At 40.4% G+C, this 144,179-nt stretch overlaps 3 protein-coding genes across 7 annotated transcripts in view; 1 reads left to right on the top strand and 2 right to left on the bottom strand.

The window, feature by feature from the left end:
* Positions 1 to 8,158: 8,158 nt before the first annotated feature.
* On the bottom strand, positions 8,159 to 24,007 carry LOC123776189 (ubiquitin-like modifier-activating enzyme 1). Of its 2 annotated transcripts, none has more exons than XM_045772000.2 (26): positions 23,922 to 24,007; positions 22,271 to 22,387; positions 22,098 to 22,156; positions 21,828 to 21,996; positions 21,600 to 21,734; positions 20,520 to 20,626; positions 20,164 to 20,254; positions 19,920 to 20,052; positions 18,584 to 18,681; positions 18,354 to 18,500; positions 18,048 to 18,224; positions 17,814 to 17,918; positions 17,645 to 17,725; positions 17,152 to 17,307; positions 15,159 to 15,324; positions 14,862 to 15,058; positions 13,455 to 13,519; positions 13,029 to 13,224; positions 12,231 to 12,305; positions 11,927 to 12,116; positions 10,025 to 10,113; positions 9,726 to 9,818; positions 9,412 to 9,603; positions 8,810 to 8,911; positions 8,602 to 8,702; positions 8,159 to 8,453 (listed from the first exon to the last, which is right to left on the bottom strand). In XM_045772000.2, exons 2-26 carry the CDS (start codon positions 22,385 to 22,387, stop codon positions 8,318 to 8,320), a joined length of 3,177 nt encoding a protein of 1,058 aa, XP_045627956.1. In that variant the 5' UTR covers positions 23,922 to 24,007; the 3' UTR covers positions 8,159 to 8,317. The 2 variants fall into 2 exon arrangements, with proteins under 2 accessions (XP_045627956.1, XP_045627957.1); XM_045772001.2 differs by lacking the exon at positions 23,922 to 24,007 and adding an exon at positions 23,749 to 23,863.
* Positions 24,008 to 50,169: 26,162 nt separating this feature from the next.
* On the bottom strand, positions 50,170 to 96,434 carry LOC123776188 (BCL-6 corepressor-like). Its single transcript, XM_087859300.1, has 11 exons — positions 96,254 to 96,434; positions 79,636 to 79,860; positions 78,957 to 79,189; positions 78,723 to 78,750; positions 77,786 to 78,084; positions 77,134 to 77,391; positions 76,173 to 76,339; positions 55,264 to 55,409; positions 52,529 to 52,606; positions 52,163 to 52,319; positions 50,170 to 50,461 (listed from the first exon to the last, which is right to left on the bottom strand). The coding sequence occupies exons 1-11, from the start codon at positions 96,432 to 96,434 to the stop codon at positions 50,170 to 50,172; spliced, it is 2,064 nt and encodes a 687-aa protein (XP_087715426.1).
* Positions 96,435 to 143,330: 46,896 nt separating this feature from the next.
* The window catches only part of LOC123787792 (gamma-taxilin-like), a 37,067-nt gene continuing 36,218 nt past the window's right edge, over positions 143,331 to 144,179 (top strand). For 3 of the 4 annotated variants that reach the window (XM_087859338.1, XM_087859339.1, XM_087859337.1), the window contains exons 1-2: positions 143,333 to 143,486; positions 143,975 to 144,179. The exon at positions 143,975 to 144,179 is cut by the window's right edge and continues 2,890 nt beyond it. The gene's annotated coding sequence lies outside the window, so the exon portion shown is untranslated. Of the gene's footprint in view, positions 143,487 to 143,974 lie in introns of all 4 variants that reach the window. The other variant, XM_045790682.1, reaches the window with a different exon arrangement.

The raw sequence follows: 144,179 nt of genomic DNA, 5'->3' as shown, positions 1-144,179 counted from the left end.
TATTTCTTGTTGATGAAGATTTGGGAGGTTATGTTTCTAGGAATACATCCATTTCCCCTACATTGTCCAATTTCTTGGCTCATAATTTGTCATAATATTCTCTTATAATCATTGTATTTGTGTCCGTTGTTATTTCTCCTCTTTCATTTCTGATTTTGTTTGAATCATCTCTCTCTCACTCTCCCTTTTTTGATGAGTCTGGCTAAAGCATTAAAATTTTTAAAAGACAATCTTCAGTAAATGGTGCTGGGAAAATTGGACAGTTACATGCAAAAGAATGAAACTTGACCACTCTCTCACACCATACACAAAGAAAAACTCCAAATGGTTGAAAGACCTCGATGTGAGACAGGAATCCATCACAATCATAGAGGAAAATATAGGCCATAACCTCTTTGACATCAGCCCCTGCAAATTTTTTCATGACACATCTCCAAATGCAAGAGAAACAAAAGAATAAATGAACTTGTGGGAGTTTGACAAGATAAAAAGCTTCTGCACAGAGAAGGAAACAGTCAACAAAACTAAGAGGCAGCCCACTGAATGGGAGAAGATATTTGCAAATGACACTACAGATAAAAGACTGGTATCCAAGATCTACAAAGAACTTCTCAACTCAATACACGTGAAACAAATAATCAAATCAAAAAATGGGCAGAAGATATGAACAGACACTTTTCCAATGAAGACATGCAAAGGGCAAACAGACACATGAAAAAATGTTCAAAATCATTAACCATCATGGAAATTCAAATGGAAACCACCTTGAGATACCACCTTACACCAGTTAGAATGGCAAAAATTGACAAGGCAAGAAACAACAATTGCTGGAGAGGATGTGGAGAAAGGGGATCCCTCCTACATTGTTGGTGGGAATGCAAGTTGGTACAGCCACTCTGGAAAACAGTGTGGAGGTCCCTTAAAAAGTTAAAAATTGAGCTACCCTATGATCCATCCATTGCACTACTGGGTATTTACCCCAAAGATGCAGACACAGTGAACAAAAGGGCCATACGCACCCTAACATTCCTAGCAATATTGTCCACAATAGCTAAATCGTGGAAGGAGCCGAGATGCCCTTCAACAGATGAATGGATAAAGAAGATGTGGTCCATATATACAATGGAATATTACTCAGCCATCAGAAAGAATAATTACCCAACATTTGCAGCAACTTGGATGGGACTGGAGGAGATTATGCTAAATGAAATAAGTCAAGCAGAGAAAGACAGTTATCTTATGGTTTCACTCATTTATGGAACATAAGAAATAGGAAGATCAGTAGGAGAAGGAAGGGAAGAATGAAGAGGGGGGTAAACAGAAGGGGGAATGAAGCATGAGAAACTATGGACTCTGGGAAACAAACTGAGGGCTTCAGAGGGGAGGGGGGTGGGGGATTGGGATAGGCCTGTGATGGGTATTAAGGACGGCACGTATTGCATGGTGCACTGGGTGTTATATGCAAACAATGAATCATGGAACTTTACATAAAAAAACTAAGGATGTGCTGTATGGTGACTAGCATAACATAATAAAAAATCACTTAATTTTTTTTTTCAATCAGGTCCTGGTTTTATTGATTTGTTTGTTTTTGTTTTGTTTCATTTTTGTCTCTATGTCATTTCTTTCTGCTCTAGTCTTTATTATTTCCCTCCTTCCAATGGCTTTGGTTGTTCTTTTTCTAGCTCCTTTAGCCGTGAGGGTAGATAGTTTGAGATTTTTATTACTTCCTGGGGTATTTTTGTATTGTTATAATGTTTGATGATGATATGTTTTTATCTTTCATTTTCTTAATGTGATGTGTTGCATTTATTGATTTGCATATATTGAACTATACCTACACCCCAGAGATAAACTCAATTGATCATGGTCTATGAACCTTTTAATGTGCTGCGAAACCAAGTTTCCAGCATTTTGTTGAGAATTATTGCATCCAAATTCAACAGGAGTAACAACATATGGGTTTTTATGGTAATATCCTTCTGCTTTCCCAATAACGCTGTTTATAAATGAATTTGGGAGTGCTCCCTCCTCTTCTATTTTTTGGAAGACTTTGGTAGGATTTGCATTAGTTCTTCTTTACATGTTTGGTAAAATTCAATAGTGAAGCCATCTCTTTCTTATCCTTTCTTGGGTGGGAGGTTTCTGATTACTGTTTCTATCTCCTTACCCCTCTTTTGTCTTCAATTTTCCTTTTTATAATATCACAAAAAATTATTATTATTACTATTTTCCTGCTTTTCTTAGAGATATAATTGACATAATTGTGTAAGTTTAAGATGTACGATGTGTTGGTTTGATACACATATATTACAGAAATGTTACCACCACAGCATTAGCTAAGAGCTCTATCTTGTCATATAGTTACCATTTACTTAGCTTTGGTGAGAATATTTAAGATCTAGTTTCTTGACGATTTTCAAATATATAATGCAGTATTCACCATAATCATTATGCTTTGCATTAAATCCCCATAACTTGTTAATCTTATAACTGCAAGTTTGTGCCCTCTGATCAAAATGTTCCCATTTCCACCAGTTCTCAGCCTTTGGTAACTGTTATGCTACTGTTGTTTGTCTAAGTTCAGTTTCTTTAGATTCCACATATAAATGGTATCATACAGTAGTCATTGTTTGTATCTCTGTGTGTTGGTTGTTATTTGTTCACTCTCATTTGTGATTTTATTTATTCGGGTTCTTTCTCTTTTGTTTTTGGTCAATCTTGCTAGGGGTTTTATCGTATTAATTTTTTTTTTCAAAGAACGAGCTCCTGATTTCATTGATCTCTTCTACTGTTGTGTTGTTTTTGTTGTTGTTTCTATATCATTATTTCTGCCCTAGTCTTTATTATTTCTCTTCTCCTGCTGGATTTAGGCTTCATTAGTTGTTGGTTTTCCAGCTCCTGCAGGTGTAAGGTTAGGTTGCATATTTGAGACTTTTCCTGCTTCTTTCGGAAGGCCTGTATTGCTATCTACTTCCCTCTTAGGACTGCATTTGTGTCCCTGTATTTTTTAAATTTCTTCTTTGGTTTTCTGGCCAACCCATTCATTCTTTAGTAGGATGTTCCTCAATCTCCATGTATCTGTGATCTTTCCAATTTTTTTTCTTGTGATTGACTTTAAGTTTCATAGCATTGCGGCCTGTAATCAGGTTCTATCATGTAGAAAGCCAGCGTAGCTGCAGGCAAACAGGGGGATGGTTTTTTGGAAGGTTGGTAGAAAGGACAGGGATGCTGGCGAAGAAACACAGTTGAGTGAGATACTAATGTAGATCATTGATGACTCCCTTTTGTAGCCAAATTTTCTTTAGTGAAAATACAAAAGTATCTATGGTTGCGGGAGGGGTGAGAAATAACCAATGGGCCTATCCAGTGTCACCCCATATGTAGCCCCTTTTCGGGGGAAAATTTACTCTTTCTTGAGAGACTTGAAATTCACCTGCCAAACAATTTGGCTGCAATTTAGGAAAATGAAATATGGTCTACTACATGAAACCCAGACATTATTTTATTTGAGAGACTTGAAATTCACCTGCCAACAAATGGCTGCAATTTAGGAAAATGAAATATGGTCTACTACATGAAACCCAGACATTATTTTAAGTGTAATGATAGAATTACAGTTATGTAATAGGGTTATTTTTTAGCGATATAACCTAAGGCATTATAAGCATTGTGTTATGTGTCACATGGTTTAAACCTATTCCAAAGGGAAAGAAAAAAGGATTACAAATATGACAAAATATTAAGTCTAATTATTGGATAACCTACAATTCACTCTAAATGCATCTAAAAGAATTAAAAGAACTAGACTTTTAAACTTTTTTTTATAGTTGTGATAGTGATGGTATGGTTTTGTGGATGCACAGTCCTTTGTTTAGACAAACATATTGAAGAACTTACAAATATAATATGGTGTTCCAACTTGATTTCAATGTGATGCAGTGCTATTAATCAAACTGGCATGACTCTAAGATTATTGAACCTACCTGATGGGTATTTGGAGCTCATTATACTATTGTTGTTATGATAATTCTTGATAAATGTCCAAAATTTTTTATTTTTTAAATTTTTAAAAAAGATTTTAAGTAGTCTCTACACCCAACATTGGACTCAAGCTCGCTACCCCCCAGATCCAGAGTTGCATTCTCTACCAACTGAATCAGCCAGGAATCCCCCCTGCCAATTTTTTTTTTAATTGAGTAAAATCATCCATGGGAGATGGGCAGGGTTGGGCCAAGTGGGTGATGGGTATTAAGGAGGACACTTGTTACGATGAGCACTGGGTATTATATGTAAGTGATGAATCACTAAATTCTATTCCTGAAACCAGTATTACCATATGTGTTAACTAACTAGAATTTAAATAAGATTTAAAAAAATAGAGTTAAAAAATTACGTTGTTACAAAATTAAAGGTCAGGAACAGGCAAAACTTTAGCAAAACTATAAGAAAGGATTTAGTATCTAGAAAGGAGCTTCAGAGAATCTTCTAGAAAAATGGCCATGTTGTATTCTGATACTGATTGCATGTGTGTGTTACCTTTATAAGAATTCTTCAAGCTGTACTTTTGAGTTTTGTATTTTTATGTTTTGAGGAATTTAACATCATGTTTCAAGAAGTTTACCTAAAAAGTAATGGATAAGTGTCCTTCCATAAATAAATAGAAAAACAAAATTGATGTACAAAGCTGACTATTGTTCAATCTTAAAAGGAAGAAAATTCTGACAAGTGCTACGGTATGATTCCACTTATATGAATTTAAAGTAGTCAAATTTGTAGAAAGTAGAATAGTGGTTGCCAGGGACTGGAGCAAGGGTAGTTTCAAGACATAATAAAGTTCCAGATAACGGATGGTGGTGATGATTGCCCAACAATGTGAATATATTTAATGCCACTGAGCTGTGCACTTAAACATGGTTAAGATGGTAAATTTATGTTATATATATTTTATCACAATTTTATTAAAAAGAAAAAAAAAATGAAGTGTCATGGGTTGTTCTGAATGTTTGAAAACTTTCTATAAAGGTAAAGTAAGTTAAAATCTAAAAACAACAACAACAACAAAACCCTGTGTATTAAACATAACTTCCTATGACATCAAGATACAAAACCGAAATCACCTGCTTGGAGATGACATAACCTGAACCTGATACAATCTACAAACAAACTCTCTGCAGCAGAGCCATCCTCCCACTTTTCCACTGGCCTGCTAATTCCCTAGTCTCAGTCATTGTCAAGAAGGTTGTGATTTATTCCCTTAAACTAAGGACAGATGTTTCATGGGATCTACAGAGATATAATTGCAACCTGAAATGAGTGTAGTGGGGAGGTCATTGTACCCTTAACCGATCATACTTCTATCCCCACCCCAGACTCAACTTGGGTGTGTTTATTTGCCTATACAAGCCTGATTGCCCTGGGAAGCAAATTAGTGAGGAGGTTGACCTCATTACTGTCAAGTGCATGCTCGGAACAAGAGAACCTGGTTTCAAAGCAAGTTTTGGGCACACCAGTTCCTAACATCTGCTCACGTACAAACTTTTTCACCTGCAAAGAATGTGTAAAAAGTTACAAAGAATGAGTAAAGGAGGAAGTAGCAGAAGTTAGGTCAGAGGATACATGCAATATGATTATGAGGTTTGGGGGATGGTGGCAAGGATTCTGGTAATTACACCAGTAAGAAGGGAGACTGTGGCAACACTGTGAGCAGAGAAAGGACTCACCTTGACTCTGGTTTCAGAGAAAGGACTCACCTTGACTCTGGTTTCAGAGAAAGGACTCACCTTGACTCTGGTTTCAAAATCCATGAGCAGATTTTAAATCTGTCAACCTGATCAAGCCTCTCCTGCAACCGCGAGCACAGGTATCATGATTTTAATTTTATGTGTCAACTTATATGGGCCACGGGATGCCTAGAGATTTGGTTAACCATGATTTTCACAGGTGTTTGAGAAGGTGTTTCTGGGTGAGCTTACCATTTGAATTTGCAGACTAAAAAGGCGGATTTTCCTTTTTAATATGGGTAGGCCTCATCCAACTTGTCGATGACCTCAATTGAACAAAAACGCTGAGCTTAAAGAATTGTCTCAGCCTATGTTCAGGCTGGGACATGGGTCTTGCCCCGCTTTGGCCTCAGACTCCAACTGGAACAGCTTTCTTGCTTCTCAAGCCTTTGGACTTACACTAAACCATTGGCCATGTGGAGTCTTTTGTTTGCAGATCTGGACTACAGAGCTTGCATTTCTCAGCCTTCACAAGCCTATGTGGAACATGTTAATATATCCCTTCCAAGATGAGTACTAAATAGTTGCGTGTGGTACATCTTTCAACTAAAAAGGACTCATAATGCCTACTGAGTCTGAATTGTAAAGCCAACATATTACCCTTTTGGGTGTGTTACTCTGATCTGTTGTTTGCAGAGTGGCCCAAGAAGTTACTAGTTGTTCTGAGAATCCAGAACCGCAGAAAATTCTACAACAGTTCCAGACAGGCCTTCAAAGTGTTCTGCCATGTGGGCCATATAATCTAATGGTGCTTAAATGCTGTTTGTGGCAGCTAGGCATGCTGTTTGGAGCCTCTGGTAGGCCGTGCAGTTGAACTATAGCACAGGCCTTTAGAATTTTTTAGCAAATCCCTGCCATCTTTACTCTGCCTTTGAGAACCAGCCTTTGGTCTGCTACTGGCCTCAGCAGAGACTAAACCAAATAGGAACTGGACCGTGGACTAACGATGCAACCTCGCCTTCCCATTATGAGCTGGGAGTCATCTGACCCATTAGGCCATCAAGTTGGGCATACACAGCAACACTGCATCATCAAATGGAAGTAGTGTGTATGAGATCAGGCCCAAGGAAGTTGTAAAGGCACAAGGAAATTAGATGAATCGGTGGCCCAAATGCCTGTGATCCCCACTCCTGCTACCCTGCCTTCTATCTCCCAGCCTGCACCGATGGTCTCTGGGCATTCCTAGAAAGACTCGGGCCTCGTTTCAGATGCTCTTGCACTTATATGCAGGTACCACCTAAAAGTAGACAGCTGTACCACCACAGCCCCTCTCTGGCATATCCCTGGACAGGGGGTGAAGGAAAATCCTCCAGTGGGCAGAATGTTGAACAGTGCTCAGTGAGGTTTCTGAGTGGTATTTTAAACCACCCAAGTGGTACCAATGGAGAAGACACAGATGTGGATGTGAAAAAAGACTGGTGCCTTCTGCTATGTGGAGAAACTGTGTGCCCTTGCATTACTTGTGGGGATAGCAGTAAGACTCCTGCTGTCAGATTTAACACATAAAACCCGTCAGTCTTGGAAGCGAGCTCTCTCCTCAATGGTAGGAGGCCTGAAGACTTTTGAGGAAGAGAACAAGGAGACCTATGGTAAAGGGAGGTGGGGTGGAGCAAGAAAGAGTTTTTGTTTTGTGGATGTGCTCTGCCAAATAATTTCATTAGTAAGTGTATAATGTGTCTTAAGGCACTGGCATCACAGTCCAGGAGCGCTTTGTGAAGTTCCCCTTACAGAACCATTTTGTAGACGGTCTCAATGCATCAAGTGTGGTGGGATGGCACCAGGTTCTAATACAAAAAAAAAAAAGAAGTTTAGAGTAGCTAAAGTACACTCTCAAATAGTAAAAGCATATGTATGTACAACACATACCATACGCCAAGAAGTAACCACCTTATAGACATTAAATGCCCTTATCCCTCGTAACCCTTTATTCCTTTATCAGGCACAAAACAGTTAAGAAATGTATAATGCATAACATACATTGGCAAGTCTTAGTATTCAGACCCACAGTTTGGGTCCAGGATGTCTACTACATCTCAAAATCAGTATGGCAGGTAGCTGGACGTAGCAAAGATAGGATTAGAAACTGAGTGAAATTTAAGACATAGGGCAAAGGCGGACCTGCTCTGTAGCCTTCAATTGCCCCTATTTCTTTTTTGAAGAGGGAGGACAGAAGGAAAAGGTAGTAAACCTCACATTTATGAGATCAGCTGCATTTAGTATTCTCAGTCTCATAACATTACATCTGGGGCCAATTTCAGGTTTCTGGGATGGGGATGAACCCTTTGAATTTCTACCTGAACAAAGGTATAGGTAGCCCATCATTTACCAGAGGAAAGAGGGCATGGGCCACTGCCAAAACCAGGACATGCCACAACTGTATTAATAAGTCTGTTTATTAACAATTCCAATTTTAAACAGTAGAAAGCAACCACAAAAAAAGTTCTCTAAAGGATGTAAAGCTTAGTGCCTGGCTAGGCACATGTTTTGCCACAACTAGAAGGGATCCAAAAGTAAATCGTTTGGGGACGGGGGAGTCAGCGGATGGTGTATCGTACATAGGGAACTTCGACATCCTCGCCAGTCTCATCATTGCAGCATAGCTCAAGCACCAGTGCCCGCACATGGTGGTCCAGCTTTCGCTGTGACACACGGCTCACAATTTCTGTCACCCTGAGAAGAGAGATGAGGGTCAGGGATGTAGAAAGCAAGAGAGGAGAGACATATGGGGGTGAAGAAGGTAGGGAAAACCATGAACATAAGTGGTCAGGGTTCCCACCCCACATAGGGCCTTCCTTTCCCTGCCCAGTGGCCAACTCACGGCTGATCCAACCGTTCCCTGAGTTTGGTAGCTGGCATGAAAAAGGAGTACAGCATGGATACACCTTGGGACAGCATGGTAATCTCTAATTTGTGCTCTGTCTGGAGAGGGTGGGAACGAGGACAGACAACAGTGTCATAGAAAAGGGGAGTAGGAATCACCTGCACAACCACCATCTCTAAGTGGAGTGAGTGTATAAAAGGCTCACCTTAAAATAGTTAAGGAACTGTTTGAGAGTCATCTCTTCACCATTAGGCTGTAGCCCCTGTACCTCAAAGCGATCCCACAATGTCCACTCTTGGTTACAGTACTGTAGGACCAAACACAGGGGAGTGGAATATGGGCTAACGCAGATGATCCTAGCCCAACCACCTGACCTGACCTTTTAAGACATATCAATCACAACGTTTTTTCTTCCCTATCCCTCCCACGGCCTTCTATCATTGTGTGCAAGCAACTGATGTTCTTATATTGACCAATGGTCTTCACAGTAAGGAGATCCCAGTATCTCCTTCACTCACCTTCCACTTCCTTTACCTTTCCATTTAATATCGTCTAACTATACCGGCCTTCTCATTACTTCTGAAATATGCCCAGCCACATTCCAACTTTGCAAAATTCAAAAAACCATTTAACGAATGGACAAACAGTATATGAAAGGTACAGGTACCCAAACATACAAAGCCTCACCTGCTATGAGGCCATTCTGCAAATATACAGACTCACACACACCCTACCCACCACATACACACAGCCTCACTCACTCACTGATGGGCAAAACCAAAGGTTTCCATATAAGCAGACCCCCACCTGGTGACGGGGTGGGGCAAGAGGTTCAGAGAAGCTGAAGAAGGGCAGGGCCAAGTTCATAAAGCTGTTCTTATAAGATTCAAGCTGCCGGTGTCCCTGCACCACTTTGTATAGCTCCAGACACACGAGGCCAACTATAGCTGCTGTCGTTGTGGCAATAGCAGGGATGATCTTCCCTGCAATCATCTTGCTCTGTGAGACAGAAGATGACCAGCAGAGGTAGTCACTAGAGGGGTTCAGGCTCTACAGAAGAGGACAAATGTGGGAGAGGCACCCTTGGAAAGGGTGAAAGCTTGGCTCTAGACTATCATTACCTTATGCCGATCTGCAGGGGGAATGTTATAGTTTTCTGCTCGGAGGTTGGATGCAGCCACAATGAAATCCATATGAAAGTTGGTATTATCATCCTATTTTGAGTGGGAAGGGAGGACGGACATGAAAGAGGGAGTTACAGGAAAACCATGTTTCTTGGCTACTAAGGATTCAACTGTATTGCACCTCAATTAGTTTCCAGACCAGCCAAAGAATCTAGCAGGCCTATAATTCCCACAAAAGCCTATGATGGCTCAGTCCACGCTGCTACCCTGTTGAGGACCCCACCCCTCCCCAGCACCTTCTCAAAGTTGATAGGGTACATCTTGAACCCAGGGAGCTTCTCTGGGCTGGGAAGCATGGCTTTGAGCTCCTGTATGCAACTATCATCTGTAGGAAAGGAGAGACATGTTAGTCCTTTTAAGTCCAGGCCAGGGTCTGAGGAGAAAGCAGCAGACTAGAATGGGGCAGAGATTTCAGACAAAGGATTTGAATAGGATAGACGCTGTGGGAAAGAGTTGGGGGAGCAGGGAAAGGTCGAGCAAAAAACACCCCACACAAGAAAGAAAGAGGTAGACAGGCGTAGGGCCATGAAGAGAGATATAAATGCAGATGTTAAGGAACAAAGATAATAACATTAAGAAAGGATGCAGATAGTAGCACTATTCAGAACAGGTAAGAGATGGACGCAGTCCAAGTGCCACTCATGGATGAATGGCTAAAGAAGAAGTGGTGTGTGCACAGAATGGGATATTGCTCAGCCGTCAAAAAAATGAAATCTTGCCATGTGCAAGATGGATGGAGCCAGAGTGTATTATGGTTAGAGACAGAAAGACAACTACTTCATGATTCCACTTACATGAGATTTATGAGTCCAACTTCATAGACACAGAAAATAGAATGGTGGTTGCCAGGGCCTGGGCAGAAAACTGGGGAGTTATTTTAGTGCGGACAGAATTTCAGATTTGAAAGGTGAGAAAGTCCTGGAGATGTTTCAGAGCAACTGGTATATTTAACAGTACTGAACAGAACACTTAAAAATGGTTAACACTCGGGGCGCCTGGGTGGCTCAGTCGGTTAAGCGACTGCCTTCGGTCCTGGGATCAAGACCCACATCAGGCTCCCTGATCAGTGGGGAGCCTGTTTCTCCCTCTACCTTGTCTGCCACTGCCCCTTCTTGTGTGTGTGTGTGTGTATGTGTGTGTGCACTCTCTCTGTCAAATAAATAAATAAAATCTTTAAAGAAAAAGTGGTTAACACTGTAAATCTCAGGTGTTTCTACCATAATTTAAAACAATGTAGATTACGAAACAGAGATAGGAGATTTTAAAGAATGACACAGAGGGAAACAGATGTGGAGGGAGACAGAGACGGAAACAGGACAGAAAGGGAGGGGAAGAAGATACAAGAAGGAGAAGTAGGGAAAAATAGGAAGAGGAGAGACATGTGAATCAGATAAAAACAAAATTCGAAGATGGAAAAGAAGAATGGCAGAGATAAAGAGTATGTATGGAAAATGAGCTAGAGGAAAATACGTGCAGGGTTGACAACTGAAGAGATACACACAAAGAAATATACAGAAAAGAACAGGAGAGATGAGGTATTTGGGAAAGAGCAGGATGGTGACAGATATACAGAGGAAAAAATGGAAAGATATATACAGAAAACATACAATATAGAAAGGGACTTACAGAGCATGAGACATGATAAGAGAGAGAGGAGGAGACTGAATGAAGAAAATGGTGAGATGAGGAGGAAGATCTTCAGAGGAGATGAAGACAGACACGGACGTCAACACTAGGATGAAAACACATACAGATGGAAGTTGGGGATATGGATGGGGATATTGGGAAGGAGATGACCCAGGGAAGACATCAAGGCACACTACTCGCCAAGAGTCTGAAAAACAGAACAAGAAGAAAATGGAGGAAAGGAGAACAAAAAAGGCAAACACACAGATAGAAGATGTAAAATTAATCCTCCTGAGAGCCAGAATGGGAAAAAGAAAAAGGAGAAACACATGAAAGAATTTACCTCAACCACCCATCTTTATTTTACACTGGAGGAAACAAAGGCCAAAGGCAGCATGGGTAAAACTCAGGCTTGGAAACTCAGAGCAGAAAAACTAGAACATCTAGTGAAGAAACCTGGACAGGAGGTAAGTGGAATGGTGCTCTGGGCCAGATGGATTAAGAACCCTCACCAACAGAGGCACTGGAGTTCTGAAGCTCCTGGTCAGAGACATGAATCTTGACATCAGACCTGGGGGTGAATTCAGGGATGTGCACAGACTGTAGAAGTATGGCCACAGCAGCTCGGTCCTGAGACCCCATCAGCCCATAGGTCTGGGCAAAGAGGTTGGCAGCAGCCATCACATAATCCAGATGTAGGGGCTAGAAGGCAAGATATGGACTGGTAAGCACATCAGTCCTCACCCTGGAACCTCAGACTTTTTCCCAGCCACCCACTTTCCACCCGATCCCAGGATACCCTAGGGTGAGACTTACATTGTTGACATCAAAGATGAGTGGGTGTGGACAGCGTTTGGGCCCAGACCAGAATAGGGCTCCAGAGCTTGTAAGCTAAGACGATAGAAAGGGTTTGGGGAAGAGAGCCTGAGAGGAGACAATCCAGACCCCTCATCTCCGACCTGGAAGTCCCAACTCACTATCCCTGGGCAATCACTTTGTGATACACATAGAACTATTTATCAGCATTTTATGAATTACCAGGCATATGCCAACTTAAAGAACTTAATAAATACAAATTAACCCTCAAAAAACTCAAAAGAACTAGGTCATTCTTATTCACAGATGGAGATACTAAGGTGCAGACAGAAAACACATGCCTTGCCCCAAGGTCAAATGAAGTTGGAATGTGAACCACTTGTATTTTTTTCTTTTTTTAAAGATTTATTTATTTATTTTATGGGGGAGGGGTAGGGGAGAGGGAGAAACAGTCTTTTTTTTTTTTTTTTTAAAGATTTTATTTGAGTGAGAGAGAGCGCACAAGCAGGGGGAGTGGCAGTATTGGGGTAGCGGGAGAAGCAGACTCCCCACAGAGCAAGGAGCGTGATATGGAACTTGATCCCAGGACCCTGAGATCATGACCTGAGCTGCAGGCAAACGCTTCACTGACTGAGCCACCCAGGTGCCCCAAAGCACTGGCCCAATCATTTTATGAGATCTCATAAAATGGTCTTGGTGTGCCTGCCATAGCTGAATTAGCTGTGTCAAGAGCCCTCAGCACACTCCCTGTTTCCAGAAAATGCATTCTGCCAAGTGAACTCAGCAAGTATGTAATACCTGGTCAGGTGGAAAGTTGTGCAAAAGCTGGCGAATGTTGTTGGAGTACTGAGTGTGCCAGTGGTGGTAAGCCCAGGTCACACAGTCAGCCCAGGTGTGTGGCCGCTGTAGCACCAGGCTACGCTGCACAGCCTCCAGCATCTCCAGGGGTTGGGTACCTGCCAGGCACAGTGTCCGTTCCACAAAATTGGAGTCTCTAATAGGAATCAGAGCGAAAATGGGCAACATTACACAGAGGAGAGCTGGTTCCCAGGAGTGGGCCTACTTGCATGAAGAGCTGGTTCTGACTGTCCAATGGCATGAGGCCCAAGCATTCATTGATTTATTCAAAACATGTGACTGGTCCTGAGCCATACAGTGTTACAGTATGGTTGGTTGGCATGTACGCAGGGGACAAGTGAGAGAACATTTGGCAGGATTACTCACGTGAGATACTGGTTGACATTTTCTGCTGGCTGCTTGAAGAGACCTTCAAACTCATCCCGAGCCCACTGCAGACAAAGCAAAGAGACTACATGGGGTTGAAAGACAAAATGGGTTTCTGTAGGCACTAGAAAGACCATCAGTGAATGAAGCAATTAGGAACTAACATGGCTACTACAAGAGAAAAGAGGAAGAAAGTCCCTCAAAAGTGGCCCCTGAAACTTCTCACGCCCTACCAACCCCAAGGCCAGCTCTGCCGCAGTGTTGTGGCATACAAGGTAACACCTTTATCTCTGTATCCTTATTCTGAAAACATATTCTGTAAAAGAAGTATCTATAACTCATGGGTTGATATGTTGAAATGATCATACATGTACATATGTAAACGTTATCTAAAATGGTGCCATGTACTTATTAAATGGTAAATACTTTAGAAACCCTTGAGAGAGATACTTCTCTCATCCCATTTTATAGATAAGGAATCTGAGACGGGAAGAGATTAAGTCCAAGAGTCACATACTGAATTTATTTTAAGAGATGTTTTATAGTCTTCCTGCATGTGTGGCCCCACAATAGTGATTATCTAATAAAAGTTACAGGTATGGACACAAACACATACATATATGTTTATAAACACAGATTTGTGTACATGTACACACATATGCAGACATGCGCACACATGGTGGGATGGAGACACATACACACTATAGTGAATATATCAGTTAAAACACATCCATTTGGTAACTTAGGTTGCACACGAGTAGATCAAACTGTGTTCCGTTTCTCGTCATTTTTCTTCCTACCCCCCCCACTCCTACACATGGTTTTTAAGGACTTTTAAGACTCATTTGCACAATACAGTGTTCATTTTTCAGTTCAAAGAACACTGGAATTAGGGTTACGTTCTGGGTATTGGTTAAATGGATATGTTTACTCTGTCCATTTAGAGGATATATACACCGTTGTGTATGTACGTTATACAAACAGAATTATCCTGACACGCCAACTGTTAAACATTTTTGGTTTAACAGTTAGGGAAATCCCAATACGGACTAAATGTTAGAAGTAATTAAATAACTAGCTGAGATATTAAGGAATTGATTTTTTTAGCAACAATATAATATCCTCTTTACATAAGATCACACCTTATTTCTCAGATATAAATTACATAGAATACATTACATATTATAGGAATACCCATCTCTGTGCTTGCAAATTAAAAATTTTTAAGTTAAAAGGAATGAATCATTTAGTAAAGCCTAGACTGCAAGGTGTAAAGTAAGGGAAAGAGATTTGAAGAAAAGGCACAGGCCACACTGACATTTACATCACCTGAATGACAAGTTTGGTGGCTGAGAGGCTGCTTAAGTGCCGTCTCTTCCACCTCTCCCTCCCTCCAAAAGTAATCACCTGCAATGTGTGTTCGATGGCATTGGGGAAGTTCTTCAGTGTGCAGATGGGGATGGACTTCTCAGGAGGGTCCTGGCTGGAGCTGTAGGACTCTGTCAGGAAGGGGATAACCACCTGCACATTGCCCTTGGTGCCCAGCGTGCCTGACTCCAGCAGTGGTTTACGGTAGTACACGCAGCGGCGGTCCATGTACATGCCTGTGGGAAGATGATAGGTGGTGATAACATTAGGGTAGGGGATATTCCCCAAACAGACACGTATTACCCTGCCCTCATCCTCGCCCGCCTCCAAACTCACGAGTATCCACATTGTCCAGGGCATTGGCAACACCATCGAGGTTCTGGAAGAAGCTGTCGTCATAGATATGCTCTGTGTCAGGGCCAACACGATTCTGATGGCTCATTACCCGGATGTACGGATTTATGTGGCGCACAGCTGCAGCAGCTGTGTCAGATTTCAACTTCTGGGTAGGGATGGAGGAGGAGCTGTCATTCATATGTTCACCTAATAAACATTTACAGAGTTGTTCTGACAACTGATTTATCTAATGATGGGGGCAAGATCTACGCTCTGAGTTCAGCAGGCTCCCTGGTTTAGCAGTAGTCTGTGACAAATGTCACATGGCTGAGGCTGTGACAAATGGGCCAGGGGGTGAGCAGAAAAGGAACAATAAGACAGGTAGGAGACAACAGATCAGGTATCTGCAAAATTCATTGCTTTTTATACTTAACAGCGTCCAGAGTTGGGATGCCATTACCCAAATAAACCCAAGGTTTTGTACAAATACAAACAGTATCTTCTGAAAGCCCAAGTAAGTCAGCTCACATCCCTCTTTTGCTCCACTAGCTCCCACTTTCACTTAGGGTATGAGTTGGGCTACATTACTTCTACAACCACATCTCCTACCACCATCCCCTCTGAACGGCCGCTCTGTTCCTTAAACATTACAATGAGCTATATTCTAACATCACGGTTTTGCTCAGACTGTTATCTTTACCTGGATTACATTCTCCTCTATCATCCAAGAGTGATTACATCACTCTTTCCTGGATTACATTCTCCTCTATCATCCAAGTCCTGAGGAAATGCTGCTCTTCCACTGAGGGCTTCTTTTACCACAGTGCAAACCACTCTCCATGACACTTCCCTCTCATCCTTGTTTCTCATTTTTCACCGTACTTTGCAACTTCCTAACATCAGCCATACACTTCACTATGGTATTTACTCTTTATTGCAACCATCCTCAAATATAAGCGTCTTCAAAAGAGCTTTTACTAGGTGGGGCTACCGCTACCAATATTTCCTGTATTAGAAATATAAGCTGGCAAAATTTTACATTATTATTAGTTGATCTGAAAATGGAATGATTCCACTACGTAGTACAAATATGAACAGTATGAAAAAAGCAAATTGCATGTACATTTTTGCAAATGTTTTAAGTTATGGAATCTCTTAGAAGGCAGCTGGATTCTAACCTCTACCACATTCAATCTGTTAAATGTACATAGAAGAATATGCAATTTCACACAATATTTTAATAGCATTTTCAGATAATTGTTGGTATTAAAAAAAAATCAAAACCTGAGAAGTGATAGTGTTTTAAAGTGTGGCTGCAAGGTAAAATCTTCAATCTATACCAATATCTACTGGTTTGTTTTGCATTTCAATGGATCTTCAGGTACTGCCCTATTTTGTACCATCCTGCATTTGGTCATTTGGAAAAAAGCAATGTTACTGAGTTACGGAAGCCTTCCTAGAGTAGCATGGAAATTTTCACCTAACAAAATAAGACAAATAATGTCTTAGTGGTCTTAAAACAATTATGGTCTTGGGAACTTGAGGAAAAGTGCTGTGGATCTCCAGACTTTTCTCACTAGACAAGGGCAGGAAGCTCTCCTTTGTTACTATGTAATGCATTCCAAATATCTAGGGCAGGGCAGAGTAGTAGGATGATAAAATGAAAACAAAAGTCTCTGAGTGGCAAAAATAACACAGAAGACTTCTCAGACTGACCCTTCCACATACCTAGCTTCCATAGTCCTACCAAAGATTGAAAGAGGAAAAAAAGAAAAGAAAAAGTGGGGGTAGGTATAAAATGATGAATTAAATGAAAAGACATGGTAAGTATTCCAATATCTGCTAAAAGACTGAACGGTAGAGAATAAGAAAGGAGGGGAAAGCAGAAAGAAAGACAGAGGCAAAAAGACCGAAGCTATTAAGATTAATGACAAGAAAGACAGGAGGAAAGAGAGAGAAGCAGCTCACCCACTTACCATGTCCACCTACTCACCGTGACATCCCAGGGCCGGAACAAAAACTGTCGGTTGAGATTGGACTTCTCAATGGTGTCCATGTCAGTAACAGTGACTGCTCCATCCTCCCCACAGCCTAGACCAATCATGGCAAAGTTCTTGAGGAGTTCACAGCCAATGGCCCCTGCACCCACCTGAGAGGTTGCCAAGAAGAGAGACACAGACGGGTTAGGGTGCACGAGCAAAGCAAAGAAACCTATTAGTCGTCACTCCCCCTGAAGATAGTGAGAGAGGGTAAGAGGGTCTAGTACTACATATTCAAATCCTAGAGGCATAAATACCCACTGTCATCAAAGGAAGGAGGCACCAGAGGGGGGACTACAGGCATATATCAGGCTTTCTTGTGGTATAAAGAAAATGGAGAAAGGGAGGAGATGACAATTACCCTCCCTTGAGGGGCAGGAGACTCCAGCAAAGACTGGCCGGAAGCAAGTAAAGATGATGCAGCTGGTGCCCAATGGGATCACTCACCAAGAAGTACTTTTGCTTGCCCAGCTTCTCTTGCAGGTCTGAGCCAAATACAGCCACCTGCCCATCATAACGGTTCTGGCACTGAGTCATGTGAAGGGAGGAGGATGAGAGAAGAGCTGTCTTGCAGAGACCCATAATAATACCTTCCCCGTGGGGCCCCCTCACATACCGGGAGACACTTGTCCTCTGTGAGGGCCTGTTTGTCCTCGGGGAGACACTCAAGGGCATCAAAGTACAGCCACTGCATAACAGGCATAAACTTCCCAGAGCAGGCCTGGGGAGATGGTAAGAAATGGGAGGTCATAGGTGCTTAATGGGAATCCGACCCAGATGGAAAGCCAGGGATGGAATCAGGAAGGCACCTGGCCTGTCTTCAACTCTGCCCTTCTTTACCCACACTGACCTTCATAACTTCCTGAGCAGCCAAGCCCCCAATAAAGGCGTTTATGGGTGCCAGATCCCCAGCAGCCACATATGACAGCTTTCGAATGAGGTCCTCATCCAGGATGTCCTGCTGCACTGCTGGCAGGGCTCGGGCATTCACAGCCTGTGCTAAGGTCACCAGTTCTGTTGCATCCTCCTGGAAGGGCAAACAGAACCAAGAGAGGACCAGTCAGGCCAACTGTGGGGAGAGAGACAGGGAGAGACTAGATGGGAGAACAGGTGAGCTTTGGGCCAAAAATGCTGGCTGGCTTGCCCACTCATCTACCTCATTGTGGGGCCGAGGGGCCCGGCCATGCTGAGCACAGAAGTGGTGCAGGGCCTGGAAGCCAATGTGCAGCTGACCAGGGCGAGAATACTTGGCAAAATCCGTTATCACAAAGTCTGGCTCTGCCAGTGAGGCTGGCAAGGATTTCTGTGGAAAGTGGGATATCAGCACCAGAGAAGTGAAAATCCTAGAGGTGTAGAACCCTATAGCCCACCCCCACACATACTTACAAAGCTGATCTTCTTAGGTACTTTAACCTGACTGACAATACCTCCCCGGATATACTCAGAGAAGCTAGAAGTGTCACAGATACTAAAGGTATAGGGACCTAGGGAAGGAAAAGAATGGAGTATCTGTTACTTCAACCACCAATCCTCCTGTCCCACCACAGAGAATCAATAGCACCACCAAAACAAGAATGAAAAATCCATCCTAACCCGGCTCTACACTAAAACAAACTATTCAAAATACAACACGGAGGGAAAACAAACAAACAGACCCAAAATAAGTCAAGTAGCTTAATATGCATCTGATTGGAGTTTTGGAAAGAGATAAGGGGGAGGGAGGAAGTAAGAGAGTAACATTTTGAAAAAAATTATGGCCAATAATTTTCCAAACCTGATACAACTATAAACCCACAAATAATGTAGTTCAATAAACCTAAACAAAAGAAACATGGAGAAAACTACACTACGGTGCATTGTCATGGTCACCCTGTTTATAATTGGTGGTAGAGAAAATAAGCACATTACATACAGGCAAACAAACAAGGAAAAGAATGAAATCACACTTGTGGAAAATAATGGAAGCAAGAAAATACAGCAACATCTTTTAAGCAATAGAAGAGAAAAAACTGTCAATCTAGAATTCTAAAGTCCACAAAAATGTCTTTCAAAAACACAGGCAAAATAGAGATAACTTAAATCATTAAAAAACTAAAAGAATTACCACCAGCAAACCCCATGAGTACAACAAATGGTAAAGGACATCCCTCAGGTAGAAAGAAAACTATACTAGATGTAAAACTGGATAAACAGAAAACAAAAAAATGGTGGCATATGGGTAAAAAAGAATTTATTCTCTTAATTATTTCAAATCTCTTTAAAACAATAACTTTTAAACCCAAGCCAACATATTGAGAAATATGTGACAGACATAAAATATAAATGGGGAACCAGGAATTGGGAATATTCTGTTGTGAGGCTATTTTTTTATACATGAGGTGATAAAGTGTTACTTAGAGACTATATACTAAATACACATCAAGTTCTGTACTATAAATTCCAATGCAAACAAACAAAAAGAGACATAGCCAACAGACTACACAGGAAATAAAACCAAACACTAGTGGCATAAACTTCTGCCTCTATAGTTCAGTTCATGTCTATTTGGAAAGGTCCCATGGACACATCTCTCCTAAGTCTTAGCTCAGGTTTCGAAAGGCATCTCCTCTTGGCTTTTGGTCTAATTCATATTACAGTTATGTGTCACATTTTTGCCTCTGGAACAGCCTACAGCTCTCCCTTTGGTCCAGGCAATCATTTCTTGTCCCCAGCCTTAACATACCCAGGACTTTGATCTCTATGGGGTAGGTGCCGTTGAGTTCATGCATGCCTTGGACTTCTGTGAAGGAGACAAAGTCGCCGCTCTCAAATCCATGCCGGGCCTCATCCAGGCAGGTGACAACACCAGGGCTATCCTAGTTGGAAGAGAAGTAAGCCTCAAAGGTAGGCTCAGGCTATCATGAGGAGACAGGGAGAATTACTGCTGCCCACCTGCCTGCCAGAACCCTTGGGGCTGATCTCCTTACCTTTGTAACCATAGATACCATAGCACTGAGCGGCTGCTCCCCATTGGAATCTGTAAGGATCATTTCCTCTCCAAAGTCACAAAACAACTGCCTGTAGGAGACAACAGGACTAGAGCCTAACACCCATGCATGCAGGTACTCTATGTGTCCTTCAAGATGCAGTGAATAACTGCTAAGCAAACTCAGCCCCTTACTGCTGGCAATCAGATGGCAGTCATGCCAAATGGGGAAAGCTAAATGTACAGAATCAAAACTTAGGCTTGGGTTGGCTGGAAACAGAATGAATTCAGTGGGAGCAAAAGGATCTTGCCTGGGCCTGGCAAGTGCTTGGGAGAAAGTGAGAGGCAGGCACTCACCCAAATAGGCCTCGTGTGTCTGCCACGACCAGCTTGATTCCACGGCTATGACAGAACTCACCCACCTGCAGCTGGTCCTCCAAGGGAGTATTGGTGAGGACCACCACCTATACAGAGAAGGAGGCTCACATACAAAGGCTTAGCAGTGGGATGCAGGAGAGTTAAGAAAATAAAAGAGAAATGCTGACTGGGGTCGGTGAAGTGTCAAGACAGTCCAGCATTGGTGAGGCATCAGGATTTAAATTTTGCTGGCTCAGTCTTCTTCTATTTATAAAGTATCTGTGTGTGTCACGCTCAGTGAGAGCAAAGTCACTGGAGAAAAACAGGAATCCCCAGACTCAGATAAGAAAGGTAAAGAGAGTACTGAAAAGACCAACAAACTCTTTAATTTGACAAACACCTAATCCTGCCTTCCTACCACCTAACGGTATCTGGGGAGACAAAAATGAACATACTCTGTTCCCAGCGTCTGAGTTTATGCCCCATATTACACCCTCACTTGCTTCAATTCAGAAATAAGTTAAATATCTGCCCAGATCAGATCTGTGGGGATCTGTGCCTGTTGTTCCCTAGTTCTATAGCAGGAAATCCAGTACGCCTCTCCTCTGGGAAACCCTACAGAACCATATCAGTCCCTCTTCCCAGTGTAGTTACTTAACAAACATGTATTTGGAACTTACATTTTGCCAAATGCTATTCTAAGTATTTAACCATCATAAAAACTCTGAAGTCATTATTGCTATTATTCCTATTCTACAGAGAGAAAAATAAAGGCAGATGAAACTAAGTTACTTGTTCACTGTCAGGCAACTCTAAGAGCAAGGTACCCACATACCAAGGTAGTTTGGCTTCAGCGTTCAGTGTTCACAAACACTGCATCACAATATTTGGCCATTTCTTCCCTCCTGAAAAGGTGTGAGATCTCCCTAGGGCAGGTCCAGGATCTAATTCCTGCCTATATCCCTGAGCCTCCCCACACAAAACCTAAACACTGGGATGGCCTATTAAATAAATCCTGAACAGATCAACCAGAAACAGAATCTGAGAAAATTAGGCAAGAGGCAGGATATAGCAGGGTACCTGGAAACCACAAAGGAAGTCCTCAACGAGGGCCCCAGTATAGGTGCTGACAGGCACATAGCTGTTGAGCTCAGCAAGGTGGGGCTGTGATACCTCAGCCCGGTTTTTACCGATGTCCTCTTCCCGAAGGTAGAACTACAAGAGGGTATAGGAAGAGAAGTTAATGCAAAGCCCAAGGGGGTTGGTACATGGGCAAAAGTAGTAAAGGAGCCAGGAAGAGGGAGGTACCTGGGAGGAGAGGTCAGCCCACTGGGCAGTGCCCTGGTCATGCAAGGTGACAGCTTTGACCCCACCAAGGATGATATTCTTGGCAATTTCCACCCCGAGGCCCCGGAGGCCTGACACCAGTACACTGGATGTCTGGAGATGCTTCATTGCCTCATGGCCAAGCACATACCTGCCAGGTTGGGGGAGATTCTGGGTCAGGACTTGACCCAACCAATACTATCCTGTCTGTGCCCCCTCCCACTCCACATCCCCATACTTAGTCACACTTACAGCTGCCGGGAGTAAAGACCCTCATCTATGTCTGTTCCACTGTCTTTTTTTGGCATTCCCTAGGAATGGAGGCAGCAGTTAGCAGGAATGGAGCTTAAACAGTCAAGAGACTGCTACTCTGTTACCAACCACCCTGCACCCCACCCATGAGTCTGTAAGGAGAAGATACTCACGTTGGTTGGTCCCGAGGGCACTTTAAACATTACCGAATAGGCAGAGGAGCAGTCAGAACTTGGTTTTGGATCAGGCCCAGGCACACAGCGTTTCTTGGATAGTGGCGAGCTGGACATCTGAAAGAAAAGAGCTAGAGGTGAGCCAGATGTGGGAAGCTTTTCTTGTTAGTGGCAACTTTGGGGGAGAGAAGGCGTTAAATACTAGCAGCCCTTTTTACAGTAAAGACATGACAGGTATTGGGGCTGTTGTGAGGAAGTGAAAAGATAAGGCTAAGCTCAGACCATTCAGGCCTAAAAGAATGATTGAGGAAAGACTAGCTAGAATCTGAAGTTCTCTGGTTTCTCTTACCAGTCAGTAAACTTAAGCCTACAGAGAATCAGCACATGCTGGGAAAGTGATCTACTCTGTTGGGAATCTGATGAGGAAGGGGATATCTGATAATGGTAAGCGATCCTGCGGCAGAAAGCAGAAGGTGAGGGCTCCTGAGAGAACATCTGAAAGGCTCTCGGGGCAGACTACTATGCATGATGTGGCGTCAAGGGATAGTGACTGAAGCTAGGACAGCTGCTGACTTTTGAATGCACAGACCTGGCTAGGATGAGGCTGGGAAGATAAATATCTGACAGAGGTAGTTAGGACCCAAATCTATAAGGGCAGACACTGTGGGAGTGAGGGTGGCACTGGGAGAATCCTCTGATGGACAGCTTTGCCCCAACAATTCCTGTCTGATGTCTGTCTCTGAGGACGCTCCAGGGAAGATAGTCAGGGTTATGTGGAAAGAATGCTGGGGCCATAAAAAAATGGGAGATTCTTCAAAAGTAGATTCTGAGGGCTTGTCACTGAAGGACAACGTTGGATCCAAAGGAGTTTCTGATGGAAGATGCTAAGATCTTGAGGAGTTAGGGGAAATGGGCCATTGAGTACAAATGCTGCGTGTAGAAGGTGATGTAGAAAGGAAGACATCTTTAGCAGTGGGTAGTAAACTCAAATGTTAATGGCATATGTTCACTAGGTATGTTCAAATTGCTGACTTTGGACGCTAGATCTGTAAAGGAATGAGATTTGTGTCTAGGTATGTTTAGCCTGAAACTATAAAAGCTGGTACCAGGCCCTGGAAACCCTAGCTCAGATTTCTGAAAACAAATGTTGGGGGCGCCTGGGTGGCGCAGTCACTAAGCGTCTGCCTTGGGCTCAGGGCGTGATCCCGGCGTTTTGGGATCGAGCCCCACATCCGGCTCCCTGCTCCACTAGGAGCCTGCTTCTTCCTCTCCCACTCCCCCTGCTTGTGTTGCCTCTCTCTACGGCTGTCTGTCAAATAAATAAATACAATCTTAAAAAAACAAAACAAAACACCCAAATGTTGGCCCCGCCCCAGGATCAACCCATCCGCTACCGCGACAGCAGCCCAGCTCAGGCCCTTCCAAAGTCTCCCGAAAAACCTGCCCGGGAGGAGGCGCCTCCAAAGATCATTTGTTACCAATGCCGCTTCCACTGGTCGCCCCGCCGCCAGCTCCTCACGCAGCCGCAGCCGTGCCCACCCGCCGCCCTTCTTTTACTCCACCTCCCCGGCGGACTGGCTAGCGGAGAGCTGCACCGCCGCAACCTTCCCCCTGTCCTGGCAGTCCCTCCCACGAACGACGCCTCCTTTACCTCAACCGCCGAAACAAGATGGCGGCAGCTGAGCCGGAGGCTCAAAGGAGTCGTTTGGTCCTGCTCGCGTCGCGCTTGATAGTGAATCACGTTATGACGTCGGCAGCCCTTGTGTGACTCATTACGCAGGCTGCCGGTAGGAGGAGCACAAGTCCATCTGGTGGCTGCATCCAGTAAAATGGGTATAAATCAGTACACAGAAAATTCCGGCCCTGAAAAATTCAGGGACAATAGCAAAGTCCACATAGACCTCACGCGTCTTGCTCAAGAATTATGCATGACAGTGTATAATAAGAATTCAGGGGAAGTCCTTGCTGCAAAACACTTGCAAAACAGCCAGGCGAAACTGAAGAGGTAATGAAGTTTCCCACATGGCTCATAGGTTTTGAAGAGCCGTGAAATTTAAGACCTTATTATTTCAAATCTGCTGCTAGGACTAGCTGATTTCCACTCCACCTCTTCAACTGCACACTTGACTACAGACCAGTGTCTCGGTTTCCCCTTCTATACAACTGTGATAACAGCATCCATCACTTTAGCTCAATATAAGTCATGAAATTTGAAATATAACATGTGTGAAAATATGATAAAATGAAAAATACGGTGTTAAAGTTGACAACATTGTCTTATATATAGTAAACATGAAATGTTACTTTCATATTTTTATTCATGTAAAACTAATTTTTTATGTTAACATAAAATTATTTATGGTGAGGATATACTCAGTCATCTCAGAAACCTTCAATTTGGAGCATTATGTCAATACAAGGCCTTGAAACATACTTCTGAGGGATGCTGGAAAGCAAAGTGATCAACGTTATCAATGTCCATTTAGTAAGAAACACAGATACCAGATCACCAAAGGCACCATGATGTAACAAAATTCAAGGCACCCGATAAGCACTCAATGCACTTCTGATGAATATTAATAAATATCATATTAACTGAATGCTAATAGATGATCAACTCTGTATCTATAACATTTCCATTAACAACCTCAGGAAAACATTTGGTAAAATTAACCCTAAAACAATCTGGCCTCAGGCTTTTTCCTGTGGAAATTTTGATTAATAAGGCAATCTTTTTAACTGTTATAGGTCTATGCAAATTTTCTACTTAAAAAAAGATCGGTAGGGGAAGAAAGGGATAAAGAAAGGGGGGTAATCAGAAGGGGGAATGAAACATGAGAGACTATGGACTATGAGAAACAAACTGAGGGCCTCAGAGGGGAGGGGGGTGGAGGAATGGGATAGACCGGTGATGGGTAGTAAGGAGGGCACGTATTGCATGGTGCACTAGTTATAGGCAACTAATGAATCATCTAACTTTACATCAGAAACTGGGGATGTACTGTATGGTGACTAACATAATATAATAAAAATTAAATTTTTTTTTTAAATTTTTAAAAAGGAGGGGTAATCAGAAGGGGGAATGAAGCATGAGAGACTATGGACTCTGAGAAACAAACTGAGGGCTTCAGAGGGGAGGGGGGTGGGGGAATGGGATAGACCGGTGATGGGTAGTAAGGAGGGCACGTATGGCATGGTGCACTGGGTGTTATACGCAAATAATGAATCATCAAACTTTACATCAAAAACCAGGGATATACTGTATGGTGACTAACATAATATAATAAAAAATATTATTATAATAAAAAACTTAGCTTCAGGGGCTTGTGTTTTTTTCTAGTAATTTGGATATTTTATCTAGGTTAAGAAATTTGTTGGCATATAAGTGTACATGGTATATTCTTTTAATCCTTTTTGATAAAGTTCCTAGTGATGTCCTTATTCATTCTGGTTTTAGTAATTGAGTCTTCTCTATTTTTTTTCTTGTTCTGTCTAACGGAAGTTTGTCAATTTTGTTAATCTTCTTAGAGAACCGACTTTTGATTTTTGTTGATTTTCTCTATTCTTTTTATTATTCTCTAATTTATTTCCATCTTAGTCTTTGTTATTTTCCTCTTTCTTTTTGCTTTGTGGTTATAATTTTTTTTCTCCCTAGTTTCTTGAGATGTGAGATTGGGCAATTGATTTAAGATATTTTTATCTCATGTAGGCGTTTACAGCTACACATTTCTTTCTGATTACTGCTTTTGTTGCATTCCATGTTGTTTTTTATATTGTGTTTTCATTTTCATTTATTTCAAGGTATTTTCTGATTTCCCTTGTGAATTGTTTTTTGACCCCTGAATATTTAAGAATGGGTTGCTTAATTTCCACATATTCTAAATTTCCAAAATTTCCTTTCATTATTGATTTCTAGATTCATTCCAATCATTCCATTCATACTTGCTATGATTTCAGTCCATTTAAATTATTGAAACTTGTTTATGGCCTAACATATGGTCTATCTGGGAAAATACTGAATGCACCCTTGAGAAGAATGTATATTCTGTTGGTAGTGGTAGTGTTCTGTATATATCTGTTAGGTCCAACGGGTTATAGTATTGTTTATATCTTCTAGTTCCTCAGTGATCTTTTGCTCTTGTATCCTTCATTGGATGTATTGAACTATCTATTTCCCTCCCAAATGTTGTCCGTTTTGACTCAGATATTTGGAACTCTGTTGTTAGATGGACATGTTTATAATTCTTGTATCTTTAGACAAATAGACCCTCTTATCAATATATAATGTCCTTCTTTGTAGTAAAATATTTTGCTTAAAGTCTGTTTTGTCCATGAATAGTAGAGCCCCCACTGCATTCCTTTGGTTACTACTTGCATGGAACTCTTTAAAGCATCTTTTTACTTTAATGTGTTAATTTGATTTTACCATCTGTTGTAGACAGCATGTAGTTGGATCATCCATTCTGCCAATCTTAGTGTCTCATTCACATTTTTTCCCCTCTTGAACAGATACACCATTTCTTTGTTTTATTGAAGTATCATTGGCATACAATATTATATTAGTCTCAGGTGTACAATATAGCAATTTGGCAATTCTATACATCACACAGTACTCACCCAGATAAATATAGTTACCATCTATCACCACACAAAATTATTATAATACTGAGTATATTCCCTATGCTCTAATTTTCATCCCTGTGGCTTATTTATTTTATTATTGGGCAAATTTTCTACCTCTAATCCCCTTCACCTGCTTTGCCCATCTGCCCAAATCCCCTCCATCACTTTGTTCTCTGTATTTACAACTCTATTCTGTTTTTTGTTAGTTTGTTCTTTTTATTTTATTTTATTTTTTTAGATTTCACGTATAAGGGAAATCATATGACATTTGCCTTTCTCTTTCTGACTCATTTCCCTTAGCATAATGCCCTCCAGACCTATACCATTCTCCACAGTATCTGCACCAGTGTTCATTCCCACCAACAGTACATGAGGGTCCCTTTTCCTCCACATCCTCACCAACATTTGTTGATTTTAGCCATTCTGACAGGTGTGAGGTGGTATCTCATTGTAGTTTTGATTTGCATTTCCCTGATGATGAGTAATGTTGTTTCATGTGTCTGTTGGCCATTTGTACATCTTCCTTGGAAAAGTGTCTATTCAGGTACTCTCCTCATTTTTTTTTTTAATTGGGGTAGTCGTGATTTTGGTGTTGAGTTGTAGCAGTTCTTCATATATTTTAGATATTAACCCCTTATCAGATATATCATTTGAAAATATCTCCTCCCATTCAGTAGGTTGCTTCTTCACTTTGATGAAGGTTTCCTTCGCCATATAAAAGTTTTTAGTGTGGTGTAGTCCCAACAGTGTATTTTTGCTTTTGTTTCCTTTGCCTAAGGGTACACTACATTGCTAAAGTCTATACCCAAGAGATTACTCCCTATGTTTTCTTCTCAGAATTTTATGATGTCAGGTCTCAGATTTGGTCTTTAATCCATTTTGAGTGTATTTTTGTGTATGGTATTAGAAAGTGGTCCAGTTTCATTCTTTTTCAAGTAGCTGTCCAGTTTTCCATTCATTGGAGAGACTGCCTTTTCTCCATCGTATATTCTTGCCCCCTTTCTTGCAGATTAATTGGCCATACAAGTATGTCTAAACTGTTCCATTGATCTACGTGTGTATTTTTGTACCAGTACCATACTGTTTCAATAACTTTGTAGTATATCATGAAATCTGAGATTGTGAAACCTCCATCTTCGTCTTCTTTCTCAGGATTGCTTTGGCTATTGAGGGTCTATTGTGGTTCCATAAAAATTTTAGGATTATCCTAGTCATGTGAAAATGCTATTAGTTTGATAGGGATTGTATTTAATCTGTAGGTTGTCATGTGTATTAGCGACATTTTAACAATATTAATTCTTCCTATTCATGAGCATGGAATCTCTTTGCATCTGTTTGTGTTGTCTTCAATTTCTTTCATCAGTGTTTTACAGTTTTCAGAGCACAGGTCTTTCACCTTCTTGGTTAAGTTCAGTCCTAGGCATTTTATTCTTTTTAGTACAATTGCAAATGGGGGTTATTTTCTTAAGTTCTCTTTCTGCTACTTTGTGTATAGAAATGTGTGTAGAAAGAGTGTATAGAAATGCAACTAATTTCTGTATATTAACTTTGTATCCTGCAATTTTACTGAGTTCATTTATTAGTTTAGTAGCTTTTGGGGGGTGTCTTTAGAGTTTTCTCTGCATAGTATCATGTCATATGCAAACAGTAGAAGTTTTTTTTCTTTTTTACCAATTTGGATGCCTTTTATTCCTTTCTCTTGATTGCTGTAGCTAGGACTTCCAGCACTTTGTTGAATAAAAACAGTGAGAGTAGGCAATCTCTGTCTTTTTTTTTTTTTTCAGTTTCCATTTCTTTATTTTTTTTTGAGTTTTTTTTTTTTTTAATGATTTTTTATTATATTATGTTAGTCACCATACAGTACATCCCCGGTTTCCGATGTAAGGCTCGATGATTCATTAGTTGTGTATAACACCCAGTGCACCATGCAATATGTGCCCTCCTTACTACCCATCACCGGTCTATCCCATTCCCCCACCCCCCTCCCCTCTGAAGTCATCAGTTTGTTTCTCATAGTCCATAGTCTCTCATGTTTCATTCCCCCTTCTGATTACCCCCCCTTTCTTTATCCCTTTCTTCCCCTACCGATCATCCTAGTTCTTATGTTCCATAGATGAGAGAAATCATATGATAGTTGTCTTTCTCTGCTTGACTTATTTCACTTAGCATTATCTCCTCCAGTGCTGTCCATGTTGTAGCAAATGTTGAGAACTCATTCTTTCTGATAGCTGAGTAATATTCCATTGTATATATGGACCACAACTTCTTAATCCAGTCATCTGTTGAAGGGCATCTCGGCTCCTTCCACAATTTAGCTATTGTGGACATTGCTGCTATGAACATTGGGGTGCATATGGCCCTTCTCTTCACTACGTCTGTATCTTTGGGGTAAATACCCAGTAGTGCAATGGCTGGATCATAGGGTAGCTCAATTTTTAACTTTTTAAGGGACCTCCACACTGTTTTCCAGAGTGGCTGTACCAACTTGCATTCCCACCAACAATGTAGGAGGGATCCCCTTTCTCCACATCCTCTCCAACATTTGTTGTTTCTTGCCTTGTCTATTTTTGCCATTCTAACTGGCGTAAGGTGGTATCTCAGTGTGGTTTTGATTTGAATTTCCTTGATGGCTAATGATTTTGACCATTTTTTCATGTGTCTGTTAGCCATTTGTATGTCTTCATTGGAAAAGTGTCTGTTCATATCTTCTGCCCATTTTTTTGATTTGTTTATTTGTTTCTCGTGTATTGAGTTTGAGAAGTTCTTTGTAGATCTTGGATACCAGTCCTTTATCTGTAGTGTCATTTGCAAATATCTTCTCCCATTCCGTGGGCTGCCTCTTAGTTTTTCTGACTGTATCCTTGGATGTGCAGAAACTTTTAATCTTGATGAAGTCCCATAAATTCATTTTATCTTTTGTTTCTCTTGCCTTTGGGGATGTGTCATGAAAAAGGTTGCTTTGGCCGATATCGTAGAGGTTGTTGCCTATGCTCATGGATCGGAAGAATTAACATAGTTAAAATGTCCACGCTACCCAGAGCAATCTACACTTTCAGTGCTATCCTGATCAAAATACCAAGGACATTTTTCAAAGAACTGGAACAAACAGTCCTTAAATTTGTATGGAAACAGAAAAGGCCCTGAATCTCCAAGGAACTGTTGAAAAGGAAAAACAAAGCTGGGGGCATCACAATGCCAGATTTCGAGCTGTACTACAAAGCTGTGATCACAAAGACAGCATGGTACTGGAACAAAAACAGACACATAGACCAATGGAACAGAATAGAGAGCCCAGAAATGGACCCTCGGCTCTTTGGGCAACTAATATTTGATAAAGCAGGAAAAAACATCCGGTGGGAAAAAGACAGTCTCTTTAATAAATGGTGCTGGGAAAATTGGAATCTCTGTCTTTTAATTAGACATCTCCTAGTGAGGCATTTTAAATATCTTAGGGTTTGTTTTGTTTGTTTAAGTATCTTAGGTTTTTTTGTTTGTTTTGTCTTTTGTTGTCTTAGGTCTTGTTTTTTTACTACATATTTTAGAGTCATGCTATTAGGGTTTGCCTTGGAGATTAAAATTGACATCTTAAATTAGTTTAATGCCAACCTCATTTAAAAATATATAAAAACTTTGATTCTCTGTAAGTCTCCACCCTTGTTGTTTGTTTGTTTGTTTGTTGTTAGCACAAATTACATCTTTGTGACATATCACAAATTATAAGTCTATACTTTATAATTTTTCCACAGTACATCAGGGTTTCAAATCAGATAAGAGAGAAATGATTACTGCATTAATTCATTCTTCTTCTTGTAACCAATTTCCACAAATATCTAGGGCTAAGACAATACAAATTATTCTCTTTACAGTTCTGATATCAGAAATTCAAAACCCATTTTTCTAGGCTGAAGTCAAGGTGTCACCAGCACTGACTCATCTGGAGGCTCTGCTAGGATAATAAACTTTCTTGACCCTTTCAATTTAGTAGCTGTGTCTATTCCTTCACTCAGGGCCTCTTTCTCTATCTTCAATTACACCACTCCATTGCTCTTTTCTTTTTATGTCTTTCTCCTCCGACTATGACTCCTCCTCATTCCTCTTATAAGGAACATGTTGCAATGGCTCAAATAATCGAAGATAATTTCCTCATCTCAAGGCTCTTAATTTAATCATATTTGTAGCACTCCTTTTGCTAGATAATATAACATGCACAGGTTCTGGGGTCTAGAATGTGGACATATTGTGGGCCTATTTTCAGTCTACCATGACTCAAACAAAAAATACATTTAAGCTATCAGTTGTACTTACCTATACACTTTTACTGATGCTCTTTCTGTCCGTATACCTGTGCTACTGTCAAATATTCTTTCATTTCAGTAGGAAGGGCTCCCTTCAGGAGTCTTCCCCTCTTGCAGAAAAATATGTTAACAATGAAGGTTCTGTTTTTGTTTGTGTTGGATTGTTCCAATTTTGTCATTTACAAAAGATAGTTTTGCTGCATTTAAAATTTTTGGTTGACATTTTTTTCCTTTCAGTATTCAAATATATCATCCCACTGGATCTGACCTGCATGATTGCTAATGAGAAATATGTTATTACTCTAATTGAGAATCTCTTGTTGGTGATGAATTACTTCTTTCTTGGGGCTTCCAAGGTCCTCCCTTTGTCTTTTATTTTAATAGTTTAATTATGATATGTCTTGGCATGGATCTCTTTGAGTTTATCTTACTTTGAGCTTGTTTAGCTGACCAGATATGTAGATTGAGTGTTTTCATCAAATTTGGGGTACTTCTTCTGTTTTTGTTTTTTGTTTTTGCTTTTACGATACTTTATTTTTTTTAATTAAAATTTTTATTTAAATTCTACTTAGTTAGCATATCATGTAATATTGGCTTCTGGAGTACAATTTCGTAATTCATCACTTACATTTAACACCCAGTGTTCATAATAACAAGTGCACTGCTTAATACCCATCACCCATTTAGCCCATCCCCCACCCACATCTCTCCATCAACCTTCAGTTTGTTCTCTATTATTACGAGTCTCTTATGGTTTGTTTCCCTCTCTTTTTTTCCCCCTTTCCCTATGTTCATCTGTTTTGTTTCTTAAATTCCACATATGAGTGAAATCATGGTTTTGTCATTCTCTGATTTATTTTGATTAACATGATACGATCTAGCTCCATCCGCATCATTGCAAATGGCAAGATTTCATTGTTTTTTTTTTTTGGCGGCTGAGTAATATTCCACTGTGTGTGTGTGTGTGTGTGTGTGTGTGTGTGTGTGTGTGTGTGTGTGTGTATGCGTAGATATAGATATCTACAGCACATCCTCTTTATCCATTCATCTGTTGATGGACGTCTGGGCTCTTTCCATAGTTTGGTTATTGCAGACATTGTTGCTACAAACATTGGGGTGCATGTGCCCCTTCAAATCACTATTCTTGTATCCTTTGGATAAATAACTAGTAGTGCAACTGCTGGGTTGAGGGTATTTCTATTTTTAATGTTTTGAGGAACCTCCATAACGGTTTCCAGAGTGTCGCCATCAGTTTACATTCCCACCAACAGTCAATGGGTGTTCACCTTTCTCTAAATTGTTGATAATGCTGCTGTAAATGTTGGGGTGCAGGCACCCCTTCAAATCTGTATTTTTCTATGTTTTGAGTAAACACCTGATAGTGCAATTGCTGGGTCATAAGGTAGTTCTATTTTTAACGTTTTGAAGAATCTCCATATTGTCTTCCAGAGTGGCTGCACCCAGTTTGCATTCCCACTGCAATCCTTGCCAACATCTCTAGCTTCCTGAGTTGTTAATATCAGCCATTCTGATAGGTGTGAGGTGGTATCTCATTGTGGTTTTCATCTGTATTTCCCTGATGGTGAGTGATGCTGAGCATCTTTTCATGTGTCTGGTAGCCATCTGATGTCTTCTTTGAAGGAGTGTCAGTTCATGTCTTCTGCCCATTTCTTAACTGAATTCTTCTCCTTCTCCTTCTTCTTCTTTTTCCTTTCTTTTTGTAGGAGTTGAGTTTGATAAGTTCTTTATAGATTTTTGGATATTGGCCCTTTATCACGTATGTCCCTGGCAAATATCTTCTTCCATTCTGTACGCTGCCTTTTAGTTTTGTTGATTGTTTCCTTCACCGTGCAGAAGCCTTTTATCCTGATGAAATCCCAATGGTTCAGTTTTGCTTTTGATTCCCTTGCCTGTGGAGACGTGTCTAGCAAGAAGTTCCTGTGGCAGAGGTCAAAGAGGTTGTTGCCTGTGTTATCCTCTAGGATTTTGATGGTTTCCTGGCTCACATTTACATCTTTCATCCATTTTGAATTTATTTTTGTGTGTGGTGTGAGAAAGTGGTCCAGTTTCATTCTTTTGCATGTGGCTGTCCAATTTTTCCAACCATTTATTGAAGAAACTGTCTTTTTCTTTTCCATTGGATATTCTTTCCTGCTTTGTCAAAGATTAGTTGACCATCTAGTTGAGGGTCCAGTTCTGGGGTCTCTTTTCTGTTCCATTGATCTGTGCATCTGTTTTAGTTAGGGTTCATTGTTCCACTCCATGAGCAAGAAATGCTTTCCATTTCTTTATGTCCTCTTCCATTTCTTTCATAAGTATTCTATAGTTTTCGGAGTACAGATTTTTACCTCTTTGGTTAGGTTTATTCCAAGTCTCTTATTGGTTTTGGTGCAGTTGTAAGTGGGATGGAATCCTTGATTTCTTTTTCTGCTGCTTCATTATTGGTCTATAGAAATGCAATGGATGGGGCGCCTGGGTAGCGCAGTCGTTGAGGCGTCTGCCTTCGGCTCAGGGCGTGATCCTGGCCTGCTGGGATCCAGTTCCACATCAGGCTCCTCCTCTGGGAGCCTGCTTCTTCCTCTCCCACTCCCCTGCTGTGTTCCCTCTCTCACTGGCTGTCTCTCTGTCACATAAATAATAAAATCTTTTTTTAAAAAAAGAAATGCAATGGACTTCTATACATTGATTTTATATCCTGCAACTTTGATGACTTCCTGGTCCAGCAATTTTTTTGGTGGAGTCTTTCAGGTTTTCTACGTAGAATACCATGTTGTCTGCAAATAGTGGAAGTTTGCCATCTTCCCTGCTGATTTGGATGCCGTTTATTTCTTTTTGTTGTCTGATTGCTGAGGCTAGGACTATGCTAAATAACAATACTAAGCCAAATAACAGTGGTGAGAGGGGGCATCCCTGTCTTATTTCTGACTGTAGAGGAAAAGCTCTGTTTTTTTCCCCTTAGGGGATGATATTAGCAGTGGGTCTTTCAAACATGGCCTTTATGATGTTGTGGAATGTTCCATCTATACCTACTTTGTTGAGGGTTTTTATGAAAAAAATGGTTGCTGTATTTTGTCACCTGTTTTTTTCACATCTATTGAGAGGATTGTATGGTTCTTATCCTTTCTTTTATTAATGTGGTGTGTCACACTGATCAATTACTGAATATTGAAACACTCCAGCAGCCAGAGAATAAATCCCACTTGATTGTGGTGAAAAATTCATGTAATATACTGTTGAATTTGATTTGCTACTATCTTGAGGATTTTTGAATCCGTGTTCATCAGGGATGTTGGTCTATAATTCTCCTTTTTAGTGGGAACTTTCTCTGGTTTTGGAATCTAGGTAATGCTGTCCTCATAGGAGGAGTTGGGAAGTGTTCCCTCCATGTCTATTTATTGGAACAGTTTGGAGAAGAATAGGTATTAACTCTTCTTTAAATGTCTGGTAGAATTCCCGCAGGAACCATCTGGCCCTGGACTTTTGTTTGTTGGGAGATTTTTGACCACTGATTCAATTTGTTTGCCAGTTATGGATCGGTTCAAATTTTCTGTTTCTTCAGATTTCAACTTTGGTACTTTGTATATTTCCAGGAATGTATCCATTTCTTCCACATTGCCCAGTTTGGCGGTGCATAGTTTTTCATAATATTCTCTTATTTGTTTGTTTGTATTTCTGTGGTGTTGATCTTTCCTCTTTCTTTCATGACTTCATTTATTTGGGTCTTTTGTCTCTTCTATTTGATAAGTCTGTCCAGGCATTTATCGATCTTATGAATTCTTTTAAAGAACCAGCTCTTGTTTCACTGATCTGTTCTACTGTTTGTTTTTGTTTGTTTCTACATCATTTATTTCGGGTCTAGTCTTAACTATTTCCCTTCCTCTGCGGGCTTTAGGCTTTATTTGCTTATTTTCTCTTTCCAGCTCCTTTAGCTGTTAGGTTAGATTATGTATTTGAGACTTTTCTTCTTGAGGGAAGTATTGCTAGATACTTCTCTCCTAGGACTGTCTTTGCGTGTATCCAAAAGGTTTTGGACTGCTGTGTTTTTATTTTCATTTGTTTCCATGTATTTTTTTTCTATTTCTTCTTTAATTTCCTGTTAACCCATCCGTTCTTTACTAGGATGTTCTTTAACCTCCATGTATTTATGGTCTTTCCAAGTATTTTCTTAGGGTTGACTCCAAGTTTCATAGCATCATGGTCTGAAAATATGCATGGTATGATCTCAATCCTTTCGTACTTGTTGAGGCCTGCTTGGTCACCCAGTCTATGCTCCATTCTGGAGAATGTTCCATGTCCACTTGATAAGAATGTGTATTCTTGGGTGAACTGTTCTGAGTAAATCTGTTAAGTCCATCTTCTCCAGAGTGTCATTCAAAGCCATTGTTTCTCTGTTGATTTTCTGCTTAGAAGATCTGTCCACTGCCATGATTGGGGTGTTAAAGTCCTCTATTATTATTGTATTATTTTCAATGAGTTCCTGCATGTTCTTCATTAATTGATTTATATATTTGGGTGCTCCCAAGTTAGGGGCATAAATATTTACAACTGTTAGATCATCTTGATGGCTAGACCCCTTAATTATGATATAATGCCCTTCTTCATCTAAGTATGGCTACTCTGGCTTTCTTCTGATGCCATTAACATGATAGATGGGTCTCCATCCCCTCACTTTCAATGTGTATTTAGGTCTAAGATGAGTCTCTTGTAGGCATTATATACATTTGTTTTGTTTTTTTATCCATTCTGATACCATATGTGTTTTGATTGGGGCATTTATTCCATTTACATTCAGAGTGATTATTGATACATATGAATTTAGTGCCATTGTGCTGCCTGTAAATTTAGTGTTTCTGGTCATGTTCTCTTTTTTTCTAGTGTTTGTTCCTTTTGGTCTTTCTTTCCCACTCAAAGAGTCCCCTTTAATATTTCTTGCTTGTTTGTTTTAGTGGTCATGAGCTTTAGTATTTGTTTGTCTGGGAAACTCTTTGTCTCTCCTTGTATTCTGAATGACTGCCTTGCCTGATAATGTACTCTTGGCTGCATGTTTTTCGCATTCAAAATGAATATATGTTACCACTCTCTTCTGACCTGCCAAGTTTCTGTGGACACATCTGCTGTAAATCTGAGCTGTCTCCCCTAGTAGGTTAAGGACTCCCCCCAACCCCTCGCCTGCCTTGTTGCTTTCAGGATTCTTTCCTTTTCTGCAGATTTTGTCAGTTTGACTATGATATCCCTTGGTGATGTTGGCATTTGTTGAATATAATGGGAGCGTTCTGTGCTTCTTGGCTTTCAATATCTGTGTCCTTCCTCAGATTCAGGGAGTTTTTGGCTATAATTTGCTTACATAAAACTTCTGCCCCTTTTTCCCTCTCTTCCTCTTCTGGGACTCCCACGTTAGGAATGTTACTATGCTTTAAGGAGTCACTGAGATACCTAAGTCTACATTCGTGATCTAATACTTTTCTTTCCCTCTTCTTTTCAGCTTCATTATTGTCCTTAATTTTATCTTCTGTATCGCTGATTCTTTCCTCTGCTTTGTCCATACTCATTGTCATTGTATCCAGGTGGTTTTGCCTCTCAATTATAGCATTTTTCAATTTCTGCCTGACTAGTTTTTAGTTCATTTATCTCTGAAATAGGGGATTCTCTGGTGTCTTCTATGCCTTTCTCAAGCCCACTTAGTATCCTTATGATTGTTGTTTTATATTCTGATTCAGACACCTTATTATAACTGTTTTGATCAAATCCCTGACTCTGACATCATCTTTATCTTTCTTTTGGGGTGAATTCCCCCGTCTTATGTTGTTTAGGTCAGTGTGTGTGTGTGTGTGTGTGTGTGTGTGTGTGTGTGTGTGTGTGAAGCCTATTATATTCCTGCCCCTGAAAGTAATAGCCATATTAAGAAGAGGTCCTATACTGTCTGAGACCTGGTGCTTCAGGAAGTGTTTCAGAGTGTGCACCCTGCTGTTGTGTATTGGCTGCCCCTTTGCTCAGGTCAGTCCTCTGCATAGTTTCTCCTTGCTTGCAATGGGAGTGTTTGGACCTTGTCCAATGGGTGGCAAGTTTTAACTAGGTATGTTTTGGTCTGCTTGTTAAAAGAGGTTAGATGCTATTTCCTCTAGAGCTGAAGCTTTGCAGCACTCTATGATCAGTAGACCTGGTGTGTGAAGGGGGTTTGTGCTGGTCTTCTGAGGGAGGGGCCTGCTTGTTCTGATTCTCATTTGGACTTGGCCCAGTAAAGGTACACCTGCAGTGTGCAGGGCAGTGGGGCTTGGTGTAAGTGACTCTATCTTCCACCTGGGGGTGATTTGTTCATCACTGAGGTCAGTCAGTGATGATGGCCACAGAGGAAATGACATCACCCCACTCTGTTGGCCAGGAGCAGGAGTTCACACCCACCACTCTTCAGGAAGCCCTCACAGAAGAGCCATCACCCCTCTTGTGTCCCCAGCTTCTGTCAGATCCCTGCCCTCATCCTGTCTGTGTCTGACATATCTGCCTGCCAAATTCTAGGGACTGACGTGGCACAGGCCCTCACTGATCCTCTGGGAGATGGTCTCACCGTGCTGTGGCCAGTGCCTGTTTGCCCCAGAGAAGCAGTCACAGGACTGCACAGCAGTTCAGAGTTTAGGGTAAAACACAGCAAAAAGCCAGTACCAAGTTTCACTGCCACCAGCTGATATCTCTCTTCCTATGGTAATGAACAGGGCAGTATGTTGGCACAGCCAGTCCTTTTGTCCTTGGAGAAGCCATGCCACCTCTCCCAAATGTCCTCCAAGAAGGGGAATAATTTCCCCCAAGCAGCCCAGGGATCTTCAGACCATACTGCCTGCTCCCAGGCCTCTGTCCCCCTTTCCCACTCGAGTAGCAGTAAGCCGCCAGGCATGCCCCCAGTGATGGTGCCGACTTGTAAAACTTCAGACTTTGTGGTCCGCTGCTTATCATGACTTGCAGTAATCAGCCCCTCTCCTTTTCCCAGTCAATGGTTTTGGGGAAGAGTTTTTCCTGTGCAATCCCCCGTGTGTGCTCTCACTCCTTCTCTCTCTCTGTCTCTCTCTCCCTCTCCTGTCTCTGTAATCAGGCCTCCCTCCCCTCTACAGCACCCACAGTTTTTCTCTCCCCAAAATCAACCCTCTGCCCCGCCTACGTTCCATGACGTGGCCATATTTCTACCTGCAGATGTGCAGTTTGTTCTCTCAGTCCTTGTTTTCTTGGGTGCTCAGAATGATTTAATATTTATCTAGCTGTGTTTGAGGGAGGAGGCAAGATTACTGTCCACCTGCTCCTCCATCATCTTAACTCCTCCCCATTACTTTATCAAATAGTCTTTCTCTTCTTGTAACTGTTTAGGTAACTTACCAAGGAGAATATATTTGCACTGGGGAAGCTCTAAATCAGGTCAAATATAGGCAGCCTTGCAAGTGGAGTCTTCCAAGGAACATCTCAGACACATAAAATAATGAAAAATCTTTGGGGGTGAGGTTTTAAAAGACCTTGTAGTTTTGTTCTCCTCTCTTTGGTGGCTATAAGGATGCAAGAAGAATGCAAGCTCTTGTTTTCCAAGGCTATCATGGAGCTCAAAAGAGGAGGATGGGATTAGTACAAGTCAAAATCTATAGTCTGATGATCTTTCCAAGATTCAGTCAGTTTTTAAAAAACGTGTAATATTTTAAGTAAATACTTCTCTGCTTGCCACAATTTTTTTTTTCAATGTCTAGAGCTTTGAAAAAGCTATTTCTAAGAACTCTGCTCTTTGGTGGAGAGAACCTCCTTTTTGGAGGTCCTTCCTTCCAAAATGTTCTGACAGTATTAGCTATCCTTTTTGTGAAAGAAACAGAGGTTCTTTTATGTCTCAGTTCAAAGGTGACTTAGGAGACATCTTGGACCCTTACAACAATCTTTTCCATCCATTAATTGCTAACCATGTGATCTAGGTGCAGATACTTTACTTCTCTGGGTCTCGGTTTCCTTGCCCATGAAATGGGAATAATGCTAGTAAACTACTTGTGATAGAGTTTAAAGGAGTAAATATGAATAAAGTGCTTGGAACAGTGTGAGACACACAGAAGGTGCTATGTAATTGACATTACCAGTAGCAGTACTATTAAATTGCGTGGAATTATGATTTGGCTAAGACTTACATTCTAGGGTTACTCCACAGGCACACACTGTAAAGTGCTTAATAAGTGTTTGTTACTATTATTACCTTCATATTCCCCGGTGGGTGCCACATAATTTGTCCAAGATCACAGAGCTAACAAAGAATAATGCTAGAATTTTCACTGGGATCCTTTTCACTAACTGGAATACTGGACCAAAAGGCTTTGCCCTTCACATACATAAGAGCACCCACTCTTTCACTAACTGCAAGGAATAAAACCCTATAAACTATATGGTTAACACTTATATAGCTTAAATATATGAACAAACAAAGGCCATACATTGCATGATATATGTACAGTGGCCTGAGAAAGGATCTTTAAATGGAAGATCTACTCTCCCTCCTGAATTACCAATTCATATAGTTTCACCCATTATCTTTACTCTTTTAGCTACTCTTGTTTCTCTGAATCTTGAATGAATGATGAATAAAGAACTGCAGCCAATGGAGACCTGATGGTACCCTGTTCTCAGCAAGAACCTAGAGGACTGGGCTCCAGTTTCCATTTTCAGCCTGAGTTGGAGGCCGTTCTTCCAAAAAATGTGGGTCCTCGTGTATCCAATCCCATTTCCTCAGGGTTCCAAGGGCAAGAAGGACACCCTCATGCAACCCAGGTCACAAAGGTCACTTTGGCAAGTTCCCAAACACTTTTGTCAGGACCTTTACTAAAATAAAGACTTCTAAAATCCTGCTTTGATGGGAACCCTCCACCTCCACTTCAGAGAACCACCTTAATACTGTAGGCAATGCAAACATGAGCAGTAAATGCCTCCTACCAAACATCTCTAAATCTTAATTCAGGAGAGATAGTCCTCCAAAAATATTACAAAATTCCACCTGAAAGTCCCCAAACAACATTTACTATAGGTCCTCTGCCCTTAAATGTTGCCCTGGTTCCTACAAACATACGCACATGTCAGAGGATCCCTGAAGTTCATACCTCTTCCACAAATGTTTGCCTAGTGTTTCATAGGCCAGGTTTTACTCCTTCTGACTCTGCGCATGGGCAGAAGCTAGTCTTCCTGTTGGTGATAAAGCTACAGAGCAGCAGAGTAGCAGCTAATGCTGCAATCACCAACAACATGGATCTGGATTCAGCCAAGTTCAACACATAAAGCAAAGAGGACCCAGAGGCTGGGCCATCCCATTATCAAAGAGGGACCTGAAACTTAGTATCTCTTCAAATCTACTTACTATCAAAAGGGGTGGTTCCTTGTGGGCGTTAGAACTCCTGAACCATCTTCCTCAGGGTTCAAAGGAAGGTTGTTGTTGGCACAGTGCTTGGGAAATGGGGAGAGTTTAGGAGATAGCAAGAGGGAGGTGAGACTGGGGGTTCCTCAATGCCATTATGTCATAGAAGTATGTTTAATTAATATCTCTGTTTCATGGAGTGATATTCTAAATGAAATAACGGGGAAGCTTAGGAAAGTTGCCAAATAAGATGACCCTGAGCTCAGTCCACCCCATGTTTACAACTAGATATTATCCACATCCAAGTCCATCAGAGAGTGATGTGAAAACAGGCAGAACAAACTCCACCACTAAATACAGAGAAGAAGCTGCATCCAAAAGGTTAGGGAGGTCATAAGAAGGGAGAGATATTGCCTGCAGGAGAGAGGGAACTGTAATTGGAGAGGGCAGAGCAATGGGCCCTTTCACAGCAGGATGCTCACACAAGGACTACTAATCCCATGATAGTTGGCTTTAAACACCAGAGGAGCTAAATTCCATTAGTTTATATAACAAGTGGGCCTTGGAGCCTGGAGCTTTGGAGGTCAACTGAGTCAGCACTGGGCGAGCTGGGAGGGCAAGCTGGGAAGGGTCACTGCCCTTAAGGAGACAGACCCTGCGTGGAGAGACAGCATACAAATGGCAGTTTACACAATGTCATGGGCAAATGGGACAGATCTGTTCCACTGATTTTAGAACGTGTTGGGGACTTCTCTGAAAACAAGGAAGCTGGCAGGTGCCATTGTCCTCTCCCCTCAGCATAGGCACAGATACCTGCAGAGACAGGACTGGGTTGTTGAGTACTTCGAACATGCTACCCTAAGCCCTGAGCTCAGGGCAAATTTTGTTGAAGTCACATGGGAAGCCCGCCCATCTGCTGGGTACACAGCTGCCATCACATGCATGGCCAGCTACCATGATGCACCTGGCCTCACACCCCAGCCACCCACTCCAGCCACCTTGTGGGCCGCTCCCAGTTGTCACAGTGTTTCAGGAGATCCAGCATAGGACTAATGGCCCAGCATGAATCTTGCTAACATGACGACTCTGCTCCCAGGTTGCCCAGCAGGCAACCCCCTCCCCTCCCCCAGAACTAGCCTGCCTGGGTCCCACTAACACCACACAGAGAACAAAGTGCACAACAGGAGGGAAGTCGGGGCAGACAATGCCTCTGAAAGGAAAAGTGACACAGACACAACGGCAGGACAGTACCAACAGACATACAATACTCTTCTGATGCGCCAGGTTCTGGTGAACAGGGGACACTGCACTGCACTCATGATCTCGTCTTCATAAAGTCACTACTTTCAAAAAAAGACACATATTGCATGGTGCACTGGGTGTCACGTATTGCATGGTGCACTGGGTGTTATGCGCAACTAATGAATCATCAAACTTTACATAAAAAAATTAAAATTAAAATTAAAAATTAAAAAAAAAGAAGATGTATCCGACTTTCCTATAACACAGAAACAGACACAGAGAGACAGACAGTGAGAAGACAGGTGAATTCTGTCGCAAAGGAATGGGACAATGCCATGGCCAGAAATCTGAGGGAAAAAGACTTATGTAATATGCCTCATAGAGACTTTAAAGCAATGATCATAAGGATACTCAGTGGACTTGAGAAAAGAGTGGAAGACATGAGTGAGACCCTTAACACAGATATGAGAAATAACAGCAGAGATAAAGGGCTCAGTAAACAAAATGAGAAACATACTTGATGCAAAGGAACTGTGTAGAAGAAGCAGAGGTGTGAATTAGTGACCTAGAAGACAGAGTAATAGTAAATCAAGCTGAATGATGGAGAAGGAAGAATTATTCACATGAGAATAGACTTAGGGAACTCAGTGACCCCATCTGACACAGTAACATTCATAGCATGGGAGTTCCAGAGGAAGGAAGAAAAAGGGGGCAGAAAATTTTATTGGATGAAATCCAGAATAGGAAACAGACATCCAGATCCAGAAGGCACGGAGAACTCCTATCAAAATCAACAAAAGCAGAGCAATGCCAAGACATATTGTAATTAAATTGACAAGATATAGTGTTAAAGAAAACAATCCTAAGAGCAATAAGACAAAGGAAGTCCCTAACCTACAAGGGAAGACCCACAACACCAGCAGCAGACTGCTCAACAGAAACTTGACAGGCCAGAAGCAGGTGGCATGATATATTCAAAGTGCTGAAGTGGAAAAACATACAGCCAAGAATACTCTATCCAGCAGGGTTGTCATTCTGAATAGAAAGAGAGAGAAAGAGTTTCCCAGAGAAACAAAAACGAAGTCAGTTCATGACCCCTAAACCACCCCTGCAAGAAATATTCAAAAGGACTCTTTGAGGGCAAAGGAGAGACCATAATGACAAAGAAAAGAAAGGACCAGAGAAAGTCTCCAGAAACAGTGACAAAACAAATAATAAAATGTCACTAAATACATATGTATCAATAATTACTCTGAATATAAATGGACTAAATGCTCCAGTCAAAAGACATTGGGTATCAGAATAGATAAAAGAAACCAGACCCTTCTATATGCTGCCTACAAGAGATTCATTTCAGACTGAAAGACACATACAGATTGGGAGGAGAAAGTTTACCATGAAAATGGTTCTAAAAAGAAAGCTTAAGTAGCAATACTTATATTGGACAAAACAGACTTTAAAACAAAGACTGTATATATAGTAAGAGATGAAGAAGGTCACTATAAAGGAGACCATCCAATAAGAAGAACTAACAATTATAAATATTTATGCCCCTAATATGGGGACACCCGAATATATAAAAACAATTAATAACAAACATAAAGGAATTCATTGATAATAATACGATTATAGTAGGAGACATTAACACCCCTCTTTCCAGCAATGGACAAGTCATCTAAGCAGAAGATCGACAAGGAAATGAGGGCTTTAAATGACACCAGATGGACTGGACCAGATGGACTTCATGGGTATTTTCAGAGCAATTCATCCTAATGCAGAAGAATACACATTCTTTTCAAATGCATGTGAAGCAGTCTCCAGAATAGATCACATACTAGGTCACAAATCAGGTATCAAAAGATTGAGGTCATACCATGCATATTTTCAGACCACAATGCTATGAAACCTGAAGCCAAACACAAGAAAAAATTTGGAAGGACCACAAATATGTGGAAGTTAGAATGAATGAGTCAACCAGGAAATTAAAGAAGAATTTTAAAAGTACATGGAAGCAAAAGAAAATGAAAACATGATAGTCCAAAACCTTTGTGATGCAGCAAAAGCAGTCCTAAGAAGGACGTATACAGTACTGCTAACCTTCCTCAGAAAGCAAACGAAGTCTCAAATGCACAACATAAGCTTACACCTAAAGGAGCTGCAAAAGGAACAGGAAATAAAGCCCAAATCCAGCAAAAGAAGAGAAATAATAAAGATAAGAGCAGAAATAAATGATAAAGAGACTTAACCCAGTAGACTAGATCAATGAAACCAGGAACTGGTTTTTTGAAGTATCAAAATTAATAGGCCCTAGCCAGACTTACCAAAAACAAAATAGAAAGCACCCAAATAAAATCATGAATGAAAGAGGAGATCACAAGCAACACTGCAGAAATACAAACAATATAAGAAAATACTATGAAAAATTATAAACCAACAACTTGCTCAATCTGGAAGAAATGGATAAATTCCGAGACACATAAAAACTACCAAAGCTGAAACAGGAAGAAATAGAAAACTTGAACAGACTAATAACCAGGCAAAGAAATTGAACCAGTAATCAAAAATCTCCCAACAAACAAAAGTCCAAGGACAGATGGCTTCCCACGGGAATTTTATCAAACATCTAAAAAAGAGTTAATATCTATTCTTCTCAATCTGTTTTAAGAAATAGAAATGGAAGGACAACTTCCCAATCCCCTCTGAGCCCTGTATGAACTTTGTTCCAAAACCAAAGACCTCACTAAAAAAGAGAACTGGGGGTCAATATCTCTGATGAACAGGGATGTTCATAAATACCAGCAAATCAAATCCAATAGTACATTAAAAGGACTATGGACTCTGAGAAACAAACTGAAGGCTTCAGAGGGGAGGGGGCTGGGGGATGGGATAAACTGATGATGCGTAGTAAGGAGGGCATGTATTGCATGGTGCACTGGGTGTTATACACAACGAATGAATCAGCGAACTTTACATCAGAAACCAGGGATGTACTGTATGGTGACTAACATAATATAATAAAAAATATTATTATAATAAAAAAAATTAAAATAAAAATAAAAGTACAAACTCACCACAATCAAGTGGGATTTATTCCTGCACTGCGAACGTGGTTCAATATTCAGAAGTTGATCAACCTGACACACCACATTAATAAAAGAAAGGATAAGAAACATATGATCCTCTCAGTAGTTGCAGAAAAAACATTTCACAGAATATGACATGTCCATTCATGATGAAAACCCTCAAGAAAGTAGGTGTAGAGGGAATGTACCTCAACATCATAAAGGCCATATACGAAAACCCTCAGCTAATATCATCCTCAATGGGGAAAAACTGAGAGCTTTTCTTCAAAGGACAGGAAAACGACAGGGCTGCCCACTCTCACCACTGTTGTTCAACACATATTGGACATCTTAACTGCAGCAATCGGACAACAAAAAGAAATAAAGAGACATCCAAATCAGCAAGGAAGAAGTCAAAGTTTCACTATTTGCAGATGACATGGTACTCTATATAGAAATCCTGAAAGAGTCCACCAAAAAAAAATTGCTAGAATTCATAGACAAACTCAGTAAAATCACAGGATTAAAAAAAAATCAATGCACAGAAATCTGTTGCATCAATAAAGCAGCAACAGAAAGAGAAATCAAGGATTCAGTCTCATTTGCAATTGCACCAAAAATCTAGGAATAAATCTAACCAAAGAGGTAAAAGACCTGTAGTCTGAAAACTATAAAACGCTAATGAAATAAACTGAAGAGGGCACACAAAAAAATGGAAAGATAGTCCATGCTCATGGACTGGAAGAGCAAACATTGTCAAAATGTCTATAGTACCCAAAGCAATCTATACATTTAATATAACTTAACCCTAAGTATACCACCAGCATTTTTCACAGAACTGGAACAAACAATCCTAACATCTGTATGGAACCACAAAAGACCCTGAATGGCCAAAGGAAGCTTGAAAAAGAAAAGCAAACCTGGAGGCATCACAAGTACAGAATTCAAGTTATATTACAAAGCTATAATGAATAGTGGCACAGAAACAGACACATACATCAATGGAACAGAATAAAACACCCAGATATGGACCCTCTATGACAACTCCATGTCCACTAATCTTCGATAAAGTAGGAAAGAACATCCCATGGAGAAAAGACAGTCTCTTCAACAAATGGTGCTGGGAAAACTGGACAGCAACATGCAGAAGAATGGAACTGGAACCCTCTCTTACACCATACACAAAAATAAGTTCAAAATGGATGAACGACCTAAATGTGAGACAAGAATCCATGAAAATCCGGGAGAACACAAGCAGTAACCTCTTCAACCTCAGCCATAGCAACTTCTTAGTAGACATGTTGCCAGAGGCAAGGGATACAAAAGCAAAAATGAATTATTGGGACTTCATCAAGATAAAAAGCTTCTGTACAGAGAAGGAAACAATCAACAAAACTAAAATCCAACCTATGGAATGGGAGAAGATATCTGCAAATGACATACCTGATAAAGGGTTAGTATGGAAAGTATTTAAAGAACGTATAAAACTACACACCCAGAAAACAAATAATCCAGTTGAAAAAATGGTCGGAAGACAAGGACGGACATTTCTCCAAGGAAGACATCCAGATGGAAATCAGACACATGAAAAGATGTTCAACATTATTCATCTCATCTGGGAAATACAAATCAAAACTCCAGTGAACCATCCCCTCACACTTGTCAGAATGGCTAAAATTAACAACACAAGAAACAACAGGTATTGGTGAGGCTGTGGAGGAAGGGGAACCCTCCTGCAATGTTGGTGGGAATGAGAACTGGAGCACTTACCGTGGCAAACAGTATGGAGGGTCCTCAAAAAGTTAAAAATAGAACTACCCCTAGGATCCAGCCATTGCATTACTAGGTATTGACCCAAATTATATAAAAACACTAATTTGAAGAGATATATGCACCCCAATCTTTATAGCTGCATTATCAACAATAGCCAAATTATGGATAGAGCCCAAATGTCCACCAACTGATGAATGGATACAGAAGATATATACACATATGTGTATATCTGTATACATCTGGATATCGTGTGTGTGTGTGTATCATGTATACCGTATTATGTCATATATATGTATCATATATCTGTATGTCTTATATATACATGTGTGTGTGTATATATATATATATATATATATGTATATCAAGTGTGTGTGTGTGTGTGTGTGTGTGTGTGTGTATACATATGATGGACTATTAGCCTGGTGCACTGGGTGTTATACACAACTAATGAATCATCGAGCCTTACATCGGAAACCAGGGATGTACTGTATGGTGACTAACATAATATAATAAAAATCATTATATATATATAAAAAATGAAATCTTGCCATTTGCAATGATGTGGATGGAGCTGAAGAGTATCATGTTAAGCAAAACAAGTCAATTAGAGAAAGACAAATACCATCTGATTTAACTCATATGTGGATTCAAGAAATAGGAACAAGCAAAATGAAACAAAGGAGAGAGATGACAAATCAGTAAGGGACTCTTAACTCTAGAGAACAAACTGATGGTTACCAGAGGGGAGTGGGTGGGGGATGGGTGAGGTGGGTGATGTGCATTAAGAAGGGCACTTGTTGTGATGAGCACTAAGTATTGTATGTAAGTGACGAATCACTACATTCTACTCCTGAAACTATTACAGTGTGTAAATCATACCTACATAAAAAAGAAATTAGTTGCATTTCTATACAGTAACCATTACCAAAAAGAAAATTAAGAAAATAATCCAAATTATAATAGAATCAGAAAGAATAAGTAGTTAGGAATTAGGTTAACCAGGGAAGTGAAAGTTTTGTATAATGAAAATGATGAAATATTGCTGAAAGGCATTAAAGACACAAGTAAATGGGAAAACGTCCATGCTAATGGATTAGTAGAGTTAATGTTAAGATGTCCATGATACCCAAAGCTATCTACAGATTCAATGCAATTACTGCCAAATTCCCAATGATCTTTTTTTTTCCCCACAGAAATAGAAACCCATCCTAAATTCATGTGCAAACTCACAGGACCCTGAACCTCCAAAACAAGCTTGGAAAAGAACAGACCTAGAGGGATAACATTTCCTGATTTTAAATCTTACTACAAAGCTACAGTAATCAAAACTGTGGTATTGCATGAAGTAGGTGTAAAGGCCAATGGGACAAAATAAAGCCCAGTATAAGTGTCCACCTATATGGTCAAATGACTTTCGACAAGGGTGCCAAGACCACTCAATGGGGGAAATGACAGTGTTTTCAACAAATGTGCTGGGAAAACTGGATATCTACATGTAAAAGAATGAAGTCGGGGCCTAACAAAACACCAAACATACACAAAAGTTAGCTCAGAATACACACAAGAGCTAAAACAACGAAACTCTTATATGAAAATATAGGGCAAAAACTTCATGATATTGAGTTTAGCAACAATTTCTTGGATATGATACCAAAAGCACAGACAACAAAAGACAAAGTGGACTTACAAAGTTAAAAAAATTTGTGCAAAACACCTGTTGGTGAGGATGTGGATAATGGAACCTTTGTTCACTGTTGTCTGTAATGTAAAACTGTTTAGCTCTTATGGAAAACAGAATGTTGGTCCCTAAAAAAAATTAAAAGTATCATTATGTTATAAACCAGTAATTCTATTTCTGGGTATGCCCCCTGTAGAATTGAAAGGGTCTTGAAGAGTTATTTTACATCCATGTTCATAGTGACATTATTCACGATAGCTAAAATGGAAGCCACCCAAGTTCCCCCAACAGATGAAAGAAATGATAAGCAAAACATGGTATTATACGTACTATAGTATGCCATTCAGCCTTAAAAAGGAAGGGAATTCTACAACATGGCAAACCTTCAGGATATTAAGGCTAAGTGAAATAAAGTGAAAAACAAAAAAGGGCACATATTATGTAATGCCTCTTTTATGGGGTACTGAGAATTGTCAAAATTACAGAGACAGAGAATAGTGTACCAGGGAATACGGTAGGGAGGAATGGGCAGTTGTTTAACAGTTTCAGTTTTGCAAGATGAAAAGAATTCTTGAGATAGATGGTGGTGATGGTAGCACAACACTGTCATTGTACTTAATACCATTATGATTGTACATTTAACAAGCTGTACTTTTGAAAATGGTTAAATGACCCATCCATTTGCTGTCTACAAGGGACTCATTTTGAACCTAAAGATACAAGATGGTAAGTTTCATAATGTAATTGTATAATTTACAATTTACATAATTTACATAATATAATTGCATAATTTACCACAATAAAGTTGGGGAACGAGATAAATAGCATCTATGTATGCAACATATATTTGTGTATGTTTATGTGTATGTATGATACACATGCACACTCCTACTGAGTTAAGATTTTAGGACAGAACTCTAGATTGTTTTCAAAGTATATTTCCTTGGATATCTCCACTTTGCTTGCTTTACAGAGACTATAAGTTGATATAAATATAAGAATGTGAATACCAATTTTTAAAAATAGCAGTAAAAAACGTATTTTAGGAGCACAGAACACAAGATACTTCACTTTTCTCATTTATTCAACAGTTTTATTGCCTCTTCAGAACATTTTTGTAAAACTGTTAAAAGGTCAGAATTACTTGTAAAAGTTAGAATACAAGTTGAAAACACATCATTCAAAAAAAAGTTCAGTTTCTGCACATTTTTAAGCACAAATTCTAGCTAATTTTATATGTTCGAGGGTGGACAGAAAAATAGCTCAAAGTTTCCTTTATTAAGACAACAAATTACAAAAAACAATCCAGTTGAAACATGAAAACCAATTTTGTAGCTTTTGTGGTATGACATAAAGTTCATATAATTAATTGCTATGTGTGGGTGTGGTTTAAATTTGAATCCAATAGCATACATGTGGCCAACAGCAAATATTCTGTAAATAAAAAGCTACAATCTTAATTGCCTTTATCAAATTTGTTCTCCCAAATATGTTCTCAAAGTTGATGACCTCACTTATGACAGTTAACAGCTCTGCCATCAGGCATTTGTATGGAAAAAAAAAGTAACACTTGAGCCTCTCTTACCTAATTAACCCTCTCCTCTTAAAGAGAAGAAAAAGAAAGGAAAATATTCCAAGTGAAAACACACCTATTACAGAGCTGCCTCTGTACATTTAAAAGTAAAACACAGCAATTTCATAAAAACTAATGTAAAAGGCATCCTTCGAAATCTTCCCACTGGAGCCTTAGATAAAGCAGAGATATTTTCATAAGTAAGAATGTGCCTTTAAAAAAAGGGAAATAGTTGTATTTTGGCAAATATGCATAGAATTGACCCGACAACATGCTGTATACCCTGGGACTAGACTGCTCATCAGTGGTCCTTCTCCAACGCCATGTCCCTAGGATTTAACCATTCTACGGAGGAGCCGAGCAGAGTCTGAAGTTCAATTGTGAATTCAACCAAATCTACTAGTTCTTGGCTTTCAGGATTGAAGGCTTCCAGGTCTTTGGACCAAGAGTATAAGAAACTTGCTGAAACCTGCCTGTAAAACTCTGCCTCTGTAATTGTGATGATTTCTAAATTTGGAAAACTGCAGCGAAATATGCAGGATGACATTTTCAATTTCTTAAGCACATCTGAAAGCAAAAACCAGTTTCGTGCCCTACAAAACACAAAGGAAAGTGGTTCAAATTCCTGGCAAAATGTAAGTTGCTTTCAATAACTAATTGGTATCCGAATAAACCAGTGTACAGCTGTAACAAGAGCCAGTTCTTCCATTTCTGTCCCTGACCCCACCATTTCTTCCCATGACCACTCATGGACAATATTGTTCTTTCTAGGTGAACAAAAGTATCTTCCTGTAGTAGGAGTAATTCTGGACTCATCTGGTTTTAAGAGAACATCTAGAGAAGACCAACTAATTTTTATAAAGGAGGAGGAACATCAGAACAAGATCCATCACAATGCCACTTCAGTGTTCTCACTGCTGATAAAAACAGGCAAAGCCCTGCTTACTCAGCTCTGACCAGAATTCTAGTTAATAACTATCAATGTGTCGCATTGTAGTCACCAAGGGAAGTCTGTATCCCAACCAAAGAGGACTGATTACAAACTCCTTTATGATCTCTTCTCCCCCCACCCCTGACAGTAGGACATTTTAAATACAGAAGGCTATCTATTGTTTCTTTACTTTCACGTATCTCCACCCCCACCACTCATGTCTTTTGGGATTGATGTTTTTGAGAAGCAAACTGTCAAATTATTTATATATATTCCGTGATATACATACATCTATATATACACACACATTTATATACATATACATATATACATTTGCATACATAATGCACAGGCATACCTATATACATATATAAATATGCATACAAATATACACATACATATGTAAACATATATATACACATATACACGTGTATACGTCTATACATATATACACTTGCATACATATGAATGTACATGTATATACATGCATTCATATGTATACATATATGCATATATACATGTGCAACCATACATATTTACACTGCATATATATGTATGGACACATATGTATACACTTGCATAGATACGCATGCATGCATATATACATATGTACTCTTGCATACATATGTATGAATATACACATGCACGCATATGTATACATATATACACATACATAACATACACATGCAATATATACACACATACATATGCGTACATATATATATACATGTACGATTTCTATCATTAATAAAATTTATGGTTTAAAAAGTTTATGGTTTGTAACGGCACACAAATTTATAATTTGAGAAACTGAGAATGTTAATATTTACTAATCTCTTTTGTTAACACTCAGGAGAGCACAGGTCTGTTGATACATATATCCCAAGAGACTGGTCACCAGGGCCTGTTGGCTCCACACTGAATTTAAGCAAATCTTGTATACAAAGATTCCAGGAATGATGAATAATGATTTTCCTAATCATACATGAAAGGAGAGATTAACAACATAGTGCAGTACACTTCATGTGCCTGAGAAGGCACCTATAAGGGTATGTTGGGAAGCTTCTAGAATGTAATACTGAAGTACCCAAGGAACCAACTCTTCTATGGAGTCCAGTGAATGACAACTTTAATGCTTTGTGCTCTGGGGTCTTCTTAGTCTTGGTAGTATTCTGATAAGGGCAGTTTATATTGTTCTATGTATCTGATCCCCACTATGTATAACTAATCTTTTCCAGAAAAGATCAAGTGTGGTTCATGGACACTTAGAAGGTACTCACCCATGCTCCCCTGCTTCAAAGGGTTTTCGGGTCCAGCTACCCCAGGACTCAATACTTTTCAATCATATGATATAAATGCTTACCGCTGACAAACAGACACTTGGATGTTATAACATGGTAAGAGGGGGCTGTCTGAAAATTCAAATTCAAACACATCACTGTTAGCCTTATCTTCATCATACTGGTCCTCTGGTCCTGGCAGGTTTGCCAAAATGTTATGTCCAGCTTTATTATCTGGTTCTAATGGAAAGAAAAGACAAAAAAAGGAGTCAGTAGGTTCCATCAACATTTTAGGTCTCATTAATTAAATGATACTAAAGAAAAAGAGAACATTTCCTAATGACCTCTGCTTATGACACACACTACCCACCTACCCTTCATCCACATCAGGGAGAAATGTTATGGAATACATTCATTTCCCAGTAAACTGCGAAAACCATATTGCTTACCACACAGAGAGCTTCCATAGAACTCCCAAGGGGCAATAAACTCATCATCACTGGGACCCTGGAGGTCATTTACATAATCTGGAGAGGAAACAAAATAATAACATTTTAAAAAACTTAAAACAATTTCAGCAAAGTTGCAGGATACATAGTCAAAATAGAGAAATTGGTTGCTTTTCCATACACCAACAATCCTAAAAGAAAATAAAACAATAGCACAATGCATCAAAAAGAATCAGTACTCAGGAATAAAATTAAGCAAGGGGGCAAAACACTTGTATAGTAACAACTAGAAAACTTTGCTAAAAGAAATCTCAGAAAATACAGATACATGGAAAGATATCTATATTCCATGTGTGTGGATTAGGTGGTTTAATATTTAAAATTTGCATAACCAAAGCAACCTACAGATTGAATGCAATCTCTATCAAAACCCCAGTGACATTGTTTTGTTTGCAAAAATAGAAAAATCCATCTTAAAATTCATATGGAATCAAGGGATGCCAAATAGCCAAAATAATCTTCAAAGAAGACAAATACAGTTACTTCACGCTTCCTGATTTCAAAACATACTATAAAGCAAGAGTAATCAAGACAGCATTGCGTTGGCTTAAGGACAGATATACAGGCTAAGAGGACAGAACAGGGAGCCCCGAAATAAACACCCACATAAGCTGCCAAAAAGTCTTGACAAGGGTGGTAAGGACTATCTCTTTAAGAAATTCTGCTGGGGATGGTGGATATACACAGGGAAAAGAATGAGCCTGGATCCTTACCTGACATTGGTTGCACAAAATGACTCAAAATGTATTAAAGACCTAAACACGAGACATAAAACTATAAAAAACATTAGGGGAAAGATTCAGAAAATTGCATTCCAATAATTTCTTGGATATGACACTAAAAGCAGAGGCAACAAAATAAAAAGCAGGTAAATGTGACATTAAACTTAAAAACTGTGGTGCATCAAAGTAAACAACAGAGTGAAAAAGACCACCCCCAGAATGGGAGAAAATGTTTGGAAATCATGTCTTGGGTTAATAGCCACAATATATAAGGAGTTTTTAGAACTCAAAACCAAAACAAAACAGGGGCGCCTGGGTGGCACAGCGGTTGGGCGTCTGCCTTCGGCTCAGGGCATGATCCCGGCGTTATGGGATCGAGCCCCACATCAGGCTCCTCCGCTATGAGCCTGATTCTTCCTCTCCCACTCCCCCTGCTTGTGTTCCCTCTCTCGCTGGCTGTCTCTATCCTGTCGAATAAATAAATAAAATCTTTAAAAACAAACAAACAAACAAAAAACCCATGATCAAAACATGGGGAATAGACAACTCCCCAAAGACATTCCAGTGGTTAATAAGCACATAGAAAGACATTCAACATCATTCATCATGAGGGAAATGAGAATCAAAACTACAGTCAGATATCACTTATATCCATTAGGATGGCTACAATGAAAATAAACAGAAAACAACAGGTGTTGGCGAGGATGCGGAGAAAGGGGACCCTCTTACACTGCTAGTGGGAATGCAAGCTGGTGCAGCCACTGTGGAAAACAGTGGGTAGGGCCTTCAAAAAGTTAAAAGTATAGTTACCCTACAACCCAGCTATCCCAGTTCTGAAAACATATCTGAAAGAATTGAAAGCAGGATCTCAGGTGTTTGCACACCCATGTTCATTACAGCATTATTCACAATACTCAAGAGGAATAAACAGCTCGAATGCCCATCCTCAGATGAACGGATAAGCAGTTGTGGTACACACATAAATGCAATATCATTCAATATTTAAAAAAAAAAAAAGAGATTCTGACCCGTTGCAACATGGATGAATCTTGAAAACTCAATGCTTGGTGAAAGCCAATCACAAAAGGGCAAATATTATTTAAGATTCCTCTCATATGAGGTATCTAAACCAGTCATAATCACTGAAAAATAAAGAGATTATTGCTTACCAGAGTCTGGAGGGAAGGACAAGTGAAATTAGTGTTTAATGGGTCCGTTTTTCAAGATGAAGATGTTCTAGAGCTCTGTTACACAATATGGATATACTTAACACTACTGAGTTGTACACTTACAAATGTGTAAGATAGGGGGCACCTGGGTGGCTCAGTTGGTTAAGCATCTGCCTTTGGCTCAGGTCATGATCTCAAGGTAGTGGGATCAATCTCTCTTCTTTGACACTAAGATGTTTTTTTCTGCCACATGAGGCTAACTTAAGATAAATATTTATTACCATCTGAGTCAGTGGCAATCTTTGGCAGTAAGTGAATTATAAAGAATTTAACTCTACTTCATTCTTTGCATTCATGAAAAACTTGTGGTGTGTTTCAGGGATCCTATTGTGACTGTGGCTTAAATGATAGCTTATCTGCTAAAACCCATGGAATCACCCAAATAGTTTCCTAAATGGGACATCTGCATCTTCATTTTTACCCAGACTTGAAATGTAAAAATACTTCAGTTAAACATGCACATGTAGAATGTGTAAATATTTAGGAAATCTTCTTAAACATTAGTCCAAGTAGACCAAAGTAAATGCAGAATCAATGGCTAATCACCAAAATAATTAACTGAACTAAAGTGCTGTATTATACCAAACAAAAGGCAGCATTATTACTGTCCTAAAATCTAAAGCTTTTTAATTTCTGCCCAGTAAAATCCACCTTAGTTACCATTTGAGTTTTAATAAAGAACATTTCTTAAATTTTGTCATTCCCTTTTCCTGAAGTGACGTACCTGCCAGAAATATTTCCATAAGTTCACTGTGAGTCATTTGCATGATGGTTCTACCTGAGTATGTAGCCAAAGTGGGGTCGGCACCATAGGAGAGGAGCAATCGGACAATTTCCAAGTGGTCATTCTCAACTGCATCATGGAGCGGCCTAGGAGGAGATGTGCAGAGCAATTAAAGTGTGTACACATGTTTCTGAAGTTATTTCCTTTAACAATAGGCAAATCTATATTAATCCAAGACCCTAATTCAAGACAAAAGGGAAAACATTCAAGAACATCAAGCAGTGACAGGCTGTATAAAGATTAACTCACAGTGGGGAAAGATTCCATCATAATGGAAATGAAACCAATAGAATAAACCATTGCTATACAGCTTGTACAAATATCTTCTCCATTTGAGGGGGAAAAAAAGCAAAAATAAACTACTGGGACTTCCTAAGAATAAAAAGTGTCTGCACACTGAAGGAAAGTTTCCACAAGAAGATATTTGCAAATGACATTTCTGATACAGGACTAGTATCCAAAATACATAATGAACTTATCAAACTCAACACTCAAGAAACAAATAATCCAGTTTAAAAATGGGCAGAAGACATGAATAGACATTTCTCCACAGAAGACATGCAGATGACTAACACACACAGGCAAAACGCTCAACATCACTCATCATCAGGGGGTTGTTATCAAAACTCCACTGACACCACGTCACACATGTCAGAATGGCTAAAATTTACAACCCAAGCAACAACAGGTGTTGGCAAGGATGTGGAGGTGGGAAATGCAAACTGGTGCAGCCACACCAGAAAACAGTATGGAGGTTCCTCAGAAAGTTAAAACTAGAGCTGCCCTATGACCCAGCAATTGCACTACTAGGTATCTACCCAAAGAACCCAAAAATACAGATTCAAAGAGATACATGCACACCAATGTTTATAGCAGCATTACCAACAATAGCCAAGTTATGGCAAGAGACCAGACGTCCATCGACTGATGAGTGGCTAAAGAGGAAGTGGTATATAGATATGATGGAATATTACTCAGCCATGAAAAAGAATGAAATTTTACCACTTGTGACGACATGGATGGAGCTAGATAGTATTATGCTAAGAGAAACAAGTCAGTCAGAGAAAGACATACACCACATGAGTTCACTCATTTGTGGAATTTAAGAAACAAACGAGCAAAGGGAAAAAAGAGAGAGAGAGACAAACCAAGAAACAGACTCTTAACTCTAGAGAACACACTGATGTTTACCAGAGGCAAGGGGGGTCGGGGATGGGTGAGACAGGTGATGGGAATGAAGAGTGCACTTACCATGAAGAATACTGTGTAATGTGTGGAAGTGCTGAATCACTAAATTGTACATCTGAAACTAATAAAACACTGTATAGTTCAACTAACTGGAATTTAAATAAAAACATAAAAATGAACAAATACTCCACTTATTAAAGAACCAGGGTACAAGCATGAATGATTAGTGTAAACTCTCTTGAAGCTGGACTCCAGCACCTTAAAATAGATCAATGACCAACTATCTGACCCAGAAGCTCTGGAAAAGGAAGGAATGGGGCCTAAAGTTAACCTAGACTGAGACTCACTGTGGTGAGTTCCCATGAAGATACACAATCTTTCCCCTAATGTCCACTCAGGATGGAATGTTGCCTGCAGTCCCATCCTGGACAGTTTTGGAAATGTGAGAGACCAAATACATTTCAGTTTTGCTAATTTCAGAAAGGAAAGCCCTGACATTGCCTTCCAGTAGCTCCCATGCATAGAATCACAAAGATACTTTCCAGGTTCCTCAGTTCCTCTGACCAACAAATCATGTTCAAAGACAGGGTAGGGGCCAAGTCTGAAGGTGTGTGTTATGATAGCAGTTCCTACTCAAAACCAACAGTTGCCTTCTGTATTGTCAGTACTTTCCCACTCATATATTAAGCATGCTAACTTAAATAGATTACAGAATCCAGAGTCTTAACCAATGTTATGCATGTGAGCCCTGATATATTTTCAGATGCTTCTGAGCCACATGACCATTATACAACTGGCCAAGATTTCATGCTCTGGTTCTATTAGCCAATTGAGAGAAAGAGAAACACATGCAGAAGTAGGCAAAAGGAGGACTACAAATTGCCTCTAACTGTCCAAGAGGAGTACAAAACTTGAGGTTAGAGGAGAGGCAATGACAAGCATGAGGCTGGAATTGCTGAGAGTCCAGGAATAAAGTTAAGAGAAGGACTTATGGGACCAGCAAGAGCTTCATGGAACAGGAAGCTTTTTCTGTTGCATATAGTGGAAAAACAGCAAAACAATGGCCAACATAATATCCCACTAACTCCTCCCCCCATCTTAACTGTGTATTTTTTTTATTACTTTTGAGCACTAAGATAGCTTGGTCAAAAAATATTTTAATTTTTTATTTTATTTATTCATGAGAGACAGAGATAGAGAGAGAAGGAAGCAGAGGGAGAAGCAGGCTCCCCGCTGAATAGGAAGCCTAATGACAGACTCAATCCCAGGACCCTGAGATCACAAGCTGAACCAAAGGCAGATGCTTAAGTGACTTGCTTGGTTGAAACTTTTAAAAGAAAAAAAAAATTCGAAGACCAAAACACAGAAAACGGCTAAGGGTTTTAAAAGCTAACTGAATATTTTAAAAAAGAAAGAAAAAATAATAAAAGCAACAATAGTAACTTCATCGAGATAAAAATCTTCTGCACAGCAAAGTAAAGTCAACAGAACTAAGAGGCAGCCCACCGAATGGGAGAATATACTTGCAAATGACACTATAGATAAAAGACTGGTATCCAGCGCAACTAATGAATCATCGAACCTTGCATCAAAACCAGGGATGTACTGTATAGTGACTAACATAATGTAATAAAAACAATTGAAAAAAAAAAAGACTGGTATCCAAGATCTACAAAGAACTTCTCAAACTCAACACCCAAATAACAAACAATCCAGTCAACAAATGGGCAGAAGACATGAACAGACACTTTTCCAATGAAGACATACAAATGGCTAACAGACATATGAAAAAGCGTTCAAAATCATTAGCTACCAGGGAAATTCAAACCAAAACCACATTGAGATACTACCTTACTCCAGTTAGAATGGCAAAAATTAAGAAGGCAGGAAATAACAAATGTTGGAGAGGATGTGGAGAAAGGGGATCCCTGTTACACTGCTTGGTGAGAATGCAAATTGGTACAGCCACTTTGGAAAACAGTGTGGGGGTTCCTCAAAAAGTTAAAAATAGAGCAATGCACTACTAGGTATTTACCCCCAAAGATACAGACATAGTGAAAAGAAGGGGCAACTGCATCCCAATGTTCATAGCAGCATTGTCCACAACAGCCAAACTGTGGAAGAAGCCAAGATGCCTTTCAACAGATGACTGGATAAGCAAGATGTGGTTCATATACATAATGGAATATTACTCAGCCATCATAAAGGATGAATACCCACCATTTGCACTGACATGGATGGGACTGGAGAGGATTATGCTGAGTGAAATAAGTCAAGCAGAGAAAGACAATTATCATATGGTGTCACTCACCTGTGGAACATAAGGACTAGCGCAGAGGACCACAAGGCAAGGGGGGGAAAAGTGAATGGGAAGAAATCAGAGAGGGAGACAAAACACGAGAGACTCTGGGCTCCAGAAAACAAACTGAGGTTTACAGAAGGAAGGAGGGTGGAGGATGGGGTAACAAAGTGATGGGTAATAAGGAGGGCATGTGTGGTGTTGAGCACTGGGTGTTATACACAACTAATGATTCATTGAACACTACATCATAAACTAATGATGTACTGTATGTTGGCTAATTGAACATATTTTTTTTAAAAGAGGAAAAAAAATAAGAAAATCAGAGAGTAGGTATAGCCTAACATTGAAGCCTACCCAATTGTTCTATGAAAACACACAAACACACACCAACTTAGAAGACAGAAATATTCCTACAAGTCTCACTACCTATGGAGTTTACATTAAGCTGAAGAGTTAAAGGCTATAGCCATAACAATTTAGAATACTGGTTTGGAATGACAGGAAAAACAAAATGAGAGTGAAGAACCGCAAACGCATGAAGTCTTAGCAAATAATTTCTAAACTACTATTTAAGATGCATGGACTCTGGGGAGCGCCTGGGTGGCACAGTGTTAAGCATCTGCCTTCGGCTCAGGGCGTGATCCCGGTGTTATGGGATCGAGCCTCGCATCAGGCTCTTCTGCTGGGAGCCTGCTTCTTCCTCTCTCACTCCCCCTGCTTGTGTTCCCTCTCTCGCTGGCTGTCTCTCTCTCTGTCGAGTAAATAAATAAAATCTTAAAAAAAAAAAAGATGCATGGACTCTGGGAAACAAACTGAGGGCTTCAGAGGGGACGGAGGAGTGGGGGGTTGGGATAAGCCGGTGATGGGTATTAAGGAGGGCACGTATCGCGTGGAGCACTGGGTGTTGTACGTAAGTCATGAATCACGGAACTTTACATCAGAAACTAGGGATGTACTGTATGGTGAGTAACATAATATAATAAAAAATGTTACAAAAAAATAAAGAAGCCATCGAATAAAAAAAGATGCAAATACACATAACAAAATTAACCATCTAAAAACTTTGTAAGTGTTCAGTTCAGTGGCATCAAGTACATTCAGAATGTTCTGCAATCATCCCAATCATCCATCCACAGAAGTTCTTTCATCCTGCAAACTGAAATTCTGTATACCCATAGCCGCATTACTCCTCCCATCACCACTGGCAAGGACTATTGTACCTTCATATACAATTTGTCCTTCTGCAACTCGTTTATTTTACTGCGCACATTTTCAAGCATATTTACTTCAAGCACATGTTGTACCATGTGTCAGAATTTCTTTCCTTTTGAAGAATTAGTAGTATTCCATTCACAGGTGTATACCATATTTTGTTTATCCTTGATCCATCAACAGATATTTAGGTATTTTCTATTTCTTTTCCTTCTTTTTTTTTTTTTGGTGCAAAATGTGTGGTTTATTAAAGCATGGGGACAATGCTGAAATGAACATGGGGATGCAAACATCTCCTTAATATTGTTCTCAATTCACACACATCTAGAAGTAGGACTGCAGAATTATATGGCAAATCCATTTTTAATATTTTGAAGAACTACCCTACTGTTTTCCATAATAGCTACTCCATTCCACATTCCCACCAGTAGTACACAAGGTTCTAATTTCTTCATACTGTTGTCAATGCTTTTTATTTTCTAGGTTACTTTTAATAGCAGGGTCATGGGGTTTTACTATAGTTTCGATTTGCATTTCCTTAATAATTAGTGACTTTGAGCTCTTTTCATGTACTTTTTGGCCATTTGCGTATCTTTTTTTTTCTTTTTTTTACATCAGTGTCTACGTTCTTTACACATTTTATGATTGGGTTGTATTTTTGTTATTGAGTTGTAGGAGTTTCCTATATATTCCACATGCTAATTCCTTATTAGATATACAATTTGCAAATAATTTCTCTCATTCTTGTCACACTTGACTCTGTCCTTTGATGAATGAAAACTGATGTAGTCCCTTTCACCTATTTTTTCTTTTATTGTCAGTGCTTTTGATGGAATATCCAAGAAATTGATACCAAATCAAATGTCACACAGGTTCACCCTATGTTTTCTTCTAGTTTCATAGATTTAGGCCTTACATTTAGGTATTTAATCCATCATAAATTAAATCTTTTATGATGGTATAAGGTAAAGGGCCCAAGTTCATTCTTTTGTATGTGGATGTGCAGCTTTCCTAACACTTGTGGTTGAGGAGATGTATATGCCCATGAATGGTCTGAGAACATGTGTAGAAGATCATTTGACCACATATACAATGGTCTATTTCTGGGGTGTCTCTTCTATTCCATTGTACAATACATCTGCCTTTATACTAGCAAAACACTGCTTTGCTTACAGTAGCTTTGTGACAAATTTTCAAATCAGGAAAAATCAAGACAAGAGACTTTGTTCTTTATCACATGGTTTTCGTTATTTGAGGTCCCTTGAGATTCCATATGAACTTTAGGATGGATTTTTCTACTTATCTGTAAATGTTGAGATTTTGATAAAGACTTTATTAAAACCACACAGCTGAGTGACCTCAACAAGATAGAGGAACTGGAATCCTCAGGCTCTCATTGCCTCATGGAGACAGTGACTTAACATTGTATGGAATAAACTGGCCTTATGAGAACTCCAGGAGACAGTTCAGAGGTTGCAGCAATGAAGCTAAGTGTAGTCAAAAAGAGCTGCAATGAAACGGCTAAGAAAATGTGTTGAATTTACATGTGACAGCACCCTCACTCAGCACAATGGGAGTATAGTCAGGAAAAAAAAATCCCAGCTTCTCCCTGGATAAGGAAAGACACGAGTGGAATGTATGTCAAATGTTCTAGGTTTGCAGGGGAGCTATACTGAAGAACTGTTTTCTGTGTGGCTAACTCAGAGCTCTGAACTGAATGGGGCATTCTTTGGATGCTGTATTAGTTATTCAGCCTACCTGAACTGAATAAAGCAGACTGGAATGCTTAAATTGTATTTCTTACAGGCTGGAAAGTACCAGTCAGGATCCTGGCTGATCTGTTTCTGGCGAGGACACTCTTCCTGACTTGGGAGATGGCCAACTTCTTACTGTGTTTTCATGTGATGGAGAGAAAGAAAGAGTCTTTTTTTTTTCCTTTATAAGGCCTCAGTCCTACTGGATTAGAACCATGCCTTTTACGACATCATTTGACATCAGTTACCTCCTAATGGCTTAATCTCCAGGTACAGTCACATTAGGACTTAGGGCTTCAAAATATGACTTTCGGATAGACACAATTCATATCAGAGCCCATACTTTGGAACTGGTAACAAGAAAGCACCTCTTGATAGAGACCAGAGAGCCTGCTTTACCACAGATAGTGAGAGCAAAAGATTATTGGGTCTTGAGAACAGAGGCATCTTCCACTGGGAAACTCCATATACAGTTCAAGAGAACACTTACTCTCAGAAAAGTCTGATAGGGTCCCAGATGCTCTACTTGAGCTGACTGGTGAAGATCTTTCCTTGTATGAAACCAATCTGAAAAGACTGAGAAAGACGGCTGTTTTTTTTTCCAAGTGCCATCAAAAGATCACGAAGAACACGTACACACAAATGGGAAAACATGGCTCACTCAAAAGAATAAAATAATCTCCAGGAAATGGCCCTAAAGAAAAGGCTTAAGAAATTCCTGACAAAGAATTCAAAATACCCATCCCAAAGGTGAACAATCAGCCAAAAGAGAAGGCAGATAATAGAATGAAATCAGGAATGATGCACATGCAAAATGAGAACATAGCAACAAAGAGAAACTATAAAATAAGAACTAAGCAGAAGCATGGACATGAAAAATATAATAACTGAAAAATTCACTAGAAAAAGGCAGGAGAAAGAATCAATGAACACAAAGACAAGCTATTTACATTCTTAAGTCAAAGAAGCAACAGAAATAGTAAGAAAAGTGAACAGAACCTAAGGGATTTACAGGACACCATCAAAGTAATATAAACATTATGGGAGTCCATTGGGATCATTCAACACAACCAGGAGGACTTATGTAGGGGATGCAAGGATGGTTTAAAATTTCAAATCAATCAGTCATCAATGTGGATACACCACATGAGCAAAATGAAGGATGAAAATCAGATCATCCACCTCAAACATCCATTCATGATAAAAACTCTCAACCTCCTGTAGCAAGGAAAACAGAACAAACCTATCAAACCATTGGAAACTACAGCAAAACAAAAAAGCTTGCACATAGAAGGAAACCATAAACAAAACAGAAAGTCAGCCCACTGAATGGAAGAAGATAGATGCAGATGATGCATCCAATAAGGGATTAATACTCAAAATACACGAAGAACTTACATAGTTCAACATAAAGAAGACTAATAATTTGATTGAAAGAAGGACACAGGATCTGAATAGACATTTTTCAAAAGAAGACATCCCAGTGGCCAACAGACACATGAAAACATGCTCAACATCTCTCACCACCAGGGAAATGCAAGTAAATCAACACTACCATGAGATATCACATTACACCTGTCAGAATGGCTAAAATCAACAACACAAGAAATGAAGCGTTAGCCAGGCTATAGAGAAAAACGAACCACTTTCGGTGGGAATGCAGATTAGTACCGCCAGCTAAGGAATTCAAATGAGTTATTTAAGTAAACTGATAGGCTACAAAACACCACAGCAAGACAATTCATTGACATCAACAACAACAAAAAATGCATAATGCAAATGTGACATTAACAGAAACAGAAATCATAAAAAAGGAAGCATACAAATTCTGGACATGAAGAACTCGGTAACTGAAATAGAGAATGCAACAGAAAGCATCAACATCAGAATAGACTTGTGTACTACAAAAGAATCAGTAAAATAGGAGAGGAACTCTGAAATAACCCAGTATGAAGAGATAAACAGTGTAAAGGAAGCCTACTAGATCTATGGACACCACTGAAAAGCCACAATATCCAAATCCCTAGAAATCTGAAAGGGGAGGAGGGGGAGAAGCAGCAGAAAGTTTATTTAAAGAAATAGTGGGTGAGAACTTTCCCAGCCTGGGGAGAGATCTGAAATCCAAATTCATGAAGATATACACTATGCCATTTCTACAGTTCAAATGATCTTTTCCAGGACACTTTATAATAAAACTCTCAAAAATCAAAGACAAAGAAAGATCCTAAAGGCAGCAAGAGAAAATGAGATTGTAATATATGCAGAAATGATTTGACTATCAGCGGATTTCTCAGTACAAACCTTAGTAAGCCAGGAAAAAGCGGGATGATATACTCAAAGTGCTAAAAGAAAAAATACTGCCAACCATAAATACTCTATCTATCAAAATTATCCTTTAGAATTAAAGGATAAATACTTTCCCATATAGAACTAGGAGAATGGTATAAAACCAGAAGTCAGGAATCATAATGATGATTGGACCTGTCTTACAAGAAGTGGAAAGGAGTTTTTCAACCTGAAATCAAAGGCCACCAAACTAGTAACAAAAACTTACAAAAATATATAACACATTGGTAAAGGCTAATACTTAGTCCAATTGAGAAACTCTAATACTGTATATGAGGTGCATTACCTACTTAAATATACTAAAAAAAGGTTAATGCTATCAAAAATAACTGAAGCTAGTATAATTTGTTAACAAATATACAATATGAGAAAGGCAAACTCCAACACTAACTGCAGGATAGGGGCAACAAAAGGACAAGGTTTTTGTATGTCACAAACCATATACATACATATTATGTTGTTGTCAGTGTAAAGAAGACTGTTACAACTCTAAGATATTTTATGCAGGTCTCATGGTAACTGCAAAGCAAAATCTTACTGATACATAAAAGAGGTCATAACATGCCACCACAGAAAATCACCAATTTACAAAACACACACACACACACACACACAACAAAACAACAACAACAACGACAAAAACAACAACAACAAACCACAACAACACCACACATGCTAAGAGAATAAAAAAAGAACAGGAAGTTCCAAACACCCCAAACCAATAAATGGCAATAGTAAGGCATTATGTATCAATAATAAAGGTATTTGAATTGAATTATCCAATACAAAATGACTGGATGCATTAAATACATGCTGCTAGCAAAAGACTCTTCAGTTCTAAGCACAACAGAGGCTCAAGATGAAAGAATTGAAAAAACACATTCCATGCAATTGGAAACCAAAAGAGATTAGGTACAGCTACGCTTGTATCAGACAAAACAGACTCTTTAAGCCAATAGCTAAGCTGTGACAAAGGAGGTCATTATATAATGATGAGGAGGTTAACTTATCAAGAAGACATAACCATGGTAAATACATATGCACCCAACATTGGAGGAACTAAATAAATGTTAGGCAAATACTAACGGATCTGAAAGGCAAGCAAGGGACTTCAATAGTCCACATTTAGCAATGCCAGGGCATTCAGACAGAAAATCATCAAACAATGTTGGACTTGAGCGATGTTTTAGACAAAGGAGACCTAATGTATGTAAGAATAGACACATTTAGAAAATTCCATCCCAAAGCAGCAGAATATGATCATCTCGAGTGCACATGGAACATTGTGCAGGACAGATCAGATAACAGGACAGAAAACACATCTTACCAAATTTAAAAAGACTCTTATCATGCAAATAGCTTTTCTGACTACAACGGTATGAAACCATAAATCAGGAATAAAAGGAAAACTGGAAAGCCTATAAATATATGGACTTTAGTAATATACTCATGAATCGCTAATGGTTCAGGAAGAAATCAAAAGGAAAACAAAAAACTATGGAACAAATGAGCATGAAAAAAAATACACACACAAAACAAAACACCAAAGGCTAAGGTAGGATGCAAAAGCAATTCTAAAAGGGAGCTTAATAGGCATAAATGAATGCACAAACATGTAAAACTACTGATAAAATCTAACATTACATTTCAAGGAACAAGAATAAGAGGAAGAACTAAGACACAATTACCAGAAAGAGGGAAATAACAAAATATCAGAGAAAAAAATAAATGAAATAGAGACTAGGAAAACCCAACTAAAAAGACAGGCTAACTGAATTTAAATTTAAAAAGAGATGTCAAAGAAAGGGGGGGTACTCAGAAGGGGGAATGAACCATGAGAGCCTATGGACTCTGGGATACAAACTGAGGGCTTCAGAGGGAAGGGGGGTGGGGGAATGGGATACGCTGTTGATGGGTAGTAAGGAGGGCACGTATTGCATGGTGCACTGGGTGTTATACGCAACTAATGAATAATGTATAGTGATATACATTACTGTGATATACAAATATATATATATATAGTGATATACAAATAATGAATAAAGTAATGAATAATGTAAAGCGAACTTTACAACAAAAACTAAGGATATACTGTACGGTGACTAACATAACATAATAAAAATTATTATTAAAAATAAATTTAAAAAGAAAGAAAAAAGAAAAGATCAACAAAACAAGGATCACAATTTTGAATACACAAAATTTTAGCTACATTAAGAAAAAGAAAGAATACTAAGTAAAAAAAAAATCAGAAATGAAGGAGGAAACATTACAATAGATACCCCAGAAATAGGATCATAAGAAACTACTGTACTCAATTATATACAAGAAAATCAGATAACCCAGGACAAATGGAAACCCAGAAAGAAATCCTGGAAACATAAAACTACCAAGACTGACTCAGAGGAAAACAGAAAGTATGAACAGACCAATAACAAATAAGATTTATTCAGCAATCAAACACCTTCCATGTGGCAGAGAGGAAGATGGAAATAGAGTAGGAGGACCCTAAGCTCACCTAGTCCCAGGAACAAAACCAGATAACTATAAAATCATCTAAATACCCAGAATTCAACCTGAAGATGAGAGAGCAAACTCTATAACTGAAGGGAGAGAAGAAGCCACATGAAGGTAAGTAGAAGGTGCAGAGACACGGTTTACGGCAGAAACAGATTGCAGGTGCTTGGAAGGAAGGAAGCCATGGTCACAGACAAGGGTGAGAGAGAGAAGAGCACACCAGGGAGAATACACAAAGAGAACACTTCCCCAAAGTTCCTGGCCAGGAGAACAAGGAGAACTGGATTTCTTGAGTTCTTGCAACCAACAGGGCTTAAAAGCCTGCACTTTTAAAAGTCAGTGGACTTGGCTGGGATAGAGCCCTGAAGGTGCTGTGCTGCTCTTCAAAAGAAGGCAGGCAAACAACCTGGGGACAGACAGCACGGAAACAGCCACCTGAAGGACACATGGGGGCACACAATGAGGAGATTATTCACTACTGTAAGAGAGCGTTCACCGAGTAGTGTTCACAGAGATGACTCTCCAGGAAGAAAGGAGCTGGCAGGTGCCATCTCCCTTCCCCAACCCTCAGCATAAACATGGAGCTACCTGTGGGCGGCAGCACAGCACCCACACTGGCTGCCTAACCTGCTTACACCAAGCCCCACACCATGTGCTCTGGCAGTCCTGCCCTTCCTCTCAGTGAAGCTTGCCTCAGTCCCAACATGGTGGGCCCCTCCCCCAAAGACCAGCACAAACCCCTGCCCATACCTCGTCTCCCAGCCAGAGAGATGTGCAGGGCTTCAGTTCTGGTGGAGGTGGTGGCAGGTCTCATTTTCACAAGCAGAGCAGAGCCCACCAAGTTAAAACTCATCACATTCAGGCCAGGGACCAATGACTGCCCACGGCAGGCAAGGAGAGCTTCTGCAGACAAGTGGTGTGAAGGACAGAGCAGCCAAAACACAGCAGCAGAGTGCACGCAGCACACAGCAGGGACACTCCCTGAAGTGACAGGCCCCGGACACTACCTTGTCTTAATAAAGCCATTACTCTCAGGACCAAAAGACACAAAAGGCTTTTCTAATACAGAGAAGAAGAGAGAGACATAGACAAAATTCCAAGACTGAGGAACTCATCCCACATGAAAGAATAAGGTATGGCCATGTTCAGGTAAGTAAGTAAAGCAAATCTGCATGACCTGCCTGATGTAGAACTTAAAGCAACAATCATAGCATACTTGCTGGGCTTGAGAAAGGAAAAGAAGACATCAGGGAGACCCTTGTCACAGAGATAGGAGAATGAAAAAAAAAAAAAAACAAGCAATCAGAAATTTTTAAAAATGCAATAAATGAGATTAAAAACAGACTTGATGCAATGAACAGCATGCTGAAGAAAAAAAGGAAAAAATTAGTGACCTCAAAGACAAAATGATGTAAAATAATGAACTGAACAAAAGAGAGAAAGAAAAATTATGCAACAAGAGAACAGACTTAGGGAACTCAGTGATTCCATCAAATGTAATAACATCTATATCAAAGGAGTCCCCAGAGAAGAAGAGAAAAGTAGGCAGGAAATTTGTTTGGGGAAATCATACCTGCACATGTCCCTAATGTGGGCAAGGAAACACACATCCAGATCCAGGTGGCACAGAGGACTCCAATCAAAATCAACAAAAGCAGACCAACACCAAGGCAATTGTAATAATATTTGGAAAATACAGTGATAGGGAAAAATTCCTAAAAGCTATAAGACAGAAGAGTTCCCTAACTGATAAGGGAAGACCTATATAGGGTTAGCAGATATGTCAACAGAAACTTGGCAGACCAGGAGCCAGTGGCATGAGATAGTCAATATGGAATGGAAAAAAACTGCAGCCAAGAATGTTCTACCCAGCAAAGCTGTCATTCAGATTAGGGAGAGACACAGTTTCCCAGACAAACAAAAATTGAAAGAATTTGTGAGATAGTCAATATGGAATGGAAAAAATCTGCAGCCAAGAATGTTCTACCCAGCAAAGCTGTCATTCAGATTAGAGAGAGACATAGTTTCCCAGACAAACAAAAATTGAAAGAATTTGTGAACACCGAACCAGCCCTGCAAGAAATATGAAAGGGGACTTTTTGAGTGGAATGGAGAAACCAAAAGTGACAAAGACTACAAGGGAACAGAGAAAATCTCCAGACACAATGACAAAACAAGTAATAAAATGGCACTAAATACATATCTATCATTAATTATTCTGAATGTAATTGAACTAAACGCTCCAATCAAAAGACACAGCATACCAGAATGGGTAAAAAAACAAGCAAACAAATAAGAACCATCTACATTATGCCTACAAGAGAATCATTTTAGACCTAAAGACACCTGCAGATTGAAAGGGAGGCGATGGAGAAACATCTATCATGGTAATGGACATCAAAAGAAAGCTGGAGTAGAACCACTTATATCAGACAAAATAAACTTTAAAACAAAGACTATAACAACAGACAAAGAAAGACACTACATAATAATAAAAAGGACAATCCAACAAGAGGATTCAACAATTATAAATGTTTATGCACCCAATATATGTTCAAGCAAATAAATAAAGCAGTTAATAGCAAACATAAAGGAACCAATTGATAATAATACAACAACAGCAGGGAAGTTTAACACTCTACTTACAACAATGGATAGTAAATCCCCCACATCAGGCTCCTCTGCTGGGAGCCTGCTTCTTCCTCTCCCACTCTCCCTGCTGGTGTTCCCTCTCTCGCTGGCTGTCTCTCTGTCACATAAATAAATAAAATCTTTAAAAGAAGAAGAAGAAGATTGATATCATACCATGCATATTTTCAGACCACAACACTATGGAACTTGACATCAACCACAAGAAGAAAGTTAGGGAAGACCACAAATATACCAAGGTTAAAAAACAAACTACTGAAGAATGAATGGGTTAACCAGGAATTGAGAGAAGAAATTGACAAATACAAGGAAAACAAATGAAAATGAAAAGCCCAAAACCTTTGGGATAGTAAAGGTGGTACTAAGAGGGAAGTATATCAAACTAATGAGCCTCCTTCAAGAAGCAAGAAAAATCTCAAATAACCAACCTAACCTCACCTAAAGGAGCTAGGAAAAGAACAAGCAAAATGTAAAGCCAGCAGAAGGACAGAAATAATAAAGATGAGAGCAGAAATAAATGATATAGAAACAAAAGAAGACAACAGAACAGATCAATAATACTAGTAGCTGGTTCTTTGGATAAAATCAATAAACCACATAAGCCTCTAGCCAGACCTGAAAAAAAGAAAAGAGAAAGGACCCAAATAAATAAAATCACAAACAGGAGGGGAGAAATAACAACCAAAGCCACAAAAATACAAAAAAAAATTATAAGAGAATGTTATGAAAACTATATGCCAACAAATTTGACAATCTGGAAGTACCTAAATTCCCAGAATCGTACAAACTACCAACACTGAAACAGGAAGAAACAGAAAACCTGAACAGACCAATAACAAACAAAGAAATAGTCAGTAATCAAAAAACTCATAACAAACAAAGCCAGGAAATGATGGCTTCACTGCTGAATTCTATCACACATTTAAAGAAGAGTTAATACCTATTCTTCCAAAGCTATTCCATAAGACAGAAATGGAAGGAAAACATCAAATTCATTCAATGATCAATATAGTATTTTACTGGGGGTGCCTGGGTGGCTCAGTTGGTTAAAAGCCTGTCTTCAGCTTGGGTCATGATCTCAGAGTCCTGGGATTGAGCCCCGCATCCAGCTCCCTGCTCAGGGGGGAGCCTGCTTCTCCCTCATTCCATACCGTCCTCCCACTCATGTGTGCTCTTCTTTCAAATAAATAAAATCTTAAAAAAAATACACCCATATGTTACTGACACAAAAACAGATATATAGATCAGTGGAACAGAATAGAGAACCAGGAAATGCATCCTCAACTCTATGGTCAACTAGTCTTCAAGAAGGCAGGAAAGGATACTCAATGGAAAAAAGACAGTCTCTTCAATAAGTGGTGCTGGGAAAACTGCACAGCCACATACAGTAGAATGAAACAGGACCACTTTCTTACACCATACACAAACGCAAACTCAAAATGGATGAGAGATCTAAATGTAAGACAGGAATCCATCAAAATCCTAGAGGAGAACTCAGTCAGTAACCTTTGACCTTGGCTGTAGCAATTTGTTACTAGACACATCCCAGAGGCAAGGGAAACAAAGGCAAAAATGAACTATGCTAAATAAATATAAACTAAATAGGCTAAAAATAACCTTATGCACAGCAAAGGAAACAATCAATAAAAAAAACCATCTACTGAATGGAGAAGATATTTGCAAATGATATGTTCAATGAGGGGTTAATATCCAAAATATACAAAAAAACTAATAATTCCACACCAAGAAAAAAAATAACCCATTATAAATGGGCAGAAGACATGAATACAGAGTTTTGAAAGAAGACATCCAAATGGCCAACGGACACATGAAAAGATGCTCAACATCACTCATCATCAGGGAAATAGAAATGAAAACCAGAATGAGGTATCACATCACACCTGTCAGGATGGTTCAAATTAACAACACAGGACATAATACGCTTTGGTGAAGAAGTGGAGAAAGGGGAACCCTCCTGCCCTGTTGGTGGGAATGCAGGCTGGTACAGCCATTGTGGAGAACAACATGGGCGTTCCTCCAAAAGTTAAAAATCAATTACCATATGATCCAGAAATTGCACTACTGTGTATTTACCAAAAGAAAATGAAAAGATATTTGAAAAGATATATGCACCCCTATGTTTACTGCAGCACTTTTTTACAATAGGCAAGATATGGGAACTGAAGTTTCCAGCCATAGGTGGATGAATGTACACACACACACACACACACACACACACACACACACATCCGCTGGAATAATACTCAGCCTTGAAAGAGACTGGGATTGTGCCATTTGCAACCAGATGGATGGACCTACAGGGTATCTTGCTAAGTGAATAAGTCAGTCAGAAAAAGACAAATATCATATATGTAATCTAAAATAAAACAAAGCAATAAACAAAAAGAAAACAAATGAAAAAATAAACAAAAAGCAGAATTAGAACTACTAGCACAGAGAACAAATTGATGGCTGCCAGAGGGGAGTGGGAAGATGGGAAAAAGGGGGAAGGGGAGTGGGAGATGACAGCATTTCAGTTATGGAGTGAATAAGTGTCGAGTGAAAGGCACAGTCTGTGATGTGGTAATAGGGATGTTATGAGACAGGTGGTAGCTACACTTGTAGGGAGCATAACATAATGTTTAAACTTGTCCAATCACCATGTTATACACCTGAAACTAATGTAACAACTATGTCAATTACACCCAAAATTTTTAAAAAAGGTACAAATAAATAAATGTGTTAGTCTCCAAACAGAGGCTGCTGTTAGTATAACAACTGAAGAAAAATGTAGCAAAGAATCAATGAAGTTACCATTGTTCATGAAATTATCACATTTTATTAAGACTCTCTACCTGTAGCTTCTTTTGTATTTACTTACGTGAACATGCATATGGACACCGTTTTCACATATTATCATCTCCATCATTATATGGGATAACAAAGGCTATTAGAAAAAGTTTTATTTACTACAGAAATCACATTATGTACCTTCCCCAATAATGGAATGAAACTAAAATCAAGAGTGGAAGGAAAAATGGAAAATTCACAAGTACATGGAAATTGAAACCAAATTTTAAACAATGAATGTATCAAGGAAGCAAACACAGTGGAAACTAAGAAAAAATAGCTCAATACAAATGAAAATGAAAATACAACTGTGAAACTTATAGGATTCATTGAGACCAAATACTAAGAGGTAAGTAATGGCGGTCAACACACTTGAAAAATCAAAAGATCTCAAACCGACAACAATTTTCTTTTTTATAAACACTATGTATATAATTTTAATAGCCTTGCCTTATCATCACTCTAGTTTTGTGGCATTATTTGTAATTCGTCTTTATTTCTCATATTAGTTGAGTCCTCTTATTTCATAAAATGGATAGTAATGACTCAGTTTTCATTTTGTATTTTCATAATTTGAGACTTGTCTGTTTCTTAGTCAAGTTTGTTTAATAAATAAATAAATCATCAGCAGCAATAAAAGTGTCGATTTTGTTAATCTTTCAAAGGACTAACTATTGGGTTTTGTTGATTTTGTCATTTGTTTTTCTACTCCCTATTTTATCTGTGCTATAATCTTTTGTATTTCCTTCCTTCTGCGTCCCACGGGTTCACTTTGTTCATCTTTCTGAGTTCCTTAAGTTTTCAGGTAAGGTGTTGATTTGAGATCACCTTTTCATGTGAGCATTTAGCATTTATAAATACAAGTTTTCCCCTTAGCATAATTGTTGTGTCACGTAAGTGTTGATGTTTTTTTGGTTTGCGTTTATATCCAATTATTTTGTAATTTCCCTTCTGTTTTCTTCTTTGATCCATATTCTTTAGTCTATATTGTTTAATTTCCACAAATTTTCTAATTTTGCTGTTTTGTTTTTGTTACTTATTTCTAACTGCATCCCACTGTGGTCAGAGAAGGTGCTTTCTATGATTTCTATGTTCTTAAATCTAATGAAATTTCATTTGTGGCCTAATATATGGTGTAATGTGGAGAATGTCCTGCGTGCACTTTCAAAAGAAACAGGTGTATTCCACTCTTGTTGAGTAGAGTGTTGTGTATAAGTATGTTAGATCTAATTGGTATATTGTGTCATTGCAGTCTTGCATTTGCTCACTTACCCTCTGTGGGTGCATTATTAAAAGGAGAGTATTGAAGTCCTTCACTATTTTTGTAGAACTTTTGATTTCTACTTGTAATTTCATCAGTTTTGGTTCATATAATATATTTTGATTTTGTGTTGTTACATGATGATTTGTGTTTATCCTCTTTATTAAACTGTTCTTTCCTTGTCCCTTATAATCATTTCTGCTTTAAAGTATATTTTGTCTAAGACCACACCCACTTCTTTGTCTTCCTATTTACTATTTGCTTGAAATATTTTTTCCATCATCTGATATTATCTATGTTTTTGGATTTAATCTGATTCTTATATATAGAATATAGTTGGATAGAATTTTTTAAGCCCTTTTAATTATCTTCTCATTTTCGTTTTTGAATACAGTTCAGTTACTTTTTGTTGTTACTCTGGGATTACACTTAATATACTAATGCTATAACCATCTAATTTGAATTTATACTATCCTAATGTCATTAACATAAAAAACTCTGCTCTTATACAACACAGTCTACAAATGTTTCAGTTATTGATGCCATAGACTTCAATCTTCACACAAAATGTTTTCCAAAACAGACAGTAATAATTGGTTTTGTATAAATTACTTTGTTAAATCATTTACAAAGCAAAAACAAAAGAGCTACAAACCAAAGTTACTATAAAACTAGATTAAAATGGCCCATGTATTTACCTTTAACAAATTTCTATTTCTTTATAAGGTGTTATCATCTAGTGTGTTTCATTTGGACTTGAACGGCTTCTATTAATTATTTTTTGCAGTTTAATTCTACAGTTAACAAAATTCCTGAGCTTTTCTTTATTTCAGAAAGTCCCAATTTTTGAAGGTAGCTTTTCATAGATGTAGGATTCTTGCTTTACAGTTTTTCCTTTAGCACTCTGAATATTTCTACTTCCTGTAAACCTTCCTAGGGAGAATTATGCCGATAACCTTACTGGAGAGCAGTGTATGAGCAGTGTATGAGTCACTTCTCTGTTGCTCCCCATTTCTTTTTTTGTTTTTGGCTCTCAACAATTTCACTGTAATGTCTTAGTGTGAGTCTCTGAATTTAACCTGTTTGGAGCTCACTGAGCTTCTTACTTTGTCTGCATGCCTTCCAACAAATGTGCAAAAGCTTTGAACATAATTTCTGCAAATAATTTGTCTCCTCCCTTCTCTTTTCTTTCTGGAACTCCTATCAGGTATATATTAATCCAACGGATTATATTCAAGAAGTGAAGTAAGTTCTTTTAGCTCTTCTTCTATTTCCTTTGTGTTCTTTAAATTTGATAATTCAGTTGTCCTATTTTAAAGTTTGCTGATTCTTCTGCCTGCAGAAGTCACACTTAGAATGCCTCTGATCAGCTTTCATTTCAGTTACTCCGTTTTTTAGTTCTGCAATTATTTCTTTTTATGTGTCCTATGTCTTTATTGACATTTCAATTTTGTTTGTACATTGTTTTCTCTGTGCATGTTTTCTTTTATCTCTTGGAGCATTGCTAAGTTGTTTTACAATCATTGTCTAGTAGACAGGATTCTTTCTGCTTTTTTTCTCTTTTTTAAAGATTTTATTTACTTGAGAGAGACAGAACGAGAGAGAGCACAAGCAAGGGGAACTGCAGGCAGAGGGAGAAGCAGTTGCACCACAGAGCAGAAAGCCTGACGTGGGGCTTGATCCCCAAACCCTGAGATCATGACCTGAGTTGCAAGCAGATGCTTCATCGACTGAGCCACCCAGGTGTCCCCAGAATTCTTTCTCAAGGACAATATTGTGATTTTTTTTCCTTGTTGAAAAGCATACGTATAAATCATATAATGTACTAACCACCTTGTTGGTTTTTTTTTTTTTTTAAGTAGCCTATTTATTGCTAGGAATGGACATGAAATATAACAAAGTTCTTTCAGGACTATTCTAGCCTGTGCCTTTCCCCTGGTGTGTATACTGACATCCTAAGTCCACTTGTATATATGGTTGCTTTGGAATGCTGTAGTCTTTAAACAGTTGGTTCCCAAAAGAGAAAAAGACAAAGTTAAGGGGACTATTTGAATCTATTACAGGGGCGCCTGGGTGGTGCAGTCGTTAAGCGTCTGCCTTCGGCTCAGGGCATGATCCCAGCGTTCTGGGATCGAGCCCCACATCAGGCTCTTCCACTGGGAGCCTGCTTCTTCCTCTCCCACTCCCCCTGCTTGTGTTCCCTTTCTCACTGGCTGTCTCTCTCTGTCAAATAAATAAATAAAATCTTTTTAAAAAATAATAAATCTATTACGAAGCACTTCAGCCAGACGAAGAGGGTCCAATAGCAACAGCTGCCCACCTTTCTCTGTGACCCTCCATAAAGAGAAGCAGTAATGAGAGCTCAGATTTCTAATATCCGGATAAGTCGACTGATAAGCTGCTCCAAGAACATATGTACATCTGCCTGACACAGGACTGCGCTACTCCTAGAGGACAGATATCTGCTACTGTGCTGAGAGGAAATTGATCAAGATTAACTATTTAAGGTTTCCTGGAAGTGGCAATACAGTGCAAAATGGTTTCAAAGTGGTTATGTTATATCAGGCATATTTTGCCAGTACACCTGCTGTCTAAGAAAGGACTATTTCTGGTGCTTCCTAGTCTGTGAAGTTTCTTCTCATGTCATACACTTTTAAAGTTTTAAGTATGTTTCCAAAATTTCCTACTTAAAGAGGATTTTGCAATCAATGTTTCCACATACCTGAGAATTACTGCCCATGTCCCAACAAGACACTAAGGGTCCACTAACCTGGTTCCATCTTGGGTACTACAGTTGACATCAGCCCCATATTTAAGAAGGTGTTGAACAATGCAGAGCCATCCTCCTGCAGAAGCTTCATGCAGAGCAGAGTAGCCAGCATTGTCTTGATGATTCACATCACAAATCTTGTTTTCCAGGCAGTACAACACCAATTCCTGTGCAAAGAAGCAGGGGGAATGCTGTGAGAACTGCACAATGAATCTCATAATGATGACTTCATAGTTTGGTAGTACCCACTTTCAAAGACATTTACCATTAGTCTTGCGAACCCCCTGCAGCTATGGCAGGTAGTGCATACATGTTGGTGAGGGAGCACAAGCATGTGTTTGCTAGAAGCACATCTATTTCCTGAACCGCAGTTAGTGATAACAGAATGGTTGGCATGTCAGAACTACTCAATCCCACATGCAACATCTATCCTGTCTTTGTAGGTATTGCTCCTTCCAACTCATGATAAACCAACTGCTGTCACTGGATTTCATCTGCAAGCAACTGAGCTAACTATAAAATCCTTCCAGAGAATTCTCTCCAGATAACCCGGAAATCTCCAAAACAGACATGTTGACAGAAACAAGACATTGAAGCAACCACCAAAACTATCCCCAAACTAAAAAAGTGCTATTGTTTCAAGAGACTATGTGAATGCATGATAACACGAATATGTCCTGAGTGCAAAACAAGTTATAATAGATCTATGTAGGCTTACAATAAGAACATAATCAAGTACTGAGACAATATAACTTATCACTGACATCAGCCATGTTGGCTAGGGATATGGCAATAACTTTGGTGCAAAGCTGGAACGCCCAGCCCAGTCCCTGATCTGGAGGGGGTTGTACTCTCAGTTTGTTGCCCTTCCTTGTGCCATCCCCAGCCAGGGTGCCTCCTCACCAGCATCAAGGAGCAGCATCAGTAGTTTCTAAATCCAGACACCCACAAGGACACCAACCTCATAGCCAAGCTGGGCAGCCCGCTGCAGGAGGGTCTCACCAGCGTTCTTATTGACCACAAATCGCTGTCTTTCTGGCAGCATGGGCTGTGACTGGGAAGTCTCTGGAGGGGGACTTGAGTGTAGCAGCCTTTGTAAGATCTCAGAAGGTGGCGGTAATTGTTGCAAAAGATTGAAGGATTTCTGATCCTGGTTGGCTGATGACAGGTAATAGTTGGAACTGGGCTCTTCCTGCTTTGTGACTCCTCCAATGTTCACCTATTACAAAACCAAGGAGCATACACATTTAAGGCTGTCTTCCAGACATGCCTCTTTCCCTCCTACCCAAGTCAAAAATCATAGTGGAAGGCGGCAGCTTTTCCTTTTATTTGGGGGAAGGGAGCGAGTATGGGAGGTGGGGGTTTGGAGGCTAGTTAAGAGAAGTTTTCAGAAGAGGTTTCGTTTTTACCAGTTTGACAGTTCACCAACAAACAGGAGGCATGCCTCCTGGAACAGGAAAGTAACTTTGGGGGAGGAGCCTAGGAAAAGGAAAACTTTGTTTTTGAGAATCAGTCAGCAGATGGACTAGCTGAGAGGGATGAGTGAAGTGCCTGCACAAGCCTGATTCAGAAGGGGATTGTCAAAGTAGTACCCAACAAGTGTCAGGGGGTACCTTGCCATCAGCGTTCTCCACAGAGCAGTCCCCTGGCACTGACAAACCCTGCCTTGTTTTGTGGGAAATCAAATGCTTTGTTTTGCATACTCTTTTCCCAGATGGTTTCTCACTGTTCTTGGTGTATCTCTGCAGCATGGAAGCAGCTTGGTGATCCTTTTCATCTGTGCACAACACATGCGTCTTCTGAGTTTCTTTAATTTTCAGCTTTTTGGAAAGCGACCTTGATGTTGGTATGGTACTTGTACTGACAGATGAAAGGCTCTTTATGGGCAGAGTAGTAGAGCATATAGGAAAGCCTAAGGTGGGGGATGGTGTGCAGGAGAAAGAGATGGGTGAGAAGAAGCTGGTATTACAAATGCAGCCAGCACAGAAAGAAAAACCCATTATTAGCGCTGATTACTGGACTGGCTTTACATTTTAAAGATAAAGGAACTATGTTTCAAAGCATAAAGTGTTTTAACCATCCCACATTCAAATAACAATTAGGTTAACCCATAAAATCCCAAGCTGGAATTTTTTTTTTCAAATGCCAGGGACAAGGGACCAAATGCTAACCCTTCCTGCTTTCCCACCCAAACTCACTGGACCTGGGTAAAGGACTTTCACACTGACGGCCAGACTGGGTGCTCAGACCTAGCAATCAGATTCAGTCTGAGGCTGGAATGAGAGTGTTGGCAAGCCCCCGGCATCAGACTTCCCTTCCTAGTCGTGATAGGCTTGATAGGCAGTATCACAGGAAGGGAAGCTCCTTCCCTCTCAACCGTGCTCTGCACTGTACATTGTGGAAGAAAATGTGCAGGCTGAAAGGATGTGAGGAAAGACCTCCCTGCCTGCCACATCCTAGCCAGTCGACTTTACTCAAGTCCTCATGGGTTCTCTCCCACAGAGAACAGGTGATACACACTCTCGTTGTGAGGCAGGCAATCCTGCATACCTTGTTCATTGTCACTGGGTTTGAAGGACTTTTTTTGTTTTAAGATTTCATTCATTTATTTGAGAGAGAGAGAGAGAGAGAGAGAGAGAGCGCGCCACTGAGAAAGGGAACACAAGCAGGGGGAGTGGGAGAGGAAGAAGCAGGCTCCCAGCAGAGGAGCCTGATGTGGGGCTCGATCCCAGAACGCCGGGATCACGCCCTGAGCCGAAGGCAGACACTTAACCACTGTGCCACCCAGGCACCCCTGAAGGACTCTTCTGACCAGCTTCTATTGCTTTTGGCCTCTGCCCCTTTCCTGCAAGGCTTGTCCTTGGAGCTTTTATTTCCCTGGGCAGTGACCTCACCTTGAACTGTGTGAGCCATTTTCTTCTCGACCTTCTCGCCAGGTGTGCTCTCTGCCGTTGATACCTGTTGTTTCCACCGTTTTCTAAGGTGTAGCAAGTGGTGTTGCTTCTTAGGATGGAGACCTGTTAATTCAATGCACACTTCAGTCTGGTCAGCTCACTGTAGTGTGGTTGTTCTAGGTGGTAGGAGGAATCGTCTCCCCTTTCCCTCTAAGGTGAGTCATCTAATGAAGAAATAACTACAAATTAAAAAAAAATCTTCCTGCTTTGGAGGGGGGCCAACTGTCTTGCCCATCATTAATGGAGGTGGGAGAGGGGAGAGGTGTGGTTACTGCCTCTGCTTGAGTATGTCACCAAGTCTTGGGAGAGGACTTATTCATCTTTGGCCATGTTTGAGCTTGAGCTCCTGCAACTGGGGAAGGACAGATGTGAGTGGCTTCCCCAAGAAGGGAATGGAATCTGCAATAGGATTTCCTTTGTGCATGTGTAGGGTGGGCAGCAAGACTCATGGTCATCCACTTTGTCTACATGCAAAGGCCACTGAGCAGGCAGCCAAAGCCAAATCTTACCTTTGGAGACCCATCTTTGTTTCACTTTCTGCAGAGGGTCCTCTGGAATTTCTTCCACAGTGGTCTCAGTGTGATTTCTGTCATCTGATAGTTTGTGTTTTCTGTCCAGTCGGACGGTAGGGTCGTGCTTGCTCATGGGCCACCTGTCCATGAAGTACTTCACAGAAATATCTTTCTCCTCTAGGGCTTTCAACAGATTGTATTTCTTTGCAGCACTATCTTCACCTGGGGGAGAGGAGACAATGAGGGCCCAAAGGTCATCATGAGAACACAGGACTGCCATAGCCAACATAATCTGCTACCAAAACACCCTTCTCTTTAAAGACAAGGAATCTTTCATTAGAAGTACAAAATCCTCAGAAATAGAAACCCCCAAAGGAGAGCCAGGTGAAGACAACTATCAGTTAAAGCAGAAATCAAGAGTGGAACTGGTTGAAACATATATGCCGTACCTCCTATACGGTACAGACTTGTAACTTTGTCATTTTTAAAACTGGAGGCATGACAGAACCAAGAAAGGAGATGAGAAGAGACATGAGGCATGAACATCATCTGTCAATAAATGGAAAACTAATGTAATGAAGAGATATCTCCCAAATGTTAGGTATACAAATGACAACATCAATATTTACTTGGGTTGCAACGCAGGACAGATGATGCATAAACAGGGGCAGAAAAATAGTGCTAAAACAAAGCAGGTCCTTGATGGACAGAAGCAATGGTCTCTCCTAAAGGTCTCTGGAGCTCTGAGCCTACAGCCCAAGCTGCTGCTGACACCTGCCAGAGAAGCAGAGGAAGGCAGGAAATCTGGGTAGAGCAAGGGCCCTGGGGAGAAAACCTTACTAGTAAAGCCAAAGGAAAGATTTCTTAGCATATGCAAAAGTACAACTTTATAGGCAACTTTACAGGACACAATCTCCTTACTGTAAATCCTTTTCTGTCCTCTTTTCTCACATTATTGAAGAGGTGGTCCCATTTCCCAACCAGGAGGAAGTCTTTGAGACTCCAGCACCTCAGTAACATCATGAAGAGCCACAAGAACACTATTCTTCTTTTGAACACCTAACAATCTTCTTTTATGCCTTTCTTTACATGCAAGTATCTAAGGTCCCTCTAAAGACAGGGCTCCATTCCCTTCATTGTCAGTGTCTCTTTTCACACCTGGCTCAAAGCAGGCGGGTTAAGGCAGAATTAGCTAGGTGACATCATATTGCCTTTTAAATCCATAACAGAATTGCTGTTTAAGCAACACTTTTAAATCCATAACAGAATTGCTGTTTAAGCAACACAGAACCTCACTGTGTCTTCCCTGCTACATATCTTTAGAATAAGAATCTCTCAACTCCTGGTATTTTTTTTCAAAGCACAAGTATATTTTTATTTTATTTTTTAATTTTAATTTTTATTATTATATTAGTTAGTCACCATACAACACACCATTAGTTTTGGGTTTTTTTTTTTTTTGAGCAAAAGCTATATTTATTTATTTTTTATTTTAACGTTTTTTTTTATTGTATTATGTTAGTCACCATACAGTACCTCCCTAGTTTCTGATGTGAAGTTCGATGATTCATTAGAAGACATCATTAGTTTTAGATGTACTAGTGTTCCATGATTCATTGTTTGCGCATAATACTCATCACTGGGCTAGCCCATCCCCCACTCCCCTCTCCTCTGAAACCCTCAGTTTGCTTCCCAGAGTCCACAGTCAGTCATCTCCCCCTGTTTTTGCCCCCTTCATTTTTCCCTTCTCAACTCCTAGTATTTTAAATTCTACATCCAGGCTTTGCATTTTAAGCGCAGGTCTAATGTAACAACCTGTATCTCTGACACTCTCGACCCTCTCTACAGAGGCATCTTTCTCACAGAGGCTTTCTGCTGAAGTTTTCACTCTCACTGCATCTTCCTAATAGAGAAATTAATTTATATGTAATATGCCTCAATTTTTGTCACAATAGTCACCATCTCCTGCCCATTGAAAACCACCTGGAAGAGTTGTGCTGACTTACTTCATAGACATTGACAGAAGTGACTCACTGGGGACTTCATCCCCGTGCTCTTTGCTCATCTGGACAAAACAAACTATCCCTCTGTCACCTCCAGGCTTCCCACCAGGTAAAGTTCTATGAAGTAAGTCAGCAATGCTGCTTAGATAGGGATGACATACTCCTGTGCATGATCTTCCAGATGGTCCCCTCCTGTCTTGGTTTCAGGAAACTTTCAGTGTGATGACTACGGTTACTTGACCTGAAGTATTATCAGGAACTCTCTATTACTAAAGTTGAGATACAGTAAAATTACTCTCGCACACATAAGAGTAGCTGCATTCTTCCCATTTTGCAAGACAATCTTTTCAAAGCTAGGTCCATCTATACCTTCCCCCAAACTGCCTTCCAAGCTGCTATAAGAAAAAAATGAGCAATAATTGAGAAGTTTTTAGTACTGCCCCTAATAGCAAGTATCCTGATTCACCAAGTGTAGTTCTCCCAAGACATTAAATATCATCATCACCTTCAACATTATCACCAGGAACAACACCCCGAACTGCCTAAGACACATAGGCTATCAGGTATGGGGCAGAGGGGCTCCATGCCACACTGCTGTATATCTCAACTTAGACTTTCTCAAATAAGGTCAATTCAAAAACTACCCTCAGGGTTATCCTTGTTGACAAAGGAGAAGGAAAGATATGCAGGACTCCAAACCATCAAGTTCTGCCGTCCTTGTTGTTACTTTTGGCCCTTCTAGAAACAGGAAGTCATATACCTTTGTCATGTACCATCCAGGCATATATGACTGTGGCTGTGTTCAAGTTTAACAAGCGTTCTCTCACAACATACACATCCCATAATTTATCATACTTGTACTATACCGCTACCTCACAAAAGCATCACCGTGGCAATATTTACATGTCACCATGGTAGCAACTAACTTCTGTTCCAGCATGCCTACTTATCACTAAAAAAATGCCAGAGTATTGACATGTTCGAGGGTTACAAAATTTCCTCTGCTGCAGGTAATGAAAGCATCTCAACAAAGGTTAATCTTGTTGAAACCATGATCCCCTACGGAAAAGGCACGGGAAATGTTTGTTGATTTTGACTCAAGCTTCTTCCAATTCCTTCAGTCTCCAAAGCCGAGGCATTGTAAATGAGCACGTCCTAGTCTGATGCAGCCAGATAGTAGACAAAGGAGACTACCGTTACATGTTCAAGAAGGAAGGGACCAACACCTCCTGGTCCCTTCCACTGGTGGTTCCTATTAATGAATTTCCCAAGTTTGAGGAGACTCCCAAATCACTTGTCAACTTCTAAAGTAAAACCAGGTGACTGTTCAATCACAGAATAAATGAAAATCCCAACCATTGTATTTTCAAGTTAACTCGCTTTTCTTAATCCCCTTCCAAAAAGACTAGACTTCTAAAATGCATTAAACTATTACTAACTTCAGGGTCAATGCTTTTTGAAAACAATGTTTCTGAGGAGTTCAACTGGTGCGAGAGTAGGGGGACAGTATGGTTGTGTCATCCTGCGGATACAAGAAGGGAGTTACCAAAACATTGTGACTGAGAAATCAAAGGGGGGAGTGTCAAAGACATAGTGCCACTCTACAAGTAGAAAGCTGACCACGTTTTGAAAGGTAGGAGATGTGCAGATTTGAAAGCCCAGGGACAGAGCTGTGGATAGGACAGCGGGGAAGGAAGCTATTGGAGCAAGCTACTGCAAAGGATTAGAAGCAGTAGAGCACAAACTGGGGCCTTTTGGAAGTCTGCCACTGTGCCTGGCATATAGGTGCTCAGGAGGCCAACTGGAGGAGAATCCCAGGTGTGACAGCATGGTCCCCAGTGATGCCAGAAGAATGGGTGGAGCCTAGGTCTTGCACTGTTCTCAGGCATAGGTGTGTGGAAACCCGCTGGGACAGTGAGGCTACATACTGGCTTTGTGCTCTGTGTTGCCACAGAGAGGGAAGTGCTGCTCTGTCCTGTGACCACTTTCATGGGTCAGGTCCAGCCAAAGGTAGAAGTGAGGAGAGAGGAGAAGTGGAGGTCTGCCCACAGGAGTCCCTAAAAGTTGGACTTTGGAAACTTAAGGGCCTGAGAAAAAACAAAGCAGATGACAAAGAAGAAAGGAAGAAAGGAAGAGAAAGAAAGAAGGAAAGAAAAGAAAGAAGGAAGGGAGGGAGGGAGGAAGGGAGGGAGGGAGGAAGAGAGAGAGGAAGGAAGGAAAGAAGGAAGGGAGGGACGGAGGGAGGGAGGGGAAGAAGGAAGGAAGGAAGGAAGGAAGGAAGGAAGGAAGGAAGGAAGGAAGGAAGGAAGGAAGGAAGGAAGGAAGGAAGGAAGGAAGCGAGGGAGGGAGGGAGGGAGGGAGGGAGGAAAGAAGGAGGGATGGAGGGAGGGAGGGAGGGAGGAAGGAAAGAAGGAGGGATGGAGGGAGGGAGGGAGGGAAGGAAGGAAGGAAGGAAAGAAAATAAATAAATAAGCACCAAAACACAAAACCACTCAGACTCAGACAACACGTGAATACAGAGTCCTGACAGAAAGCCGGGGACACAATTCTGATTGATTGCTCTTCTGAGAGGGCTCACTCAAGAGTGGTGGGCTGAGAATTTTCAGCCCTGGGGCTGGAGAACAGAGGCAGTGCCATTTTCATCCCACCCATCTTTGGTGAAAGCCTTTAGGAAGGAAAACAGTACTGGAGTCCAGAAACTCTCACAAGTAAGCCCTGCTTCCCCCACACCCTGGACAAGCCTTTCCCCTAGGGCAAGTCCAGCTGGCAATCAGCACAACAGGCCCCTTCCCCAGGAGAACCCACACACAACTGCTCCCACCAAGTTTCCTGAGCAGAGAGCTGTGAAGCTTCAGTTCTAGGGGAAAGACTATCTAGCATTCTTTGTACTTTAGGGCTTTTGTTGGAATGTGATTCTTTTTTCAGTTACTTTCTTGTTCTTTCAATTCCTTCTCTTGATTTATGTTTTCATCTCTATAATGCGTTTTCTTAGTTTTTGTTGTTTCATTGTTTATTTTTTTCAATTCTTTTTTTTAAAATTTTTTTTTAATAATGATTTTTTATTATATTATGTTAGTCACCATACAGTACATCCCCGGTTTTCGATGTAAGGCTCGATGATTCATTAGTTGTGTATAACACCCACTGCACCATGCAATATGTGCCCTCCTTACTACCCATCACCAGTGTATCCCATTCCCCCACCTCCCTCCCCTCTGAGGCCCTCAGTTTGTTTCTCATAGCCATAGTCTCTCATGTTTCATTCACCCTTCTGATTACCCCCCCTTTCTTTATCCCTTTCTTCCCCTACTGATCATTCTAGTTCTTATGTTCCATAGATGAGAGAAATCATATGATAGTTGTCTTTCTCTGCTTGACTTATTTCACTAAGCATTATCTCCTCCAGTGCCGTCCATGTTGTAGCAAATGTTGAGAACTCGTTCTTTCTGATTGCTGAGTAATATTCCATTGTATATATGGACCACAACTTCTTAATCCAGTCATCTGTTGCAGGGCATCTCAGCTCCTTCCACGATTTAGCTATTGTGGAGATTGCTGCTAAGAACATTGGGGTGCATATGGCCCTTCTCTTCACTACGTCTGTATCTTTGGGGTAAACACCCAGTAGTGCAATGGCTGAGTCATAGGGTAGCTCAATTTTTAACTTTTTAAGGGACCTCCACACTGTTTTCCAGAGTGGCTGTACCAACTTGCATTCCCACCAACAATGTAGGAGGGATCCCCTTTCTCCACATCCTCTCCAACATTTGTTGTTTCTTGCCTTGTCTATTTTTGCCATTCTAACTGGCGTAAGGTGGTATCTCAGTGTGGTTTTGATTTGAATTTCCTTGATGGCTAATGATTTTGAACATTTTTTCATGTGTCTGTTAGCCATTTGTATGTCTTCATTGGAAAAGTGTCTGTTCATATCTTCTGCCCATTTTTGATTTGTTTATTTGTTTCTCGTGTATTGAGTTTGAGAAGTTCTTTGTAGATCTTGGATACCAGTCCTTTATCTGTAGTGTCATTTGCAAATATATTCTCCCATTCCGTGGGCTGCCTCTTAGTTTTTCTGACTGTTTCCTTGGATGTGCAGAAACTTTTAATCTTGATGAAGTCCCATAAATTCATTTTATCTTTTGTTTCTCTTGCCTTTGGGGATGTGTCATGAAAAAGGTTGCTTTGGCCGATGTCGTAGAGGTTGCTGCCTATGTTCTCCTCTAGAATTTTGATGGATTCCTGTCTCACATCGAGGTCTTTCATACATTTGGAGTTTATTTTTGTGTGTGGTGTGAGATAGTGGTCAAGTTTCATTCTTTTGCATGTAGCTGTCCAATTTTCCCAGCACCATTTATTGAAGAGACTGTCTTTTTCCAACCGGATGTTTTTTCCTGCTTTATCAAATATTAGTTGCCCAAAGAGCTGAGGGTCCATTTCTGGGCTCTCTATTCTGTTCCATTGGTCTATGTGTCTGTTTTTGTGCCAGTACCATGCTGTCTTTGTGATCACAGCTTTGTAGTACAGCTCGAAATCCGGCATTGTGATGCCCCCAGCTTTGTTTTTCCTTTTCAACAGTTCCTTGGAGATTCGGGGTCTTTTCTGGTTCCATACATTTTAAGGACTATTTGTTCCAGTTCTTTGAAAAACGTTCTCGGTATTTTGATCGGGATAGCATTGAAAGTGTAGATTGCTCTGGGTAGCATGGACATTTTAACTATGTTAATTCTTCCGATCCATGAGCATGGAATATCTTTCCATCTTTTTAGGTCTTCCTCAATGTCTTTTAAGAGTGATTTATAGTTTCTAGAATAAAGGTCCTTTACGTCTCTGGTTAAGTTAATTCCAAGGTAACGTATGGTTTTTGGTGCTATTGTAAATGGGATGGATTCCCTGATTTCTCTTTCTTCGTTCTCGTTATTCGTGTACAGAAATGCAACTGATTTCTGAGCATTGATTTTGTATCCCGCCACGTTACTGAATTGCTCTATAACTTCTAATAGTTTGGGAGTGGCTTCTTTTGGGTTTTCCACATAGAGTATCATGTCATCTGCAAAGAGAGACATTTTGACTTCTTCTTTGCCAATTTGAATACCTTTGATCCCTTTTTGTTGTCTGATTGCTGTTGCAAGGACTTCTAGTACTATGTTGAATATTAGTGGCGAGAGTGGGCATCCTTGTCGTGTTCCTGATCTTAAGGGAAAGGCTTCCAGCTTTTCCCCATTGAGAATAATATTTGCAGTAGGCTTTTCATAGATGGCTTTTATGAGATTGAGAAATGTACCTTCTATTCCTACACTCTGAAGGGTTTTAATCAGGAAAGGATGCTGTATTTTGTCAAATGCTTTTTCGGCATCGATTGAGAGGATCGTATGGTTCCTGAGTCTTTTCTTGTTGATATGATGTATCACGCTGATTGATTTGCGAATATTGAACTACGCTTGCATCCCAGGTATGAATCCCACTTGATCGTGGTGGATAATCCTTTTAATGTACTGTTGGATTCTATTAGCAAGTATCTTGTTGAGGATTTTGGCGTCCATATTCATTAGGGAAATCGGTCTGTAATTCTCCTTTTTGAGGGGGTCTTTTCCTGGTTTGGGGATCAAGGTAATATTGGCCTCATAGAATGAGTTTGGTAGCTTTCCTTCTGTTTCTATTTTTTGAAATAGCTTTAGGAGAATAGGTATTATTTCTTCTTTGAATGTTTGGTAGAATTCCCCAGGAAAACCGTCCGGGCCTGGAGTTTTGTTATTTGGAAGGTTGTTTATCACTGACTCAATTTCTTCATAATTAATTGGCCTGTTTAAGAAATCAATTTCTTCCTGTTTCAATCTTGGTAGTTTATAGGTTTCCAGGAAGGATTCCATCTCTTCCAGATTGCTTAGTTTATTGGCATATAGCTGTTGATAAAAATTTCTAATAATCCTTCCAATTTCAATGGTGTTCGTCGTGACCTTTCCTTTTTCATTCATAATTTTAATAATCTGGGTCCTTTCTCTTTTCTTTTGGATAAGTCTTGCCAGTGGTTTGTCAATTTTATTGATTCTCTCCAAGAACCAGCTTCTAGTCCTGTTGATCTGCTCTACTATACTTCTGGTTTCTGCTTGATTGATTTCAGCTTTAATTTTGGTCAACTGCTTCCTCGTGCGTGGATTAGGCCTGTCCCTCTGTTGCTGTTCCAGCTTCTTGAGGTGAGAATATAAAAACTGCATTTTAGATTTTTCTATTCTTTTGAGTGAGGCTTGGATGGCTATGTATTTCCCCCTTACGACTGCCTTTGCAGTATCCCATAGGTTTTGGACAGTTGTATTTTCATTCTCATTGGTCTCCATAAATTGTTTAATTTGATTTTTTGATTTCCTGGTTTATCGAGTCATTCCTGAGCAGTATGGTTCTTAGTCTCCAAGTGTTTGAGTTTCTTCCAAATTTTTCCTTGTGGTTGAGTTCCAATTTCAGAGCGTTGTGGTCTGAGAATATGCGGGGGATAATTTCAATCTTTTGGTATCGGTTGAGACCTGTTTTGTGTCCCAGAACATGGTCTATTCTTGAGAATGTTCCATGGGCATTAGAATAGAATGAGTATTCTTTGGTTCTGGGGTGTAGTGTTCTATATATATCTAAGAGGTCCAACTCGTCGAGTATGGCATTCAAAGCCTTTGACTCTTTGCTTAGTTTTTGCCAGGGTATTCTGTCTATTTCTGATAGTGGAGTGTGGAGGTCCCGTACTATTAATGTATTTTTATTTATATGTCTCTTTATTCTGGTTAAGAGTTGGCTTGTGTATCTTGCTGCTCCCCTGTTGGGGGCATATATATTTATAATTGTCATATCCACTTGTTGAATACTTCCCTTAAGAATAATATAGTGCCCTTCTGCATCTCTAACTATAGTCTGTAGTTTAAAATCCAGTTTATCTGATATGAGAATTGCTACCCCAGCTTTCTTTTGAGGTCCATTTGCGTGAAAGATGGTACTCCATCCCCTTACTCTCAGTCTGAATGCATCTTGGGGTTCGAAATGAGTCTCTTGTAGACAGCAAATGGATGGGTCATTTCTTTTTATCCAATCTGCCACCCTGTGGCGTTTAAAGCAAGAATTTTAAACCATTAATGTTAAGACTGAGTACTGAGAGATACGCTTTTAATTCTGCCATATTGTCAGTAAAGTCTTTGTTTGTATTGGCTATGACTTTCTGTTTTGTATCACTCTTGGGGCCTTTTTACTTTTATAGAACCCCCCGTAATACCTCCTGTAGGGCTGGTTTCGTGGTTACGAAATTGGCTAGTGACTGTCGATTCTGAAATGTCTTTATTTCTCCATCAATTCTGAATGACAGCCTTGCTGGATAAAAGATCCTTGGCTGCATGTTTTTCTCTGAAAGAGCTTTAAAAATGCTCCGCCAACCCTTTCTCTCATTCCAGGTCTGTGTAGACAGGTCTGACGTAATTCTGGTGCCTTTGCCTTGGTACGTGAGAAATTTCTTTGCCCTGGCCGCTTTCAATACTGTATCCTTGGATCTCATATTTGCGAGTTGCACTATGACGTGACGTGGTGTAGGTCTGTCATGGTTGAGCTTGGGAGGGGTCCTCTCTGCCTCTTGGACACGAATTTTTGTTTCCCTTGCTAGATTAGGGAAGTTTTCAGCTACAATTTGTTCAAATATCTCTTCTAGACCCCTGTTTTTCTCCACCCCCTCGGGGATGCCGATGATTCTAACACGGATCGTTTCGTTGAGTCAGTAATCTCCCATAACCTACATTCGTGGGCGTGGATTTAAGACCATCTTCTATTTTTATTTTTTCCTCTATTAACCCATCCTCCAATTCACTAACCCTTTCTTCCACTTCGGTGACCCTGGCCGTCAGAGCCTCTAGTTTTGCCTGCATTTGGCTCATAGAATTTTTAATTTCTGTCAAATTCGCTCTCATTTCCGCCCTTAGGGATTCTATATTCTCAGTAACATTTTCCTGAATACTGTTTTCAAGTCTACTCATTATCTTGACCATTGTTACTCTGAATTCCATTTCTGATAATTTGGTTACATCCATATCCGTTACTTCTGTGGTAGAGGCCACTGACTCACTGTCTTTTCTTTGCTGGGGGGGGGGGCTTCTCCTTCTTGTCATTCTAATGAGGAGAGGTTGCGGGGTTGTCCAGAGCCCAAAATTATTGACTGGGTCCCAGGCCGTGCCCCTTGTTTTATAGGGATCTTAGAGATGTGGGCTTCTTCTTTAAAGATTTTATTTATTTACTTATCTGAGAGAGGGAGACAGACAGCCAGCAAGAATGGAACAGAAGCAGGGGAGTGAGAGAGGAAGAAGCAGGCTCCCAGCGGAGGAGCCTGATGAGGTACTTCTTTCCGGAACGCCGGGATCACGCCCTAAGCCTGAGACAGGCGCTCAATGACTGCGCCACCCAGGCGCCTCCGGTTGTGGGCTTCTTGATTTTTCAGCCTGCCTTCTGGGGGAGGGGCCTGCCACGCAGATACTCAGGCAACCCTGTTTGGTTAGAGTCTCCGTGTCCCCTGCGAGGGAGGATGGTGATGGGCACTCTCTGAACCGGTATTTCCAGGCTTTTGTTCTCTGGCGGCTTTCCCCGGCGGCCGGCTATGCCTCTTCTGAGGGTCAGAGCAGCAGAGGCTGCATTGTCACAGAACAGAGGGATTGCGGCCCGTTCTCCACTGATGTTCTGGCCACTTTAACTCTATTACTGTTGGTGCTGCTCAACCCTGCAGCGTCCCGGGATGTGCGCACCAACTCGGTGTCCCTGCCCTCACTTCCAGGGCCGGCGCGTCTCTGTCCTTTGTGTTTCTAATGCCGCCAGCCACCTGCCGCCCCGCACGCTCCCGGGTCTCCCGGTCTCAGTCAATGCCCGGTGAGCACACCGCAATTCCGGAGTTTCGGGAGAAGCCTGGTGGCGCGCGCACCCGGTTCAGGGTCTCAGTCTGCTGTTTCGTGGGTGCCGACCGCGAGTCCGCCAGCTCCCCTGTGCAGTTGGCCCGCCAGCCGCCAGCCGCCCCGCGCGCGCTCCAGGAGCTCCCGGTCTCAGTCTGGATCCCGTGAGCACACCGGGATTCCGGTGTTCCGGGAAATGCCTGGTGGCGTGGGTTCATGGCTCACCGGTCTCAGTCCGCTCTCTCGTGGGTGCCCTCTGTGAGTCCTCCCGCTCCCCCGTGCAGGTGGCTGCCGCTTCCCGGCGCCCAAACGCGGCGGCTCCCTCCCCCTTCCGTTTATCTTCCGATATCTGTGCACGGTTTACAGCTCCCCTCTTGGTACCTCTATACTCAGCGCTGGAGATGTTCATTTGTAGAGATCCAGATGCGTCTTCCTGCGTCTCAGGCTGATTCCGTGGTTATTTAGGCTGGTCTGGTACCTATCCAGCTCGACTCAGGGGACCGGCTGAAAAAAGCTATTTTTTTCAATTCTTTTCGTGTATCCTCTTTCGATTTTCATTTTCATGGACACTGTACAGGTTTTAGATTTGTTTCTTCTCGTTGTATTTATTTTCCTTCTCTCTTATCTTGCAATCTAGGTTCTCTGGACAAGCAGAACAAAACACTCCCGGGATCCACTTATTTGTTGTGATTTTTATGCCGTGGTGGTGGTGGCTGGTGCTTGTTGTTTCCTTGTTTTTTGTTTTTTCTCATCCTTTCTCCTCTCATCTTCAGGACAACAGGACCCAATGGAGAAATTTACCCCAACAGAAAGAACAGGAAGTTGTCCTCACAGCCAGGGATTGAATCACTGTGGATATAAGTCAGATGTCTGAAGTAGAATATGAAACCATTGTCAAAAAGATATACTCTAGGCTTGAAAAAAAAAAACCCTAGAGAATCTGTCCCCATAGAGGAAAAACAACTCAAATCTTGTCTGGCCAAAATGGGACACACTATAACCGAGAGGCAGGACCAAGTGGAGAGCATCAAAACAAGTATGAATGAACAAAAGAGTGATCAGTTAGCTAGAAGAGATTACAGGGAAAATGAACCCGAAAAGAAGAGTGCAAGAAGACTATTAGATGATGAAAGTTGTCTTAGGGAATTCAGCCATCCCATAAACAAACCTAATATCCCTATTGTAGGAGACCCAGAGGAAGATGAGCGTGGAAAGAGGGCAAAAGCGTTATAGCTAAGAATTTCCCTAATCCAGGGAATGAAATGGGCATTTGAGTCGAAGAGGCACAGAGAAATCCCCACAAAATCAACAAAAATAGAGCAACCCCATGACCTATCAGAGTGCAGCTTGCAAATGACAAGGAGAAAGAAGAGTCTGAAAGTAGCTCGGAAGAAGAGGTCCTGAACCAACAACATTAGACACGGAAGGCTTGCAGCACATCTGTCCACAGAGACCTGGCGGGCCAGTAAAGGACTGGCATGAAAAACTCAATGTGCTAAATGAGAAACATATGCAGCCAAGGATCCTTGATCCAACAAGTTGTTATTCAGAACAGGAGAGATCAAGAACTAGTAGGAAGATCGGTAGGAGAAGAAAGGGATAAAGATGGGGGGGGTATCAGAAGGGGGAATGAAGCACGAGAGACTATGTACTCTGAGAAACAAACCGAGGGCTTCAGAGGGGAGGGGGATGGGGGAATGGGATAGGCTGGTGATGGGTAGTATGGAGGGCACGTATTGCATGGTGCACTGGGTGTTATACGCAACTAATGAATCATCGAGCCTTACATCGGAAATCGGGGATGTACTGTATGGTGACTAACATAATATAATAAAAATTATTATTATTATTAACAAAAAAAGAATTTCCACAACTAACAAAAATGATAGGAATTTGGGAACACTAAACTAGCCCTGCAAGAATAAATAGTAAAGGGGACCCATTAAGCAGAAAGAGACAACAAAAGTCACAAAGCCCAGAAAAGGACAGAGACAATCTACAGACACATAGACCTTACAGCTTATACAACGACGCTAAATTCCTATCTTTCCATCATTAATTTAAATGTAAACGGCCCAAACACTCCGGTAGACAGACTCACGGTATCAGAATAATAAAAACCACACTACGCCACACCAAACCTAACCCAAATGCAACAAGACCCGTGGATAGCTGTCGTACAAAATACTCATTTCCGACCCTAAGACACCTGTTCATTGACAGAGATAGGTGGGGAAGCATTTGCCACACTAACAGACATCCAAAGAAAGCTAGAGTAGCTGAGACTTCTGTCAGACAAATGAGATGTTCAACCTAAGCCTGTGAGAAGACATGGAGAAGGACCCTATATCCCATGAAAGGGGCCTACCCAACAAGAAGGTCTGACAAGTGTACGTATATATGCCCTTATTATGATGGGAGCAGCCACTCAGTAAACACAATTAATCACCACCTTAATGATACTCATAGATAATAAGCTAATAATAATAGTAGGGGACGTGAACAGCCCATTTACAGCAAAGCATAGATCATCTAAGTAGAAGATGAACAAGGAAACAAGGGCTTTGAATGACACACTGGACCAGATGCCCTTAACACATCTATTCAGGGCATTTCTCACTAAGGCAGCAGAATACACCTTCATTTCCAGTGCCCATGGAAGGTTCTTCCAAAGAGATCACATCCCAAGTCACCAAATCAGTACTCAATCAGGACAGAAATACCAAAATACTTGCATGCATATTTTCAGGCTACAAGACTATGAAACTTGACATCAACCACAAGACAACATTGGGAAGGATCACAACTACATGGAGGTGAAGGAATGTCCTCTGAAAGAATGAATGGGTCAACCAGGAAATCCAGACAGAATGGAAATGTAAAGATATGGAAGCAAATGAACAGAAAAATGGGAGAGACCAAAACTAAGACCTTTGGGATGCAGCAAAGGCCATCCTAGGAGGGAAGGAGATAGCAAAACAGGCCTTCCTTGCAAAGTCTCCAAGACACAGCCTGACCTTACACCTAAAGGAGCTGGGAAAACAACAGAAGGAAAGCCTAAATCCAGCAGGAGAAGAGAACTAATCAAGAGTAGAGCAGCAATCAAAGATATAGAATAAAAAAACAAATCAATGAAACCAGGAGATGGTTCTTTGAGAGAATTAACAGGATTGATAAATCCCTAGCCAGACTTATCAAAAATAAAAGGGATAGAACCCAAATAAATAAAATCATGAATAAAAGATGAGGGACCACACTAATGCCACAAATATACGAACAATTATAAGAGAATGTCATGAAAAAGTGTACACCAAAAACTGGGCAATTTGGAAGAAAAGGACAAATTCCAAGAAACATACAAACCACAAAAGCTGAAACAGGAATAGAAAATTTGAACACATCCCAAACAGCAAATAATTGAATGTGTAATCAAGTATCACCCAACAAATAAGTCCTGGGCTGGATGGCTTCCAGTGGAATTCTACCACACATTTAAGGAAGAGTTCATACCTATTCTTCTGAAACAGTTCCAAAACATATACATGGGAGGAGCACTTCTCAACTCCTTTATGAGGCCAGCATGACCTGTATTCCAAAACAAAACAAACAAACAAACAAAAAAACACCACAAAGGAGAACTATAGGCCAATATCCCTGAGAGACATGGATGCAAAAATTATCGATAAAATGATGGTAAATCAAACTCAACAGTACATTAAAAGAATTATTCAGGGCACCTGGGTGACTCAGTCCATTAAGCGTCCGACTCTTGATTTTGACTCGGGTCATGATTTCAGGGTTGTAGGGTAGCCCCTCTTTGGGCTCCATGCTTAGCATGGAATGTGCTTGTACCCCTGCCTGTGCTCCTCTTCTGATTTCTCTCTCTCTCTCAAAAATATAAATAGATAAACTCTTACAAAAAACATTTTTCATCATGAGCAAGTAAGAAATATTCCAGTGCTGTATGGGTGGTTCAACATCAGCAAATAAATCAACTTGATATACTGCATTAATAAAAAAAAAGATAAGAACCATAGTATCCCCTCAATAGGTACAGAAAAGCATTTGACAAAAGAAAGCATCCTTTCTTAATAAAACCCTCAACAAAGTAGAGATAGATGGAACATACCTCAACATCATAAAGGCCATATACAAAATTGACCCACAGCTAATATCATCCCCGGTGGGGAAAACCTGAGTGCCTTTCCCTAGGGGCAGAAACAAGACAGGGATGTCCACTCTCACCATTACTACTTAATAGCTTCAGCATTCAGACAACAACATGATACTCTATGTAGATACCTGAAAGACTCCAGTACAAAATTGGTAGAACTCATACAGGAATTCAGCAAATTTGCATGCTATAAAATCAAGATGTGCAGAAATCCTCTGCATTTCTATACACCAATAATGAAGCAACAAAGAAATCAAGGAATGGATCCCATTTACAACTGCACCAAAATCAATAAGGCACCTAACAATAAAACCTAACCAAAGAGGTAAAAGACCTGTACTCTGAAAACTTAAAACACTAATGAGAGAAGCTGAAGAGAAAGAAAGGGAAAGGCATACAGATCTTATTAATCTCAACACCCTGAAACCAAATAACCCATTAAGAAAAGGACAGAAGACATGAATAGACACTGTTCCAAAGAAGACATCCAGATGGCTAACAGACACATGAAAAGATGCTCAACATAGCTCATTACCAGGGAGATACAAATCAAAACCACAATGCGATACCACCTCACACCAGTCAGAATGGCTAAAATTAAGAAGTCAGGAAACGATAGATATTGGCGAGGATGTGGAGAAAGGGGATCCCTCCTACACTGTTGGTGAGAATGCAAGTTGGTACAGCCACTCTGGAAAACAGTGTGGAGGTCCCTTAAAAAGTTAAAAATTGAGCTACCCTTTGACGTAGCCATTGCACTACTGGGTGTTTACCCCAAAGATACAGAAGTTGTGATCCAAAGGTGGCATATGCATCCTGATGTTTATAGCAGCATTGTCCACAACAGACAAACTCTGGAAAGAGACCAAATGCCAATCGACTGGTAAATGGATAAAGAATAAATGGTATATTATATAATGAAATATTATTCAGACATCAAAAAGAATGAAACGTTGTCGTTTGTATTATGCTAAGTGAAATAAGTCAGTCAAAGAAAGACAATACCATATGATCTCACTCATATGTGGCATTCAGGAAACAAAACAGATGAACATAGAGGAAGGGGAAAGAAGAGAGAGAAGGAATCCATAAGAGACTTTTAACTATAGAGAACACACTGAAGCTTTCTGAAGGGATGTGGGTGGGGGGATGGGCTAGATGGGTGATGGGTATTAAGGAGAGTATTTGCTGTGATGAACATGCGGTGGTGTATGAAAGTGATGAATTATTGATTCTATTCTTGAAACCAATATTGCACTGTATGTTAACTAACTAAAATCTATATTGAAAAGAAACTGTGTCCTAGGAAATTGGTTTCTAGGTGACTCATTTCTGCATGTCACAACATTCAAAGGGACAATGAGGCCTTAATTCCATGGACGGAAAGAACAGCCCAGCAGCTACTAACTGAACAGCAGTTATAATAATACTGTCAATTTAAAATTAATACAATATAATACTCCTAACTTCTCTTAGCTCTGAGAATTGAGTCACCCTGTTCTAAAAGACGTAGCATGACACACAAACAGCTTGAGTTTACTTACATGTCTCACTGTTCTTCTGGCCAGCAATGGCCTCCTCCAGGGCTGTTAACATTGGCTTTTTGTCCTCATTTCTTTTCAGCCTTTCCCAGGCAGTGGACCTAAATGTGCACACCTCAGTGTCTTTGGTCATTGGGAGGGTACCTTCCCTCTCTTTCATCTCCAACTCTGAGAAGTGCATCATTGCACACTAGAAACAGAATGGAGATGTATTCAAATAAAAACACTTCTCCTTAAAACCTACTGGGTGTTATATGCAAACAATGAAGCATGGAACATTACATCAGAAACTAAGACTAACATAATATAATAAAAAGTTTTTCTTAAAAAAAACCCTACTTACCTCATCTTAAGAGAAATTTGCCACAAAATAACCACAATTTATGAAATAAGGTTCTTTCACTATAATCTCTTGGATATATAGCTAATATGGTAAATATGTGTGTGTATATATGTATATCCATGTACATAGTATTGCAAAGAGACATTCACTTTTGAAGGTGAGATAAAAATTCAAATAAAACAAATTAAAAATGAACAAAGATAAAGAGAATATAAACTTCTTATATTTTTAAAAATGAAATTTAACTCTAAAGGGTTACATAATATTCTAGTAACTGCAATTTGAAAGAATAAATTAGACCTCATACTTAGTGGCAGATAGACAAAATAAGGGACACCTGGGTGGCTCAGTCAGTTAAGCATCTGCCTTCAGCGCAGCTCATGATCCTGGAGTCCCAGGATCAAGCAGCGCATTGGGCTCCCTGCTCAGTGGGGAGCCCGCTTCTCCCTCTGACTGCTGCTCCCCCTGCTTGTGCTCTCTCTCTCTCTCACTCACTCTCTCAAATGAATAAATAAATAAAATCTTTAAAAGAAAGAGACAAAATAGTTTCATAATACTTACATTCATGAAAACATCCATTTTTAATAATATGAGACAACTTTTCTCATGACATTACAAAAAAATTAGCTTTTAAATAAAAATAAAAATATTTGAAAAATCCATGTATTGCATGGTGCACTCAGTGTTACACGCAAACAATGAATCATGGAACATTACATCAAAAGGTAATGATATACTGTATGGTGACTTACATAATGTAGTATTTTTTTTAATCTAATGAATTATAATTCACTACCAAGTGAAGTACAAGTTACATCCCATTTTGGTGATACACATCTCCACTAAGTATCATGTAAGTGCAGTATAAGCAGCACTGTTTTAACATTCTTTAATGCATAGTAAGAGCAGAGAAATCAAATTGATATGTAAACATCATGCAGTGTTTAGATACACTTTGCAATATTTAAAACTTCTGTTACAGCATTTGAGTACAGTCCTCTTAATATCTATTGGACAACTTAATGTATCCTAACACATGAACCTCCTAAGGGCTACCACTTATGTTCCTTTAGTGGAAGCATTTCATACATTTACATTACCATAAGGTTCATTAAATCTGTCTGATGACCTGCCCTACCATACTCCCCCACTCATCCTCACACATTCAAAGAAACCTCATTACTGGGAAATTGACTGAAATATGGGTGAGTAGACATCAATAATGTTGAGAACAGAAAAACAATGGAAAAAAATCAATGAAACTACAATTTCCTTTTTTTAAAGTATCATGAAAATTGATAAATCCTTAGGTTAACTAAGAAAAAACAGAATAGATTCAAACAACTGAAATCAAATTTTAAAAAAACTACAACTACAAATGTTGCATGGAAATAAAAAAAAAGAACTATAAGAAAATATATAGAATGTACGATGATTGAACCATGAGGTTCATGGTTGCATGGAAATAAATGTTGCATGGAAATAAAAAAAAAGAACTATAAGAAAATATATAGAATGTACAATGATTGAACCATGAGGAAACAAAAAACATGAACAGACTTCATGGGTTCATTTATGAACACTAAGGAAATTCAATCAAGAGTCAAAAACCTAACAAAAAGAAAAGAAAAGATCCTGTGGCTTTATGAGATAATTCTACCAAACAATTAAAAAAAATTTATACTACCTTACCTGAAACTGTACCAAAAATTTAAAAGAAAACACTTCCAAATTAATTCTTTTAGCTCAATTTTTTCATACAGGTGCATGAAACAAATATACTACACAAAGAAAAAGTACAAATAGGTAAAAATCCAAGATGGTGACATACGAACACCCAAGCTCACCTCATCAATACACTGAATCTGTACCTACAAAAAGAGCAATTCTGACTGAGAAAGACTGAGAGCTGACTGAACAACATCTCTACAACAAAGGATAGAGACCACATACAGAATGACAGGCAATAACATGGAGCCACATCCTCAAAGCTGTAAACTGCAGTGAGGAAGGATAGCACTGAGGGGCCAGAAGCAGATTCATCATCCCTGGGGCACAGAAAAAAAGTCAATGATTAAAAAGGCAAATACAGAAAGACGAGTTAAGATGGCGGAGGAGTAGGAGACACCTTTTTCAACTGGTCCCCCTAGTCAAGCTGGATAGGTACCAGACCAGCCTAAACAACCATGGAACCAGCCTGAGACGCAGGAAGATGCATCTGGCTCTCTACAAATGAACATCTCCAGTGCTGAGTATTGAGGTACGAAGCGGGGAGCCATGAAACCATGCACAGATATCGGAAGATAAACGGAAGGGAGAGGGAGCCACCGCGTTCGGGGGCCGGGAAGCGGTACCCACTTGCACGGGAGAGTGGGCGGGGCTCGCGGCCGGCACCCGCAAAACAGCAGACTGAGACCGTGAGCCCGGTGCGCATGCCATCAGGCATCTCACAGAACACCGGAATCCCGGTGTGCTCACAGGATCCAGACTGAGACCGGGAGCTTCCGGAGCACATGCAGGGCGGCTGGCAGCTGGCAGCTTAGAAATACAAAGGACAGAGAGAGACTCACCAGCCCTGCAAGTGAGGACTGGGACGCCGGGTGTGGGGCGCACATCCCTGGACACTCGCTGCAGGGTTGCGCAGCACCAACAGTAACAGAGTTAAAGTGGCCAGAACATTAGTAGAGAACGGGCCGCAATCCTTCTGTTCCATGACAGAGGCTGAAATTTGGCCGCTGCTGCTCTGACTCTCAGAAGAGGCACAGCAAACCGCCAGGGAAAGCCGCAAGAGAACAAAAGCCTGAGAATACCGGCTCAGAGAGTGCCCATCCCCATCCCCCCTCGCAGGGGACACGGAGACTCTACCCAAACAGGGTTGCCTGAGTATCAGTGCGGCAGGCCCCTCCCCCAGAACACAGAAGGCAGGCTGAAAAATCAAAAGCCCAAAACCTGGGGAGCCTGGGTGGCGCAGTCATTGAGCACCTGTCTTCGGCTTAGGGCGTGATCCTGACGTTCCAGAAAGGAGTCCCTCATCGGGCTCCTCCGCTGGGAGCCTGCTTCTTCCTCTCCCACTCCCCTGCTTGTGTTCCCTCTCTCGCTGGTTGGCTCTCTGCCACATAAATAAATAAATAAAATCTTTAAAGAAGAAGCCCACATCCCTAAGATCCCTATAAAACAAGGGGCACGGCCTGGGACCCAGTCAATAATTTGGGCTCTGGACAACCCCACAGCCTCTCCTCATCACAATGACAAGAAGGAGAAGCCCTCCCCCCAAGCAAAGAAAAGACAGTGAGTCTGTGGCCTCTGCCACAGAAATAATGGATATGGATGTAACCAAATTATCAGAAATGGAATTCAGAGTAACGATGGTCAAAATGATGAGTAGAATTGAAAACACTATTAACGAAAAGATTACTGAGAATATAGAATCCCTAAGGACAGAAATGAGAGCGAATCTGACAGAAATTAAAAATTCTATGAGCCAAATGCAGGCAAAACTAGAGGCTCTGACGGCCAGGGTCACAGAACTAGAGGAACGGGTTAGTGAATTGGAGGATGGGTTAATAGAGGAAAAAACCAAAATAGAAGCTGCTCTTAAAAAAATCCAAGCCCACGAATGTAGGCTATGGGAGATTACTGACTCAATGAAACGATCCAATGTTAGAATCATCGCCATCCCCGAGGGGGTGGAGAAAAACAGAGGTCTAGAAGAGATATTTGAACAAATTCTAGTTGAAAACTTCCTTAATCTAGCGAGGGAAACAAACATTCATGTCCAAGAGGCAGAGAGGACCCCTCCCAAGCTCAACCACAACAAACCTACGCCACGTCACGTCATAGTGCAATTCGCAAATATTAGATGCAAGGATACAGTATTGAAAGCGGCCAGGGCAAAGAAATTTCTCACGTACCAAGGCAAAGGCACCAGAATTACGTCAGACCTGTCTACACAGACCTGGAATGAGAGAAAGGGTTGGCGGAGCATATTTAGAGCTCTTTCAGAGAAAAACATACAGCCAAGGATCCTTTATCCAGCAAGGCTGTCATTCAGAATTGATGGAGAAATAAAGACATTTCAGAATTGCCAGTCACTAACCAATTTTGTAACCACGAAAACAGCCCTACAGGAGATATTAAGGGGGGTTCTATAAAGGTAAAAAGGCCCCAGGAGTGATACAGAACAGAAAGTCACAGCCAATACAAACAGAGACTACTGGCAACATGGCATCATTAAAATCATATCTCTCAGTACTCAGTCTTAATATTAATGACTTAAATGCTCCCATAATGCCACAGGGTTGCAGATTGGATAAAAAGAAATGACCCATCCATTTGCTGTCTACAAGAGACTCATTTCGAACCCCAAGATGCATTCAGACTGAGAGTAAGGGGATGGAGTACCATATTTCACGCAAATGGACCTCAACAGAAAGCTGGGGTAGCAATTCTCATATCAGATAAATTGGATTTTAAACTACAGACTATAGTTAGAGATGCAGAAGGGCACTATATTATTCTTAAGGGAAGTATTCAACAAGTGGATATGACAATTATAAATATATATGCCCCCAACAGGGGAGCAGCAAGATACACAAGCCAACTCTTAACCAGAATAAAGAGACATATAAGTAAAAATACATTAATAGTAGGGGACCTCAACACTCCACTCTCAGAAAGAGACAGAACACCCTGGCAAAAACTAAGCAAAGAATCAAAGGCTTTGAATGCCATACTCGACGAGTTGGACCTCATAGATATATATAGAACACTACACTCCAGAACCAAAGAATACTCATTCTATTCTAATGCCCACGGAACATTCTCAAGAAGAGACATGTTCTGGGACACAAAACAGGTCTCAACCGATACCAAAAGATTGAAATTATCCCCTGCATATTCTCAGACCACAACGCTCTGAAATTGGAACTCAACCACAAGGAAAAATTTGGAAGAAACTCAAACACTTGGAGACTAAGAACCATCCTGCTCAGGAATGACTCGATAAACCAGGAAATCAAAAATCAAATTAAATAATTTATGGAGACCAATGAGAATGAAAATACAACAGTCCAAAACCTATGGGATACTGCAAAGGCAGTCCTAAGGGGGAAATACATAGCCATCCAAGCCTCACTCAAAAGAATAGAAAAATCTAAAATGCAGTTTTATATTCTCACCTCAAGAAGCTGGAACAGCAACAGAGGGACAGGCCTAATCCACACACGAGGAAGCAGTGGACCAAAATTAGAGCTGAAATCAATCAAGCAGAAACCAGAACTACAGTAGAGCAGATCAACAGGACTAGAAGCTGGTTCTTTGACAGAATCAATAAAATTGACAGACCACTGGCAAGACTTATCCAAAAGAAAAGAGAAAGGACCCAGATTATTAAAATTATGAATGAAACAGGAGAGGTCACGACCAACACCATTGAAATTGGAAGGATTATTAGAAATTTTTATCAACAGCTATATGCCAATAAACTAAGCAATCTGGAAGAGATGGAATCCTTCCTGGAAACCTATAAACTACCAAGATTGAAACAGGAAGAAATTGATTTCTTAAACAGGCCAATTAATTATGAAGAAATTGAGTGGGTGATAAAAAAACCTTCCAAATAACAAAACTCCAGGCCCGGACGGTTTTCCTGGGGAATTCTACCAAACATTCAAAGAAGAAATAATACCTATTCTCCTAAAGCTATTTCAAAAAATAGAAACAGAAGGAAAGCTACCAAACTCATTCTATGAGGCCAATATTACCTTGATCCCCAAACCAGGCAAAGACCCCCTCAAAAAGGAGAATTACAGACCGATCTCCCTAATGAATATGGATGCCAAAATCCTCAACAAGATACTTGCTAATAGAATCCAACAGTACATTAAAAGGATTATCCACCACGATCAAGTGGGATTCATACCTGGGATGCAAGCGTGGTTCAATATTCGCAAATCAATCAGCGTGATACATCATATCAACAAGAAAAGACTCAGGAACCATACGATCCTCTCAATTGATGCCGAAAAAGCATTTGACAAAATACAGCATCCTCTCCTGATTAAAACCCTTCAGAGTGTAGTAATAGAAGGTACATTTCTCGATCTCATAAAAGCCATCTATGAAAAGCCTACTGCAAATATTATTCTCAATGGGGAAAAGCTGGAAGCCTTTCCCTTAAGATCAGGAACTCGACAAGGAAGCCCACTCTCGCCACTAATATTCAACATAGTACTAGAAGTCCTTGCAAAAGCAATCAGACGACAAAAAGGGATCAAAGGTATTCAAATCGGCAAAGAACAAGTCAAAATCTCTCTCTTCGCAGATGACATGATACTCTATGTGGAAAACCCAAAAGAAGCCACTCCCAAACTATTAGAAGTTACAGAGCAATTCAGTAATGTGGTGGGATACAAAATCAATGCTCAGAAATCAGTTGCATTTCTATACACGAATAAGGAGACCGAAGAAAGAGAAATTAGGGAATCCATCCCATTTACAATAGCACCAAAAACCATACGTTACCTTGGAATTAACTTAACCAGAGACGTAAAGGACCTATATTCTAGAAACTATAAATCACTCTTGAAAGACATTGAGGAAGACATAAAAAGATGCAAAGATATTCCATGCTCATGGATCGGAAGAATTAACATAGTTAATATGTCCATGCTACCCAGAGCAATCTACACTTTCAATGCTATCCCGATCAAAATACCGAGGACATTTTTCAAAGAACTGGAACAAATAGTACTTAAATTTGTATGGAAACAGAAAAGGCCCCGAATCTCCAAGGAACAGTTGAATAGGAAAAACAAAGCTGGGGGCATCACAATGCCGGATTTCGAGCTGTACTTCAAAGCTGTGATCACAAAGACAGCATGGTACTGGCACAAAAACAGACACATCGTCCAATGGAACAGAATAGAGAACCCAGAAATGGACCCTCGGCTCTTTGGGCAACTAATATTTGATAAATAAGGAAAAAACATCCGGTGGGAAAAAGACAGTCTCTTCAATAAATGGTGCTGGGAAAACTGGACAGCTACATGCAAAAGAATGAAACTTGACCACTCTCTCACACCACACACAAAAATAAACTCCAAATGGATGAAAGACCACAATGTGAGACAGGAATCCATCAAAATTCTAGAAGAGAACATAGGCAGCAACCTCTATGACATCGGCCAAAGCAACCTTTTTCATGATACATCCCCAAAGGCAAGAGAAACAAAAGATAAAATGAACTTATGGGATTTCATCAAGATAAAAAGCTTCTGCACAGCCAAGGAAATAGTCAAAAAAACTAAGAGGCAGCCCACGGAATGGGAGAATATATTTGTAAAGGACACTACAGATAAAGGACTGGTATCCAAGATCTACAAAGAACTTCTCGAACTCAATACGCAAGAAACAAATAAACAAATCATAAAATGGGCACAAGATATGAACAGACACGTTTCCAATGAAGAGATACAAATGGCTAACAGACACATGAAAAAATGTTCAAAATCATTAGCCATCAGGGAAATTCAAATCAAAACCACACTGAGATACCACCTTATGCCAGTTAGAATAGTAAAAATAGACAAGGCAAGAAACAACAATTGCTGGAGAGGATGTGGAGAAATGGGATCCCTCCTACATTGTTGGTGGGAATGCAAGTTGGTACAGCCACTCTGGAAAACAGTGTGGAGGTCCCTTAAAAAGTTAAAAATTGAGCTACCCTATGATCCAGCCATTGCACTACTGGGTGTTTACCCCAAACGACGTAGTGAAGAGAAGGGCTGTATGCACCCCAATGTTCATAGCAGCAATGTCCACAATAGCTAAATCGTGGAAGGAGCTGAGATGCCCTGCAACAGATGACTGGATTAAGAAGTTGTGGTCCATAATATACAATGGAATATTACTCAGCTATCAGAAAGAACAAATTCTCAATATTTGCTGCAACATGGACAGCACTGGAGGAGGTAATGCTAAGTGAAATAAGTCAAGCTGAGAAAGACAACTATCATATGATTTCTCTCATCTTTGGAACATAAGAACTAGGATGATCAATAGGGGAAGAAAGGGATAAAGAAAGGGGGGTAATCAGAAGGGGGAATGAAGCATGAGAGACTATGGACTATGAGAAACAAACTGAGGGCCTCAGAGGGGAGGGGGGTGGAGGAATGGGATAGACCGGTGATGGGTATTAAGGAGGGCACGTATTGCATGGTGCACTGGGTGTTATATGCCACTAATGAATCATCGAGCTTTCCATAGGAAACCGGGGATGTACTGTATGGTGACTAACATAATATAATAAAAAATCATTAATAAAAAAAAGGCAAATACAATTTAAAAGAATCAGTTCTTGAGCACCTGACAAATGTCTGGCTGCTGCTAGAATGCTCTCTGCGGTCAGAGGGACTCACTCATTGTTTAATTCCCCCTCCACATTCACAGCACAGACAAGAGCAGGATCTAGGCTCCTCAGTAGCCCTGTATCTTCTGTGAACCCCAACTTTTTAGCCCAAATAACCCCAGGAATCCCTGATGGATGTCCTCCTGCCAGTGACTAGCAGAACTCCAGCTATCCCACTATGGTGCTTCCATAAGGTACCCACAGAACAGTACATACTAGGACACCCCAGGACAGCATCCACTATAGCTGCATTTGTCTTGCCAAGGTAAAATAGGTGTAAAACACTCCAAGACCTCCTAGGTCTACACCCACTCAGGTCCAGATGATTTGTCATAGCACCCCAAGTGAGTGCCCTTCAACCTGCCAGGTTGCACCAACTCTAGCAATCCTGTCAGGGCATCCCTGGTATGGAATGCCCTGTGACTCACCCCCTAACTTCCCTTGTTTCAGCTTCAGCTGTCCTATCATGGTTCACCCCAAATAGGGCACCCTGGAACCCCCAGCCTATGCCCATTTCAGCTCCAAACATCCCATCAGGATGGCCCTAGTGTGGAGTGCCCCAGGACCTTAAGCCCTTGCTCTGCTATAACTGTAATTTGCCATCCAAAGCCACCAAAAACATGCAGGTCTACACAGGCAACAATCGTAGAGAAAGCTAATTAATTAAAAAAAAACAATCAAACAGGAAGTCAAATAGAGTGAGAAGGCAGAGAAATATGTTCCAAACCAAAGAACAAGAAACTTCATAAAAATAACTAAATGAAATTGATATAAGCAACCTACATGATAAACTTGAAACTAATGATCATAAAAATACAAATGTAAAGAGAAGAGTGGATGATTTTAGGAGAACTACAGCAAAGAGATATAAAATATTAAAAAGAACCAATAAGAGTTCAAAAGTACAATAACTTAAATGAAAAAATGTTCTGGAAGAAAACAACAGTAGATAAGCAGATGCAGAACTATCAGAAAGCTGGAAGACAGGGTAATGGAAAAGCACCCAGATTTGAGGAGCAAAGACAAAAAGATTTTTTAAAAATAATGATACATGAGAGATCTCCGGGACAAAACGTGTGTACTAACATGCATCATAGGAGTCCCAGAAAGAGATGCAAGAAAAAAAGGGGCAGAAAGTCATGGGAAAAAATAATACTTGCAAACTTCCCTAACTTGGGGAAGGAAACATACATTATTTCAGAAAACACAGACATACCAGAACACATTACGATGAAAATGTCAGAGGTTACAGACAAAGAGAATTTTGAGAATAGCAAGAAAATAGAAAACAGTTATATACAAAGGAAACCCCAAAAGGCTATCGGCTGATTTTTCCGCACTCTTCAGGCTAGAATGCAGTGGCATGATATATTCATGATGCTGACTGAGAAAAATCTGCTGCCAAGATTATTGTATCCAGGAAGACTATCATTCAAAATAGAAGGATATGCAGAGCTTTCCAGAGAAAAGAAGGTTAAAGAAATTTATCACCACAAAACCAAACTTAAACAAAATGTTAAAGGGAGTTCTTTAAGCAGAAAAGAAAAGGTCATGGCTGAAAGTAAGAAAATAAAAAGAAGAAATCTCACAAGTAAAATCAAACACACAAAAAAGGTAGTATATCACTAACACATAAAACTAGTATTTGTGAAGGTTAAAAAAGTACTAAAAATCAATTGTATCTTCAAAAATAGTTAAGGGACTTGAAAAATTAAAAATATATAAAATATGAAATCATAAACATGAAACAGAATAAAACTGTAGTGTTTTCGGAATGTGTTCAAACCATCAACTTAATATATACTATAATGTACTTGAATATGATACATAAGTATTAAAATAATCACAAAACAAAAAATACACAAAAAATAAACAAAAAATATTCCAAGCATTAACAGTGAAGAAAGTCAGTGTGAAAGAAGAGAAGAAAAGAAGACAAAAACAGAGAGAACTACAAAAACAGCCACAAAATAATTAACAAATGGTGATAGATACATGGCTATCAAAAAAAAAAAAAAAAAGACTTCAAGACTCACCACAGATGTAAAGGAACATACAGACTCAACATAAAAGATGGAACAAGAGGGGCGCCTGGGTGGTGCAGTCGTTAAGCGTATCACTTTGGCTCAGGGCGTGATCCCAGCATTCTGGGATCGAGCCCCACATCAGGCTCTTCTGCTAGGAGCCTGCTTCTTCCTCTCCCACTCCCCCTGCTTGTGCTCCCTCTCTCACTGGCTGTCTCTGTCGAATAAATAAATAAAGTCTTAAAAAAAAAAGATGGAACAAGATATTCCATGCAAATACAAGTGAAAAATTAGTAATAACATAATAAAGTTCAAATGAGAAAAATCAACAGGTAACGTCATATTCAGCACTGAAAGAGTGGAAGATTTTCCACAGGAACAAAAAAGACAGGATCAAGACAAAGATATCTGTTCTTTCCATTTCTACTCAACATAGTACTAGAAGTCAAAGTAGACAAGCAAGAAGAAAAATATATAAGGAATCTAGTTGGAAATGAAGTAAAATAACCCGTATTCCCGGATGGCAGGATGTTATATATAAAAAATCATAAAGATACACATACATACATACATACATACTATTAGAACTAATAATAGAATTTAGGAAAGTTGAGGATACAAAATCAATACTCAAAAATGTTACATTCTTCTGTACTAACAGAAAAAGATCTAAAAAAATGAAATTAACAAAGCAATCCTATTTTAAGAGCATTAAAACAAATAACAACCCAGGAGATAAATGAGTTGTAAACTGCAAACGACAAGACACTTATGAAAGAAACTAAACATGTGCATATTCATGGATTAAAAGATTTAATATTGTTAAGATGTCAATACTAGCCAATGATTTACAGATTTAATGCAGTGTCTCTGAAAATCCCAATGATATTTTTTGCAAAAAGAGAAAAAAAAACCTACAAGTATATGAATTGTCAGGGACTCCAATAGCACAAAGTTTTGGAAAAGAAAAACAAATCTGGAGGTCTCACAGTTTGTGAAGTCAAAATATTTTACAAGGTACAGTAATAAAAACATACTGTGGTAGTGATAAACAAAGATGGACATAAGCCAATAGAACTGAAGTGAAGTGTCAAAACAACCTCTTCAAGCTGTACTACAAAGCTGTGATCACAAAGACAGCATGGTACTGGCACAAACACAAACACAAACACAAACACATAGAACAATGGAACAGAATACAGACTCCAGAAATGGACTCTCAGCTATATGGGCAACTAATCTTCAACAAAATACAAAAAAATATCCAATGGAAAGAGAACAGTCTCTTTAACAAATGGTGTGGGGAAAACTCAACAGCCACATACAGAGGAATGACACTGGACCACTTTTTTACACCACAGAGAACTTCTTTTTAAAACTGTAACAGTTTAGGAGGGAAGTTTTTAATGTCCTGTGAGTGCTGTGTAGAATAGAAATTGTGCTGGGGGAGCTGGGGTGCCAGAAATGGTGCTAAACAACTGGGGAGCCTATAAACATCCCACACCCCATAATTACTACTATCACAAAGGCAAAAGTACACCAAAAGTTGTGACCTACTGAAGCTCCTAGAGCTTTCACCTGTTCTGTCCCTAGCATCCTGACCCAACTCATCCAGTAATACAATTCTTCTGGCTTGCACATGAATTGTTTTAATTTAGATTATGGTCTTTAATTTTAGCATGACTCCTTTAAGCATGTCAGTCAATGAAAATTCATCAAATCCTCACCTATCACCAGGCCAATGATCATTGTCCACCGTCTTTTACCTCACAAATATATTTTATGCTATGAGGACCTTCTTCTCTCTCTCTCTTTTTTTTTAACTTAAATTTTGTTTTTAGTTTCATAAGTAGAATTAAGTGGTTCATCAGTTGCATATAACACCCAGTGCTCATTACATCAAGTGCCCTCCTTAATGCCCATCACCCAGTTACCCCTTCCCCCTCACCTCTCCTCTCACCAGACTTCCCTGTTTGTCTGACCAGGAGATGTGCGTAGGTGCCACAAAAGGCTGTTGGCTAGGGAAGACGTGTCTCTAAAAACTAAAGTATGTTTTCATTTCCGATACCCTCAATGGACTCTTTACTCAACAACAACAAAAAAAAAAATCAAATATGCTTTCCCAAGGAACACACTGAGAATAATCAGCAAAAGACATATCAACGGACCACTAAGCCCCTAAGAAGACTGCCTCTCAGTCTGGCCTCACCCAGGCAACAGCAAAATAGCTATCTTTGCAAACAGAAGTAATCCCACAGGCCATAACTATTTGCAAATAAACTGGGGCAGCAGTATCTGGCCTCCCCCTGTTTGTCTCCCTACCAGGCCTAAACTGTTTAAAGGGACTGCTGGGGCCTCATGCAAACAGAAAATTACTTTCTGGCTGACAACATAACTCTCTGGTCCCTCTGAGCCCCCAGGGCTGGGGTGTGACCCTAACAAAGGGTGTTCTGAGCTCCCCTCATCTAGGCTACTAGGGGATATATGTGGACCATGGGCAGGAGAAGGATTGGATAAGGGGACCAAAGTGGACTCCTATATTTCCCAAACACCGCCTGGCCTGGTCTGGCCTCCAAGTTCCAAAGCCTTCCAGGAAACCCCCGGAGCAGCAAAATCAGAGCTGATGGGAACTCCTTAGGACAGACGGTCTTGGCCAAGCTAAGCTTCAGGTACCACTGCATGCCACTTACCTAGCCTTAACTAGCCTCACCCTCACCCCACTCTACATAGCCTCCATACAGGTGAAGCTCCTGTCCTTAGAAGTGCTCACAATGTCAAATAGACACTATGGGCAAACCAAACCTAATGTGGAGTTTAAAGTGACTGTCTAGTGTTATCCAGATCTGGTAGATTAGCACACATGTCATGCTCTCATGGCTTCCTCTGGAAAAAATTAAAGCATTTGAAATGAAAGCATAACTTCCCTTTATTCCTTCCAGAAGCCTCATTTCTTTCCATTTCATCTTTCCTTGTGTACTAGACCCTGTACCACCTGAGCAAATGAACCACAAGCAATATCCAGTCCCCATGACCACTAAGTAGAAATTCCTTTTTTGGGGTGCCTGGGTGGTTCAGTTGGTTAAGCAGTGGAGTCTTGACTTCCGTTCAGGTCACAATGTTAAGGTCATGAAATTAAGCCCCATGCCCCACGTGCAGCTCCATGCTGGGCATGGAATATGCTTAACATTCTCTCTCTCTTTCTCCCTCTGCACCATCTCCCCCAACTTGTGCACACATAGGGCTGTCTTTCTCTTAAAAGAAAGGAGGAAAGGAAAGAAAGGAGGGAGGGAGACCTCTTTTTCCACTATCATCCATTCACTCAAGGTTAAAAACTCAAAATCTCTTGGAAACCTTCCACTATATTTAATACATACTCTATCACCAGATGCAAAAAACAAAAAACAAAACAACAACAAAAAACAACCAGCAAGAACTAAGTAATCCAATAGTATTACAATATGATTCACTCATATGTGGAATTTAAGATGCAAAACAGATGAACATGGGGAAGGGAAGGAAAAATAAAATAAGATGAAATCAGAGAAAGAGACAAACCCTAAGAGGCTATTAATTATAGGAAACAAACTGAGGGTTGTTGGAGGGGAGGGGCGTCAGAGGATGCGGTAGCTGGGTGATGGGCATTAAGGAGGGCACGTGATGTAATAAGCACTGGGTGTGATATAAGACTAATGGATCACTAAATTCTACGTCTGGAATTAATAATACACTATATGTTAACTAATTGAACTTAGATAAAGAATTTAAAGAAAAAGATGCATTCTAAAAAAAAAAAAAAAGAACTAACCCTAACCATTGAGGACCACCCACACTTACAGAGGCCACTTTCTGTCAGTTTCCTTGTGGTAAAAATATGCATTATTCCACTGTGATTTAGTGTGTGAATGTGGTTGCACTATTTATGCTCTCCTGCCTGTTGGTGTCAGTGAGCAGGAAAGTCTTTCCTAGGCATTGAAGTTTTTATCACTCAGCTTGTGTATCTCAAAATAGATTACTTATCAATTTTAACAATATTTTAATATATTTAAATGTCTTTTGTCTCTAGAAACATCTTAGAAAAATTCTGTCCAGAATTCAATAACAATTCTGCCCCAAATTTGAGAAAATCCTGTATTTGCTCTCAGAATAGAGCTATACTTTATGTCTCTGTATCTGCATATCCAAGTTTACATTTGAGTTGACCAGTTATTTCTAGATATCTGTGGACATCTGAGTTCTGCAGGTACATCTACAGTGGAACACCAGCATGAATCCTTTTGGGAATACTGAGATTTCCATAAGCCTCTGTCAAAGTCACTTTCTCAGGGGAGTATCATCATCAGATATGTTAACAGTTCCTCCACCAAAACTGACTTGGTCAAACCAGACCCACTAGTACCTGGTTTCTGTTTCTCAGAGAATCAAGGCTGATGCACCTGGATATGAACAAGAGACAATGGAAACTAGTAGGCCTCTTCCCCATGGAGGATATTCTGCATCAGGAATTTCCACCAGGCTCTGTTCTCCATGTTTTCCATTATATAATTCCCACTTTTATCAGTTTAAAAGTAAAGAAACCCTAGCACGTTTCCCTCCACTTTGCTCCAGGAGCCCTCATGGGCTAGCTTTCATGCAATTTCTGCTACCCAAAGTCAGTGACCTCTTCAGCGCTCTTCCCACACCTACCAAACTTTGTCCCCTCTCTTTTCTTCACCAAGGGAGGTGCCTTCATTTGTATCTAGACAGATCTATCACAGATCCAAAATGTCCCAGAAAACGTGCATAGTTCCCAGGGCCAACACCATTTTTCAGGAGCAAAAAGGGAGTGTGATGGAGCCTAAGTGTTGCTGGTAGGAAACATACTTGAAGTGGCCTGCAGGGATGATTATGGTCCTTCCTGTTCCTCCCATTAGAGTCAGCCTGGTCTCCTTTACACAGTCACAATTCTGAGTTCTGTATGTGCCTGTATGTATATGTAATGTTGTTGTTGCTGTTGTTTGCTTGTTTGTTTGTCTGAATCAACTTCCAGCAATTTTATTTTATTTATTTATTTTTTATAATAATATTTTTATTATATTACGTTAGTCACCATACAGTACATCCCTGGTTTTTGATGTAAAGTTCCATGATTCATTAGTTGCGTATAACACCCAGTGCACCATGCAATACGTGCCCTCCTTACTACCCATCACTAGTCTATCCCATTCCCCCAGCCCCCTCCCCTCTGAAGCCCTTAGTTTGTTTCCCAGAGTCCACAGTCTCTCATGCTTCATTCCCCCTTTTGATTACCCCCCTGCTGTTGTTTGTTTTTACCTTGTTTAATTCCTAGGTGCGCAAGGAACACAGATGTCATACTTTGAAAATTTGAGGGAAATATTCCAAAACAGGAAATTTTAGTGAAGATAGCATGGAGGAGCAGGATGTGATTACAGAGCAAGTTAACATTTGTCTAGGCAATCAAGAGCTGGAATGAAGAGCTGAGCACTCCCGATATCCAGGAGGACTGTACCATGAGGCTAGTGAAGTTACATCAGCAGATGTCATCCCTTTGCTGTCAATCCTTGCACTTCCCACCAGTTCTGTTTCCAGGCGGAGCCTCCAAAAGCAGAGGTCTAGCCAGCCCTTTAAAAATTTAGAGAGAATCACAAATGAGTTTTTGGATCTAACTGATGAGTAAAACACTAACTTTTGGACACCTCCTGTTGACAGCTTCCAGTGAAAATGCTGTAGCTCATGGAGCCCCAGATGAAAACCCTTATGACCACCTCCTCATTCCACGCAATAAGTGCACCTAAGGTGATATATCCACACCATGCAGTCCAGCCTTGGAATAACCTGGGCCACATATTAATCATTGTTACCTCCTGTCTGTTTTCAAACGCTGAAATATGTGTCTGAATAAACAGAAATAACACTGCAAAACCGAGATAAGGTAACAGATGCAGAGTGGAATGAGAAGGATACAGAACAATCTCCAAGTATGGGAGTCTGTTTTTAATAACTGCCTATTTAAATGCCCTCTCTATAGGCAATTCTGTCATGAATATTAATCTAACACTCAAAGTGTGAATTTTCAGACTCACAGAAGTATCAGGCTACCAAATGTCAAATACTCAACTATGTCTGCAGTGACAACCTACCCACCACTTGGAATGGGGTTTCCTTATTTTTTGCCCACATGTGAACAAACTTTTCCAGTTATCAAATAACACTAGTCCTCTCCTACTCCTTTCCCTCAAAAATGAGTAGGAGGAACCTAGCTGAAACACACCACTCCACCTTAGACAGAAAAAGTTTTTGCTACTACTCTCCACAAATATTTGAGCATGCTGGTTCCTTTACAAGATTTGTTTTGAAGTACACTCCTTCTCGTATTTAAGTACATACGTTTTAAAAATCTGCTCATTTTTTTCTTCTAAGACCTGATCTTTTCCCCCAATTTTCACTCTTCTGGTGGGGCGCGCAAGATCTTACCTTGTACCTGAGATCTTGATGTTTTCTGGGGAAAGCTCATTAATAGTAAATTATGCCTTAATTAGCCCCAGCATATAACCTAGCTGCGGTTGCTTACTCTGTAGAAACCGGGAAAGTACCTACTCTAGCAAGAAAAGTGTGAAGTCAGAAGGGGGAATGAAGCATGAGAAACAAACTGAGGGCTTCAGAGGGGAGGGGGTGGGGGAATGGGATAGACTGGTGATGGGTAGTAAGGAGGGCACGTGTTGCATGGTGCACTGGGTGTTATACGCAACTAATGAATCAGTGAACTTTACATCAGAAACCAGGGATGTATTGTATGGTGACTAACATAATATAATTAAAAAAATTTAAAAATTTAAAAAAAAAGAAAAAAGTAAAGTGTGAAGTCCTCCAGAGGAATACTTGTGTCCAGCAGCGTAAGGACCCAGGTAACATCCTCCATCTATGCTCATTCTGTGTCTTACGCCCTGTGCACATATATTCTACCTTCAACTCTGGGAGCCTTTTCGCAAAAACTTAAAACATAAAAGCTAGAGGGTAGCAACAAATTAGAAGAATATGCACTTACCAATACACCTAACCGAACAGCAGATCAACAGAATCGGAACCTCTTACTTTGTTGTTTCCTGGTACTTGGTTTTGTTTTTTGTTGTTTTTTTTAAGTCCACAGGAGCCACACTTTCGAGGAAGCAGAGAAAACCCGGGTCTTGCCTCCACAACTCTGCCAAGAGTGCGCCGGCGTCTGCTAGCCACAGAACCTTACACACGCACGCGTAGTAGCCTGAATTAGGAGGGAACTACCTGTGCGCGGAGAGGCACACGGAACTCGGCTGCGTGTTTTGTTTTCGTACGTCTCCTCCAGCCCACACACCAAGCAGGTTGAAGTGCACTGCCTCCTCCCCCCTATAGTGCTGCAGACCTAATTGAGCAGATCCTTCCAGACTCCATGTACCCTCTTTCCTCCGAAAAACGTTTCGTGCAACCCAGTCCCTGGCAAAGTCGTAGGTACCCTTTCACATACTTGCCTTCCGGGTACCTACGCGGCACTGCTAAATTGGCTACCTTTTAAATTACTTATAGCCATGAAATAAAAACGAAAGTGAGCAATGCTACTAAAGGTAAACACGAAGGCAAAACCTTTGCAGGGTAATGACATGGTCAGAGGATAAACCTGGCCTGGAGCCCTAGAGGACGCAGCCAAGTGCAGCGTGCGACGCGCCCACTTACCACCCAACTCGCGTTATAGGAGTGTTCTGGGGCTGACTTCTAATCCTCAAATAGGGAGTAGAGATAGAGCTTGAGATCGACAATATTTGCCCCCCCCCCCCCCCCGAGGGCTCACAAGTGCCGAAAAGTGGAAAGAAAGGACGGTTGCGTGACTGGGGCAGGTTTGGAGAAAGCAAAGAGAGACACCACGGGAAGGAGGAAACATCTGAGAAAGCATGAGTAGAGCCGGTTAGCCATCACTGGGTGCCCCGCATCGCGTTAGACTGCTAGGCTCATTTGTTGTCACCCAGGAGCTCTCTTGTTTGACCCTTAAGAGGGGTGGACTCTGGTCCGAGTGGGTGAGTGGCTGCTCCTCCCGTTTAGGATAGTGACACAACCCCACACGACCCTGTGAAAGGTTGGAAGGTCTCAGAAGCTTCTTCTTTCCTTCGCGCTCGCGATTGCAGCCTGGACCCTGGCTCATCGTCCCCAAGGCGTGGAGAATAGCACGCATTTAACAGGAAACACAACTGGACCTGACCCTCCTGCTAAGAACCGGATTCAGTCAGTTGAAGGCTGCTCGCCAAGATAACCACCGCATCTTCCTTCGCTTGATCTGTGCATTCCTTTCGCCTATTCTTCCCAGCTGTCTACACCTACCCCTCGCGGGTGCAGAGCTCAGAACACCGTCACCCGCCCTCTCCTCGCCACCGCCTCCGCTACCTCTAGTTCCAGATTTGAGTTCCCCAAACCTTCGCATATCCCTCGGCACCGGTGATTGATAACGCAGGAAATATTTGGCTCTTTCACTGGCACTCATGATTCCCAATAGTCATTTCACTTTAGTGGATCTGAATCTAGGGCCACCTGGGGGCAACCCTCCCCTTACCCTACCTCTCGCCTCCTCCACTCAGACAAAACTGACTGTAGGAAACTCTGGCGGCTGCAGAGGAGGCTGGCCTGAAGTGTGGGAATCGGGGCTACAAGGGCTGCTCCCTGCACGGCGCCCCTGGACTCTGCTTGTTGTTCCAGAAAGCCTGTGTAGGACCACAACTACCAAGGAGTGCTAAATGTTAGAGGCAGCTGCCTCTCTCCACAAGCCCGGTTCTCTTTGCCTCAGTTTGGCTCTCTGCGCCTTTGGGACTAGCTAGCGCAAATCCGCGCACACCCCCACATCCGCTTCTTATGTCTCTTCCCATTTCTCTATTAAGAGCTGAAAGAGAACACCCAGACAATGTAGGTGTTCTGCAAACTCGATGCCTGAATCCCTCAGATATTTCGTTAATGTAAGAATTGTTTTTAAACAGTTGGGGAAGGGGAAAGGGTAACACCCGATGGAGCACATGGTGGGGGGAAGAGGGATAGGGAGGGTATGGTAACGGACATCTGCCTTAATTTCTTATGGTTCACAGGCATTTCTGGATATGCATCTCACCTGGTTGGGGGGTCTGCCCTTACTCCTATTCCTTGCCTTGGGAGATTTTTTTAGGTGTTTTAATTTTGTTTGATGGGAGTTTTTGGCTTACACCGTTCACCTTGTACGTTACACTTGTAGCGCAGATCTGTACAGCCTCGGTTAGCAGGAGTTCAATTCACCTTAATAGAGAACTTCTCCAGCATGTAACAGTGTCACCAGAGGCAAGGCAAGGAAGGGGATTGTCAGGTGAGAAGTGGAAGAGAAAAGGCAAAGTTTTCACCTTCCCAGAGGGCGCAAGGCCAAGACTGAGCAGACAAGTCCCAGTTCAGGAAGCTGAGACAAGGGTAGGACTGGCAAGAGTTGTCCCTGTTTAAGTGCACGTAGACTTCCAATTATAACGTCAATGCCCAAGGTGTCCCATGTATCTCCTCTTTGGGAAGTCTCTTTTTGGACAAGGACATCATACCGCAAGCTGGACAAATTCATAAATCCGAAATGGAGGTGGCACCTAAATTTACAGGCAAAGAGCATTTGAAATATCCTGGAGTTCCCTCATTCTAAAAATAATAGCACATCAAGTTGATTATTTGATCAAGAACAAAACCAGCTCTAGTTAGCAAATATTTACCTTTTTAAAAATTAGCGGTAGTACTGACAACAGGAATTAGGTTGGATCCTACTCATTCTACCTACTTCTTGGCACATAGCTATAATAACAAGTCTATTCAGATCTGAAATGACAGGGGCTCCTGGGTGGCTCAGTCCTTCAGCGTTTGCCTTCGGCTCAGGGCGTGATCCCAGGGTTCTGCAATCGAGCCCCAGGTCAGACTCCTCTGCTAGGAGCCTGCTTCTTCCTCTCCCACTCCCCCTGCTTGTGTTCCCTCTCTCGCTGGCTGTCTTTCTCTCTGTCAGATAAATAAATAAAATCTTTAAAAAAAAGAAATGACAGACCTCTACCCTTTGAAGTCTTAAATTTAAGGCGCAGCTAAGTCTTTGTGCTCCAAAATTGCTTATAACAACTGATGTAGAAGGCAAGTACCTTCAGAGAAGTAGTGGACTGGACTGCCAATGCAGGTCCTGTGTACTCTCTCAGCTTGGAGGCAAAATAGAATACAAACAAATTTTGTTTGTGAGGAATATATTTTCCAACTCCATGGAATTTAAAAAATATCATTGTAAGGAAATGGAACTCTAAAGGGGATTAAATAGGACTTAATAGAAACCATAATGTGAGGTTTTTGTTAAAGCCATTTCTAGTTGCCCTGTGGAAGATGCACTGGTGGAAGGTGAAGCACAGACCACCTAAAATTATCATAATCCTGGATAATAAGAGTGGATCTGAGAGAGTAGAGAGAAGTAGGCTTATTAGATAGAAAATTTGGAAGTGAAATCATCTTAGATTCTTGTTTTCCAAATTTCTGAACCTTTCTTAATCTTCTCTACACTCTACCCTTGCCTTGGGCATTAATTCTTATCCTTCTTCCCACTAACATCTTGTCCAAGACTATGGCTTTAAAAATTTATTTCTAATGATTCATGCCCAGAGAAAGAAATACGTTTCAGAGAGCAAGTCAGTGTAGGGATGTGCTGAAGGAACAGGGGGATTTCCTGGGCTTCCAGGTAGAGCCTTTGTGATTCTAATGAGCATTGAAATAGAAAAGATTAGAAAATGACATGTAAGGTCAGAAGACCCATTAGTGTCTGGAGAAGCCCAGTACACCCATAAGAGCATATGGTATCTTCAAAATTCTATCCTTGCTTATAGAAAGTTTATAGAAAATTATTATGCCCTCATGATATAGCAGTTTGTTTGAGACATAGTGATCCCAAAAATAAACGGTCTCCTTTTATTTATTTATCTTTGATATGTATTGCAGTTAGCATGTGGTCAGGATAACCTAAAATAACAGAAATGGAGAAGTTATGTAGGTTCATATCCCAGAAATTATTTTTATAATAATTTTTATTATGTTATGTTAGTCACAATATAGTACATCATTAGTTTCTGATGTAATGTTCCATGATTCATTCTTTGCGTATAACACCCAGTGCACCATGCAATATGTGTCCTCCTTACTACCCATCACCAGCCTACCCCAATCCCCCACCCGCCTCCCCTCTGAAGCCCAGAGTCCATAGTCTCTCATGGTTCATTCCCCCTTCTGTTTACACGCCCTTCATTCTTCCCATCCTTCTCCTACTGATCTTCCTATTTCTTATGTTCCATAAATGAGTGAAACCATATGATAGTTGTCTTTCTCTGCTTGACTTATTTCACTTAGCATTATCTCCTCCAGTCCCGCCCATGTTGCAGCAAATGTTGAGAAATCATTCTTTTTGATGGCTGAGTAATATTCCATTGTATATATGGACCACAACTTCTTAATCCAGTCATCTGTTGAAGGGCATCTCAGTTTCTTCCACTGTTTAGCTATTGTGGACAATGCAGCTATGACCATTGGGGTGCATATGGCCCTTCTCTTCACTACATCTGTATCTTTGGGGTAAATAACCAGCAGTGCAATGGCTGGGTCATAGGGTAGCTCAATTTTTAACTTTTTAAGGGACCTCCACACTGTTTTCCAAAGTGGCTGTAACAACTTGCATTCCCACCAACAATGTAGGAGGGATCCCCTTTCTCCACATCCTCTCCAACATATGTTGTTACTTGTCCATTTTTGCCATTCTAACTGGAGTAAAGTGGTATCTCAATGTGGTTTTGATTTGAATTTCCCTGATGCCTAATGATTTCGAACATTTTTTCATGTGTCTGTTCGCCCTTTGTATGTCTTCATTGGAAAAGTGTCTGTTCATATCTTCTGCCCATTTTTTTATTTGATTATTCATTTCCCATGTATTGAGTTTGAGAAGTTCTTTGTAGATCTTGATCCCAGAAATTAAAGTCTTAGGAACAGTGCATGGACTAGGAAGCAAGAAATATAGAAAATAAATAAAATAAGAAAGATTTGGAGTCAGATTTAATCCCTACCACAGTAGCTATATATGGTTTGTTTTTTTTTTTTTTTTTTTGGTAACCATAAGACCTGGGTTTTTTTTTTTTTTCCATTATAAAATGTGAATACTGAAACCTATGCAATAGGATTACTTTGAGAATTAAATGAAATGTTCCATGCACATATTGCATGGAGCACTGGGTGTTATATGCAAATAATGAATCATGGAACACTATGTCAAAAACTAAGGATGTACTGTATGGTGACTAACAGAACATAACAAAAAATTAATATTTAAAAAAATAAATGAAATAACTTAAACCATATCTAACAAAATCACTTATAACAATGAAGGCCCTCATGTGGGAATTACTCAGAATTAAGAAGGACTTGTTTTGCTCTCAAATGCACTACAGAGATACTTTACTGATTCGAAGAGATTCATGCACCCCAATGTTTATAGCAGGATTATCCGCAATAGCCAAGTCTTAGAAAGAGCCCAAATGTCCATTGAGTGGTGAACGATAAAGAACAATGATGATATAATGGAATATTACCCAGCCATCAAAAAGAATGAAATCTTGCCATTTGTAATGATGTGGTTAGAGCTAGAGGATATTATGTTAAGTGACATAAGTCAGTCAGAGAAAGACAAGTACCATATGATTTCACTCATATGTGGAATTTAAGAAATAAAACAAATAAACATGGGGGGAATGAAAGAGGCAAATCAAGAAATAGATATTTATCTGTAGACAACAGTGATGGTACCAGAAGTGTGGGGGTGGGTGATGGGTGAAATAAATGATGAGGATTAAGGAGTGCACTTGTCAAGATGAACACTGGATGTTGTATGGAAGTATTGAATCACTATATTGTACACTTGTATGTTATGTAACAATGTATATTAACTAGAATTTAAATCCAAACTTATGGAGGAGAGTTAAGATGGCGGAGGAGTAGGGGACCCCTTTTTCAGCCGGTCCCCTGAGTCGAGCTGGATAGGTACCAGACCAGCCTAAATAACCACGGAATCAGCCTGAGACGCAGGATGATGCATCTGGATCTCTACAAATGAACATCTCCAGCGCTGAGTATTGGGGTACGAAGAGGGGAGCTGTAAACCGTGCACGGATATCAGAAGATAAACGGAAGGGGGAGGGAGCCACCGCGCTTGGGCGCCGGGAAGCGGCAGCCACCTGCACGGGGGAGCAGGAGGACTCACAGAGGGCACCCGCGAGAGAGCGGACTGAGACTGGTGAGCCGTGAACGCGCGCCACCAGGCATCTCCCGGAACACCGGAATCCCGGTGTGCTCACGGGATCCAGACTGAGACCGGGAGCTCCTGGAGTGCACGCGGGGCGGCTGGCGGCTGGCGGACCACCTGCACGGGGGAGTGGGCGGACTCGCGGTCGGCACCCGTGAAACAGCAGACTGAGACCCTGAACCGGGTGCGCGCGCCACCAGGCTTCTCACGAAACTCCGGAATCGAGGTGTGCTCACCGGCCATAGACTGAGACCAGGAGACCCGGGAGCGCGCGGGGCGGCAGGTGGCTGGCGGCATTAGAAACACAAAGGACAGAGATGCGCCGGCCCTGGAAGTGAGGGCAGGGATGCCGAGTTGGTGCGCACATCCCGGGACGCTGCAGGGTTGAGCAGCACCAACAGTAATAGAGTTAAAGTGGCCAGAACATCAGTGGAGAACGGGCCGCAATCCCTCTGTTCTGAGACAATGCAGCCTCTGCTGCTCTGACCCTCAGAAGAGGCATAGCCGGCCGCCAGGGAAAGCCGCCAGAGAACAAAAGCCTAGAAATACCGGCTCAGAGAGTGCCCATCCCCATCCTCCCTCGCAGGGGACACGGAGACTCTAACCAAACAGGGTTGCCTGAGTATCGGTGCATCAGGCCCCTCCCCCAGAACACAGAAGGCAGGCTGAAAAATCAAGAAGCCCACAACCCCGGGCGCCTGGGTGGCGCAGTCATTGAGCGCCTGTCTTCAGCTTAGGGCGTGATCCCAGCGTTCCGGAAAGGAGTCCCTCATCGGGCTCCTCCGCTGGGAGCCTGCTCCTTCCTCTCTCACTCCTCTGCTTCTGTTCAGTTCTTGCTGACTGTCTGTCTCCTTCTCTCAGATAAGTAAATAAATAAAATCTTTAAAGAAGAAGCCCACATCTCTAAGATCCCTATAAAACAAGGGGCACGGCCTGGGACCCAGTCAATAATTTTGGGCTCTGGACAACCCCGCAAACTCCCCTCATTAAAATGACAAGAAGGAGAAGCCCCCCCCCCAGCAAAGAAAGGACAGTGAGTCAGTGGCCTCTGCCACAGAAGTAATGGATATGGATGTAACCAAATTATCAGAAATGGAATTCAGAGTAACAATGGTCAAGATAATGAGTAGACTTGAAAAAAGTATTCAGGAAAATATTACTGAGAATATAGAATCCCTAAGGGCGGAAATGAGAGCGAATTTGACAGAAATTAAAAATTCTATGAGCCAAATGGAGGCAAAACTAGAGGCTCTGACGGCCAGGGTCACCAAAGCGGAGGAAAGGGTTAGTGAATTGGAGGATGGGTTAATAGAGGAAAAAATAAAAATAGAAGATGGTCTTAAAAAAATCCACGCCCACGAATGTTGGCTACGGGAGATTACTGACTCAACGAAATGATCCAATGTTAGAATCATCGGCATCCCCGAGGGGGTGGAGAAAAACAGAGGTCTAGAAGAGATATTTGAACAAATAGTAGCTGAAAACTTCCCTAATCTAGCAAGGGAAACAAAAATTCGTGTCCAAGAGGCAGAGAGGACCCCTCCCAAGCTCAACTATGACAGACCTACACCACATCACGTCATAGTGCAACTCGCAAATATGAGATCCAAGGATACAGTATTGAAAGCGGCCAGGGCAAAGAAATTTCTCACGTACCAAGGCAAAGGCATCAGAATTACGTCAGACCTGTCTACACAGACCTGGAATGAGAGAAAGGGTTGGGGGAGCATTTTTAAAGCTCTTTCAGAGAAAAACATGCAGCCAAGGATCCTTTATCCAGCAAGGCTGTCATTCAGAATTAATGGAGAAATAAAGACATTTCAGAATCGACAGTCGCTAGCCAATTTCGTAACCAGGAAACCAGCCCTACAGGAGGTATTACGGGGGGTTCTATAAAAGTAAGAAGGCCCCAAGATTGATACAAAACAGAAAGTCACAGCCAATACAAACAAAGACTTTACTGACAACATGGCAGAATTAAAAGCATATCTCTCAGTACTCAGCCTTAACATTAATGGTTTAAATTCTTGCTTTACACACCACAGGGTTGCAGATTGGATAAAAAGAAATGACCCATCCATTTGCTGTCTACAAGAGACTCATTTTGAACCCAAAGATGCATTCAGACTGAGAGTAAGGGGATGGAGTACCATCTTTCACGCAAATGGACCTCAACAGAAAGCTGGGGTAGCAATTCTCATACCAGATAAATTGGATTTTAAACTATAGACTATAGATAGAGATGCAGAAGGGCACTATATTATTCTTAAGGGAAGTATTCAACAAGTGGATATGACAATTATAAATATATATGCCCCCAACAGGGGAGCAGCAAGATAAACAAGCCAACTCTTAACCAGAATAAAGAGACATATAGATAAAAATACATTAATAGTAGGGAACCTCAACACTCCACTCTCAGAAAGAGACAGAACACCCTGGCAAAAACTAAGCAAAGAATCAAAGGCTTTGAATGCCATACTCGACGAGTTGGACCTCTTAGATATATATAGAACACTACACCCCAGAACCAAAGAATACTCATTCTATTCTAATGCCCATGGAACATTCTCAAGAATAGACCATGTTCTGGGACACAAAACAGGTCTCAGCCGATACCAAAAGATTGAAATTATCCCCTGCATATTCTCAGACCACAATGCTCTGAAATTGGAACTCAACCACAAGGAAAAATTTGGAAGAAACTCAAACACTTGGAGACTAAGAACCATCCTGCTCAGGAATGACTCGATAAACCAGGAAATCAAAAATCAAATTAAACAATTTATGGAGACCAATGAGAATGAAAATACAACTGTCCAAAACCTATGGGATACTGCAAAGGCAGTCGTAAGGGGGAAATACATAGCCATCCAAGCCTCACTCAAAAGAATAGAAAAATCTAAAATGCAGTTTTTATATTCTCACCTCAAGAAGCTGGAACAGCAACAGAGGGACAGGCCTAATCCAAGCACAAGGAAGCAGTTGACCAAAATTAAAGCTGAAATCAATCAAGCAGAAACCAGAAGTACAGTAGAGCAGATCAACAGGACTAGAAGCTGGTTCTTGGAGAGAATCAATAAAATTGACAGACCACTGGCAAGACTTATCCAAAAGAAAAGAGAAAGGACCCAGATTATTAAAATTATGAATGAAAAAGGAGAGGTCACGACGAACACCATTGAAATTGGAAGGATTATTAGAAATTTTTATCAACAGCTATATGCCAATAAACTAAGCAATCTGGAAGAGATGGAATCCTTCCTGGAAACCTATAAACTACCAAGATTGAAAAAGGAAGAAATTGATTTCTTAAACAGGCCAATTAATTATGAAGAAATTGAGTCAGTGATAAACAACCTTCCAAATAACAAAACTCCAGGCCCGGACGGTTTTCCTGGGGAATTCTACCAAACATTCAAAGAAGAAATAATACCTATTCTCCTAAAGCTATTTCAAAAAATAGAAACAGAAGGAAAGCTACCAAACTCATTCTATGAGGCCAATATTACCTTGATCCCCAAACCAGGAAAAGACCCCCTCAAAAAGGAGAATTACAGACCGATTTCCCTAATGAATATGGACGCCAAAATCCTCAACAAGATACTGCTAATAGAATCCAACAGTTCATTAAAAGGATTATCCACCATGATCAAGTAGGATTCATACCTGGGATGCAAGCGTGGTTCAATATTCGCAAATCAATTAACGTGATACATCATATCAACAAGAAAAGACTCAAGAACCATATGATCCTCTCAATCGATGCCGAAAAAGCATTTGACAAAATACAGCATCCTTTCCTGATTAAAACCCTTCAGAGTGTAGGAATAGAAGGTACATTTCTCAATCTCATAAAAGCCATCTATGAAAAGCCTACTGCAAATATTATTCTCAATGGGGAAAAGCTGGAAGCCTTTACCTTAAGATCAGGAACATGATAAGGATGCCCACTCTCGCCACTATTATTCAACATAGTACTAGAAGTCCTTGCAACAGCAATCAGACAACAAAAAGGGATCAAAGGTATTCAAATTGGCAAAGAAGAAGTCAAAATGTCTCTCTTTGCAGATGACATGATACTCTATGTGGAAAACCCAAAAGAAGCCACTCCCAAACTATTAGAAGTTATAGAGCAATTCAGTAACGTGGCGGGATACAAAATCAATGCTCAGAAATCAGTTGCATTTCTGTACACGAATAACGAGAACGAAGAAAGAGAAATCAGGGAATCCATCCCATTTACAATAGCACCAAAAACCATACGTTACCTTGGAATTAACTTAACCAGAGATGTAAAGGACCTTTATTCTAGAAACTATAAATCACTCTTAAAAGACATTGAGGAAGACATAAAAAGATGGAAAGATATTCCATGCTCATGGATCGGAAGAATTAACATAGTTAAAATGTCCATGCTACCCAGAGCAATCTACACTTTCAATGCTATCCCGATCAAAATACCGAGAACGTTTTTCAAAGAACTGGAACAAATAGTCTTTAAAATGTATGGAACCAGAAAAGACCCCGAATCTCCAAGGAACTGTTGAAAAGGAAAAACAAAGCTGGGGGCATCACAATGCCGGATTTCGAGCTGTACTACAAAGCTGTGATCACAAAGACAGCATGGTACTGGCACAAAAACAGACACATAGACCAATGGAACAGAATAGAGAGCCCAGAAATGGACCCTCAGCTCTTTGGGCAACTAATATTTGATAAAGCAGGAAAAAACATCCGGTGGGAAAAAGACAGTCTCTTCAATAAATGGTGCTGGGAAAATTGGACAGCTACATGCAAAAGAATGAAACTTGACCACTATCTCACACCACACACAAAAATAAACTCCAAATGGATGAAAGACCTCGATGTGAGACAGGAATCCATCAAAATTCTAGAGGAGAACATAGGCAGTAACCTCTACGACATCGGCCAAAGCAACCTTTTTCATGATACATCCCCAAAGGCAAGAGAAACAAAAGACAAAATGAATTTATGGGACTTCATCAAGATTAAAAGTTTCTGCACAGCCAAGGAAACAGTCAGAAAAACTAAGAGGCAGCCCACGGAATGGGAGAATATATTTGCAAATGACACTACAGATAAAGGACTGGTATCCAAGATCTACAAAGAACTTCTCAAACTCAATACACGAGAAACAAATAAACAAATCAAAAAATGGGCAGAAGATATGAACAGACACTTTTCCAATGAAGACATACAAATGGCTAACAAACACATGAAAAAATGTTCAAAATCATTAGCCATCAAGGAAATTCAAATCAAAACCACACTGAGATACCACCTTACGCCAGTTAGAATGGCAAAAATAGACAAGGCAAGAAACAACAATTGTTGGAGAGGATGTGGAGAAAGGGGATCCCTCCTACATTGTCGGTGGGAATGCAAGTTGGTACAACCACTCTGGAAAACAGTGTGGAGGTCCCTTAAAAAGTTAAAAATTGAGCTACCCTATGATCCAGCCATTGCACTACTGGGTGTTTACCCCAAAGATACAGACGTAGTGAAGAGAAGGGCCGTATGCACCCCAATGTTCATAGCAGCAATCTCCACAATAGCTAAATCGTGGAAGGAGCCGAGATGCCCTGCAACAGATGACTGGATTAAGAAGTTGTGGTCCATATATACAATGGAATATTACTCAGCAATCAGAAAGAACGAGTTCTCAACATTTGCTACAACATGGACGGCACTGGAGGAGATAATGCTTAGTGAAATAAGTCAAGCAGAGAAAGACAACTATCATATGATTTCTCTCATATATGGAACATAAGAACTAGAATGATCAGTAGGGGAAGAAAGGGATAAAGAAAGGGGGGGTATTCAGAAGGGTGAATGAAACATGAGAGACTATGGACTATGAGAAACAAACTGAGGGCTTCAGAGGGGAGGGGGGTGGGGGAATGGGATAGACCGGTGATGGGTAGTAAGGAGGGCACATATTGCATGGTGCACTGGGTGTTATACACAACTAATGAATCATCGAGCCTTACATCGAAAACCGGGGATGTACTGTATGGTGACTAACATAATATAATAAAAAATCGTTATTAAAATAAATAAATAAATAAATAAATAAATAAATAAATAAATAAATAAATCCAAACTTAAAAAAATACAGAATTTATCATTGAAATGAGTTGCTGTCTCCAGAGAATTTTGGAAAGATGGTGAAATAGAATGCACCTGGAATCTGTCTACACCTAGACATCTAGAGCACAGGAAGAATCTTTCTGTATAACTCCTGTGAAACTCTGCAGTTTATTCAGGCTTGAAAGTTACAGGGAACAATAAATGGCAGTTAATTTTGGTCAATTCCAACTCTTAGGAAAGTAGCAGCTACTCAGCCCCTTGCTGATTCTGGTGTCAGGCATCTGTGCCCATGTTCCAGGAGCAGTTTGCATACCACCTTCAGAAGCCAAGGTTATAAAAAGGACCCTGTCTCCAGATATCAAGTAACTGTACTCTGATTGCTTATTGCTGCTTCTGATAACCCAAAGAAACTAGCAGTCATTATTGTTGCTCCAACATTCATTGTTGCAAGCCTTTTCCCCTATGGTTGAAATGACTTCCAGAATATTTAAAGGTCCAGTATCCTTTTCCCTCTTTCATTGTTCGTCTTTCTCTACAAGAAGTGAACATTACAGATTAGGTCATTAAAAAAACAACCTCATATTAACAAAATTGGAAAGTGATTGCACATGCCCAGGAAAAGACTCAGAGAAGACCTACAATTTTTTAATTTAGTTCAATTTGCCAACACATAGTACATCATGAGTTTCAGATGTAGCGTTGAATTATTCATTGGTTGCATATAACACCCAATGCTCATCACATCATGTGCCCTCCATTTATGTCCATCACCCAGTTGCCCCATCCCTCTATCTGCCCCTCCAGTAACCCTCAGTTTACTTCTTAGAGTTAAGAGTCTCTTGTGGTTTGTCTCCCTGTCTGATTTCTTCCCATTCAGTTTTCCCGCCCTTTCCCTAGGATCCTCCACACTATTTCTTATATTCCACATATGAGTGAAATCATATGATAACTGTCTTTCTCTGCTTGACTTATTTCACTTAGCATAATCCCCTCCAGTTCCATCCATGTCAATGCCAATGGTGGGTATTCATCCTTCCTGATGGATGAGTAATATTCCATTGTATATATGAACCACATCTTCTTTATTCGTTCATCTGTTGGAGGGCATCTCGGCTTCTTCCACAGTTGGAGGGCATCTCGGCTCCTTCCACACAGGCTATCATGGACAATGCTGCTATGAACATTGGGGTGCAGTTGCCCCTTCTTTTCACTACATCTGTATCTTTGGGGTCAATACCCAGTAGTGCAATTGCTGGGTCATAGGATACCTCTACTTTTAACTTTCTGAGGAACCTCCATACTGTTTCCAGAGTGACTGCACCAGTTTACATTCCCACCAACAGTGTAAGACAGCTCCCCTTTCTCCACATCCTCGCCAACATCTGTCATTTCCTTTCTTATTAATGTTCGCCATTCTAACCAGTGTAAGATGGTATCTCAATGTGGTTTTGATTTCTATTTCTCTGATGACAAATAATGTGGAGCATTTTTTCAATGTCTGTTAGCTACTTAGATGTCTTCTTCGGAGAAGTGTCTGTTCATGTGTTCTGCCCACTTCTTGACTTGATTAGTTGTTTTTTGGGTGTCGAGTTGGGGAAATTCCTTATAGATCTTGAATGCCAACCCTCTATCTGTAATGTCATTTGCAAATTTCTTCTCCCATTCTGTGGGTTGCCTCTTAGTTTTGTTGACTATTTCCTTTGTTGAGCAAAAGGTTTTTATCTCGATGAAGTCCCATTAGTTCATTTTTGCTTGTGTTTCACTTGCCTTTAGAAACTTGTCTAGCAAGAAGACACTGCAACCAAGGTCACAGAAGTTGCTGCCTGTGTTCTTCTCTAGGATTTTGTTGGATTCCTTTCTCATATTTGGGTCATTCATCCATTTTGAGTTTAGCTTTGTGTATGGTGTAAGGGAACAGTCCAATTTCATTCTTCTGCATGTGGCTATCCAATTTTCCCAGCAGCATTTATTGAAGAACTGTCTTTTTATCTTTTTTAAAAAAAGATTTTATTTATTTATTTGACAGAGAGACAGCTAGCAAGAGAGGGAACACAGTATGGGGAGTGGGAGAGGAAGAAGCAGGCTCCCAGCAGGGAGCCTGATGTGGGGCTCAATCCCAGGACCCTGGGATCACACCCTGACCTGAAGGCAGACGCTTAACGACTGAACCACCCAGGACCCCAGAGACTGTCTTTTTTCCATTGGATATTCTTTTCTGCCTTGTGAACATTATTTGACCTTAGAGGTGAGAGTCCATTTCTGGGTTCTCTATTCTGTTCCATTGATCTATGTATCTGTTTTTGTGTCAGTACCATGCTGTCTTGATGATCACAGCTTTGTAATACAGATTGAAGTAAGGCATTGTGATGCCCCCAGGTTCAGTTTTCTTGTTTTCAACAATCCCATGGTGATTTGGGGTCTTTTTTCATTCCATACAAATTTTAGGATTGTTTATTCCAGCTCTGTGAAAAATGTCAGTGGTATTTTGATAGGGATTCCATTGAATGTGTAGATTGTTGTGGGTTGCATGACATTTTAACAATATTTCTTCTTCCAATCCATGAACATGGAATGTTTTCCCATCTCTTTGTGTCTTCCTCAATTTCTTTCTTCCTGTAGTTTCTAGAGTACAGATCATTTACCTCTTTAGTTACATTTTCTCCTAGGTATCTTATGGGTTTTAGTGCAATTGTAAATGAAGTGGATTCCTTAATTTCCCTTTCTACTGTACATTATTAGTGTATAGAAATACAACTGATTTCCGTGCATTGATTTTATATCCTGCCTCGTTGCTGAATTGCTGTATGAGTTATAGCAATCTTGGAGTGGAGTCTTTTGAGTTTTCTATGTAAACTATCATGTCATCTGCAAAGACTGAGAGTTTGACTTCTTTGCCAATTTCAATCTGTTTTATTTCTTTTTGTTGTCTGATTGCTGAGGCTAGGACTTCTAGTACTATGCTGAATAAGAGTAGTGAGAGTGGGCATCTCTGCTGTGTTCCTGACCTTAGGTGAAAAGCTGTTTTTCCCCATTGAGAATCCTATTCTCTGTGGGCTTTTTGTAGATGGCTTTTATTATAGTGATGTATGTTCCCTCTATCCCTACACTGGGTTAAATTAATTCCAAGGTAACGTATGGTTTTTGGTGCTATTTTACATGGGATGGATTCCCTAATTTCTCTTTCTTCAGTCTCATTTTTCGTGTATAGAAATGTAACTGATTTCTGAGCATTGATTTTGTATCCCGCCGCATTCCTGAATTGTTCTATAACTTCTAATAGTTTGGGAGTGGATTCTTTGGGGTTTTCCATATAGAGTATCATGTCATCTGCGAAGAGAGGCATTTTGACTTCTTCTTTGCCGATTTGGATACCTTTTATCCCTTTTCATTGTCTGATTGCTGTTGCAAGGACTTCCATTACTATGTTGAATAATAGTGGTGAGAGTGGGCATCCTTGTCGTGTTCCTGATCTTAAGGGAGAGGCTTCCAACTTTCCCCATGGAGAATGATATTTGCTGTAGGCTTTTCATAGATGGTTTTTATGACATTGAGGAATGTACCCTCTATCCCTACAATCTGAAGGGTTTTAATCAGGAAAGGATGCTGTATTTTGTCAATGGTTTTTTTGCATCTATTGAGAGAATCATGTGATTTTTGAATTCTTCCTTCGGGATAAAATCTAAGACACTGATTGATTTGCGAATTTTGAACCACCCTTGCATTGCAGGGGTGAATTCAACTTGGTCATGATGGATAATCCTTTTAATGTACAGTTGGATTCTATTAGACAGGATTGTTGAGGATTTTGGCGTCCATATTCATTAGGGAAATCGGTCTGCAATTCTCCATTTTGATGGGTCATTGCCTGGTTTGGGGATCAAGGTAATATTGGCCTCATAGAATGAGTTTGGTAGCTTTCCTTCTGTTTCTATTTTTTTGAAATAGCTTCAGGAGAATAGCTATTATTTCTTCTTTGAATGCTTGGTAGAATTCCCCAGGAAAACAGTCCAGTCCTGGCGTTTTGTGTTTTGGAAGGTTTTTAATCACTGTTTCAATCTCTTCATAATTAATTGGCCTGTTTAAAAAACCAATTTCTTCCTGTTTCAGTCTTGGTAGTTTATACATTTCCAGGAAGGCCTCCATCTCTTCCAGATTGCTTAATTTATTGGCATAAAGCTGTTGATAAAAGTTTCTAATAATCCTTCCAATCTCATTGGTGTTGGTTGTGACGTCTCCTTTTTCATTCATAATTTTATTAATTTGGGTCCTTTCTCTATTCTTTTGGATAAGTCTTGTCTGTGGTCTGTCAATTTTAATTCTGTCAAAGAACCAGCTTCTAGTTCTGTTGATCTGCTCTACTGTGTTTCTGGTTTCTAATTCATTGATTTCTGCTCTAACCTTGGTCAACTGCTTCCTCGTGCATGGATTAGGCCTGTCCCTCTGTTGCTGTTCCAGCTTCTTGAGGTGAGAATATAAAAACTGCATTTTATCTTTTTTTTTTTCAGCTGGTCCCCCGAGTTGAGCTGGATAGGTACCAGGCCAGCCTAAACAACCACGGAACCAGCCTGAGACACAGGAAGATACATCTGGATCTCTACAAATGAACATCTGCAGTGTTGAGTATTGAGGTACGAAGCGGGGAGCCGTGAAACCGCGCACAGATATCGGAAGATATACAGAAGGGGGAGGTAGCTGCCATGTTTGGGCGCCACAAAGCGGTAGCCACCTGCACGGGGGAGAGGGCGGGCTCAAGGACAGAACCCGCAAAACAGCAGACTGAGACCATGAGCCGGGAGCACGCGCCACCAGGATTCTCATGGAACTCCGGAATCCCGGTGTGCTCACCGGAAATAGACTGAGATCGGGGCTCCGGGAGCGTGCGGAGGTGGCTGGCAGCTGGCGGCTTTAGGAACACAAAGGACAGAGACGCGCCGGCCCTGGAAGTGAGGGCTGGGACGCCGGGAGTGGAATTCACATCCCCGGATGCTGCAGGGTAGAGCAACACCAACAGTAACAGAGTTAAAGTGGCCAGAATATTAGTGGAGAACGGGCCGCAATGCCTCTGTTCTGCGACAGAGGCTGAGATTCGGCCACTGCTGCTCTGACTCTCAGAAGAGGCACAGCAGACCGCCAGGAAAAGCCGCCAGAGAACAAATGCCTGGAAGTACTGGCTCACAGCCTGCCCATCCCCATTCCCCCTCGCAGGGTACACGGAGATGCTACCCAAACAGGGTGGCCTGAGTATCTGAGTATCCGTGTGGCACGCCCCTCCCCCAGAACACAGAAGGTCGGCTGAAAAATCAAGAAGCCCACAACCCCGGGCGCCTGGGTGGCGCAGTCATTGAGCACCTGTCTTCGGCTTAGGGTGTGATCCCGGCGATCCGGAAAGGAGTCCCTCATCAGACTCCTCTGCTGGGAGCCTGCTTCTTCCTCTCCCATTCCCCTGCTTCTGTTCCCTCTCTCGCTGGTTGGCTGCCACATAAATAAATAAATAAAATCTTTAAAGTAGAAGCCCACATCTCTAAGATCCCTATAAAACAAGGGGCACGGCCTGGGACCCAGTCAATAATTTGGGCTCTGGACAACCCTGCAAACTCTCCTCATCACAATGACAAGAAGGAGAAGCCCCCCCCCAGCAAAGAAAAGAAGGAGAAGCCCCCCCCCAGCAAAAAAAGCAGAGGCCACAGAAATAATGGATATGGATGTAACCAAAGTATCAGAAATGGAATTCAGAGTAACAATGGTCAAGATAATGAGTAGAATTGAAAAGACTATTAACGAAAAGGTTACTGAGAATATAGAATCCCTAAGGACAGAAATGAGAGCGAATCTGACAGAAATTAAAAATTCTATGAGCCAAATGCAGGCAAACCTAGAGGCTCTGACGGCCAGGGTCACAGAAGCAGAGGAATGGGTTAGTGAATTGGAGGATGGGTTAATAGAGGAAAAAACTAAAATAGAAGCTGGTCTTAAAAAAATCCACGCCCACGAATGTTGGCTACGGGAGATTACTGACTCAATGAAACATTCCAATGTCAGAATCATCGGCATCCCCGAGGGGGTAGAGAAAAACAGAGGTCTACAAGAGATATTTGAACAAATTGTAGCTGAAAACTTACTTAATCTAGGCGGGAAATAAACATTCGTGTCCAAGAAGCAGAGAGGACCCCTCCTAAGCTCAACCACGACAAACCTACACCCCTTCACGTCATAGTGCAATTCGCAAATATTAGATCCAAGGATACAGTATTGAAAGCGGCCAGGGCAAAGAAATTTCTCACGTACAAAGGCAAAGGCATCAGAATTACGTCAGACCTGTCTACACACCTGGAATGAGAGAAAGGGTTGGGGGAGCATATTTAAAGCTCTTTCAGAGAAAAACATGCAGCCAAGGATCCTTTATCCAGCAAGGCTGTCATTCAGAATTGATGGAGAAATAAAGATATTCCAGAATCGCCAGTCATTAACCAATTTCATAACCACAAAACCAGCCCTACAGGAGGTATTACGGGGGGTTCTATGAAGGTAAAAAGGCCCCAAGAGTGATACAAAACAGAAAGTCACAACCGATACAAACAAAGACTTTACTGGCAACATGACATTATTAAAATTCTATCTCTCAGTTCTTAGTGTCAATGTAAATGGTTTAAATGCTCCCATAAAATCCATAGGGTTGCAGATTGGATAAAAAGAAATGACCCATCCATTTGCTGTCTACAAGAGACTCATTTCGAACCCCAAGATGCATTCAGACTGAGAGTAAGGGGATGGAGTACCATATTTCACGCAAATGGACCTCAAAAGAAAGCTGGGGTAGCAATTCTCATATCAGATAAATTGGATTTTAAACTACAGACTATAGATAGAGATGCAGAAGGGCACTATATTATTCTTAAGGGAATTATTCAACAAGTGGATATGACAATTATAAATATATATGCCCCCAACAGGGGAGCAGCAAGATAAACAAGCCAACTCTTAACCAGAATATAGAGACATATAGATAAAAATACATTAATAGTAGGGGACCTCAACTTCCACTATCAGAAATAGACAGAATACCCTGGCAAAAACGAAGCAAAGAATCAAAGGCTTTGAATGCCATACTCGACGAGTTGACCTCATAGATACATATAGAACACTACACCCCAGAACCAAAGAATACTCATTCTATTCTAATGCCCATGGAACATTCTCAAGAATAGACCATGTTCTGGGACACAAAACAGGTCTCAACCGATATCAAAAGTTGGAATTATCCCCTGCATATTCTCAGACCACAACACTCTGAAATTGGAACTCAACCACAAGGAAAAATTTGGAAGAAACTCAAACACTTGGAGACTAAGAACCATCCTGCTCAGGAATGACTCGATAAACCAGGAAATCAAAAATCAACTTAAACAATTTATGGAGACCAACGAGAATGAAAACACAATCGTCCAAAACCTATGGGATACTGCAAAGGCAGTCCTAAGGGGGAAATACATAGCCATCCAAGCCTCACTCAAAAGAATAGAAAAATCTAAAATGCAGTTTTTATACTCTCACCTCAAGAAGCTGGAACAGCAACAGAAGGACAGGGCTAATCCACACACGAGGAAGCAGTTGACCAAGATGAGAGCAGAAATCAATGAATTAGAAACCAGAAACACAGTAGAGCAAATCAACAGGACTAGAAGCTGGTTCTTGGAGAGAATCAATAAAATTGACAGACCGGCAAAACTTATCCAAGAGAAAAGAGAAAGGACCCAAATTATTAAAATTACGAATGAAAAAGAAGAGGTCATGACCAACACCAATGAAATTGGAAGGATTATTAGAAACTATTATCAACAGCTATATGCCAAAAAAAACTAAGCAATCTGGAAGAGATGAAGGCCTTCCTGGAAACCTATAAACTACCAAGATTGAAACAGGAAGAAATTGATTTCTTAAACAGGCCAATTAATTATGAAGAGATTGCATCAGTGATAAACAACCCTCCAAATAACAAAACTCCAGGCCCGGATGGTTTTCCTGCGGAATTCTACCAAACATTCAAAGAAGAAATAATACCTATTCTCCTAAAGCTATTTCAAAAAAATAGAAACAGAAGGAAAGCTACCAAACTCATTCTATGAGGCCGATATTACCTTGATCCCCAAACCAGGCAAAGACCCCCTCAAAAAGGAGAATTACAGACCGATTTCCCTAATGAATATGGACGCCAAAATCCTCAACAAGATCCTTGCTAATAGAATCCAGCAGTACATTAAAAGGATTATCCATCATGACCAAGTGGGATTCATACCTGGGATGCAAGCGTGGTTCAACATTCGCAAATCGATCAGCGTGATACATCATATCAACAAGAAAAGACTCAGGAACCATACGATCCTCTCAATTGATGCCGAAAAAGCATTTGACAAAATACAGCATCCTTTCCTGTTTAAAACCCTTCAGAGTGTAGGACTAGAGGGTGCATTTCTCAATCTCATAAGAGCCATCTATGAAAAGCCTACAGCAAATATTATTCTCAAAGGGGAAAAACTGGAAGCCTTTCCCTTAAGATCAGGAACACGACAAGGATGCCCACTCTCGCCACTCTTATTCAACATAGTAATAGAAGTCCTTGCAACAGCAATCAGACAACAAAAAGGGATCAATGGTATCCAAATCGGCAGAGAAGAAGTCAAAATGTCTCTCTTCGCAGATGACATGATACTCTATATGGAAAACCCAAAAGAAGCCACTCCCAAACTATTAGAAGTTGTAGAGCAATTCAGTAATGTGGCGGGATACAAAATCAATACTCAGAAATCAGTTGCATTTCTATACACAAATAACGAGAATGAAGAAAGAGAAATTAGGGAATCCATCCCATTTACAGTAGCACCAAAAACCATACATTACCTTGGAATTAACTTAACCAGAGATGTAAAGGACATATATTCTAGAAACTATAAATCACTCTTGAAAGGCATTGAGGAAGACATAAAAAGATGGAGAAATATTCCATGCTCATGGATCGGAAGAATTAACATAGTTAAAATGTCCATGCTACCCAGAGCAATCTACATGTTCAATGCTATCCCGATCAAAATACTGAGGACATTTTTCAAAGAACTGGAACAAATAGTCCTTAAATTTGTATGGAAACAGAAAAGGCCCCAAATCTCCAAGGAACTGTTGAAAAGGAAAAACAAAGCTGGGGGCATCACAATGCCAGATTTCGAGCTGTACTACAAAGCTGTGATCACAAAGACAGCATGGTACTGGCACAAAAACAGACACATAGACCAATGGAACAGAATAGAGAACCCAGAAATGGACCCTCGGCTCTTTGGGCAACTAATATTTGATAAAGCAGGAAAAAACATCCGGTAGAAAAAAGACAGTCTCTTCAATAAATGGTGCTGGGAAAATTGGACAGCTACATGCAAGAATGAAACTTGACCACTCTCTTACACCATACACAAAAATAAACTCCAAATGGATGAAAGACCTCGATGTGAGACAGGAATCAATCAAAATTCTAGAAGAGAACATAGGCAGCAACCTCTATGACATCGGCCAAAGCAATCTTTTTCATGACACATCCCCAAAGGCAAGAGAAACAAAAGATAAAATGAACTTATGGGACTTCATCAAGATAAAAAGCTTCTGCACAGCCAAGGAAACAGTCAAAAAAACTAAGAGGAAGCCCACGGAATGGGAGAATATATTTGCAAATGACACTACAGATCAAGGACTGGTATCCAAGATCTACAAAGAACTTCTCAAACTCAATACACGAGAAACAAATAAGCAAATCAAAAAATGGGCAGAAGATATGAACAGACACTTTTCCAATGTGCAGATGTTTGGGTCTGAAATGAGTCTCTTATAGGGAACATTAGATGGCTCTTGCTTTTTTAATGAACCTCATATTCTTTGTTTTTTGATTGGCACACTTAGCCCATTTACAGTCAGAGTAACTACTGAACGATATTAATTCAGTGTCATTGTATTACCTGTAATGTCAATGTTTATATATATTGTTTCTGTTCCTTTCTGGTCTATGTTACTTTGGAGCTCTCTCTTGGCTTAAAGGATCCCCTTTAGTATTTCTCCTTAATGATAATGAATTCTTTTAGTTTCTGTTTCTCTTGGAAACTCTTTATCTCTCCTTCCAGTCTGAATGATTGACTTGCTGGATAAAGTATTCTCAATTGCATGTTTTTCTCATTTAGCACTTTGCCTATATCATGCCAGTCCTTTCTGGTCTGCCAGGTCTCTGTGGACAGGTGGTTGCCAGTCTTACATTTCTACCCTTATAGGTTAAGGACCTCTTGTTATGATCTGATTTCAGGATTTCCTCTTTATTTCTGAAATTTGCAAGCTCCTCTATTATGTGCCTCTGTGCCTTCTGGACTTGAATGTTTTTTTCCTCTTCAGATTAGGGAAGTTCTCACCTATAATTTGCTCAGATAAAACTTCTGCCCCTCTCTCTCTCTTTCTTTTTCTCTTTCCTATCTTCCAAGACCCCTATTATTCATATATTATTGCGCTTTATAGTATCACTGATTTCTCAAAGCTTCCTTTCATGAACCAGTAAGAGTTCTTTAGATATTATGAATAGTAACCCCTTATCAGATATGTGATTTATAAATATCCTCTCCCATTCTGTGGTTGCCATTTCATTCTATTGATGTCTTTTGATGTACAATGTCTTTGATGTACAACATTTATAACTTTCATGGAGTCAATTTTGTTTATTTTTTATTTTGTTCTCCTTACCTTTTGTATTATATCAAAATGATTGCCAAGGCCAACGCAGTCTTTGCCCTATGTTTTCTTAAGAGCTTACAATCTTAGGTGTTACATTTATGCCTTTGATTCATATTTAGTTAATTATTTTCGATGCTGTTAGGTAAGCATTCAAATTCATTTTTTGCATGTAGATATATGCAGTTGTCTTTTCCCCCTTAAATATTCTTCACAGTCTTATCAAGAATCATTAGGCTCTGTATATAAAGAATTATTTTGGGGATCTCCATTCTATCCCATTAATCTATTTGTTTTTCTGTCAGTAACACTGTTTTAATTACTATATGTTTATAGTAAGTTTTGAAGTCAGGAACTGTGAGTTCTTTTGTTTCATTCCGTTTCATGCATCCTTCCTAGATTTTGGTGCTGTTCTTTGCTGGTGTTCTTGGCAATTGTTGGCTAATAGCTAGAACAGTGGTGAAAAGTTCAGGGACACTCCACTGCACAGAAACCATTTGTATATTTAGAAACAAGAATTATTTTGTATTGCTGCAAGTAATCTATAATTTACAGAGTTGTGAAATAGTTACAGATGAAGAAAGAATAGAATCTGATAAACTGAAATACTGTGCTATAAATATTACTTGGTTTCTGTTGAAGAGAACAGAAGTCTTTTTGTTTATTAGCAATATTCTTAGAACATTTAGAAAGTTCTCACATTACTTGAAAACTTTATTGGAAGAATTATAAAAGGAAGAGATTTAAATATTAGGTTGCTTTGAATAGAGTTATCTCCTATATTCCTACATAGGTTTATAGAAGGACTTTTTTTGTAATCAGGAAATTAATGCTTTCTCTAAGATAAAGGAGACTAAACATTGATCACAATGAAATGCCAGAGGTTATGTTATGTTTATGAAGTGCTTTAACACACGCTATCTTTTTGTCCTCAGAAAACCTTGCGAAATCAGCAGGATGGTGCTATTGTTTCCACATTACAGATGAGGAGACTCCTAGGTGAGTGTCTGGAAGCTGGCTTTCCTTCTTGAACTGGATTAGAAGCCAGGAGGAGAAACTCCTCCTGCTCCCAGCTGGAGGCCTTCAGGGCCATTTAGTAAATATTGCATCCTGTTCTGAATCTCTCTGATTGAGTAAATATTGTGTCCTCTTCTAAAATCTCTCTGATTGCTATACCCAACATATTCTGGTGGAGGCCCCAGCAGCCCTCATTTTAGGCAGCTCTTTCCATAGCCTGGAAACTGAAAGGATCGTATCTTTCAACCGTTCTGTTCATTTGGTTAATTCCTAAAAGAACAGCTTAAAAGCATTTCTGCATCCAGAACATCTGGATGTACTGGAAGTTGTATAGACCCTGTGGGAGATAATCCCTAGAGGGACAGCTGGATAAGTCCTGGTGTGGATTAGGGTTTCTTGTGATTAAATATAATTAAATATAATTCCCATGGAGTATGGGGAGAAGATTGGCTCATTGGTGACTTGGCAATGTGTGTTCTTTATCCCAATAAATTTCAAAATTTCACCTGGCTGAGTGGACACCCAGTTATGTGGTCCTGGATCTCAGTCCATGACCCTGTGATAAGCACAATGCAGGAAGACAGGGGGCATCTGAGAATTGCAGAGTCCTGAGAGAAAAGTTTGCATTGACAAAACAGTTTTGTTGCTTTTGCAAATTGATTTATTCCATTTTTGTGGAGTGATGAGCCACAAATGAACGAGGAAGTCATAAAGAAATATACAGTCAGTGGTGAAGACTACAGTGCTAGTTCAGGATTGCACTTCAATAAAATCCATAGCTTCTATTTTGAGGAATGCATTGAGAAGTCAGTCAATGCTGGAAACTTTGGCTCAACTTTCTCCTATTTGCCCTGGTGGAAATCTGATTTTTTGGTGTCTAGGTTCAGGAGTGATTAGAGCAGTGGGCTGTGGAGGTATCCTGTGAATTTGTCAAACCCGACCCAACAGTGAATTAGTAAGTATTCATAAAATAGAAGTTAATCCTCTAGAGTTTAAAGTGAACTAGATACTCTTTCACTGACTACCAAGCAGGTAAAGCACAAGAAAGCTTTAGGCTGTGGCCAATACAAGACCTGACAGTGTTTGTAAGATGGTGAGGAATGACCACACTGCCCCAGCTGCAGGTGATCAGAAGTTCCCAGTAATCTTCCAATAACTGGCCACCAGAAGTTAGGTAGGAGTTGGGGGAAGAAGGGAAAGGGAATTATATAAAAGCCTTTCTCTAACTTTCCCTTCAATGGGCAAGAGACTCTGGAATTTTCCTTTACAAACGAAAGGCTAAATATTAAGTCTTCTCTTAACTCAATGTGATTGTATAACTTTTATCTTGGAAAGTTAGATTCCAGTTATTTGACTCAAAGTATCTCCCCAACTCCTTAACATTGAGGAGAAACAGAATAATTGGAGGCATCCAGATTTGCAAAGAAGAAAGTAATACTATTTGAAAAACATACTCTTGTACACAGTGTAGAAAATATTAATGAACAAAAACACACATACGTGTGCACATACACATTTCTGTTAGAACTAATAAATAAATTCTGGAAAGTTGAAGTAAACAGGATCAACATACAAAAACTAATTGTATTTCTATAAATTAGAAATGAATTAGTCCATTCAGTTTCCCCTTCCTTCCCCTATGGTCCTCTGAACTATTCCTTATATTCCATATTTGAGTGAAACCATATGATAATTGTCTTTCTCTGCTTGAATTACTTCACTGAACGTGATACCCTCCATTTCCATGGGAAAAAATCAGAGAGGGAGACAAACCATGAGAGACTCTGGACTCCAAGAAACAAACTGAGGGTTGCAGAAGAGTATGGGTTGAGGGGATGGGGTAACAGTGGGATGGGCATTAAGGAGGGCACATGATCTGATGAAGCCTGGGTGTTATACGTAACTAATGCATCATTAAGCACTACATCAAAAACTAGTGATGTACTACATGTTGGTTAATTGAATTGAATTTAAAAAAAAGAAAAGAAATTGGGACGCCTGGGTGGCACAGCGGTTAAGCGTCTGCCTTTGGCTCAGGGCGTGATCCCAGTGTTATAGGATTGAGCCCCACATCAGGCTCCTCCGCTATGAGCCTGCTTCTTCCTCTCCCACTCCCCCTGCTTGTGTTCCCTCTCTCGCTGGCTGTCTCTATCTCTGTTAAATAAATAAATAAATAAATAAATAAATAAATAAATAAATAAATCTTAAAAAAAAAAAGAAATGAATCCATGTATATGAAGTTCAAAACCAGGCAAACTAATCAATGGTGAGAGATACCAGCAGGTGGTTGATCAGAAAAAGGAGCACAAAAGAATTTTCTTGAGTCATGAAAATGTCTGTATCTTATTTTGAGTGACACAGATAAATGCAATTTAAACATTTTATTGAACTGAATTCTTAAGATCTGTGTACTTTATTATATGTAAACTCTACTTCAAAATAAAACCATATTGTCATTTCGTCAGATTAAAAAACAGAAAACATTCCATTTTCAAAAGCATCAAAAAGAATAAAATACATAGGGATAAAATATTATTCAAAGAAAATTTTAAAGACCTAAAAAAGAGTGGAAAGACTTCTGTGTTCACGTATTGGAAGACTGAAGACTGTTAGCAGTAATCATTGACAGGTGATCTACAGATGATCCCAAAAAGATCTGCCACTTCTATGCAATCCTTTCAAAATCTCACTTGGCTTCATTCTCTTTCTCTCTCTCTCTCTGTCTTTATTTTGTTTTTTACAGAAATGTACAAGCTAATTCTAAAATTCACATGTGCTTATAAGGGACCTGGAAAACCAAATCAATCTTCTAAATATAGGGCTTATACTTTCAAGTTTTAAAATATACTACAAAAGTAAATATAGTATGGCAATGGCATAAGAATAGACATACAGATAAACAAGAAAATTTATGGTAAAAAATAAACAGTCATATCTATGGTCAGTTGATTTGCAACAAAAGTGCCAAAACCATTTAATGAGGGAAAAGGGTCTCTTGCACAACTGGTGTTGGGATAACAAGTTATCAACAAATAAAAGAATGAAGTTGGAATCTACAATACACCATGTACAAAAACTACTCAAAATGGTTTTAAGAATTTATAAGAATTCAAAATTCTTAGAAATATAAGAACTAAAACTATAAAAGTTTCAGGACAAAACATAGCTACAAATCATCATGTTCTAGGATTAGGCAATGGTTTTTAAGATATGACATCAAAAGCACATATGCAAAATAAACTGAGTTTCATCAACAATCAAGAGAAATCATGAAGAAAATGAAAAGGCAGCTCACAGAACGGGAGAAATATTTGTAAATCACAACTGGTATAGGTTTATATTCAGAATGTGTGAAGCACTCTTACATCCCATTAATAATAGACAGCCCAAGTTTTAAAAAAGCAAAAGATCTCAATAGACATTTCTCCAAAAAAATACTGATATGACCAATAAGCACAGGAAAAGATACTAACATATCATTAATCATGGTGGAAGTATATCAAAACTATAAGATCTGATTCACACCCACTTAGATAGCTATAATTGAAAGAATGAATAATAGGAAGCATTGTTGAGAATGTGAATAAATATGTTGCTACAGGGATTTAAAATTGTGCAGCTGCTGTGGAATACACTTCTGTCAGTTTTCCAGTAAATTAAGCATAGAATTACAATACAATCCAGCAATTTTACTCTTAAGTATATACGCAAAAGAACTCAAACTAGATTCTCAAATATTTGTATAGAAATGTTCATGGCACAATGATGTTCACAACAGTCAAAAAGTGGAAACAATACAAACGTTCATCCACAGATGAATGGATAAAGAAAATGTGGTAAATCCCTGGTTTATATGGAGGCCGAGAATGTTGAAGAACTGATGGATACTACAATCTTGAAATCATTATTGTAAGTGAAAGAAATGAATAGCTAGGCTGAGGAAGACTGTGATGTGATTATTAGTGACTATGGGTTTTTGTGGGAAGATGATGAAAATATTCTGGATTTATATGGTAGTGATGGGACAACTTTATAGATATCATAAAAATTGATTGTACACTTCAAACATGGAGAATTGTATGGTAAATTATATCTTTAAACAAAGTCTTCTTAGGTCTTGATTATATCAAGTCGAAATGGAATGTTCAGGAACCCTGAGAGGAACATTTCATATTAACAACATCAGCAAGAACCAAAATCAACTCAGCAAACGAAGTGTAAATCTAACAATGAAACCCTGGCTCACACAGTAGAATCCATTCAAGAAGTATTAAACGCCAACTATTTGTGGAGCTGTGCTCTTAAAGCCAGGATGGTCAGCCAGCACTCAACAGGACAGAGGGGAGGGAGTGGGAGGAGGGAGTTACAGGGCGATGGGTATTAAGGAGAGCACGTGTTCTGATGAGCACTGGGTGTTCTAACTTACTAGAACTAATGAATCATGGAACAGTACATCAAATACTAATGATACAGTGGCTAACTGAACGTTAAAAAAAAAAAAAAAAAAAAGACATGCTCCTCATCCCACAGTAACCTGAAACTGGTAAAGAACAACCAAGATGATGATGGCTGGGCTGTACTCTGGGCAGATGTCTGAGACCAAAGTATAAGTGTCAACACTCCTGAGTTTTTTCCTAATTGTGAAGCCGCCGTATAGCTTAATGCAATAGAGAGAAAACAAAAGCATATAATTCCTCTACCCGAGCCTGATGTATTAGCTTCCGAAACAGTCGAATACTTATGAAGTTTTTCTTTCCATAACCAGGAGACCACCCCTTGAAAACGACAAATCCCAGTAGGCTTTGCGCGCAGCTGAGTGGGTACTTTCCTTTTCTCAAAACCGTGAATTACGGGGTAAACACATTCTGGGCTTGAGGAACTAGGACCACGCGGTTTGCTAAAAGTGCCAGTTCTTTCCAGAGCCTTCATCCGGGACTTCGCAAATTCGCACGGCCAGTACCGAGCCTTTGGCTGAAAAGGTCAGTCTAGCGTCTTCTATCCCCCACCCCCATCCCCGTCCATCCTTTCTGGGGCCAACCTCCTCCGGTCACGTGGAAGGCCTCGTGTGCGCGATTGGTCGCGGGGTACAGACGCTGGGAGATAGGTTTGCGAGCTTCCTTGCGGCTGATTAAACTCTGTATTCGGTTGCTTCCGTCAACTCTCCGCGACTCGGGTCAAATAGGCCGTCTGGAGGCAGGCCCCCGCTGTTCCTAGGAGGTTTATCCGGTAGATTCCCTGATCGCCGCTGGCTGCGGGAGTAGAGGGTAAGGGAGAATATGGTCTTTGACAAGTTGGCTTTTAACTGTTTTTTGTTCACTTTAGCCGCGGCACGAATTTTCGGCTCTTCTTTCCTCCCCGGGTATCACTGTGGGAGCAAGTGTGTGTTTTTATCTGTGTGTCGGACTAAATGGGGTGGAAGAAACGGCTAGGGTTTGGGAGCGCGCGGCTGAGAGAGAAGGGAAAGCAGGGAACTCAGCCCTGTCAAGGAGATAGTATGCGAAGCAGGGGTGAGCGAGGTGTGGCAGCCACGTGCGGACGGCGGCGGGGCCCCAGGAGCCTGGTGTCGTCTTTCCCAGCCTCCGCCGTCCCCGTACTCTCCGCGTTGAACACCACCGTCGGGAGATTAACTGATTAGGTCAACAGCTGGTCCTCAGGTGGTGGCGGGTGCACATGCAGGGTGCTCCCTGGCAGAGCTATTGCGTAGTTCCATAATGGCGGGGAAGTCGTAGCTATGCGCCTGCTCTCTTTCCAGGTTTCCCTGTCCTTTCCGCCGGCGCAGGTTTGTGCGCTGCTCTGGAGTAGCTGGTTATAGCCTCCTGGTTCCTGAGACCTTGGCTCTTGGCGTCACAGGTTTGGCGACACTCGGGGCAACGATGCCGAGTTGGTGCCAGAGGACCTCAGTCCAGCGGAATTGAAAAACGTCGTGTAGTAATTTCTTTCCAATTCATGTTTTTCTT

The sequence above is a fragment of the Ursus americanus genome, chromosome 37 (genome assembly GCF_024610735.1).
Source record: "Ursus americanus isolate L20-20 chromosome 37, mUrsAme1.1.p, whole genome shotgun sequence".
Classification (NCBI taxonomy): Eukaryota; Metazoa; Chordata; class Mammalia; order Carnivora; family Ursidae; genus Ursus; species Ursus americanus.
The sequence above is the reverse complement of the archived record's forward strand: the minus strand, read 5'-3'. Positions and strand labels throughout refer to the sequence as shown.

Coding starts and splice junctions, on each gene's coding strand:
- LOC123776189 (XM_045772000.2), bottom strand. CDS start 22,387: ATGTCCAGCTCGCCACTATCCAAGAAACGCTGTGTGCCTGGGCCTGAT. Junction 17,308..17,644: donor GCAAGCAAAAGTACTTCTTG/GTGAGTGATCCC, acceptor GCAACCTCTCAG/GTGGGTGCAGGGGCCATTGG. Junction 13,225..13,454: donor AATGTCAACCAGTATCTCAC/GTGAGTAATCCT, acceptor GATTCCTATTAG/AGACTCCAATTTTGTGGAAC.
- LOC123776188 (XM_087859300.1), bottom strand. CDS start 96,434: ATGATGCACTTCTCAGAGTTGGAGATGAAAGAGAGGGAAGGTACCCTC. Junction 78,085..78,722: donor ACCCAGTGACAATGAACAAG/GTATGCAGGATT, acceptor CCCCCACCTTAG/GCTTTCCTATATGCTCTACT. Junction 52,607..55,263: donor TATGGAAATATTTCTGGCAG/GTACGTCACTTC, acceptor TTTCCTCTCCAG/ATTATGTAAATGACCTCCAG.